This window comes from Ovis aries, chromosome 6 (assembly GCF_016772045.2).
Source record: "Ovis aries strain OAR_USU_Benz2616 breed Rambouillet chromosome 6, ARS-UI_Ramb_v3.0, whole genome shotgun sequence".
Lineage (NCBI taxonomy): Eukaryota > Metazoa > Chordata > Mammalia > Artiodactyla > Bovidae > Ovis > Ovis aries.
Genome location: NC_056059.1, coordinates 26,107,034 through 26,226,626, shown reverse-complemented (window position 1 = coordinate 26,226,626; position 119,593 = coordinate 26,107,034). Strand labels below are relative to the sequence as shown.

Sequence of the window (119,593 nt, the reverse complement as noted above, 5' to 3'; positions counted from 1 at the left end):
CACATGGTAATTCTATTTTAGTTTTCTTTCTTCCTCCCTTCCTTTCCTTCTTGCCACAATCTTTGGCTTGCAGGATCTTAGTTCCCCAATCGGGATCTAACCCATGCTCTTGGCAGTGAAAGCCTGGAATCTTAACCACTGGACTACCAGGGAATTCTTTATTTTTAGTTTTCTAAGGAACCTCCATACTGTTTTCTATCGTGGCTGCACAAATTTACATTCCCACCAACAGAGTTCCCATTTCTCCACACCCTTTGCAGCATTTGTTATTTATATACTTTTTGATGATGGCCATTCTGACTGGTATGAGATGGTACCTCATTATAGTTTTGATTTGCATTTCTCTAATAATTAGTGATGTTGATCATCTTTTCATGTGCCTACTGGCCATCTGCAGGTCTTCTTTGGAGAAATGTCTTTTAAGGTCTTCAGCTCATTTTTTTGCTTGAGTTGGTTGTTTTTTTGTTGAGTTATATGAGCTGTTTTTATATTTTGGAGACTAAGCCCTTGTCAGTCACATAATTTGCAAATATTTTCTCCCATTCCATAGGTTGTCTTTCAGTTTTTAAAATGGTATCCTTTGCTGTGTGAAAGCTTGTAAGCTTTAAGTCAGGTGCCCACATTTGACAATCAAACAAAGTTCAGCAGTGCGGGGGTATTCTAACTTGGGTTATAAAGTCACTCTTGGGCCAGTCAACTCTGCCTAGAGGAAGGGGTAGGATGTGTCACAACGTGATGACTGTGTGAGCCAGAGAGTTGGAGGAGTGGGAAGAGTAGGTTACAGAAAAGAGGAAGGAGTGACGTGCTACCAAGAAGACAGTGTTTAGTATAGAAGAAATCAAGACAAGAGCGCAATATCATACAAAGATGAATAATTATCCAGGTTAACCAAAATAGGCTTATAGAATGCATAATCTCGAATAAAAGAGTAAAAACTAAAGCGCATTTTGAAAGAAAGATAATTTGAAAATATCTAGAGGGATATATATCACTATATTAACAGTGGTTATTTCTGGAGAATGTGCAAGGGGAAGGGATCAAGGTTGCGGGAGGACTTTCTAACTTAAACGGTTGTTTGAAATTTTTTATAAATGTGACTACATTTGTAGTGTACCAAAACTTTTGAATATAGAGAAAAGAGAGAAGACCTAAGATTCCTTAAAAGTCCTTTAAGCAACAGAAATAGGGGAATGATAAATACTCAGAAACTAAAAGAGGTGCCATCTGTGATTTAAAAAAAAAAAAAAAAAAGAATCCATAGACTGTAAGAGAAACTGATTCCGTAGATTTGAAATGAAGAAAGAATAGACGTTTACTCTCTGTGAGAAGAACATCTGCAAGAGAAATGAAATCCAAACTGACGCAGTTGATAGGATACTGATGTCCTAAGTTGTTCAGTCGTGTCCTTACAGACTGTAGCCCACCAGGCTCCTCTGTCCATGAGATCCTCCAGGCAAGGATACTGGAGTGGGTTGCCATGCCTTCCTCCAGGGGATCTTCCTGACTCAGGGATCAAACACACGCCTCTTACGTCCTGCATTGGCAGGTGGGTTCTTCACCACCTGGGAAGAGCAAGATAGTGATAGAAGGTCACTAAGTGATCTGGATTCTAGATAGGTAAGAAAGAAAAATAAATAATTAGAGGAATCTGAGGCAAGAGAAAGTTGGTAAGGACTAGTTCAAATATTTCTAAGACCTAGATTGTTAAGATAGAACTGTAACCAATAATTTAAAACATAACAAAACAGGGTAGGGGGTACATGTAGGTGGTTCAAAGATCTAAAAGCAAGGAATGTTATGAAATGATGAGTTTGCTGATCAATGATGAGAGTACGGAATGAGGAAGAATAGCATGTTGCCTGATTAGGTAGAACTTGATTTTTTTTTTTTCAAAAAAAAAAAAAAATTAAAAATTGGCCAGCTGCTACTCTGTGTGAACACAGAATTTCCCTTTAGAGCGTATCTTTTTCTGAGAGGAACTGCTGGAGTGACTGCTCTCAGTTATGTAAATATACGAATATAGGCACCCTTTACCCTTTATTTTGTGGCTTGATAAAGCCTGCCCTTCCTAATGCCTCTTCATATGCAAATTTCCATAGAAAGCAAAAGGAGTCTCCCGGGTAGAAAGGAACCAAGACCTTGACCTCTCCTGTTTCACTATTCCAATTTATTACCATCTATTTAATGGATTGAGCCTGTCTCAACTGATGCCCTGGCAGTGAAGGACACCAGAAATTAGCCATGAAGAAAAGGGGCATCTGCGGATAGGAACCAAGCCCTACATGGCATAGTGTGTGGCTCCCCAGGAATCTTTCCCCCTTACCCCTTTACCTTTCACTTGTTTTGGAGGATGTATTCCCAAATATAAGTTAAAATGCTATAGCTTTGGGGCCTACACAGAAGGTATTTTGTCTCCATTTGGACCATCAAGATTATCATTGCTGTTAGTAGACAAAATAACACCCCTGAACTACAACTGTTAGTGAACTGGGCCATTTCTCTAATTCTTCTTCAGTAGCTAAACAGTTTGGAATTAGGACATGCCCCCTTGGCGAGTTTGGGATTAACCTAGACACTAGAGGGTTCAGTGGGTAAGGGATCTGACTGCAGTGCAGGAGACACAGGAGACACGGGTTTGATTCCTGGGCTGGGAAGATCCCTTGGTGAAGGAAATGCAACCCATTCTAGTTTTTCTTGCCTGAAAAATCCCATGGACAGAGAAGCCTGGTGGGCTACAGCGCATGAGGTCACAAAGATTTGGACACGACTGAAATATAGAACAGATAACCAGCAAGGACCTACTGCATAGCACAGGGAACTATACTCAATGCTTTGTAATAAACTACAAGGGAAAAGAATCTGAAAAACAATACAGATATGAAACTGAATCACTGTGATGTACACATGAAACTAAGACAACACTGTAAATCAACTATACATCAGAAGAAAAATAAATAGAAAAATTCTGAAAAAAATAAAAAATGAACAGGTCTCCTTGGACTCAGTAAGTTTCAAAGTATTTTTTAATAAGTCAGAGGAAAATGCCCAAACAAAGCCTATTTCCCCAATACTGAGTAGAAATTACCAAAATCAATCAAGATGGCTTAGGCATAATTAGAGAGGCACAACTGGACTGTGATTTTGACCGAGAAACTTAGAACCAAGTAGTTGCAATAGATCCTGCCTGAACAACAACTGCTGTGATTCAACAAAGGAGTGGGAGTTGGTAGTGGCCTCTCAGTCATCATTAAAAGCAAAGTCCAGAAAGATAAATTTGACTGGGTATTGTTTGCAAATTCAGGGCCCAGGAACACAATAGGGTAGCTGACTTGCCAGCCAAGAACCACCCTGTATCAGGCTTACAAAATTGTTGACACATAGTATTGAATAGTATATAACACTCAAAAACAGCCCTATAAAATTAATCCTGATAATTGCTTTCCAGAGGAATGCTGACAAAGGCAAGCTGAGCCTAAAACAGCACTTAATCTCCCTTGTACCTCACCACACATGTTTCTTTTCCTGAATTTTCTATTCTGGTTAATAGTAAAATCACTTTCCAGTTAGTCTTTTCTATAAATCTTAACATCCCTCCAATGACAGTCTCTCTCCCATTTTCTACATCTAGAAAGCCATCAGGTATTCCCAATTCCTTTTAAAAAATTTTATTTATTTATTTTTGGCTACATTGGGTCTTCATTGCTGCTCTGACTTTTTGTCAATTGTGGTGAGCAGGAGCCACTCTCTAACTGCTGAGTGTGGGCTTCTCACTGCAATGGCTTCTCTTGCTGTGGAGCAGACACAGACATACACCCATATACATGTATATATACAGAGAAGATATACTGTCAGAAGGTATCTGCACTCCTATGTGTGTATACAAAGTTAGATGCAAGAAATATACATATATGCACACACATAAGGATACACACACATACACACACAAATAGAGGTGCGGGGGTGCAGATATCTTCTGACAGTATATCCTCTCTCTCTCTCTATATATATATATATATATGTTGTTTTTCAGTCACAAAGTTGTGTCCAACTCTTTGTGACCCCATGGACTGAAGTGCACCAGGCTCTTCTGTCCTCTTCTATATATAGTGGAATACTATTTAGTCACAAAAAGAAGAAAAAGAAGGAAATCCTGCCATTTACTACCATATATATGGGTCTATCTCTGTCGGAAGATATATACATAGATAAGGGGGTGCAGATATCTTCCAAAAGACATGGTGATTTCTTTTCCTTTGGACATATATTCAAAACTGGAATTGCTGGACCTATTTTTAATTTTTTGAGGTGACTTCATACTGTTTTCCACAGTGACTGCATCAATCTATGTTCCCACCAACAGTGCACAAGCACTGGGGTCACGTAATTTTTGGTCATGGTGGACTGTTCGAGTATGTTCTAGGACGTTTAGCAGTGTCGCTTGCTTCTACCCTAAAGATGTGAGTAGCACCCTTTCTCCAGGTGTGACTAGAATATCTCCAGATATTGCTGAATGCCCGCTGGAAGGCAAAATTACCCTGAGTTGAGAAACAGGGTGGTGCGTGAGCGCTCAGTCATGTCCAACTCTGTGTGACCCCATGGACTGTAGCTCGCCAGGCTCCTCTGTCCACAGAACGCTTCAAGCAAGCATACTGGAATGGGTTGCCATTTCTAACTCCTGGGGATCTTCCCAACCCAGAGATCAAACCCTTGTCTCCTGGGTCTCCTGCACTGGCAGGTGGATTCTTCACTGCTGAGCCACCTGGGAAGCCTGAGAACCACTGGTCTAAGCTATTCATTTTCCAGTGTTAGGTTTCAGACTGGGAAGGTTTTCCAAACTTGGTCAATGTAACATTAAGGCTTGTCCACTAGAGGGCTTCTAGGAAGATTTCCTCCCTCCTAGGAAAGTGGAGACAGAGAAGGCAATGGCACCCCACTCCAGTACTCTTGCCTGGAAAATCCGATGGACAGAGAAGCCTGGTAAGCTGCAGTCTATGGGGTCGCTAAGAGTCAGACAGGACTGAGTGACTTCACTTTCACTTTTCACTTTCATGCACTGGAGAAGGAAATGGCAACCCACTCCAGTGTTCTTGCCTGGAGAATCCCAGGGACGGGGGAGCCTGGTGGGCTGCCGTCGCTGGGGTCGCACGGAGTCGGACACAACTGAAGTGACTTAGCAGCAGCAGCAGCAGGAAAGTTGAGAAGGCAATGGCACCCCACTCCAGTACTCTTGCCTGGAAAATCCCATGGACAGAGGAGCCTGGTAAGCTGCAGTCCATGGAGTTGCTAAGGGTTGGACACTACTGAGCGACTTCACTTTCACTTTTCACTTTTATGGGTTGGAGAAGGAAATGGCAACCCACTCCAGTGTTCTTGCCTGGAGAATCCCAGGGACGGGGGAGCCTGGTGGGCTGTCTATGGTGTCGCACAGAGACGGAGACGACTAAAGCAACTCAGCAGCAGCAGGAAAGTGGTGGCTCAGATGGTAAAGGCTCCGCCTGCAATGCAGGAGACCTGGGTTTCATCCCTGGGTTGGGAAGATCCCCTGGAGGAGGGCATAGCAACCCACTCCACTGTTCTTGCCTGGAGAATCCCATGGACAAAGGAGCCTGGTGGGCTACAGTTCATGGGGTTGCAAAGAGTTGGACACAACTGAGCGACTAAGCACAACACAGCACAGGAAAGTGAACCCCAAAAGAGACATTCTTGCTGGAAGTTGTGTCTTCATGTAAACACTTAAATGGTTGCAGCCATCTCGTGACCACAAGGAACGAGTTTTAGGATAAAGCCAATTTGGAGGGAGAAATGTAGGAATGCAGAGAACTGCAAGAAACGTGCACCCTTTAGTACTGAGCGGATGATTTCCCTGCATGCACCTACAGCCATCTCTAAAAAAAATTATTTTATTTATTTTAATTGGAGGATAATTACAATATTGTGATGGTTTTTGCCACACATCAACATGAATCAGCCATGGATATACATGTGTCCCCCCTTTCCTGAACCCCTCTTCCACTTCCCTCCCCACCCTATCCCTCCAAGTTGTCCCAGAGTACTGGCTTTGGGTACCCTGATTCATGCATCAAATTTGCTGTGGTCATCTATTTCACATATGGTAATATACATGTTTCACTGTTACTCTCTCAGATCATCTCACCCTCGCCTTCTCCCAGAGTCCAAAAGTCTGTTCTTTACATCTGTGTCTCTTTCGCTGCCCTGCATGTGGGATTGTCACTACCATGTTTCAGAATCCCATATATATCCATTAATATACAGTATTTGTGTTTCTTTTTCTAACTTACTTCAGTCTGTATAAGAGGCTACAGTTTCACCCATCGAATTAGAATTGACTCAAATGCATCCCTTTTGAGAGCTGAGTAATATTCCATTATGTATATGTACCATAACTTCCTTACCCATTCATCTGCTGATGGATACCTAGTTTGCTTCCATGTACTAGCTACTGTAAAATAGTGCTGCAGTGAACACTAGGGTACATGTATCTCTTTCAATGCCACCTACCACAATCTTATCTCTGGGCTGCCAGTTATTTTTAAGTATATTTAGGTATGTGTATATATTTTGACTATATCTAATAAACAGCAGTGTATATACATAATACACCAATCTACTCTCACTTGGGTTTGTATATTTTTTCACATACTATTTGTAGGAGATGCCTCCATATAAATATACTGTATATAGAACAGTTTCATTCTTTCCATTGACTGAAAATTATTCCATCTTAAAGATAAAATAAAACTTATTTAACCAGTATCCTAGAGGCTTTTGCTTGTTTTTTTGAAAAACATTTTTCTAATGTAAAGAATGGTTCAATAAACTTCCTCATATATAAGTCATTTCACATGTAAGTATGCATATGGGATAGATTACAGAAAGTTCCAGAAGACAAAACTTGAACTTGCCCCGTGGCTGAATGCCTGTAACTATTTACATAGTGTTTACATTGTATTAAATACTTTAAGCGATCTAGAGATGATTTAAAGTATACAAGAGGAGGGCTTCCCTGGTGACTCAGTGGTTGAGAATCCACCTGCTCACGCAGGAGACATGGGTTGCATCCCTGGTTGGGGAAGATCCCACATGCCGCGTAACAACAAAGCCTGTGCCCCACAGCTGCTGAGCCTGCGCTCTAGAGCCTGTGAGCGCCAGATACTGAGCCCATGTGCCGCACCTGCCAAAGCCTGAGTGCCGCAGTCTGTGCGCTGCAATAAGAGAAGCCTGCTCGGTGCGACTAGAGAGCAGCCCCGCTCACGGAAACTAGAGGAAAAGCCTAGCAGCAATGAAGACCTGACACAGCAAAATAAAGTTATATAAGAGAGGGTATGCACAGATATAGAATATGCAAAATCTATGCCTTATATATAAAGAACTCGACCATAATTAGATTTTGGTATCTGTGAGGGGTCCTGGAACCAACTCCCTGTGGATATTGAGGGATGGCTACTTTAATTTTTGTGTGTGTGTTTTAATTTTTTAATGCGGAAAATCCCAAACATACACAAAAGTAGTTAAGAATAATAACAAATCTCATTTGCCTATAACCCAGCTTCAACTGTTATCAATTTACGGCTTTCAAAATTCTTGGTATGAACCCTTCCCTGGTTTCCACACAAATGAGAATATTGTTCTAGCAAGGGAGAAAACTATTAGGAAAGGGAGGATCCATGGGTCTGTACCTATCTTTTTAGATTTTCTGAAAGTCTTAAATCCAAAACTTGTGCTGTTCTGATTTAACTGCTTTTCCTGCAACAGTAACAGCCTGGCTATCACATCTGTCCCTTTTTTTTGTTGTTGTTTTCACTCTAATTACTCTGCTTTGGGCCGTCATAACTTTTTTCCCCTAAGTTATTGCAATGGCAGCCCAATTGGTCTTCCCACATTCAAACATCTATTTTCAGTCCACCCTTCATATTGTTCAAAGATCATTTTTATATCATAAGCCTAATACGACAGTCTGTTTAGAAGCCCAAGAATTGCCCTCATTTGCCTACAGAATAAAATTCAAGCTGTCTTTTTTTCCACAAGAATCTGAAGTGAACCTTTTTAGCCTTACCTAAGAATATGTCAGGCAATACACTATACTACAAAACAATATATACAATATACTATACTATAGAACAATATACTATAGTTCTTCCATCCTAAGATACCACTGATTTTATGACACATCATTGATGTAATACAGCTTTGGGGTATGAGTCCAGGTGGCAAGGTGGCCCCTATACATCATGGATAAGATATACTGATTTCACAATGATCACAGATACCATATCAGGACAACAGCAAAAACTGGATGGCATACACGTTTATTCAACATAGTTTTGAAAGTCCCAGACATATCAATCACAGAAGAAAAAGAACTGAAATGAATCTAAATTGGAAAGGAAAAATTAAAACTGTTGCTGTTTACATATGAAATGATACTCAGTTCAGTTCAGTCGCTCAGTCGTGTCTGACTCTTTGCGACCCCATGAATTGCAGCACGCCAGGCCTCCCTGTCCATCACCAACTCCCGGAGTTCAAACAGACTCATGTCCATCGAGTTGGTGGTGCCATCCAACCATCTCATCTTCTGTCGTCCCCTTCTCCTCCTGCCCCCAATCCCTCCCAGCATCAGGGTCTTTTCCAATGAGTCAACTCTTCGCATGAGGTGGCCAAAGTATTGGAGTTTCAGCTTCAGCATCAGTCCTTCCAATGAACACCCAGGACTGATCTTCTTTAGGATGGACTGGTTGAATCTTCTTGCAGTCCAAGGGACTCTCAAGAGTCTTCTCCAACACCACACTTCAAAAGCATCAATTCTTCGGTGCTCAGCTTTCTTCACAGTCCAACTCTCACATCCATACATGACCACTGGAAAAACCATAGCCTTGACTAGTTGGACCTTTGTTGGCAAAGTAATGTCTCTGCTTTTGAATACGCTATCTAAGTTGGTCATAACTTTCCTTCCAAGGAGTAAGTGTCTTTTAATTTCATGGCTGCAATCACCATCTGCAGTGATTTTGGGGCCCCCAAAAGTAGAATCTGACACTATTTCCACTGTTTCCCCATCTATTTCTCATGAAGTGATGGGACCAGATGCCATGATCTTCATTTTCTGAATGTTGAGCTTTAAGCCAACTTTTTCACTCTCCTCTTTCATTTTCATCAAGAGGCTTTTTAGTTCCTCTTCACTTTCTGCCATAAGGGTGCTGTCATCTCCATATCTGAGGTTATTGATATTTCTCCCAGCAACCTTGATTCTAGCTTGTGCTTCTTCCAGCCCAGCATTTCTCATTTCTCCCGGCAACCTTGATTCCAGCTTGTGTTTCTTCCAGCCCAGCGTTTCTCATAATGTACTCTGCATATAACTTAAATAAGCAGTTCTAACTGTTGCTTCCTGACCTGCATATAGGTTTCTCAAGAGGCATGATACTACACAATAGAAAATCCTAAAGATGTTATCAGAAAACTACTAGAGTTCATCAATGAATTCAGTAAAGTGGTAGAACACAAAATTAACATACAGAAATTTGTTGCATTTCTATATACTAATAACAAACTATCAGAAAAAGAAATTAATGAAATAGTTCCCTTTATCATCACATCAAAAAGAATAAAATACCTAGAAATAAATCTACCTAAGTAGGGAAAAGACCTGTACTCAGAAAAATGTAAGATACTGATGAAAGCAACTGAAGACACAAATAGATGGAAAGATCTACACATTTCTCGGTTGGAAGAATCAATAGTGCTAAAATAACCATACTACCCAAGTCAATCTACAGATTCAATTTAATCCCTATCAAAATACCGATGGTATTTTTCACAGAACTAGAAAAAATAATTTTAAAATTTGCATAGAAACACAAAAGACCTCAGATGGCCAAAACAATCTTGAGAAAGAACAGAGCTTGAAGAATCATGCACCTTGATGTCAGACTATACTACAAAGCTATGGTAATCAAAGCAGTATGATACTGGCAGAAAAACAGATAAACAAATCAGTGAAATAGGATAGAGGGCCCAGTATTAAGCTGGATTCTAAATAAGAGCTGTGCCTTCAGTAGAGGAAGCAAGCCATGGAGACATGGCAGGGAGGGGTCAGGGAACAGATATTTCTACTTCAGTCTTCCCTCACTCTCATATTTTCAAATTAGCTGAACCCATCTGGAAGCCAGAGGGAAAGCAAGTCTACCAGTGCAGGTAAACTTCCCCAGGCATAAGGACTCTTCTCAAGAGCATGAATATTTAAAGTGGAGCACAGTGAAGAAGGGACTGAAAAGAGCAAATACAAGTTATCTGATACACTTTCCATCCCATCTACTTTAACTTTTAAATTACAGATTATATCTCCATACATCTGTAGATTTGCATATTTAGCTATCATCTAATCTTCAAGTCCAGATTAATTTTCTTTTCCATGAAGCCTTCTTTGCCTTCTTTAGTCAATTTGTTTTCCTATATGTGCTCATAAAATTCCCTTTAAAAGATTTAATTTTTATACCTTAAGCATGGTCCATATATTTATCTTCTCTGATATAAACATTTTGATGGTAAGGGAAAGTTTTTAATCATTTTGTCTTATGCCTTCCACTGAAAATGCACAAACCCACCCATCACACTGTCTTCTACCTAGAATCAAATATGTCAGAGCTAGAACAAAAAAACTCCTAGAAACAACTCATCTGTCTACTTTATCAGTGAAGAAACTGGATCTCAAATCAGTGTTGGAAGGAGCACAATAAAAGCTAGTTGAAGTGAAAGTGAAGATTCAGCCAAAAAAGTCAATGATGCCTTCAAGAGCACTTTTAAAACAAGTGTCTTTCTGGTGGTGATGACCTCCTCATGAGAACATGCCTCTCGCAAAGGATCTTCTTCATCCCTCTCCAGAAGAGAGAAAGAGGAAACACAAGAAGAAGCGCCTGGTGCAGAGCCCCAGTTCCTATTTCATGGATGTAAAATGCCCAGGATGCTATAAAATCACCACTGTCTTTAGCCATGCACAAACAGTAGTTTTGTGTGTTGGCTGCTCTACCGTCCTCTGTCAGCCTACAGGAGGAAAAGCAAGGCTTACAGAAGGATGCTCCTTCAGATGGAAGCAGCACCAAAAGTACCCTGTATCAAGATGAATGGGAAACCATCCCAATACACACATTTTGGATACAAAAACAAACAAACAAAAAAATAAGTGGGGGAAAAAAACTACCTTTTTGTGGAAAACCTATAGTACCTTGTCAGCTGGAAAACAGTTGATGAACTGGGTTTTCCCTCAAGTCTCTCTGCTTTCCTAAGAAGAGTGAATTAAGTTCATGCATATAGAGTCTTAGCAGAGAACCAGCCCATGGTAAACAAAGAAAAGTGGGCATTTGCTCTAGGGACATGATGGTGAAGTAACTTTCAAGAAATTTCAAAGTAAGATGTTCCTCTGATATTTTAACATGAAAGTTTTAAACAAATAGGGAAATCCTTGGTGAATTCCAGTGGTAGGACTTGGTACTTTCATTGACGTGGCCCAGATTCAATTCCTAGAAGAGGAACTAAGATCCTGCAAGACGTGCAGCATAACCAAAGTGGGTAAAATTAAACACAATAAATTGTGGGACATTTCATACAAGGTAACAATATATATCTGCTAAAATGATGGCTAAAATGATGACCACCAGCTCTGGGAGTTGGTGATGGACAGAGAAGCCTGGTGTGCTGCAGTCCATGGGGTCACATAGAGTCAGACATGACTAAGTGACTGAACTGAACTGAAAATGTTGACAAACATTTATAGTTATTGATGTGGAAAAATGTCTATAGTATATTGTAAAGTAAAAAAATAGGTTATAAAAAGGCATGTATAATATACTTTTTTCACTTTAATTGAGGGTGATCTGCTTACCAAAATGTCAACAATGGCTTTAACTGGTTAGCGGTTCCTCTGATCAATTTTACATTCTTTAAGCTGTTCTGGAGTATTTAATTGCTTTGTAACCTTGCTTGTATTATTTTTAAAATCAGAAAATAAACATTATTTTTCATACCAAAAGTAAAAACCAATAATAGGTAAAGTCACCTTAAATAGAGTGGCTTCCAGATCAACCTAAGTGGACAATGTGTGTGTTAGTTACTCAGTTGTGTCCAACTCTTTGCGACCCCACAGACTGTAGCTCACCAGGCTCCTCTGTCCACGGGATGATCCAGGCAGGAATACAGGAGTGGGTTGCCATTCCCTTCTCCAGGGGATCTTCCCAACCTAGGACTTGAACCCAGGTCTCCTGCATTGCAGGCAGATTCTTTACTACTGAGCCACTAGGGAAGTCTTTAACATATCTAAAGAAAGAATGTGTAGGAGAGCAGAAGTCTGGTCAGTTATTGAAGTGCTGAATGAGAAGAATCAGAGAAACAAATTCAGGCAGTACCCATCCAAGCTCTGTCCAAGAGAGGGAGAATCATGGCCAGTGGAGAGGCTTTATTGACAAGATCATTCCTGTTGGGTAGATGGTATCTCAAGCACTCAAATGCAGCCGATGATCTTAAATTATAACAAAGGAGAGAAAAAACAAATACCTATATTAGAAATGAGAAAGGGAATGTACCAAAAATCTGGAAGAGATTTTTTAAAAATTACATGAACATGTTATATACAACTTATTGCCAAAAAAAAAAAAATCAAAGAATTTAGCTAAGAGCCATAGCTAAACACAATAGCAACAACAGAACTTGAGAAGATGGGCAAAGTACTGTGTGCATGAGTGCGTGCTCAGTCATGTCTCTTTGCGGCCCATGGACTGCAAACTGCTAGGTTCCTCTATTGATGTGATTTTCCAGGCAAGAATATTGGAGTGGGTTGCCATTTCTTACTCCAGGGGCTCTTCCTGACCCATCGACTGAATTTGTGTCTCCTGCATTGACCCAACTATGTGGGTAGTTGCCAGCTGAGCAAGTGCCTGCTTTTTCAGGCACGATGCTCAGGGAGGAGCAGAAAAACATATACATAAGATGAGCTGGAGATGGGACTGTGTTAGTCTGAGTCTTAATTTGCATATCATGGTGAACCCCATCTGTGGAACAAATCAGAGGTGGGTCTCAAGGATGTGACTGATCATAGGTATCTATAAACACTGGTCATATATGAAATAGAAGAAATCATTCCTTAGGTAAGAAATTCCTCAAAGATTGAGCTGAAATCTTTTAAGGTCACGTTCACATGGTGACCAGACCTATGGTATGTCTACTGGCAATATTTGTTTTGGTTTTCTTTAGTCCCCTTGTGATTTGGGACCGCTCGCCTCTGCTTCTGGTTTGCTGTAAGTATTATCTCTTGCACCAGGATTTCCCCCTAAACCTCTGAATTCTCTTACTTCATGGGCGCATCTCCTGGGGATCTTCTTCCTCTTTGGCAAGCATGACATTTTATAACCTGCAAAATTATTTTATTTTTTTTTGGCCATGCAATGTGGCATGTGGGATCTTAGTTTCCTGACCAGGGATTGAACCTGTGCCCATTACACTGGAAGTATGGCGTCTTAACCACTGGACCACGGTGGAAGTCCCCACAAAGTTCTTAAGGTTTAGTCGCCACTTTATCTAAAACTAGTTATAGTTTTGAAATTTCAAAATTCTTTAGTTTCTTTTTTACTTAAAATGGAGTATTCATATGTAAGTTGGGGGAATAATGATGGAAATCAATTATGCTTTATCATGTGTCACACGTTGTTCCAAGGACTTACACATGAAACTGCATCTAATCCTCATCACATTCTCTGAGATGGGCACTATTATTATTCCCATTTTCAAATGAGGAAACTGAGGCAGAGATGTTGAGTGCATTTCCAGGTTCACCGTGGTAACAGATGCAGAGTCAGAACCAGAATCCAAACTATTTGGCTCTGGTGTGGGTCCTAGTCGCTTTGACATGATGCTGCAAGAAGGCAGCCCAGAATATTTGAGGGAAATAGTCCTTCTTTTATATATGACAGTCATTCATTTGCTTCTTCATTTATCATACTATTTGGAGAACATACTATGGAAGAAAAGAAAATGGTCTTCTGGGAATGGTATAGACATTAAAAACCAAACAAATAATCAACCACTGGGACTTACCTGGTGGTTTAGAGGTTAAGACTCCACATTCCCAATGCAGGGGACCCAGGTTTAATTCCTGATCAAGGAACTAGATCCTGCATGCTGCAACTAAAACCCAGTACAGACAAAAGAAACCCCAAATAAACAAACCCAACAAGTGCTATCAAAATAGAAAAATGTTTAAACTAAGGATGAAATAGTTTAATCAATTATATTAGTGATTTATTATAATCAGATTTGTAACTAACTTTTGAGTTTATGGTAAATTGTTCTTGAATCTGTAATGAATGCTTTTGACATTTCTCAACAAAACTAGCTCAAAATTACATTTTATTTTATTTTATTCTGTTTAATTTACATAAAAATTTGCTCTAAGCAAAGCTAAAACAGGTTAGCAAGATAGATTCAAGTCTTTATTTTCTTTGTTCTTCAGTCCCATGAATTACTGACAGCTTTCTTAATGATTCTGAGATTCTGGATTTCAATGATTTATTATTTATGCAATAATTTCTGCAAAGTTGCTGAAAGCTGGCAAGTCTATAATTAATTACATATATTAGCCTAAGCAGTTGGCTCTGACATGAAGTGGGTTTGTTTTTCTCATCTCTACAGTATTTTCTGTCACTGTGTTAGCACTTGCTAATGTCTATAGAGCTGCTTTGGTTTTCTTTTAGAGGTGGAAAGAGCATACTTATTTATGCACAATTACTTGAGAGTTCATTTTAATCTGGCAGATAGAATCGGGGGAGAAAGTTGTAATTAGGTGAATTTCAGGCAAGAGCAGGAGTGTCTGGCAAACTGGTAAGGTGGGCCCACACGGAACCATTTGGATGAGGACAAAGTTGCCTCTTGAGAGAAACCATCTTGAAGAAAGTCAAATCAGAAACAATGGACTTGAGTTTTAAGAGAATAGTGATCTTGGCAGCCTGGTGGCTATCATTAAGCACATTCTCATTTACAAGTCTCCTGAGTGGGTGTCTGGCACCTGGGGAGAAGAAGGGTGCTAAGTAAAAATTGAAAGTGCTGTTTCACCAAAATCTGTTGAGACCCGGACACTGCTGGTTTGGATTCCCCCAATGAGAAGAGACAGGGGAGAAGCATTTTTCTTTAGTGCCTTTGGGTGGTACTTGGTCAGAGACACTGCCAGGCAGAGCAAGAACGGCCATGCACGCTGGAGCAAAGCAGAAGCTGAGATGCGTGCGGAACCATCGCAGTGTCCGCAGGGAACTTGGTACCTGTAGTCCTCATCACGTAATTCAGAGGCATTCCTGAACACCAGCGAAACCCGGCAGGAATTACCATGCCGGCAGAGCAGGGCCAAATCCTGCCAGGGAAACATGTTTTCGGTGGAAGAGCTCCAGGTTCCAGCAAGTGAATGTGGTACCTGGTGGGGTGGGTTTGTGCGCATATGTGAGACACCTAGTGAAGATGCCTAAAACACTTCAAGAAAGTGAGATTTCAAACGGAGGCTGAAGTCCTGCCTTATGTAGGTGATGACGTCAGTTGACCACTAGTTGATTATTTCTCTTAACATGACTTTATTTGCATCTACAAGCTAGTGGAATCTGGACAAATGAATATATATAAGTCATCTTCCCTGGTGGCTCAGAGGTTAAAGCATCTGTCTGCAATGCAGGAGACCTTGGTTCGATCCCTGGGTTGGGAAGATCCCCTGGAGCAGTGAACGGCTACCCACTCCAGTATTCTGGAGAATTTCATGGACTGCATAGTCCATGGGGTCGCAAATAGTAGGACACAATTGAGCGACTTTCACTTCCACTAGAAAGTATAATCTCATTTTGTAGTCACAGGCTATCACGTTGCTTAAGGTCTTACTTCAGACCTGATAACCCAGACTATGGCAAATGTACAAATCTGGACTCTGGTCACTGTATCAAAAAGGTCATGGAACCAAACAATGTCTGAATGGGTCAGGGTGGGGTTTTATCCTCAAAAGTGAAAGGAAAGTGAAGTCTCTCAGTTGTGTCCGACTCTTTGTGACCCCATGGACTGTAGCCTACCAGGCTCCTCTGTCTATGGGATTTTCCAGGCAGGGGTACTGGAGTGGGTTGCCATTTCCTTCTTCTCCAGGGGATCTTCCCGACCCAGGGATTAAACCTGGGTCTCCCACATTGCAGGCAGACACTTTACCATCTGAGCCACCAGGGAAGCCTCAAAGGGGAAGGATATATTTATATTCTGAGAGCAATATTTCTTTTATTTACTCTATCTTTAATTAATGGTAATATTGAACAAGCTAAGCTTTAGGATACCTGTTTGCCCACAGTGCCTTCTAAGAGGTTCTTCCCTGTTCTCCTCTTCTCGAGTTTTACTACTGCATACAATTCTCTTGTATGAAAGGACTCTGACACCTTATTCAATGTCACAAATAAAGGCAGTTACCAGATCCAAGAAAAGTCAATAACTCATTTAGTCAATGACATATGAGTTGAGGCCCTTTTTTGGAGTTTCCATGTGGGAGAACTGGTTTCTACATGGGTTCCTCAGGCCACCATGCTGGGCCCCAAGCTCCTCGAGGACAGATGCTCTTTTGTTCGGGACCTTGCCCTATATATCTCTTCATCTGGCTGTTGATTTATATCCTTTAATATCATTTTAAAACAAATCAGTAGTCTAGTGAGAAAAAAATGAACCTATAAGTTGATCTATCAGGAAAACTCAAATGGGAATAATTGCAGTTAATTATTCTGATGAATATTATCTTTCTTTGGGAGGTGTCCAAAAAGTAGCAAAAGCAAAAACTGAAAGACAAAGATTGAAAAAAAGTAACTAGTACAAGCCTATAAGTAGGAGAAGTCAAGAATAAGAAGCTAAAATAAACAGATGCCATCATGATGAAAGAAAGATGGTCAGTTTACTGGTGGGACCTAGAGCAGGACAATCAGAAACAGACAGTAACTGAGTCTCTGCTATGGTTGAGCATACAACAGAGGTCAATGGAAGCTCAGAGTCACTAGAACTGCTGGACATCAGGACAGATCTTCCAGTTCTGAGTCCTGACGAGTATGTCTCCATTGGTAAACCCCAGCTATCCTCCACACTGCTACAATAATTTTTAAAAAAAATCAATATGGATTTGAATAGGTAGGAAAATGTATTTTTTTACAAGGTATACCAAATAAAGTTAATAAAATGAGAATGACAACCTAAAATCAGAAGAAAAGGAAAGGAAAAAAAAAACAACTTGTAAATATCCTCATTCCAAAGGTCTAGAACTGTAAATATCCTCATTCCAAGGGTCTGTAATTGTACTGAGCATAAAGTTTGAACCTGAGCTTCCAGGTATCTATAGCAAAAAGGAAAAAAAAAGAACAAAAAGTATTTTGGAATGTTTAACTTTTTTTTTTTTTTTCAGCTGTGCTGAGTGGCTTGAAGAATCTTAGTTCCCACTTAGTTCCCTAAAGTGGAAGCATGGAGTTAGCACAGAGTCCTAACCACTGGACTGCTAGTGAATTCCCAAAAATATCTAACTTTTTTCTCTTTATTTCCCCCTTTCCTTTTCTCTCATATATGTAGGTGGGAAGGTCTTTGCTTTTTTCATCAAGATGAAGTGTGTGTAGTAAGGATGGGCATGGAAGTCAGCTGGAAAACTTTCTGGTTTGTACTTCAAAAGTTTAAACCTCAGCAGAAGAGAGAAAGTACAGGTAGGGACAAAATGACTTGGAAAAGTTGAAGCAAAAGAGCTTCTCTCTGTTAATAATAATGTTAAAAAGACTCTTTAGGTTCAATGAGGGCCAGAGGTGTGGGTTTGGACATGGGAACCTGGACCATACTTTTGGGTAGCATTGCAAGGTAGGGAGCAAGATAGACCCCAGAAAGGCACAATCACATGGTGCTTGAGACCCCAGGGTGCACGGAGTTCACAGCCTTGGTAAAAATATCCATGCATCGAACCTGATGCAAAACAGCTCAGAGCTGCTGGACTTGAGGGGATGCTGTGGACAGAACATGATTAGGGCTGTGAAGAGATGACCAACAACCCGTGGGCTGTATTCCACCTGCTGGATGCTGTGGCACTACATAAGATTCCAGAACTGTGAACCATCCTGGGTATGTTGGGGTCAAGCTCCAATTATGAACAAGGTTAAATTTCAACACACTGGAGGAAGGGTGCTGGTGGTGCTCGGAATCAGGAAGTCCCTTGTTGTAGAACATTTCTTTTACACGTGTATCTGTGAACTGAAATCACAGCCACTATGGGCTGGAAGAAGCACAAGCTGGAAACAAGATTGCTGGGAGAGATATCAATAACCTCAGATATGCAGATGACACCACCCTTATGGCAGAAAGTGAAGAGGAACTAAAAGAAAAGCCTCTTGATGAAAGTGAAAGAGGAAAAAAAAAAAAAAGAAAGTGAAAGTGGAAAGTGAAAATGTGGGCTTAAAGCTCAACATTCAGAAAACGAAGATCATGGCATCTGGTCCCATCACTTCATGGCAAATAGATGGGGACACAGAGGAAACAGTGTCAGACTTTATTTTTGGGGCTCCAAAATCACTGCAGATGGTGACTGCAGCCATGAAATCAAAAGACGCTTACTCCTTGGAAGGAAAGTTATGACCAACCTAAATAGCATATTCAAAAGCAAAGACATTACTTTGCCAACAAAGGTCCATCTAGTCAAGGCTATGGTTTTTCCAGTGGTCATGTGTGGATGTGAGAGTTGGACTGTGAAGAAAGCTGAGTGCTGAAGAATTGATGCTTTTGAACTGTGGTGTTGGAGAAGACTCTTGAGAGTCCCTTGGATTGCAAGGAGATCCAACCAGTCCATTCTGAAGGAGATCAGGCCTGGGATTTCTTTGGAAGGAATGATGCTAAAGCTGAAACTCCAGTACTTTGGCCACCTCATGCGAAGAGCTGACTCACTGGAAAAGACCCTGATGCTGGGAGGGATTGGGGGCAGGAGGAAAAGCGGATGACAGAGGATGAAATGGCTGGATGGCATCACTGACTTGATGGAAGTGAGTTTGAGTGAACTCCAGGAATTGGTGATGGTCAGGGAGGCCTGGAATGCTGCAATTCATGGGGTCGCAGAGTCAGAAACGACTGAGCGACTGAACTGAACTGATATTCATATTATCAGAAGAAAGTACCAAGATCACTTATAAGTTTCAAGTTAATCACAGTGGCTATGATGACAGGCTCTTTCAAATCACAAGCCAAAATGACAAGGTAGGAAATCTTAAGTGATGGGGCTTTAAAGTAAGGAAGACAAGTATCTGTTTTACAGTCAGACCCTCCTCCCACTGGAATGAAGCAGGAAGGTCATTTGGGATGTTAGCCATTTGTGTCATTGTGTTCTCATGATGCCATGGGTCCCTATTGCAGTCCTATACCATTCTGGAGACTCAGCTACTTTTTGCAGCCCCCTATTCCTGCTATTCCATTCTCCCCATTGTGTTTCTTAGCTTTTCCCATTCATGGTGTCTGACAACTCTTGGCATTTATTGTCTCATGGCTTCTGATCATTGTCTTTTCTCTGGGTGTTTGTTTGGTTTTGTTCTTTTCATTTTTTGAATTCTACCCCTGTAATAAACTGCTGACTTACCTTGTGTGTTAAACACTCAGCTGTTACATGAGAGAATACTGGTCCATCCATTCAGTCATGGCCACTTTTGTTGGGCAAAGTTCTCTCACTTGGGTCATCTTTACTGCACTGAGGGCCATGGGTTCTTGAAACTTTTACAGCCTACTTCACAAGGAGTGTGGTGGGGACCACATGAGAATAATGATCATAGCTAACATCTACTGAGTGTTGACCGTGGGCTAGGCAATATTTCAAATGCTTTACAGTAGTCTGTTCAAACCTCTGAATAAATTCCTATTTTATAAATGAGAAAGCTGAGGTAATTAGAGGTGAGAAGTATTTCCAAGGTCACACAGCCAATAAACAGCAGAGACAGGGTTCTAGCTGGGCAGCTTGGCTTTTAGTCACTTAATTTTCAGTGCAACTGTAAAGAAACCTATGCTGGAGTTGCTGTACATAGCAGAGGGGGCCAGCTGACCACCAAAGATTCAAGTTCTGTGTTCACAGTGGAGAGCTATTACTGGAAAGCAGCTGTCCAGCCAAGGACTATGTTTTCTAGTCTCTCTGAAACTAAGGACTGGTTCTAGCCAACTTGAACAGAAGTGATGTTCTTTCGCATTTCGGTCACGGAGGTAAACATCTGGAGTGCCTTCTGCATGTTCTATTTCCCTTCCAGAAAACCTTGGAACCTACCTATTTAAGATGGTAGTGCTATAAGATGGAAAGAGCCTAGTTCTCTGAGCAACCACTTGGAGAAAAATTGCCTACGAGAGCTACATGATCAGGAATATTGACTAGACTTTATAGAAAGTAGAAATAAACTTTAGAGTGCTGAGATGTGGGGTTTATTTATTACAGCAGTGAGCCAGCTCTGACAAATGCATCATGTAAACACCCACTTCTTGAATAAAACTTGCAAATTTGTTGATACATATGTGGTTGAGATGTTCTAACCAAACAAATGTCTTGGAAACTGATATTAAGTGAGATGATGCAAACAATTTTGACAAAGGCTCTGCGAAGAAAGGGCTTCCCTGATAGCTCAGTTGGTAAAGAATCCACCTGCAATGCAGGAGACCCCAGTTCAATTCCTGGGTCAGGATGATTCCCTGGAGAAGGGATAGACTACCTACTCCAGTATTTTGGGGCTTCCCTTGTGGCTCAGCTGGTAAGGACTCCACCTGCAATGCAGGAGACCTGGGTTCGATCCCTGGATTGGGAAAATCCCCTGGAGAAGGGAAAGGCTACCCACTCCAGTATTCTGGCCGAGAGAATTCCATGGACTGTATAGTCCATGCAGTTGCAAAGAGTCTCAAGGGGAAAGGGGTAGAGATAAATTGGGAGATTGGGATTGATATATACATACTACTATATATAGAATAGGTAACTAATAAGGACCTACTGGGAATTCTACTTAACACTCTGTAATGACCTATATGGGAATAGAATCTTAAAAAGAGTGGATATATGTATAGGTATGACTGATTCATTTTGCTTCACTTACTTCAGTAAGTTCACATGTTGCAACTAAGACCTGGCACAGTCAAATAAATAAATATTTTAAAAACTATACTCCAATAAAGGTTAACTTAAAAAACCCCTAACAGGAGCACAAGGAACTCTGCTCAATGTTATGTGGCAGCCTTGATGGGAGAGTAGTTTGGGGGAGAATGGATACATGTATATGTATCACTGAATCCCTTTATTGGCCACTGGAAACTATCAAAATGTCATCAATCAGCTATTGTTGTTATTTAGGTGCTTAGTTGTGTCTGACTTTTTTGCAACTCCGTGAACTGTAGCCTGCCAGGCTCCTCTGCCTGTGAGATTTCCCTGGCAAGAATACTGGAGTGGGTTGCCATTTCCTTCTCTAGGGAATCTTCCTGACCCAGGGATTGAGCCCACATCTCTTGCAGTAGCAGGTGGATTCTTTACCACTGAGTCACGTGGGAAGCCCTAATCAGCTATACTCCAATATAAAACAAAAAGTTTCTAAAAAATTAATTTAAAAACCCATAACAAGGCCTTCTCTGGTGGCTCAGTGGTGGAGAATCCACCTGCCACCGCAGGAGCTGTGGCTCCTATCCCTGGTCCCGGAGGATCCCACATGCATCGGAGCAAATAAGCCCCTGCGCCATGGTTAGGTCCTGTGCTCTAGAGCCCAGGAAGAGCAACCTGCCGAGCCCATACACTGCAACTACTGAAGCCCGAAGGCCCTAGAGCCCGTGCTCCACAAGAGATGTAACTGCAGTCCAGCTACATAGTAGCCCCCGCTGCCACAAATGGAGAGAAGCCCATGCATCAGTGAAGACCCAGCATAGCCAAAAATAAATGCCAATAAAATTATAGATATATGAACCAGTAACAGCAGTAACTGACTTCTATTCTGAATGTGTGACAATATGTGCAAACATTGTTGTAAGCTCAGGCATCTTCTCCTGGGTCTTCTAGCACTACCATGCGAATAATCAAGATCCTGTATTGGGAAATACTGCAAACTACTTCCACATTTCCTGGATCTATATGCTGAGAGATCCAGGATAGTGTATTTCCCAATATGATGGACTGAACTGTGTTCCCCTCAAATTCATTTATTGAAATTTGAACCCCCAGCACCTCAGAATGCGACTGTATTTGGAGACAGGGCCTTTAAAGAGGTAATTAAGATGAAATGGGCTTCCCAGGTAGCGCTAGTGGTAAAGGAGCCATAAGAGACCCAGGATCAGTCCCTGGGTCTGGAAGATCCCCTGGAGGAGGGCCTGGCAACCCACTCCAGTATCCTTGCCTGGAGAATCCCACGGGCAGAGGAGTCTGGTGGGCTACAGTCCACAGGGTCACAAAGAGTCGGGCATGAATGAAGCAACTTCGCAGGCAATAAAATGAGACCATGCTGGATGGGCCCTAATCCAATATGACATGGTATCTTTATAAGAGATTAGGACACAGACAACACAGGCCACGGGATGATCACGTGTGGATATAGCAAGAATTTGGACATCTACAAGCCAAGGAGAGTGGATGCAGAAGAAACCAAATATGTCAACAACTTGATCGTGGGCTTCTAGTCTCCAAATCCGTGAGAAAATAAATGTTGTTTAAGCCACCGAGTTCATGGTATTTTGTTATCTCAGTAAGCAAATAAAGCAAATAAATACATCCCCAAAGACCCTATGACCTCAGAATCAGCATTCTGCTTCTTCAAATCTCTTAAGTCATGGCAAGTATAATCTTTTACAGTGTGGGCAGGATTCTTTATACATGAGTCAACCTCTAAATTTGTACAGCAAATATTTTTACTTTACTAATCCCATAGGCAAGAGTTCTATTCTTGCATCCTATGAAACCCTTGTATATTAGAAGCTGATATTTTATTTTCTGGGTTGAGACAAACAATCCAACTCATCAAATAAGTAGGAATATCCCCACTAAGCTGTTGATTGCATTTCAATCTTTGAATATATCTAAAAGTGTTAGAAACATTCTTTTGACAATCTCATGAGTTCATCAAAGGCTTTCATTCTAAGTGAAACAGAAGAGAGAGAGCTTATGGCAAATAGTTTCTTTCAACACTTGAGACTCTCAGGAATATAACATGATTTTGTAGGTGATCTCTATTTTTAGAAGCCTTAAAAGTGCAGGTTCACTAATATCAGACTTTTCAGAGAACCCTCTAAAAGAACCTTACAGTTCAATTCAGTTCAGCTGCTTGGTCATGTCTGACTCTCTGTGACCCCGTGGATTGCAGCACACCAGGCTTCCCTGTCCATCATCAACACCCAGAGCTTACTCAAACTCATGTCCATTGAGTCATGATGCCATCCAACCATCTCATCCTCTGTCAGCCCCTTCTCTTCCTGCCTTCAATCTTTCTTAGCATGAGGGTCTTTTCTAATGAGTCAGTTTTTTGCATCTTATGGTCATGCCTTAATTCAGTTTTTATACATTATAGAATCAAGTACTTATATATCATATCAATGCTTTAAATAAGAAGAGATGACATGAGACATTGAAAACATATCCTCTTCATTTCTGTAAAATATATCAGAATACATAGATAAAACAGTTATGATTACAAAATTACTTGAGATACCCTCAGTTCAATTCAGTTCAGTCGCTCAGTCATGTCCGACTCTTTGCGACCTCATGAATCGCAGCACGCCAGGCCTCCCTGTCCATCACCAACTCCCGGAATTAACTCAGACTCACGTCCATCGAGTCAGTGATGCCATCCAGCCATCTCATCCTCTGTCATCCCCTTCTCCTCCTGCCCTCAATCCCTCCCAGCATCAGGGTCTTTTCCAATGAGTCAACTCTTCGCATGAGGTGGCCAAAATACTGGAGTTTCAGCTTTAGCATCAGTCCTTCCAAAGAAATCCCAGGCCTGATCTCCTTCAGAATGGACTGGTTGGATTTCCTTGCAGTCCAAGGGACTCTCAAGAGACTTCTCCAACACCACAGTTCAAAAGCATCAATTCTTCGGTGCTCTGCTTTCTTCAGTCCAACTCTCACATCCATACATGACCACTGGAAAAAACCATAGCCTTGACTAGATGGACAACTTTCCTTCCAAGGAGTAAGCATCTTGATTTCATGGCGGCAGTCACCATCTGCAGTGATTTTGGAGCCTCCCAAAAATACAGTCTGACACTGTTTCCACTGTTTCCCCATCTATTTCCCATGAAGTGATGGGACCAGATGTCATGATCTTCATTTTCTGAGTGTTGAGCTTTAAGCCCACATTTTCACTTTCCACTTTCACTTTCATCAAGAGGCTTTTTAGTTCCTCTTCACTTTCTGCTATAAAGGTTGTATCATCTGCATATCTGAGGTTATTAATATGTCTCCTAGCAATCTTGATTCCAGCTTGTGCTTCTTTCAGCCCCGCGTTTCTCATGATGTACTCTGCATAGAAGTTAAACAAGCAGGGTGACAATACACAGCTTTGACATACCCCTTTTCCTATTTGGAACCAGTCTGTTGTTCCATGTCCAGTTCTAACTGTTGCTTCCTGACCTGCATACAGATTTCTCAAGAGGCAGGTCAGGTGGTTTAGTATTCCCATTTCTTTCAGAATTTTCCAGTTTATTGTGATCCACACAGTCAAAGGCTTTGGCATAGTCAATAAAGCAGAAATAAATGTTTTTCCCAAACTCTCTTGCTTTTTCCATGATCCAGTGGATGTTGGCAATTTGATCTCTGGTTCCCCTGTCTTTTCGAAAACCAGCTTGAACATCTGGAAGTTCACAGTTCACGTATTGCTGAAGCCTGGCTTGGAGAATTTTGAGCATTACTTTACCAGCGTGTGAGATGAGTGCAACTGTGTCGTAGTTTGAGCATTCTTTGGCATTGCCTTTCTTTGGGATTGGAATGAAAACTGACCTTTTCCAGTCCTGTGGCCACTGCTGAGTTTTCCAAATTTGCTGACATATTGAGTGCAGCACTTTCACAGCATCATCTTTCAGGATTTGAAACAGCTCAGCTGGAATTCCATCACCTCCACTAGCTTTGTTCATAGTGATGCTTTCTAAGGCCCACTTGACTTCACATTCCAGGATGTCTGGCTCAAGGTGACTGATCACACCATCGTGATTATCTTGGTCTTGAAGATCTTTTTTGTACTGTTCTTCTGTGTATTCTTGCCAGCTCTTTTTAATATCTTCTGCTTCTGTTAGGTCCAGACCATTTCTCTCCTTTATCGAGCCCATCTTTGCATGAAATGTTCTCTTGGTATCTCTAATTTTCTTGAAGAAATTTCTAGTCTTTCCCATTCTGTTGTTTTCCTCTATTTCTGTGCATTGATCGCTTAGGAAAGTTTTCTTATCTTTTCTTGCTATTCTTTGGAACTCTGCATTCAGATGCCTATATCTTTACTTTTCTCCTTTGCTTTTCGCTTCTCTTCATTTCACAGCTATTTGTAAGGCCTCCCCAGACAGCCATTTTGCTTTTCTGCATTTCTTTTCCATGGGGATGGTCTTGATCCCTGTCTCCTGTACAATGTCACGAACTTCAGTCCATAGTTCATCAGGCACTCTGTCTATCACATGTACTCCCTTAAATCTATTTCTCACTTCTACTGTATAATCATAAGGGATTTGATTTAGGTCATACCTGAATGGTCTAGTGGTTTTCCCTACTTTCTTCAATTTAAGTCTGAATTTGGCAATAAAGAGTTCATGATCTGAGCCACAGTCAGCTCCTGGTTTTGTTTTTGTTGACTGTATAGAGCTTCTCCATCTTTGGCTGCAAGGAATATAATCAATCTGATTTCGGTGTTGACCATCTGGTGATGTCCATGTGTAGAGTCTTCTCACGTTGTTGGGAGAGGGTGTTTACTATTAGAGAACTAATATTCTTGCTGTAAAAACTATTATTGAAAAAAAATTTGCCAAAATATACCAAGTATTTGAGAAGACATATGGCTTAACAGTAAGATAAGAAATGAGTGAACTGCATTATTCAGTTGCATTATTCATTTCGATGCTGATGACACTGGGAAAAGCAAAGTAGACAGATTATGCAATCCAGGTTGCATATCGACACTTCTTAAATTATCAGGAGACAAGTATTACAGTATCACACAGTTACACTGATTATTCTCATAAGAGCTGCTGAACTCACAGCTAGATGAAGTAGCTTCCTCACAAAGACATTCTGACCTTGGTAGCACATCTGACCTCTCCTTTGAGGTTTCTCTGCTAGCCCCTGTAGAATCTCACCTCTTTCACTGCTTTCAGACATGCCCACAACAGAGCTGAAATGGGAGTCCTGCCATCAATCAAGCTCTATGAATGGATACTATAAATTCCCTAATTTATATGCTACATGGTGTGTGTTCCTTTGAGAGTCATGAAGCTATGCAAACAGAGTAACTTGGAAAGCACTGATAGGAAAGGACCTTTTTGCTAAGAAAGGAAGCAACAGAAATCTGTAAGTTCATATCATGTGAATGAGTGTCCCACTGAGCACTGCAAAATAGCAGCTGTAGAGGGCCCCCCAGTAAGCTTGGGTGAGCTATCAGAGAAGAAGCTGATATAAATCTGTAAAACAAATAGATGCTTGTCTTTCATTTCCAAACTGGCTTGGTGTAGTAGTTGTCTTTCCAGCCATCTACTGGAAGGCAGAATAAACCATTCTGTGTAATTTGAGCCCAAATGGAAAGACATTAAGAATTATACTTTGCTTCTTTTCTGGGCTTCTCTCTTTCCTAAGAGGGTTGCTGTGAACATAAACAGAATACAAAAGGCTCTTTTCTTGCCTATAAATGTTATGTTCCTTGGTAATGAAGTTTCCATCTTTTAGATCCTGCTAGCCTGTAGATGATGCATTATTTTCATAGCTCAAATGAGAAATTAAGTTCAGAATCTGCAATGCGGCGTTTGTGTTAATGTATATTTCAAATGTTCCACAACTTATGGATAGTTGTCTAATTCTATTTTCTTAAACACTTTTTATTTTGTATTGGGGTATAGCCAGTTGACAATGTGGCAGTTGTCTAATTCTAATTACTCAAAGATTTCACTTCTTTTAGATTTATCTCAAGCACTCAAAACAGAAAACCAGAATAATGCTTATTTTACACCACATTTCTAAATCCACTTAAAAAATCATTTCTGGTTCAACTTGTATAAATCAATCTTAGAACAGTCTTGCAACACATTGTAGAATATGTCAGCAGAGATAAACTCAAGCAACTCTTCAGAATCTCTTGCTGCCTCAAAGGGTTAGCAGATGATGCCATTTGCCATTTTAATTTGTTAAACAGTATTGAGGGAGATCAGATGGTAACGTGGAATATGTATTTCAAATTAAACTCTGTAGTGCTTGGTTGATATTTATCTAAGGCACTGCATTTTAGAGTTGTAGTAGCACAGAAATTGAATCAATTAATTTTGAGGCTGAATTGTAAGTGAAACATGTTTTCTATGAAATGTAGAGAATATGATCTAGGGGTTTGTTAGGTTTGTGAGTCCAGAATTCTTTCTCAAACATTATTTTTAAGAAATGCATGTTGAAAACTCTCCATCTTTATAACTGAACTTAAGCCAGGACTTGTAATGAATTAAAAAGAAATATGATATTTTGAACAAATAATGTGGGCTTCATATTATTAATATTATAAATAGCATCGTGTGTAAATTTAAGAAATAATATTTCTTCTTTTAAAAATGGTGTTTCCCCTATCTTCACTATTGTAAGAAAGTACACATTCATTAGGCATAATGGAAAACATAGAAAAGTATATATATATATATATTAAAAAAAAACCCATTTGTCACTGTTCCACCATCCTAAGGTAAGTATTGTTCTTATCCATATTTGGATAAGTTACTTCCATACAGAAACATACTTTAATATGCTTCTGTTTTGAGTTGTGTTTGTTTCCAGAAAATTTTTAAAAATTGTGTCCTTTTCAGTTAACATAATGTAACAGCATTTATCTATGTTAATACATATCTTGACAAACAATTTTTAAGGGCTGTACAATTTTCTATTAGATGTAGGGTCTAAAATTTATTTATCTATTATCAAATCATTAGGTATTTAGGTTAATCTGAACTTTATCATTAAGTATGCTACTGTGAATATCTTTCTGAATAGAAACCATTCTTTTTTTAAAAAAAATTATTTATTTGGCTGAATTAGGTCTTAGTTGCTGCACACGTGCTCTTTAGTTGCAGCATGTGGGATCTAGCTCCCTGACCAGGGACTGAATCCCAGGCCCCCTGCATTTGGAGTGTGGAGTCTTAGGCACTGGACTACCAGGGAAGTCCCTAGAAAATATTCTAAATTTTGAATCTTAGATTATTTATTTAGGCTTTCTTCTCAGAAGAGAAATCAGATTTAAAGATCTTTTATAAAAAGGCCACCACGATCAGAAATCTATGAGAATGCTGTTTCATGACACTTCAGTTCAGTTCAGTTCAGTTGCTCAGTCGTGTCTGACTCTTTGCGACCCCATGAATCGCAGCACGCCAGGCCTCCCTGTCCATCACCAACTCCCGGAGTTCACTCAGACTCACATTTGTTGAGTCACTGATGCCATCTAGCCATCTCATCCTCTGTTGTCCCCTTCTCCTCCTGCCCCCAATCCCTCCCAGCATCAGAGTCTTTTCCAATGAGTCAACTCTTCGTGTGAGGTGGCCAAAGTATACTGGAGTTTCAGCTTTAGCATCATCATTCTTTCCAAAGAAATCCCAGGGCTGATCTACTTCAGAATGGACTGGTTGGATCTCCTTGCAGTCCAAGGGACTCTCAAGGGTCTTCTCCAACACCACACTTCAAAAGCATCAATTCTTCTGTGCTCAGCTTTCTTCACAGTCCAACTCTCACATCCATACATGACCACAGGAAAAGCCATAGCCTTGACTAGATGGACCTTTGTTGGCAAAGTAATGTTTCTGCTTTTGAATATACTATCTAGGTTGGTCATAACTTTCCTTCCAAGGAGTAAGCGTCTTTTAATTTCATGGCTGCAATTACCATCTGCAGTGATTTTGGAGCCCCCCAAAATAAAGTCTGACACTGTTTCCACTGTTTCCCGTCTATTTCCCATGAAGCGATGGGACCGGATGCCATGATCTTCATTTTCTGAATGTTGAGCTTTAAGCCTCATGACACTCTTACCAACATTGAATAGTACTGTACATATGACTTCCTGTTAAGCATGGCAGAATAATCATTTATTTTTTCTTCTACTCAAGGCTTCCTGAAAGGGGCAGTAAAAGAATAAAATATATATTAAAACCCACAAGGTCAAAGAAAATGGGAATGAAAACATGAGCTTTGGACAAGAGGAAGTTGTGAGTCCAGGAGCTGACTGGGAGAATAAAGTGAAAATATGCACACTCATTCCTGGGGGTTGAGGCAGTCAGATAAGCATACCTCCTTGGCAGGAGATAGGAGAACTATTTTCTTGAATGATTTAAGATCAGGAGAAAAAGCCACCAAATAATTACATTTGGAGTTCCCAGCATTCAGACAGAAAGTTGGAGAAAAGAATGAATAGAAAATATTTTTTAAAATATTAAAAATTCTTAATGAAAATATTAAGAATCATATGGGACACTGATAAGAAACAATATATATGTAACTGAAATTTACTTTTAACATATGTGAAATGAGAGATATTGACTAAGAATTATCACAATCTGACAAGAGATATCAAGCCATTGAGCCAATGAACTCTAGACTTAGCAGGTTAAATACAAAGAAGATCACCTCTGGGACAAAGAACAACAATAAGACTATCCCCACTAGTTCCAGGGCATTTCCATCAATTAAAAAGAAACCCTCAGTCATTTCCCAGTCTCTCTTTTCCTTGTCCCCAGGAAACTACTAATTTAATTTCTATTTCTATGGTTTTGCCTATTTTGGACATTTCATATAAGTGAAATTATGCAATATGTGGCTTTTTGTGTTTGACTTCTTTCACTTAGCATAATACTTTTGAGGCTTACCCATGTTGTAACATGTACTTCATTCTTTTTGTGGTTGAATACTATTCCATTATACAGATACATTAAAAAGTTCATTAAGCAGTAGACATTTAAGATGGACATTTGTGTGGTTTTCAACTTTTTGGAAAATAAATTCATGGGTTTATTTCTGGACTCTGAATTCTGTTTCACTTATTTATATGTCTGTCTATAAACCATTACCACACAGTTCTTTATTTTTCTTGAGAACAGTTATCTATCCTTGATACTTGATTCTTACTGGAACCTTCAGGGTTACAAACTCTTGTGTTGTCAGTTGTTTACTGACCTAACCTGAGATTCTATAATAATGCTTATGATACGGTAGGTACTCAATAAATACATGATAAAGTTGAATTTGGACTTAGTCTTCTGTTTGAAATAATTCTAAACATAATTTTAGAAAATCTTTCAGAGGTTTTCTAAATATCCAATTTTATTTCTTTCAGTTATTCTTTGGCTAATTTTATTACTTTTAGTTTTTTACTTTTGTTCTTTTTTATGTATAACTTTATTCATTTATTTACGGCTGTGCTGGATCTTCACTGCTGTCTGGGCTTTTCTCTGGTTGCGCTGAGCGGTGGCTTACTCTTCATTGCAGTGCAAGGGCTTCTCATTGCAGTGGCTTCTGCTGTTGTGGAGTACAGGCTCTAGGGCACACAGGCTTCAGTAGTTATGGTGCATGGGCTCAGCAGTTGTGGCCCCTGGGCTATAGAGCTCAGGCTCAGTGGTTGTGGTGGTGGGGTTAGTTGTTCTGCAGCATGTGGGATCTTCCCAGACCAGGGATTGAACCTGTATCTTCTGCTTTGACAAGTGGATTCTTTATCACTGAGTCAACAGGGAAGCCCTACATTTGTTCTTAATTCACCATTTTTCAATTTATTTTTTCCCAAATTTCTACCTAATTTTCCTAAGGTTATTTATTCAATCATTCCTCGCCTTTATATTGATTTGTACACAGGGTTGCAAAGAGTTGGACATGACTGAAATGACTTAGCACATATACATCATACATCACATGTGAGTAAATCCTCTTATATAGGAGGGGCTTCCCTCATAGTTCAGTTGGTAAAGAATCCACCTGCAATGTGGGAGACCCTGGTCAGATTCCTGGGTTGGTAAGATCCCCTGGAGAAGGGATAGGCTACCCACTCCATTATTCTTGGGCTTCCCTTGTGGCTCAACTGGGAAAGAATCTGGCTGCAATGTGGGAGACCTGGGTTTGATCCCGGTGTTGGGAAGATCCCCTGGAGAAGGGAAAGGCTACCCACTCCAGTATTGTGGCCTGGAAAATTTGAGGGACTGTATAGTCCATGGGGTTGCAAAGAGTCAGACACAACTGAGCAACTTTCACTTCACTTTTTCCTGGAGAAAGAAATGGCAACCCACTTCAGGACTCTTACCTACAGAATCCCATGGACAGAGGAGCCTGGCAGGCTACAGTCAGTGGGGTCACAAGAGTGGGACACAACTTAGTGACTAAACCATTAACATAGAAGGGAGACAAGGAGAAACTAACTATAAAGGAGATTCAGAATTTGAATTCAGATATTCTTATTTTTTGGACTCTATCATTCTGCTTTCTAGACTTTGTCCTATGGGATATATTATACATGGTAAAATTAGACTTCTCTTTTAATTATTACTTCCCTTCCATAATTTTGTGACTATCTTTTACTGTTATTAAAAATAAATAAAATTAAAAATCATTTCAACAATTAACAAAACAATAATAACATATATCACTGATTTTAACTGTTAATTATAACTAACCTATATGTTAACTTGGGATAAACTGAATCAGAAAAAATGTACACCTGGAACTAGCATGACATTGTAAGAAGTCAACAATACTAGTCTTTATATTTATTTAAGTCTTTCAATAAGGTTTTCTAAATTTCTTCTTCTTAATATTAATACGTTTCATGATAAGCTACTTGTTGGTATTTTTTAAAACTGGTTTTATAAAAGAAATTTGTTATATTTTCTAGTTTGTTATCTCTGCTGCTGCTGCTACTGCTACTAAGTCGCTTCAGTCGTGTCCACCTCTGTGCGACCCCATAGACGGCAGCCCACCAGGCTCCCCTTGTTATCTCTAGTAGATGTTATGTATCAAATGAGAAAATTCTTCTCTTAGAAGTATTTACAAGTATTTATCAAATAATATTTACTGTGTCTATTTAAAATATAGCTTTAAGTATGTGTCTTATTTAAAATATTTTAAGAGCCTCTGTATTTATGTACACACTAAGTGTGGGAATTGTTCCCCCATCAAGATTCCACATATATGTAGGCAAATTAAGACCAACAGAACTTTTGTTATTCATACTAACAATTTATCAAAGCATTTATTAAAATGCATTGAGTGCCTTATAATTTAATAAGAAGGAAAAGATGTCATTGCTTAGAATCTTAAACAGCCTGTTAAAATCTGGTTATTTAAAAATGAAAAAGAATATTGCATAAAAGCTATCTATGGCAACACAGTAAAGAAAATATTGGCTTCTAGAGAGGTTTTCAGCAAAACATGCTAATTCTATTTCATTTCATGAATAAAATCATTACTGGAGATGTAATTTATAATATCTATTGTCTGATGAACACATACATATTGTACAGAAGGACACAGGGATATGTTTTATGTCATTCATGGCTGAAATGTGTATTTCTGTAATCCTGTTCTATTAGTTTGCTACTCTATGTACACAGGGAGAAAGCAATGGCACCCCGCTCCAGTATTGTTGCCTGGAAAATCCCATGGACAGAGGAGCCTGGTAGGCTGCAGTCCATGGGGTTGCAAAGAGTTGGACATGACCGAGTGACTTCACTTTCACTTTTCACTTTCATGCATTGGAGAAGGAAATGGCAACCCACTCCAGTGTTCTTGCCTGGAGAATCCCAGGGACAGGGGAGCCTGGTGGGCTGCCGTCCATGGGGTTGCACAGAGTCGGACATGACTGATGGTGACTTAGCAGCAGCATCAGCTATGTACACAGACACATAAACCTAAAGAGAGTGTATACAATGTTAATATTCATTGTAAAAACCACTTTCTAGTAGAATTAAAATATGTACATGTTAAAATTAAAGCATTTTAATTAAGGTCAAGCTAACTCCTCAAACTGGCCACCTCATGTGAAGAGTTGACTCATTGGAAAAGACTCTGATGCTGGGAGGGACTGGAGGCAGGAGGGGAAGGGGACGACAGAGGATGAGATGGCTGGATGGCATCACTGACTCAATGGGTGTGAGTCTGAGTGAACTCCGGGAGTTGGTGATGGACAGGGAGGCCTGGCATGCTGCGATTCATGGGGTTGCAAAGAGTCGGACACAACTGAATGACTGAACTGAACTGAACTGAACTCCTCAAAACAGGTAAGGCAATTTTTCCAATACCTGTAGGTCAAGCACTGGCCCTGATTACAACTAAAAAAGAAAAAAGTTTATCATACTATGCATTAGAAAAGTTAACTAGCAAAGCTATAGTAATCAAAACAGTGTGGCACAGGGACAAAAACAGACACACAGAGCAACAGAACAGGACAGAAAGCCCACTTAGAAACCCCATAAACTCACGGATAACCTACAGCAAAGGGGTAAGAATATAAAAAACCCAGTTTCTTCAATATGTGGTGCTGGGAAAACTGGACAGCTACATGGAAAAGAACATGAGATTAGAACATTCTCTAACATCATATACAAAAATAAAGTTAAAATGGATTAAAGACCTAAATATAAGACAGGATATTAGAAAACTCCTAGAGAAAAACATAGGCAGAACACTCTTTGACATAAATTGCAGCAATATTTCTTTTGATCTGTCTCCTAGAGTAATGGAAATAAAAGCAAAAAGACACAAATGAGAGCTAATTAAATGCAAAAGCTTTTGCACAGCAAAAGAAACCATAAACAAAGCAAAAGACAACTTACATACTGGGAGAAATTATTTGCAAACAATGAAACTGAGAAAGGAGTAATTTCCAAAATATGCAAACAGCTCATTGAGCTCAGTTTCAAAAACAAACAAATAAACAAACAAATAACCCAATCAAAAAATGGGCAGAATACCTAAGTAGATATTTTTCCAAAGAGGAAATTCAGATGGCCAACAATCACATGAAAAGATGTTCAACATCTCTAAACATTAGGGAAATGGAAGTCAAAATCACAGTGAGGGGCTTCCCTGGTGGTAAAGTGGTTAAGAATTTGCCTGCCAACGCAGGGAACACTGGTTTGATCCCTAGCCTGGGAAGATTCCATATTCTGCAGAGCAACTAAGCCTGTGCGTCACAACTACTAAGGCTGAGCTCTAGAGCCCATGCTCCCCAACAAGAGAATCCACCACAATAAGAAGCCCATGCATCTTAACGAAGAGTAGCCCTCATTCACCACAACTAGCGAAAGCCTGCATGCAGCAATGAAGACCCAGTGCAGTTGAAAATAAATAAATTTAAAAAATTAAAAATACCCCACAATGCAATATCACATCACATCTGTCAGAGTGGCCATCCATCATCAAAAAATCTACAAATAACATGCTGGAGAGGGTGGGATTGTAAATTGGTACAGCCACTAGGGAGAGTATGGAGGTTTCTTTAAAAAACTATAAGCAGATTTACCATATGAACCAGCAGTCCCATTCCTGGTATAGATGAAAAAAGGATGAAAACTCTAATTTGAAAAGATACATGCACCCCAGTGTTCAATAGTGGCACTATTTACAATTGCCAAGACATGGAAGCAACCTATAAACGTCCATCTACAGACGAATGGATAAAGAAGATATGGCAAACACCCTCCCACACACACACACATAATGGAATACTATGCATCTATAAAAATAATGAAATAATACCATTTGCTGCAACATGCATGGACCTAGAGATTGTCATACTAAGTGAAGTCAGTCAGAGAAAGACAAACAAATGATATCACTTGTATATGGAATCTAAAAAAGTGATACAAATGAACTTATTTACCAAACAGAAACAGACTCATAGACATAGAAACCAAACTTATGGTTATGAAAGTTGGGGGAAGAGAGGTAAACTAGAAGCTCGGGATATACAGTACTACCTGTAAAACAGATTTTAAAAAAGGACCTACTGTATAGCACATGGAACTATATTCAATACCTTGTAATAACATAATGAAAAAGAATATATGTATATTTGAATCACTTTGCTGCGTACCCGGATTAATACAACATTGTAAATTACCTATTGTTGTTTTTGTTGTTGTTTAGTCACTAAGCCATGTCCAACTCTTTTACAACTCCTGAGTAAACTAGCCTCCTCTGTCCATGGGATTTCCCAGGCAAGAACACTGGAGTGGGTTGCCATTTCCTTCTCCAGGGGATCTTCCTGACCCAGGGATCGAACCCTCATCTCCTGCATCAGCAGGTGAATTCTTTACCACTGAGCCACCAGGGAAGCTCCCAGATCAACTATACTTCAAGTTAAAAAAAGAATGTCATTACTGCGAAGCTGATAAACGAAAGTGCATCCTAGGCTGCGTTCATATGTGTATACTTCCATTTCTTCATGTGTTCATTCTACAGATATTGTGAAAGTCATAGTAATGATTGGTAGGATGCTGATCAAACTCATTTTCTCTTATATTGAGTCTACAGATAAACTATGTTTTCTAACATCCCTTGTATGTGGCTGGGGACTGACTTCCGGACAGTGGAATGTGCTAGAGTGAACTACACCACTCCAGCGGTGACCTGTGAAATCTCATGCATAGGAGAGTTCTCATGAATAGGAGACTAGGCAGCCTATTCTCAGGTAAGGATTCCAAGGACCCAGGATGTGGTATACGTAAAAGACTGATCTGGTATCTGAGATCAGATTGACTGAGAAAGCAGGGCTTCCCTGACTGATCTATAACTGACTCTGACATATGGAGATATAAACTCTTGATTTTCTTAAGTCACTAAGTGTTTTGGGATTGTCTATTACAGCAGTTAGCCTTCTCTGACTAACACTAGTGCCAGGCCTATACTGTGCCAGCCCCTATTCTGGGTATTAGGGACATAACAGAAAAAAAACAAGAGAGACAATGTTCCTGCTCTCACAGGATATGCCATATAGAGAAGGGAGGCAGGCATAAGCAGTGATCATTTACGTTCATACGGCACTTTATGGTATACAAAATGATTTCATAGGTACAAATTCATTTGATTTTCTTAACAACATTCTACAGATGAGGAGAAAAAAGCTGGAAGATCTGAAGTGCTTGCACAAGACAAAGGGTTTGGAACTAGCCACATGGATCAGTTTTCTGACTCCCAAGCCATTGTTTACGCCATGGTGCTTCTCAGCTATAAACACATGACAGAGCAGGGAAAGCGTTAGTCCTTGTCATAAACTCCTGTTACTCAATTTCAATTAAAAGATATATTATGGAGAAGTATAAGAGCCTTTGTGGCACCACTGCAGGAGAGGTAGTGGAGAGATGTGACTGGGGAGGGGTACACTGAGGACCTCAACTGTATTGGCCAGTATTTCATTTCTTAAGAGGCTTGGTGGTCGCTGTTGTCTAGTTGCTAAGTCATGTCTGACTGTTTTGCAATTCCTTCTCAATCTGGCCCTCTAACCTTTGAGGTCGACTTGTATGGTCCACTGTAGACAACAGGCTCCTTATCCTTGTAGTTTTAGAGGACTGGAGGGAAGGAAGAGAACGAGGTCCTAGATTACTGACTTTGGGGTGGCTTTGGGCTGGCTATGTGCCTTCACCAAAAGTCGTAACTCCTGCTATGAGGCCTTCTCCTCCCAGCTCACTCTGGATTTTGGCGTTTGCATTTATTGCGTCGAGTACTGGAAATATCCAGTAAGTTACCATGCCTGAATCTGCTGAATCCTGAACATCGGTTTCCATACTGTGGGCCCATGAAGGGGAGCAGACAGAAACAAAAAACTAAATTTTGGTGAATAAACTTCTCAGTTTTGGCTACAAATATTTCTTTGGCAGACACAAAACATTCTTTAGCATCCATCAATAAAAATGCTACTCTGGAAAGAGAAAACTAAATTGGTCCATTTTCCACTGCATCTGAATACCAAAACTTCTGGCTTTGATTTTCCAGGACAGTTGCAACTTACTGCCCTGTCCTCTTACTCCTTCAGATTGAGAAATGTAAATATTTTCCCATTGTTAACTCTCAGTTACTGTACCATTTCTTTTGGTTTTCCAAGGCCCTGTCCAATCCTTAGTATATAGTCCTTTTTTTTTTTCCCACAGTGTGAGACTTGTAGAACTTCCCTGAGCAGGGATAGAACCTGTGCCCCCGGCAGTGGAAGCATGGAGGCCTAACCACTGCACCACCAGGAAGTCCCTAGTCCTGTTTTCAAATTCTTTACTTTTCTCAAATTACCCAGCTTGAGAGTATCATCTGCTTCTTTTAGGGTTCTGATAAAACCAGTGTTCTCCCTTCCACTCCTGACTCTCTTTCAATCACCACACACACATACCTTTTTTCTCTTTTGAACATTTGAGATAATTCATAGTTACATTACATAAAACTTAAGGAGAAAATATATTGACTGAGCACTTACTACACATTAAGAATTGTGATAAGGTTAAGGGTTGGGAATAGAAAAAAAAAAAGATATAAACCCTCCGGTCTCAAGGAAGTTACAGACTAGTAGGAGAGACAGGTGAAAGATTAAAGGTAATGGATACAGTGGTTAAGAACATGGGATTTGTAGTCAGACAGACTTGAACACAAGCCCAGGCTCAGCCACCTCCTGTTTATGTCAACTTGGGCAAAAAATGGGATTAGTACTAGGACTTGGGCTTTCAAATCCCAAAGCAGGGCAATGCCAAAGAATGTTCAAATTACTACACAATTGAGCTCATTTCACATTCTAGAAAGGTAATGCTCAAAATCCTTCAAGCTAGGCTTCAACAGTACATGAACTAAGAATTTTCAGATGTATAAACTGGATTTAGAAAAGGCAAAGGAACCAGAGATCAAATTGCCAACATTTATTGGATCATAGAAAAAGCAAGGGAATTCCAGAAAAACATCTATTTCTGCTTCATTGACTAAGCTAAAGCCTTTGCCTGTGTGGATCACAACAAACTGTGGGAAATTCTTAAAGAGATGGGAATACCAGGCCTGTATCCTGAGAAACCTGCATGCAGGTCAAGAAGAAACAGTTAGAACCAGACATGGAACAACAGACTGGTTCAAAACTGGGAAAGGAGTATGTTAAGGCTGTATATTGTCACCCTGCTGATTTAACTTATATGTAGATTACATCATGCAAAATGCCAAGCTGGATGAAGCACAAGCTAGAATCAAGATTGGTAGGAGAAACATTAATAACTTCAGATATCCAGATGACATCATCCCAGTGGCAGAAAGTAAAGAGGGACTAAAGAGCCTCTTAATGAAGGAGAAGGAGGAGAATGAAACAGCTGGCTTAAAACTCAACATTTCAAAAATTAATATTACAGCATCCGGTCCCATCACTTCATGCCATATAGATGGTGAAAAAATGGAAACCGTGACAGACTTTATTTTCTTGGGCTCCAAAATTACTGCAGATGGTGACTGCAGCCATGAAATTAAAAGACACTTGCTCCTTGGAAGAAAAGCTATGACAAACTTAATGTATTAAAAAGCAGAGACATCACTTTGTTGACAAAGGTCTGTATAGTCAAAGCTATGGTTTTTCCAGTAGTCATGAAAGAGTTGGACATAAAGAAGGCTGAGTGCCAAATAATTGATGCTTTTGAACTGTGGTGCTGGAGAAGACTCTTGAGAGTCCCTTGGACTGCAACATCAAACCAGTTAATCCTAAAGGAAATCAGCCCTGACTATTTTTGGAAGGACTGATGCTGAAGCTAAAGCTCCAATATTTTGGCCACCTGATGTGGAGAGCCGACTCATTGGAAAAGACCCTGATGCTGAGAAAGATTGAGGGCAAGAGAAGAAGGGGGCGACAGAGAATAAAATGGTTGGATGGCACACCAACACAATGGACATGAGTTTGAGAAAACTCTGGGAGATAGTGAAGGACAGAGAAGCCTGGTGTGCTACAGTCCATGGGGTGGCAGAGTGGGGCATGACCGAGCAACTGAACAACAACTAGGACCTACCTCACAGAGTCCTTGTGAGGATTAAAAGTAACTGCATTAGCATCTTACTTATACTTACATAGTAGTACGTACTTATACACATGACCATATCTTATCATATGGTAAGTTCTTAATAAATGTTACTTAAAATTACTGTTAATTGCAATAGTAACACCTTGCAGCTGGTTTAGAGGCAGCACAATGGAAGGCACTGACGGAGGAGAGTTGCATGTGTTAGTCGCTCAGCCGTGTCCTACTCTTTGCTACCCCATCGACTCTAGCCTGCCAGGTTCCTCTGTCCATGGTATTCCCCAGGCAAGAATACTAGGGGGGATTGCCATTCCCTTCTCCAGGGGATCTTCCCGACCCAGGAATCAAACGTGGGTCTCCTGTACTACAGGTAGATTCTTTACCATCTGAGTGAGTCACCAGGAAAGCCGATAGAATACTGGAGTGGATTGCCATGCTCTCCTCGTGGGGATCTTCCGGAGCCAGGGATTGAAACTGTGTCTCTTACATCTACCTGCATTGGCAGGCAGGTTCTTTACCACTAGTGCCACCTTGGAAGCCCCAGAGTTGCATGAAAGTGAAAGTGTCACTTGCTCAGTCGTGTCCAACTCTTTGCGACTCCAGGGACTGCAGCCTGCTAGGCTTCTCAGTCCCAGGGATTCTCCAGGCAAGAATACTGGAACGGGTAGCCAATCCCTTCTCTAGGGGATCTTACCAACCCAGGGATCTAACCTGGGTCTCCTGCATTGCAGGCAGATTCTTTACTGTCTGAGCCACAGGGAAGTCAGGGTCATATGGGTCAACATAAATTTAATGGGTGAAGTGATACCTGAGTTGGATCTTGAAGAAACAGTAATTTCACCAAGGGATTAAATACAACCAATTTCCATTATGGCAAAAACATTTTTTTTTCTTTTGGTCCAAGATTCAATCCAGTTTCAAGTGTTGTATTTAATTGCTATGTTTCTTCAGATCTGGAATAGTTCCTCAAGTCTTCCCCTGTTGGGACATTGGCATTTTGAAGAGTACAGGTTAATTATGTTATAGACTGTCTTCTGTTTGGATTTGTCTGATGTTTCCTCATGATTAGAGTCGATTATGCATTTTTGGCAGGAACACCACAAAAGATATACTGTGTTCTTGGTGTTTCATATTAGGAGATGCACAAAGTTGATTTGTCCTATTACTGGTGATTTTAACTTTGATAACATAGTTAGGAAAGCATCTGCAAGGTTTCTCAGCTATGAAGTTTCTATTTTGCCTTTTTAAATGGTATATATTTTGTAGGGAGTTACACTGAGGTTATGTAACTATTCTGTTCCTTAACAAATTTTCTCCCAATCAATTTAGCACTTGTCTGAGTAAAGTATTACTATCTGTGCACCTGTGCTAAGTCGATTTAGTCGTGTCCAGCTCTTTGTGATGCTATGGACTGTAGCCCACCAGGCTCCTCTGTCCATGGGATTCTCCAGGCAAGAATACTGGAGTGGGTTGCCGTGCTCTCCTCCAGGGGATCATTCTGACCCAGAGATTGAACCAGTGTCTCCTGCTTGTTGGCAGCCCAAGTATTACTATGAAAGTGAAAGTCCCTTAGTTGTGTTGGACTCTTTGGATCCCACGGAAGTCCATGGAATTCTCCAGGCCAGAATACTGCAGTAGGGAGCCTTTCCCTTCTCCAAGGGATCTTCCCAACCCAGGAGTCAAATCCAGGTCTCCTTCATTGCAGGCAGATTCTTTACCAGCTGAGCCACAAGGGAAGCTCAAGTATTACTATAATGGTCACCAAAAGGTAATTTTATAACAACTTTATTTCTTCCACATTTATTATCTGACATTATGTTATAAAGAAGTGCTTACTTTTGTTTCTCATTTGTGTGTTTGTGTGTTTTTATCAGTATGGGTTCATGGATGATCATTTTTTAAAATGGCTTATAACCTGATAGTATCATTATTTATTCTAATGCTCAGATTACCTCCAGTTTGGCCAGTGGGAGCTCCTTCAAACTGGCTCCAATGTCCTTTTTATACTCTCCATCACCTTTGCGCTTTACTTTATGTTTTGGTACAGTGGGACTTCATAGACTTACCTTGTACTTCCCCTGCTCCTGTAATGTGCTAATTCTCCAAGAAGCTCTGATTCCTTTCAGTGGGGAATGGTTTTTAGAACCAAGATCTGGAAATTAGATGCGTTCATTGCTACTAGGTTCTCTTAGTGGGCGAAGTGTTACTCAAACATATACACATACAACTGTATTATCTATCTAAAGTTTGAGTTCACACTGATACTTCTATTTCCAGTATAATCCTACACAATTCTTTCTAGCCTTCAGCCTTCCCATATTTAAAACTTTCTGCTTATACAGTGAAAATTTGGCTTTCAATATCCTTAGCTACTTATTTTCTCATTTTCCTTTTATGTACCAAGCTCCTGATCCTTGATTTTCTCCTTTGCTTTGGCCTGGTGTTCCCACAGATCCCCTTAGCTCTGACTGTTTCACTGGCCCCAATTCTGCAAGCTCTGGTTACCTCTTGGATCTTGGCTCCAGCTCCACAGGCCCCATATTAGCAAAGGATGTTAAGCATGGGAAAGGTATGATCAGATTTGTCTCTTAGAACAATCAGTTTGATGGCAGGGATTAGATTCAATGGAATTAGAAGTCATTAAGAGGCCACTGTAAAGCTTAGGCTTAAAATGGCCTAAACTAAAAATGCAGTCAAAGAATAGAGAGATTACAGAAAACAAATATTTAGAAGATTAAACCTATAGGACTGAGTAATTAATTTGATGCTGGAGCATGGGGAAGAAGAGAGACACTAATTTTGTTTTTGGCTGCGCCACATGGCTTGCAACATCTCAGTTCCCTGACCAGGGACCGAACTCGGGCCATGGCGTCAGAGTGCTGAATCCTAACCATTGGGCCACCAGGGAAGTCCTGAGAGAGCCTAATTTTTAACTTGGGAGACAACAGTAGGAAGGATGTCACTGAACAAAATAGTGAGTTCATGAGGAAAAGCAGATTTAAAGGGGGCGACAAAAGTGCCCAATAGAGGACAATTGTTTCCTTTTGATCAGATTGAACATAAACTGTCTGTGGACACTTGAAGCACAGTAGCTAGTTGGAGATAGCTTTGGGCATGTGCTTAGACATTACCTGAAAAATGCTTTTCTGTGTGTAAAAGTTCAGAGAAACAAGCGCCTCTAGGGCCAAAGGACTCTGAGAAACACCGCATTCTTATCTGAGACTCTGAAGTCCATTCTATTGGCTATAAGCAGGCTACCTGAACTTTGCCCACAGGAGTTAAAACAGAAATTGATATCCAATAGGGATTTTGAGTTAAAAATATCAGAAGGAAGAAAAGAATAAAGTAGGGACTATGTCTGACATAATTTCATAAAAATCTGTTTTGTTACTTTTTTACAATTAAACAAAAGCATAAAATCGACTGTCTTAGGAACAGCCAGAATGGTGGTCAAGGAAGTTTATGTCACTCAATAGCTTGTCTCGTGGGGGTGAAGGGGACCAAAGAGAAACTTATAGCGGGTGAAATAATATTGATGATAACTATAACTTATCTGTCTCTTAAATACTTTAAAAAGTTGATCCAAATTAATTATGACAACTCTATAAAGTAGGTATTCTAATTTGTATTTTTCTGATATGGAAATATGACTAAGGAAAGGGGTTTGCAGGCAGAGGTTTCAACTTAAGTTGGATTTAGAAAAGGCAGAGGAACCAGTGATCAAACAGCCAATATCTGCTGGATCATTGAAAAAGCAAGAGAATTCCAGAAAAAACATCCACTTCTGCTTTGTTGACTACGCCAAAGCCTTTGACTATGTGGATCACAACAAATTGTGGAAAATTCTTAAAGAGATGGGAATACCAGACCACCTTACCTGCCTCCAGAGAAATCTGTATGTAAGGCAAGAAACAACTGCTAGAGGTAGACATGGAACAACAGACTGGTTCCAAATCAGGAAAGGAGTCCATTAAGGTTGTACATTGTCACCCTGCTTATTTAACTTATATGCAGAGTACATCATGAGAAATGCTGGGCTGGATGAAGCACAACCTGGAATCAAGATTGCTGGGAGAAATATCAATAACTTCAGGTAAGCCGATGACACCACTCTTATGGCAGAAAGTGAAGAAGAACTACAGAGCCTCTTGATGAAAGTGAAAGAGGAGAGTTTAAAAGTTGGCTTAAAACTCAACACTTGGAAAACTAAGATCATGGCATCTGGTCCCATCACTTCATGGCAAATGGATGGGGAAACAATGGAAACACGGAGAGACTTTATTTTGGGGGCACCAAAATCACTGCAGATGGTGACTGCAGCCATGAAATTAAAAGACACTTGGTCCTTGGATGAAAAGCTATGATCAACCTAGACAGCGTATTAAAAAGCAGAGACGTTACTTTGCCGACAATGGCCCATCTATTCAAAGCCATGGTTTTGCCAGTAATCATGTATGGATATGAGAGTTGGACTATAAAGAACGCTGAGCACTGAAGAATTGATGCTTTTGAATTGTGGTGTTGAAGAAGACTCTTGAGAGTCCCTTGGACTGCAAGGAGATCCAAAAGGAAATCAGTCCTGAATACTCATTGGAAGGACTTCTGCTGAAGCTAAAACTCCAATACTTTGGCCACCTAATGTGAAGAACTAACTCATTTGAAAAGACCGTGATGTTGGGAAAAATTGAAGGTGGGAGGAGAAGGGGACAACAGAGGATAAGATGGTTGGATGGCATCATAGATTCTATGGACGTGAGTCTGAGTGAACTCTGGGAGTTGGTGATGGACAGGGAGGCCTGGCGTGCTGCAATTCATGAGGTCACAAAGAGTCGGACACGACTGAATGACTGAACTGAACTGAGGATAGATGAAACACTGATGAGTTTAGGTGATGGTACCACGGCCAATTTGTGTCTTGACTTTTTTTAGCATTGTTCTTGAAGAAAGAAATTTTAACAAATAAAAGCAAACACATAAAAATAGAAATAAAAAAGGTATAATCAGAGAAAAATGTTCAGACTTACTATATTCTGATAACAAATAGATTTATCTATTTATCCCAATGAAAAACATTAAAAATAGATAATATCTAGCACTAGTAAGGTCTCAGGAAATAAGATCTCTAATATAGTTCTGACCAGAGTGTAAATTTTATACACTCTCTGAGGAAAAACCTAGCAAACTATATAAGAGAATAAACAGCAGGGACAATCCTCTGATGCAGCAATCCTACTTTTAAGAATATATCCTAAATAAATAAGGATTTATGTGAAGTTAGAACTAAAAAGATACTCACGGAAGCATTGTTTATAATCTGTAACAATTAACAATAATCTAAATGTCTATTACTAGCGAATTTGGCTCAGTAAATTATATAACAGAATATTATACAGACATCAAAATTATGTGGAAGAAGTACACACACATATTTATAAAATATACATATATATGCATGATGTGAAAGTTGCTCAATCATGTGACTCTCTGCAATCCCACAGACTATCCAGTCCATGGAATTCTCTAGGCCAGAATACTGGAGTGGGTAGTCTTTCCCTTCTCCAGGGGATCTTCCCAACCCAGGGATCCAACCCAAGTCTCCCACATTGCAGGCTGATTCTTTACCAGCTGAGCCACAAGGGAAGCTCAATATGCATTATATATATGATATATTTTTTACTGCACCACACAGCATATGGGATCTTAGCTCACCAAGTAGAGATCAAACTTGTACCCCCTGCAGTGGAAGTGCAGAGTCCTAACCACTGGACCACAAAGGAATTTCCTGTTAAAAGTATATTTGATGGCAATATAGTTCACAACTTGAACAAAACAAGTAACTAAATACTCTGCATAGTATGATCCAGTTTTTGTTTAAAAATATTCTATATACATGTGCTATACGTGCATATTGTTTTTCCCGTTGTTTAGTCACTAAGTCGTGTCTGCCTCTTTTCGACCCCATGGACTATAGCCCACCACGCTCCTCTGTCCATGGGATTTCCCAGGCAAGAATACTGGAGTGGGTTGCCATTTCCTTCTCCAGTGGATCTTTCCGACCCAGGGACTGAACCCACATCTACTATATTGGCAGGTGGATTCTTTACCTCTGAGCCACCAAGAAAGCCTATATGTGCATATACATGTACATCTATGTATATATATATATATATATATTTGGTGCTTGATTTTTTTAATGTATATATTTGACAACTTATTATTTGATTTTATTATTTATATGTACTTATATAACAAAACTATTAAAAATAAGTATGTGCTTTTCTCATCTATCAAATTTGGAAAGATTTAGGGCCTTCCATGTGGCCTTTCCCTAAATCCTCTGCTTTAGCTCCTCTCTGAAATACCCAGATAATAGTATTTAATGCACACTGCCTGAATTGTTTTACAGATGTGAAAATCCTTCACAGAATGGAAGATGTTACTTGATAACTCTGAGCACAGAGCCCCAGGCCTTCTGTCACCTAGGGCTGCAGTTTACCTGAGATACCTCACTTTCAGTCAATCAGAAAATTGTAAACCAGCTGATTGTACACCTTGCAACTCCCTCCATCCTTCACCAGGCTTTAATAAAATGTGTTGCCAAAACCCTTCAGGGAGCCAGGTTTGGGGGCGGGGGATGGAGGTGGGGGTGGTTTGGGGGGGTTGCGGTTTAGAGCAAGGAGTCATCCATCTCCTTACACAGTCCTACAATAATCCTTTCTCTGCTCCAAACTCCAAGACTTCCCTGGTGGCTCAGACGGTAAAGCGTCTGTCTACAATGTTTCTTTGCTCTCAACTGTGCAGTTGGGCACATGAACTTGCACTACCAAGTTGATGGTCAGTAAATACTAGTCCCTCTCTCCTCTCTCGTGAGAGAACCATACTCAAGCACCAATTAGAAAACGGCAGACCTGGGATGTAGCCGAAGAGACTTAGGTTTGCATTAGATGTCCTCTAAGTGAGAGTGAAGTCGCTCAGTCGTGTCCGACTCTTTGCGACCCCATAGACTGTAGCGTACCAGGCCCAACTGTCCATGGGATTTTCCAGGCAATAGTACTGGAGTGGACTGCCATTTCCTTCTCCAGTGGATCTTCCCAACCCAGGGCTCGAACCCGGGTCTCCCGCATTGTAGACAGACGCTTTACCGTCTGAGCCACCAGGGAAGTCTTAACGAGTGGCCTCTAAAGCTTCTTTCAATTGTGACATTTCATGATCAACACAATCTTTCCCTATTTACCTCTTAAACAATCAACTGGTATAATACAAAAAAATGTATTGAATATTCAGGAGTTGTGTTACTATCACTAGCCCGTACTTTGCTAATGGAGAGGGAGTGGTGTGAAAAATAAGAGGGCACGAAGGAAAACTGACACAAAACCCAGCACACTTCTTCATTAACAGATTCTGGGCTTCCTTTCTTTGTGAATGAGCGGCGGTCTTTAGGCCTCAAAGCAGACACCATCCGCGAGAAACAGAACTTAAAAATGGAGTTACTTTCCTTTTCCAAGGAGCTGCCGGGTGGACCAACACAGAAGAGTGGAGCGTCCTTTCCAACGGCCTGAGAGTATGGCAGACGTTCAAGACCCCGGGATCCAGTCAGTAGGCGACAACTGGGGATTTCTCGTTAGGCACCGGAGGGCCTTTCCTAGTCGGCCGAGCATGGCCTCCTCCTCCGGGCGCTGGCTCGCGGCAGGTAGCAGCGCGAACGCACAGAGAGGCCGAGGGCTAGGCCAGGTACCCTTGCGGCTACCACGTGCCCACTGGCGGCCGAGAGGCTGGGGGCCTGGGATGAGGGGCGGGGCGAAGGCCACGGGGCGGGGCCAGCTGCTCGCGCGGGGCGGGGGCGGGGCGCGCAGCGTGTTCCGGGCAGGCCCGGCGCTCCCCCTCCTCCTCCCGCGCCCAGGCCCGGCGGTCCGAGCTCCTCCCCCGGCTCGGCCTCTCTCCCCTCCCCGGCCCTCCCTCTGCCCAGCCGTTCCTCCCTCCCTCCTCCCCTTCTTCCTCGGCGAGGCGCTCCTCCAGTAGCCAGGCAGCATGGCGGCGGTGGAGACGCGTGTGTGCGAGACGGACGGTTGCAGCAGCGAGGCCAAGCTCCAGTGCCCCACCTGCATCAAGCTGGGCATCCAGGGCTCGTACTTCTGCTCGCAGGTAGACTCCCGCTTCCCCCGCGGCCCCGCCGCCGCCTCCCTCCCCTCTCCGCTTTGCCCTCGCGGCCGGTCGGGACACGCTCCTCCTCTTCCCCGGGCGGGCTCGCCGGCCGCTCTTCCTCCTCCGCCTAGTCTGCCGCGCCGCCGGCCCCTCTCTCCTCGCGGGGATCTGGGGCCCCTCCGGACCCCGGCCGCTTGGGGCGCCCGTGGGGGTGGGGGCGCGGGCGCGCTGCCTTGTGGGCTGGGGGCGGAAGCGGACTTGCCCCGGGTCTCCCCGACCGCCCCTAGGGCGCCGCGTTTAGGAGCCAGTTCTCAACGCGCATCTTCTGGCCGGGCTGGGGCTGCCAGGTGTGCTGGCTACGCGGGACAGGTGGGATCGCCGGGGAACGGGCCAGCCCTGGTTGTGCGAGTCGCCACAGCTGCAGCTCCTGGCGGGGCTCTGGTCTTGGTCGGTGGGGGCTGTAGTCACTCTGGTCCTACGGGATTGGGGGTCGGAAGAGACCCGCTGGGCTTGAAGAAGGGTTACCTGGGACGGTGGGGACTCTGAGAGGGGCAATGCGAGCTCCAGCCCCACCCACCTCTGTCCCTAGGTTTTACTACCGCACGTTGACACTTAAGCAACTTTGGAGTTGCGGATGGAGAGGGAGCTGTGTAATTCATTCTTTTCCTTTGGCACTCAGAATTATTGATTTACAAAACCAAGGTAACAGTATGAGTCACCTCAGAATAACTGAACTTCCCACTGAGCGAAAAAGACAGTTCCATTAAGGATTATGCTTTAAGGCCGTATTTTTAACAAGTTTTGTGCAGTGGAGCAAAGCCAGCATTGAATGGTGTCCGGACTGAAACGTGTGCTGGTGTTTGTTTACTGAAGAGCCCTAGTGTTCCGGCTGCATTTAGACGCTCAGAGTTTTGGCCTGGCGGCATTTGTACGGCTTTTAGTTACAATCCAGTTTTGTTGAAGAGAGGTACGGGAATATTCAGGTACGAAATTGGTAGTGTCCTGAGGGGAGGAGAGCATGCACAGAGAGTCTAAAGGCACCGATAGGGCCCTGTCCTTGCCATTGACTGAGATCTTGAACTAGTCAAGTTTATCTTTCTGAACTTCAGTCCCACCACTGTACAGACGGGAAGATGAAGTTTTTACTAATGTATTTCCCAAGGTTGTTCTGAGACCCAAAGTATCCAATGAATGTGAAATCTTAATAAAACAAAGGTAGTATTTTTTAAGGCTGGCAGTAGGGCGTAACACATATATATGTGTATATATACACAAATGAATAGAAGGAAAACATATATGAGCAATAAACACAAATACAACTTTCAGATATAAAATGTGTAAACATAAAGCAGTATGTGAAATGAAGATGTAAATAAAATCCTGGAGATCCAGCACTTGTAAGATAAGCCATTATAAAAGATCCTAGCAATGTTGTATAGGTCTTGTTTTCAGATAGGATATGATCCTTGACCTTGTTAGTATCATTTGGAAAAAGTTACACTTGGAGAAGTGTTGCTATTTCTAAAAATAGCACTGGGACTTCTCAACATGCTGAACCTGATCTGAGTCCTTTTGTTTCTTTAAAATAATTTTCAAATTCTGTGATTTGTTGAGGCCTGTGTGAGACTTAAAAAAAAAAAATCCAGTAGTTTGTTTTTGAAAATCATGTACTCTGAGTAGAATAATGTGGTGTTTTATGTTTTGCTTAAATTTAGTTGTCGTTTTGTAATGTTAAATGAAATAATATGTATAGACACTTGTTGAAATTCTGAAAAGATGCTGTGAAACTATAGTCATCAAGGATAGGTGATACTCTCCTAGGCATGTATTATTTAGTAGAAAGGACATTGGCTCATTGGGGTTTTTGGGAACATGCCAACACATTTGTGAAAACACGCAGGGTATATTTAGTACAGTAGGTATTTCATGTTAGATTCTGCAGGTATTTTTCTTGTTCCATTGTTATGCCTGTAGTCAAATATATCCTGACTGATGCTTCAAGCTCTCTCTCTTCATTCCTGTTGCTTCCTCCTTTAGTCAGTTTTTAAAATTTCTCACCAGTTTCTCTTAGTTCATTTCTCTACTGTAGTTTTCCACTTTGCAAGTAAACACTCACACACACACTCACACTCACACACAAATCAAAGGAACAAAACCTTTCGTTTAAAAGTTATTTATCCCCTAGCGTAGCGGTCTGATTCATGGGGTCGCAAAGAATCGGACTAGACCGAGCGACTGAACTGAACTGATAGCGGTCTGACTGTGTTTCTCCCCCACCTATAATGAATAGAATTGCCATTGCTTGCAGGATTCTAGCCCCATAGTCAGGGCATCTCTTCTGAGTCCAGCTTCTCTTGCTTTAACCAGAGTCTGTATTTATACTTGTTCCTTTAACACAGAATATCACCTGTCTTCTAAAATCACAGATGTTCTTTCAGTCCCAGCTTGAGACCTTGCTCAATCACTAAGCCAATTTCCACATTTATGATGAAACTGGGGCTTCTCCTTGCCACTTCTCTGATCATCTTCACTAGCAGTGGTCAGTCTTTTCTCTTCTCCTTGCTTTTGTGGTCCCCAGGCTGATTGTCTGACCAGCTTGTCTTTGGGAATAAACTGTGAACAAAACTACAAGAGAACAGAAATAAGCCTTTTCCGGTTATCCTGTCACACCACCTTATTTCCTTTATAACATTTTATACAGTCTGATCATTTGATTTTTGTTTATCTGTCTTTCAGTCAGAAGGTGAGCAACACGAATAAACCCGCTGCCCTCTCCTCATTTCTCAACACAATGCTCTGCATGTAATAGGTGGTCAATAAATGCTTGAGTCAAAAGGCAGAATAAAGAGGTGCATTCATGCATGTGCAGTTGTGTCCGACTCTGGGACCCCATAGAGGAAGGAGCAACCCTCCAGGCTCCTCTGTCCATGGAATTTTCCAGGCAAGAAAACTGGAGTAGGTTGCCATTTCCTCCTCCAGGGGATCTTCCCAACCCAGGGATGGAACCCTCATCTCATGTATTGGCAGGTAGAATCTTTACCACTGAGCCACCGGGGAAGCCAGAATAAAGAGGTAAACTGCCACAACTGAATCGCAGTTCTGTTACTTACTAGCTGTGTGCTCTAGGCAGGCAACCTTTGTTTTTTGTTATAGCCTTTTATTTTTTAACATTAATTATATTATTTTTGTTTGCTGAGTCTTTGTTGCTGCGCAGCAGCTTTCTGTAGTTAGGGCAAGTGGGCATCTCATTGCAGTGGCTTCTCTAGTTGCAGAGCACTGGGTTTAGGGCACCCAGGCTTTGGTAGTTGCAGCATGCAGGCTCAGGAGTTGCGGCTCCCAGGCTCTAGAGCACAGACTCAGTAGTTGTGCACTGGGCTTAGCTGCTCTGTGGCTTTTGGAATCTTCCTGGACCAGGGATCGAACCCATTTCTCGTGCGTTGGCAGTTGGCTTCTCGTCCACTGTACCACCAGGGAGGTCCTGTTACAGCCTTTTAAAATGGGGCTTTGAATAGTACCAACCTCAGGGTTTGTATGTATTAGTAAAACACTAGGCATAGCAATACATTTAATCAATGTTAGCTCTTTTTATCATTATACTGTATTTATGCTTAAGAAGATAGAAATGCTTTTACTTAAGATGCTAAATTTTAAGACACATTTTGGTCTATTTCACTTGAAATTGAGCTTTACAGGAGTTTGTGATGTTTCATGGTATTTCTTTGTAGCTCTATCCGTCTTATTCAGTAGTAGTTGACGAGGTTTAATAGTAGCTTGGTAGTTTACTCATAGTCCCAAAGAGTTTGTAAGAGTTTTTTGAGGAAGGAGGCCGTACTGTACTCATTTTTGTATTTCTCGTAAGTACCTTGTACACAGTAAGCACTCAGTTCATTAAATGAACGAAAAAAGGTCATTAGGCCTGAGAAGGAAAGGCAAAGAGCAGTCAAGCCCTTAGTGAACACCCCAGGGCAGATGCTATCTTGACTGTAGTTTAAAGGATCTGCAGAGAAGGACCTGAGTGATTTGCAGCCCTTCATAAGGCATAAGCACTTAAAGGGAAGAAGCCTGGGTTTGGAGTCTTACCTGGGTTTTTTGCGACCGTGTCCTGGGGTAGGTTGTGTCCTGTTTTATAAGAGAGGGCTAATGATGCACCCTCCCTAGAGTTGAGGTGACGGTGAGTGAGAGCGTGCAAAGCGCCTCAACACTGTGTTCAGTAAACAGTGTTGTTGCACATGCCCTGTGTCTACTACCATTGCAGCTAGCTGTAAGGAAGGTTTAAAATGTTTGAGGAGGAGCCTTATTTGTTATGAACATTTTGAACAAATTCTTGGAATAGGTTCTTTCAAAGAAGTAGTGGCCATGTAAAGTGACTGCCTGGGTCTTCAGTAAGAAAATGCGTGGGTGAGCATCTCGTATGTTGGAGTCGAAAAGTGAGGAAGGATTCGCACTTCCAGTATGTAGGTCTTTGAAATGCAGCCCTGTCCTCTAAAACGCTTTCTCCTTTGATAACAGAGTTCCTGACATTTCTAGGGATTTTCTTAAAATTCCTTACATTACCTCACACTATTTCTAGATATTGCTGTAAGATAGCAATATCTAGTTGTAATTTTTTTTTTCTTAAAAATAACTTTTATTGTAGAAAAATTAGAAAATACAGGTGAAAGGTTGCTTGGTGATAATTTCTGTAAGTCTTTTGATGGGTAGTCTTACAAACATGTATGTATTCCTACATATACTCATGTGCATATACTTGTATGCATTTTTATCAAAATGGCTAATCATATACATAATCTTAGGGAATTTGCTCTCTTTTATGTCTTAAGTAATACATTTGGAATGTGTGTAATGGCTCCATTTACAGTATCCTTTGTAATGGCTGAATAATATTTAATGCGATAGATGTATTGTCCTGTATTTACTCATGTATGGTTGAATTTACTTTCTTTTTAATTTTTTAGCTGCCGTTTAACTGCTTTTTAGTAAATGTTCTTGTGAAATTTTAAATCATTTTGATTACTTGAGACTATAGAGTAATGGTGGGGCTGGTATATAAACCAAGGAGTAAACCCACCTTGAGGTGCTGGTAGTTCTCACAGTGTAGTTAATGGATTATTACTAGTTTGAGAACTAGTTTGAGAATCTGGTGGTGGATGGAGATCTCTTTTTACTGACATGCTTGTATTATAAATGCTTATGTAGGAGTTTTGGCATGAATTATATTTTTATTGTAGAACTTGTAAAAAGCAAACATCATTTGGTTGGTAGGTAATCAAAAGTTTAACTAATCTTTAACTCCTAGTTACTGTTTTAGAGACTGAAGGGCTATTGGAAGTAGATATGAGCTTATACTGTTCATATGGTTTGTGACAGAAGTGTTAGTCACTTAGTTTTTTCTTCCTTTTTTTTGGTGAGTCTTTTCCAGGTTTGGCATACTTGCACAATTTTTAGTTTGGTCTTAGTTAATTTGGTGGGGATGACAGACACATAAGCCCGTGGCTAAACACATATGCAGCTCTAGACAGGAGGGAGAAGCAGTAGCGTGGGTGGCTCCTTCTGTATAAATGAGGAGTTGTCTCTGGTATTAATAGGAAATCCATTTAGTAGATGCGACATGGGCAGGAATATGCTATAGAGCAACCGTTGAGATTCTCTCCATGTTAAAGTTCTAATGAAACAAAATATAGATATAGCCATCCTCTCTGCTGGATCCTGAACCTTTCTTGACTCAGTTTTAACATGAAGCATGTGCTTATTCATGCTTTGGCAGCTCAATAATTATGTCTTTTTTTTTTTTCTTTTGATTGGTATCAGCCTTGGGTCTTACTTTGAATAAAGAACATTTTAACACACTCTGTAAGCTAGGTCCGCCTTTCTCAGTGTGTGTATTTAGCTGCAATAGTTCAACGTGGGACAGGGACTTCCGAAACGTCCTCTCAACTATTCATTGCAAATGATTTTTCTTTTTGTGCACTGTTCACAGTAGCTAAGTTGTGGAAACAACATGGATAGATAAATGGATAAATAAAATGTGGCATAAACGTATAATGGAATACTAGGCAGTTTTAACAAAGAAGGAAATTTTGCAGTGTGCCACAACATGAATGAATCTGGAGGACTTTGTGCTGAGAGAAATTAGCCAATCATCAAAAGTGATTCCACTTAACACGAGGTACCTGAAATTGTTAAATTCATAGTCTCAAAGAGTGGAATGGGTGAAGGGGGAAATAGGGAGTTAGTAATCAACAGGCATTTAAGTTCAGTCCTGCAGATGGAGAAGCTCTAGGGATCTGTTCTTTACCATCGTACCTATACTGACACTTGAATTATTAAGAGGATAGGTCTCACGTTAAGGTGTTCTGGCTATTTTTTTTTTTTCCCCCCAGTAACCTGTCTGTTTTATAGCCAGGTTCAGTGGGGACTTCTTCCTGATATACCAGAGCTCTGTGGTGTCTGTTGGAAGGCATTCCTAGAATCCCGGTCATGGGGTCTGCTATTGTGGCCGTTTTCTAGGCCATAGGCTCAGGCCTCTAAAGAGTGGGTAGGGTATAAGTGAGATCTTGTGACTTTGGCAATTTTCTTATCACAAAGTGACAGGCAACAAAGATGTCTCCATCTCTGTTGAGAACTTGTATTAATTGGTCCTGCCTTGATAAAAGGTGCAAAAGGGCAACCCTTTGCATCAGATTCTGAAGGTTGCCCTGCCTTATCAATCGAGCCACGAGCTCAAATCATTCAGTAAAATAGATAAATTGTAAGTGCCATTAGGTTTTAGATGTGACATAATTTTTTTTTCCCCCCTCTCTGACTGGGCATTTATTTTCTTACTGATTATTTTACTAGCTGGTACTAGTGATGGGCTTTAACTATTTGAATTCTGATAACCTTGCATAGTTCACTACTAAAATGTAGAGGAAAATATAAATGGAGGTGTTATGTGATTTAGTACTGCTTTTGAATTGAGGTTTTTAAGTACCTTAAAGTCAGGATCTGTACTTTTTTTAGAAAACTCATTTGTTTTTATTAGATGTTGAACAGACTAGAAAACTAACAGTAAGTCAACCATAGTATCTAAAGAAACATGGTACAGTAAATGCCTCTGTACTTAACCACTTGAATTATTAAAAAGAATATATTAATGAAGCAAGTAAAACCAGAAAGCACTTATGTGTCCCTCGCCCTAGAGGTACTCCCTGTTCTGAGCTGCCTTTGTCATTCATTTGCTTTCCCATGTATTTGATTCCTTAGATAAAGTCTTGTTTCGTTTTGGTGTTTTTGAAGGTTTCATAAATCACTGCACGTATTCTTCTGCAACTTGCTTTCTTTATACTCTGTTCTTGAGATTCACCCTCGTTGCGTCTCACTCTAGTTCTTCATTTTCATTGCTGTATAGTATTTGTGAACTAATGTATCAGTTTATTCATTCCTTTGTTGATGGGAATTTGGGTTCTAGGTTTTTACTATTATAAACAGCACTGCTCTAGACATTCTTGTACCTGGCTCCTGATGCCTATGTGCAAGAGTTTCTCTTGGGTATACCACCAGGAGACAAGTTCTTGGGTCATGGGATATGTATGTGTTCAGCTCTGTTTTGACCGAGCCAGATTTTTTTCCAGTGTGATTGTGTTTTTTCTCCCATCAGGAGAAACTTTATATTGTTCCATATCCTAGCTGGGACTTTACCTTAATAGACATTTTGGTTTTTGCCTGTTGTGTTACTTATGAATAATGTTTGCTGGGCTATTTTTGCATGTGCAAACCTGCTAAAATTTATTATTCTCAAGAGGCTTACGGTAACTTGTATGGACAGTTCAGTTCAGTCGCTCAGTTGTGTCTGACTCTTTGGGACCCCATGAATCGCAGCACGCCAGGCCTCCCTGTCCATCACCAACTCCCAGAGTTCACTTAAACTCATGTCCATCAAGTCGGCGATGCCATGCAGCCATCTCATCCTCTGTCGTCTCCATCTCCTGCTTTCAATCTTTCCCAGCATCAAGAGTCTTTCCAGTGTGCCAACTCTTCTCATGAGGTGGCCAAAGTATTGGAGTTTCAGCTTTAGCATCATTCCTTCCAAAGAAATCCCAGGCCTGATCTCCTTTAGAATGGACTGGTTGGATCTCCTTGCAGTCCAAGGGACTCTCAAGAGTCTTCTCCAACACCACAGTTCAAAAGCACCAATTCTTTGGCGCTCAGCTTTCTTCACAGTCCAACTCTCACATCCATACATGACCACTGGAAAAACCATAGCCTTGACTAGACGGACCTTTGTTGGCAAAGTAATGTCTCTGCTTTTCAATATACTATCTAGGTTGGTCATAACTTTTCTTCCAAGGAGTAAGCATCTTTTAATTTCATGGCTGCAGTCACCATCTGCAGTGATTTTGGAGCCCCAGAAAATAAAGTCTGACACTGTTTCCACTCTTTCCCCATCTATTTGCCATGAAGTGGTGAGACCAGATGCCATGATCGTAGTTTTCTGAATGTTGAGCATTAAACCAACTTTTTCACTCTCCTCTTTCACTTTCATCAAGAGGCTTTTAGTTCCTCTTCACTTTCTGCTATAAGGGTGGTGTCATTTGCATATCTGAGGTTATTGCTATTTCTCCCGGCAATCTTGATTCCAGCCTGTGCTTCTTCCAGCCCAGCGTTTCTCATGAGGTAGTCTGCATAGAAGTTAAATAAGCAGGGTGACAATATACAGCCTTGATGTACTCCTTTTCCTATTTGGAACCAGTCTGTTGTTCCATATCCAGTTCTAACTGTTGCTTCCTGACCTGCATACAGGTTTCTCAAGAGGCGGGTCAGGTGGTCTGGTATTCCCATCTCTTTCAGAATTTTCCACAGCTTATTGTGATCCACACAGTCAAAGGCTTTGGCATAGTCAATAAAGCAGAAATAGATGTTTTTCTGGAACTCTCTTGCTTTTTCCATGATCCAGCAGATGTTGGCAATTTGATCTCTTGTTCCTCTGCCTTTTCGAAAACCAGCTTGAACATCTGGAAGTTCGCGATTCACGTATTGCTGAAGCCTGGCTTGGAGAATTTTGAGCATTACTTTACTAGCATGTGAGATGAGTGCAATTGTGCGGTAGTTTGAGCATTCTTTGGCATTGCCTTTCTTTGGGATGGGAATGAAAACTGACCTTTCCAGTCCTGTGGCCACTGCTGAGTTTTCCAAATTTGCTGACATATTGAGTGCAGCACTTTCACAGCATCATCTTTCAGGATTTGAAACAGCTCAGCTGGAATTCCATCACCTCCACTAGCTTTGTTCGTTTTTTTTTTTTTTTTTACAATTCATTTTTTTTTTAATTAATATTTTTAATTGAAAAATTTACACACTTTAGGTATAGGACCAGACAAGCATAAAAGATGACAGAATGAATAATTCCTCTCCAGACTCCTACTCCCTGCTCCAGAGAAATCACTGGCATTACAATATTGTGTGAAATAGCCTATGTAGATACAATTAGAAAGCAGTCACTTCTGCTGTTAGAGCAAAACCCAAACCCCCTAACCCCTCAAATGTAGCATATTTCTACACTCTGTGCCTTGCTTTTCTCATATTTCAATATAATACAGAGACTCTTCTATAAGAATACATATGGATACAACTCACTTTTTGTGGCTTCCTAATATTACATTTTGTATGGTTACACCATCATTTGATAAGTTTCTTTTTTTTTTTAATTTTTTAGTTTTTTATTTTTTAAATTTTAAAATCTTTAATTCTTACATGCATTCCCAAACATGAACCCCCTCCCACCTCCCTCCCCATAACATCTTTCTGGGTCATCCCCATGCACCAGCCCCAAGCATGCTGCATCCTGCGTCAGACATAGACTGGCGATTCAATTCACATGATAGTATACATGTTAGAATGTCATTCTCCCAAATCATCCCACCCTCTCCCTCTCCCTCTGAGTCCAAAAGTCCGTTATACACATCTGTGTCTCTTTCCCTGTCTTGCATACAGGGTCGTCATTGCCATCTTCCTAAATTCCATATATTGCTTTCTAAGGCCCACTTGACTTCACATTCCAGGATGTCTGGCTCTAGGTGAGTGAACACACCATCATGATTATCTTGGTCGTGAAGATCTTTTTTGTACAGTTCTGTGTATTCTTGCCACCTCTTCTTAATAATATCTTCTGCTTCTGTTAGGTCCATACCATTTCTGTCCTTTATTGAGCGCATCTTTGCATGAAATGTTCCCTTGGTATCTCTTAATTTTCTTGAAGAGATCTCTAGTCTTTCCTATTCTGTTGTTTTCATCTTAAAAAAAAAAAAGTTAAATGACCTGGAGATGCTAAGTGAAAGTTATAGACAAGGAATTTTTTTCTTTTAATTATTTTATAACTTGATTGAATCTCCTTAGCTTTTTATTGTGATGATTTTCAAACATAGAAAAGTTTAAAGAAAAGTCTTATAACTAATTGCAGTATACCATCACTTACATTGCAGAAGGAAATGGCAACCCACTCCAGTATTCTTGCCTGGAGAATCCCAGGGACAGAGGAGCCTGTTGGGTGCCGTCTGTGGGGTCGCACCGAGTCAGACACGACTGACGTGACTTAGCAGCAACTTAGCAGTCACCTACATACTTTGCTCTAATTGCTTTATTTATGAGTTCTTATGTGTATTGCATTTGTATATGTATTAGTTGAAAATTTTTGAGTCACAGACAACGTGACACGTTACCCATTGATTACATGTAACCATGTAATCATCTTCAGCATGTATTTTCTAATGACAGTGATATTCTTTCTTACTTATTAATACAGTATCATGATTACATGTAAGAATATTGCCAAGAATTCCCTAATATCTTCTAATAGCCAATGCTATTTGCATTTATCAATTATCTCCTAAACATCTTCAGTAGTTGTGTTTTTGGTTAATTTTTGGAACCAAGATCCTTTCAAAGCTCACAAGTAGCGTGTGGTTGTTACATTTCTTAGTCTTGGTGTAGAACAGTCCTTTCATCTTCACGTTCACAATGCTGGCTTTTTGAGGAGACTAGTCAATTGTCTTGCTGAGTGCACACGTTCTTGGTTATCTGATTATTTCCTCGTAGTGTCTTTAAGTTGTTCTTTTATCCCCTGTCTGTTCTGTCAGGATTCCCTTGACAGGACTCGTGAGAGATGCTGTGTGCTTCATATTCTATCACATCAGGAGGTGCTCCTAAATGTGATCACTTGCTTAGGTGGTGCTGCTCGCTCGCTGTACGTTTCTCACTTTGTAATTAACTACCTACTGTAGCGCCTTCGAAGGACAGTGGGTTCTGTGTCCTTTTGACCTTCCTCCAGTAGTCTCTGATTGTTCCCTAGCTCTCTGGCCCAAGACAAACAAAGTTTACCTTGTAGCTTCCCTGTCCCAAATCTGGAGTCCAGCCTGTCTCCAAGGAGCCCTTGTTTCTGGTAGGAAGGTCTTTAGAAATCTAGTTCTGCCTGCTCAGTACGCTCCATACTGAGCCACTGGCTGGAGTCCCTGCCTCGAGAAGAAGGGTACTGACATCTTCAAGGAAGTTTGCTGATGGCTCTGGAGGACACAAATAAAACTGCTGATGGGCAGTTTTTCAAAGCAGCGTAGTAAAAAGGTGCAAAACAGTATAGTTAAGGTCCTAGAAGGCCTCCTGAAGGAGGGGTTAAGAAATGGATTTGAGTACACTGAAGAAAATAAATAAAAAGGTAAGTAAAAAGGTGTCTGTTAGTGAGGAGGAGAGAACATTCTCTCCAGGGCAAGGATGTTTATGGAAGTAGGAGCAAGCTGAGGCATGTGTGTTACAGCAAGTGACCACAGCCTTGCAGTGGTGAAGAGTCTGAGTACAGAAATATAAGGAAATAAAATGATTGTTAGCAGGGCCAGAGACTTTGTGTTCCACTGAGTATATTTTTTTTAAATGTAAATACCTTCATTTGTTTTTTTGTTATAAAAAGCAGTGCATGATCTTTGCATAAATTTAAAACAGAAGTGTTTGAAGTGAAAGCTGTGTCATGATCGTATCCTAAGAGTATGTTACAGTTTGGTTTATTATCTTTTCAGGCTTTTGTATATTTATTACATAGAGGTTAAGAGCATGGAAACTGTCTCAAGAAAGCATGCATTTAAAACCGGGCTTTGCTGTTAATTAGCTGTGTGGGTTTTTTTTAACGTGTTAATTTTTCTGTGCTTCAGTTTTCTCATCTGTTAAATAGGAAATAATAGAATGTACCCTGCAGAGTTGTGAGGATTAACGGTTGGCGCATATAGTACTGCCTAAATCAGTGTTTGGCATATGGTCAGCATTCATGTGTTACTTGTTGTTTTTATGTTTTTGAAACAAAACCAGAATCATTGTTCTGTATCACATACAGCTTTGTAACTTATTTAAAAATGAATTTCTTTTTTCTACGGGTAAAGAACACATGGAGACATTACCATCCTAACCATTTTTATGGGGTACTTTTCAGTGGTATTTATTATATTTGCATTGCTGTAGAACATATCTCAAGAACTTCTTTAATCTTGCAGAACTGAAACAGCTCATTAAACAGCTCTCTTTTGCTTGCTCCACCCAGCCCTGATAACCACCGTTCTGCTTTACTTGTGGAGAACAGCATGAGTATTTTAAAAGAAACATTTTCCAGGTGATTTGAGGGCCTATTCAGTACTGAAGACCGTACTACCCCATATCAGCTCCTAAAACTTGGTAGATATCTCTTGGTGTTAAAGAAAAAGTGGGATAAAAACTTTACCATTCTAGTTTCAGTAGGTACTCTGCAGCCAGGGCTTTGGTGCAGTGAAATAGGTGGAAAGCAGGGTAGTGAGACAAAGCGCTGTTGGGAGTGCTGAGAAAATGCATGTGCCCTGTTAGGCATTGGCTGGGATGGGTGCGGTGGGGACGCTTGATGAAGGCAGCATTTGTAACACACTGAAGGGATAGGTTAAAGCTTGTGAGGACAAGATGTGAATGTGAGTGTCAGGAACAGATAGACGAGGTCGGGCAAGGGAAAGGACAGTGTGGTATTCTCTGGGGGAACTCCCACCCTAGTTTAGTTAGGTTGTTCGTACATTTTTCAGAGATAAGGAAGGAAAGGCTGCTCAGGTAAGAGTCAGAGGTTGGTTCTTCATGGTGTGGAGAATAACTCCCTCAAGGGTTTTGAGTGGTCCTAGTCAGGTAAAGACGGAGAAGGCAATGGCACCCCACTCCAGTACTCTTGCCTGGAAGATCCCATGGATGGAGGAGCATGGTAGGCTGCAGTCCATGGGGTCGCTAAGAGTTGGATACAACTGAGCGACTTCACTTTCACTTTTTACTTTCATGCATTGGAGAAGGAAATGGCAGCCCACTCCAGTGTTCTTGCCTGGAGAATCCTAGGGACAGGGGAGCCTGGTGGGCTGCCGTCTGTGGGCTCGCACAGAGTCGGGCATGACTGAAGTGACTTAGCAGTAGCAGTCAGGTAAAGAAACGGGAGAAGAATGAGATTGTGGTCTAAGGAAGGAACACTGTTCAGTCTTAAAGAGTTACTAGGAGGTACAGAATGTACTTGATGCTGTCAGGGGTTTTGAAGACTGTGCCCTTGTTACTTCATGGCCTCAGCAAGTAAGAGGATGGCGGCTGTCTTGAGAGGTATTTATTATGAATACTTTGGTTCCTTCATTTCCTCAAATATTCATATATTTTGAAATACAAGTCTTTAGCTAGGTAAGCTGTTTTGTGAGACAGTTCCTAGTTTATTTAATGAGAATAATCCTATTAGTCCTCTTATTTAAAAGGTGAGATTTGATGTAGGTCTCACAAACCAAGTACAAAACACTCTGAAATCCTCTGAGGAAAATACAGGGCTATTTATTTGAATAGCTGCTTTTCAGTGAATGCGATAGATTTCAGCATGTTTATTAATAGTTGATGATCGTGACACTGAAATTTTAATTGGGAGGGAAATTGACATGGTTTGGCATTGATCCAGTGCACTGTAAGCTGCTTTAGAACACCAGGTAGTCTGAAAAATGTAAAACATGTTGTGCTTTTTTAGGAGTAAGTTGATAATCTTGTTAGGTTTATTTTTTTTTCTCCCTGAAATAGAATCAAGGAGGGTTATTCCTAAATCTTGGCAGTTTTTCCATAGCTATGACTTTTTAGAGTAGATATGAAAAGAAAATAGTTTACCATGAATACTTAAGGTGGGAACCAAAACTGAACTGTTGTTCTTTGCACATCATCTTGGGCTTTTTACTTTCCCCAGTATGAAGTGACAATCAAGGAGAAGCATTTTGAAATATGGTTCCTTTAAAACACTTACATTGCTTTCAGTTTGTTCACAGTTTACTAGAGAATCAAATTAAGAGAGATCACCGTGAAATAGACTATTAATTGAATTGTAGAGGCAGTAAATGCCAAAGGGTTTAGAGGATGTGTCATTTCTCACTGAGGGACAGGAAGAGTTTTATAGAAAAAGTTGTATTTAAAATCATTTGTTGTTATCTTCTGAACTCTTGAAGGAAAGTATGGTTTGAATGGAGGGGAGGAGGGCATCTGATTATTGAAGCTTAATTGCTTTGAAAGATATGTATGAAATTGGGCATAGGTCAGAGTGGTACCACCTCCCTGCCCCTGTCCCAGTCAGAGCCCCTCTTTTTCTGTTTAAAGAAAACACTGAAGAGTTCTAGATTTCTTTTTACAGGAGTTCTGTGATCAGTAGGGGTAAAAAGCAAAACTTGGCACCGACTCGGATACACTCCAGATGGCATGCATTTGCAGTTAGAATAAAAAATTCTTTGTTTATTTAAAATTCAAGAAGATTTGATGATTGAATTTTTGGATGTTGTCATGTTGTAAATAACATTACCTTCTGAGTGGAGAAACTTGGAATAGTCAACAAATAATGGTGAATGTGTAGATGTGCCCACTGTAAGAGGTGAGTCACAGAACGACAACATTAAGAAGGATGTGAGACGGATGTGAAAAGAAAGAGTAACGTGATTGTCTTTGCTGATGCCTGCCTGAGAAGCCTTGTTCACCATAAGGTGACATCCCCCAGGAAGAGATTGAAAGAGGCGAGCTGTGTATTTTGGCCACTGGGGGGGGATACCCAGTTGTGGAGCAAAGAGTAGGCTGTCCAGTTGGTCACACTGTGAGCAGAAAGTATAAACACATTGCCTTAATGCTGTATTAATTGGTTTAAATCTACTTTAAGTGACAAGATGCCTTAACTCAGAAAACAATTTGTCTTTTAGATAGAATCTTCCTGCAGCTGGAAAATGGCATTCATTCAACTTAAAATACTGGCTGTAGAAAAGGAACCTAAATATATGTGCACTGGACATTTTAGAGATTTTGCCAGTTACTATGTATTCAATATGGCTTTGATTCTTGAAAACATGCGTATGGCTTAGAAACAAATATTCTAATTCCAGGTATCTCTTAACCTAGGGTTAGTTTTTCCATTTTTGTTTTTCCAGTCTTACTGAGAAATAATCGACAGAACATTGAGTAAGTTTAAGGTATTGTTGTACAGTCACTACGTCATGGCTGACTCTTTGTGAGCCCATGGACTATAACCCGCCAGACTCCTCTGTCCATGGGATTCTTACTGTGTGGGTTGCCATATCCTTCTCCAGGGGATCTTCCCAACCCAGGGATTGAACCCAGGTCCTCTGCATTGGCAGGCGGCACTGGGGGAGCCCACTAAGGTATACAGCATCATAATTAGACATTGTATACTTTGTGAAACAGTTACCACAGTAAGTTCAGTTATCATTCATCACCTCACAGTTTCAGTTTTTTTCCCTTGTGATGAGAACTTTTTAAACAACTGTCAAATATACAATATTGTTAACTACACTCATCATGTTGTAGGTTATATCCCCAGAATTTGGTTTTCTTTCCACCACTTTAAACTGATTATTTTGGCATTCAGTTCCATATCTCTGAAACACACGGTTATCTTCCTCTGTCTTGATTATTTGGTTTTAGGCCTTGTCACTAGGTTTCCTGCGATGGAAGAAGAGAGTTTGGCAGTAACACTCCTCACCTGCCATGTGGCTCTCTTCAGACTTGTAAAGTGGTTTTGAGTCATGTGGTCTTCTCCAGGGGGATCTTTCCGACCCAGGGATCAAACCCAGGTCTCCTGCATCCCAGGCAGAGCTTTAACCTCTGAGCCGCCAGGGAAGCTCATATAGTCTACTTGCCACTTCATAGCTGCGTGACCTTGGGCAGGTCATTCAGTGTGGCTCAACTTTTCTCATCAGTAAAATGAGTACTGTGTAAATAGTATCTACTTCATAGGATTAGGACTTAACACATGTAAAGTAGTTGGAATAGTGACTAGCACATAGTAGGCTCTACATAAGTGTTATGAATTATTAACACGGTATAATTACTTTTCCTTCCTTGTACAACTCCATTCACTTAGCTTTCTATGTCGTGAGTCCCCCTACATATGAACCTTGGGAAGTTGCAAACTTTCAAAGATGGGAACGTGTGTTTGCATGTCCAGCTGTGTTTAAATGCATGTGTCTGGTGTACATTGTCATGTGCATCCTCTACAGGAGGCTATGGTTTGGTTTACTTTACTGTAAAGTACTGTTGCCATGCGACATGAGCAGATTACTAATGAAGACCTGATGGAGTCGGAGGCCCAGAGAAAGGACCAGGAGAGACAAGAGGAAGAGGAAACTGCAGAACCAAAGAGATTCACAACGTGGGAAATGGCAAGGGGATTTTCTTTATTTGAGGAGGCGCTGTTAGTTTTTGAGCCGTAGGGGCCAAATGAAGAAGGGTACATGAAGGTTGCAGACTGCCGTCCAGTGCTTCAGATTATCTGTGATGATAAACAGAAAGAGCTACTGCCTAGACATCGCCGGATTGTAGTTTTAAGAGAGTAGATAGAACTGAAAACATCAAGGAGCCAGCACCTGTGCCATCCATGTCAAGCATGAGTGAAACTGCAGCTTCCCTCCGTGCTGTGCTGGCGACCCTTCCCCTCTGCCGTCTCCCACCGCCTCTCCCTCCTCCAGTCAGTAACTCTTGTCCGTTTACTCAGTGCCCGCCCCTGTGTGCCAGCTGTTGTACTCTACTACTGTACTTTTCAAGGTACTGTGCTATAAGATTAAAAATGATTTTTTTTATTTTTTGTGTTTGTTTTTTTATGTATTGTGTGAAAAGTATTATAATCCTATTACAGTACAGTACTGCATAGCCGATTGTGTTAGTTGGGTGCTTGGGCTAACTGTTGGACTCACAAACATGCTCTTGGAACGGAACTTGTTTGTATATAGGGGGGACTTGCTGTAATCTGTAGACGTTTTGTAGATAATCTCTATCAAGCTGAGGAAATTGTCTTCTAGTTTACTGAGAGTTTTTATTATGAGTGGTGGTTGATTTTTGTTTCCAACTATATTGTGGATTTTTGTTTCATCTTGCACTTATGTTACCTTCTGCTTTATGTATTTTGAAGCTCTGTCGATACATACAATTTAAACTTTATATTATCATCTTAGTTATTTGACCTTTTAAAAAAATCATTATGTAATTTTCCTCTTTATCCTTAGTAATTTTCTTTGTTGTTGTCATACTGGTCATGAGGCTCTGTTTTTTATTTACTTACCTTTTAAACCTTTTCTGTGTTCGCATGGGATTGTTTCTTTGGTCTCTGAAGCTCACTGAGTTTTCCTCTGTCATCTCCATCATGCTGCTGGATGCTGCTGCTGTGCTTAGTCCGTCAGTCGGGTCTGACTCCTTCTTTGTAACCCCTTGGGCTGAAGCTCGCCAGGCTCCTCTATCCATGGAATTCTTCAGGCAAGAATACTGGAGTGGGTAGCCTTTCCCTCCTCGAGGGTATCTTCCCAACCGAGGGACGGAACCCAGGTCTCCTGCATTGCAGGCAGATTCTTCATCAGCTGAGCCACCAGGAAGGTCCATGCCACTGAATATATCCAGTTAATTTTTTATTTTAGCTATTGTATTTTTTTGGTTTTAAAATTTTCATTTGGTTTTTCTGTATATCTTTGCAAATATTTTCTTTTCTCCCATTGATATGAGTGTTTCTGGTTGATTGTTGGAGCGTTTTAATAATAGCTGCTTTAAATTCTGTCAGTTAATGCCAGCATTGGTGTCAGCTTAGCACTGGTGTCTGTTGACTCACTTCCCTTATAAATTGAGATTGTCTTGGTTCTTTATATGCTGGATAATTTTAGGTTGTATCCTGTGGAAAGTTTTGCATATTATGAAATCTTGAGTCTTGTTTAAATCGTGTGGAGAATGTTGATATTTTAAGTTTTAGCTGGCTACTAACTAATCTGGTTAGATTCAGCCTGCAAGTCCTAACCTGCCTTCTTTGGTTCCAGTGTCAGTTCAGTTTTCAAAGCCTTTGCAGCGCCGTTCACATCTGTCCCTGAGATCTGCATGATGGTCTCTGTTAGTTCTGCTCTCTCATACGTCAGTAGTTTGTATTATGAACAACGTGATGGGGTCACTTTAGGGAGCTCCTTCCTTGGGAATTCTCGTTTTTGGTCCCCTGGCCAGAAAGCTGGGGTTGTAGGGACCTACCTTTGCTGTCCGTCACGACTGTGGCTTTGTCTGGGCTGAATGGCAGGAGGACACAGGCAGAAGGAAGGGTCTGGCCCCATGCTGTCTGGATGGCAGGACAGACAGAAGGAAGTGAAGGGTCTGGCCCCATGCTGTCTGGATGGCAGGACAGACAGAAGGAAGTGGAGGGTCTGGCCCCATGCTGTCTGGGCTGCAGCTTCACTGATGAGAGAAGAGAAGAGACGCCTGCTGCTCAGTGCTTTGGCTCCTGCACGCTCCTGTTGTGGGTTGCCCCAGGGTCCCTTGGGGTGTGGGGATGTGAGAGGACAGGGACGAGAAGAGAAGGTGGGCTGTACTCTGAGCACTGGGGGTTCCCTTTTCTGCTCCTTGAGCCAGAATTGGAGGGCGTCTGGACCACTCTGTGTGCCCTGGTGGTCGCCTCCGTGATGCTCCTGGTGATTTTGGTGGGGGACGGTGGTCAACTCATCGCCAGCTCAGCGGCTCCTCAGATAGCCGTGCCGCACGTTCTGCCTGGGCTTTGGAGCTCCACGAAGTCCGTGAGTCTGGCTTTTGTCTCCTTTGCAGCGTGGCTCCTGCTGTCTCTGCTCAGTGCTTTTCTGTGGCCACGCGCCTGGCTGGCGGGATCTGAGACCCCTGGCCAGGAATGGAACCTGACCCACGGCCGTGAAAACGCTGAGTCCCAACCACTGGACCACTACGGAGTTCCCAAGCTCAGTGTTTTTTAAGTTAAAAAAAAACTCAAACCTGCCTTCCTATTTGCTTTTGTGTCTGCACAGCCTATAACTCCGCCGAAGGTTAGTCACAGGTTGTGCTCACACCCCTTGAACTGGCAGGCTGTTTGTTGTTTTGGTGTTCTTTGCTGTTTTGGCCGGAAAGCCTGTTCAAACTTGAGGTTGTTCCCGCTCTTGGATCCCCTTCCTTGATGTGCAGGTTCCCTGAACAGTGATGCTGGGCTGTGCCTAGTCGCTCAGTTGTTTCTGACTCTGCGACCCCGTGGACTGTAGCCCACCAGCCTCCTCCTGGGATTCTCCATGCAGGAAGACTGGAGTGGGTTGCCATGCCCTCCTCCAGGGAATCTTCCCAACCCAGGGTCAAACCCAGGTCTCCCACACTGTGAGCGGATTCTTTACCGCCTGAGCCATGAGGGAAGCCGGAACGGTGATGCTCATTAGCTACAAAGCCCACGGTCATCACTAGCTGCCTAATGGCCGTAAGTTTTCATCAGCTAAGAATTCAGGGCAGCGTTGATGGACACATTGAAGGTATATAGGTGTACCGTCTTTTCAAATTCCAAACTTAAATTGCTTTTAAAAATAATAAAATGGGTAATAATTAGAATTGAGCATTTGTTATTGACCACACATTTTTACACAGTTTTCCCTACAATACAGTTGAGGAAAGTGGGACTTAGAGATATTAAGATTTTTTCCCTCTATGTTGTACAGCTTATAAGTGATCCAGCCAGGGTACAGTTCTGACCTCAAAGTGCATGATTTTTGCCGTTGCCTGAAACTTAGTTTAGAAAATCATGTGTTTTAAGTTGTTCCTACTGATAAGCCCTTTATGAAGTAAGTATTATCCTTAGTAATAAGGAGGCGGTGGCAGTGGATTTTTGTAACATTTTAAATGCTGCTTTTACCTCTCCTCTCTGATGTTCTTTCCCCCTCCCTTTCTTGATTTAAATTGGTATGTAAACTTCTGTGTTCTCTAAATTGAATCAGTTGAGATAGAGATGTTATTTTATTTAAGGAAATATGCGTCAGCTTCTGTGAGGGTAAAAAAAGATGCTGGGTGAGGCAAAAGTATTTTGTTCACATAACCTATTTAGAAAAGCTTTATAAATAGGTTGTATCAGGTTGCCAATTATATAAAGGAAGATCTTATTTTGTAATTTTGATATGCATAAATTTAGTTACCACAGATTAGATAAAACTAGTCTCTCAACCACACGGGTAATGACATGAAGTAAATGAGACTTTACCACTAGCTATTCATTCCACCTGACCTGCCTCTTGAGAAATCTGTATGCAGGTCAGGAAGCAACAGTTAGAACTAGACATGGAACAACAGACTGGTTCCAAATACGAAAAGGAGTACGTCAAGGCTGTATATTGTCACCCTGCTTATTTAAGTTATATGCAGACTACCTCATGAGAAACGCTGGACTGGAAGAAGCACAAGCTGGAATCAAGATTGCCGGGAGAAATATCAATCACCTCAGATATGCAGATGACACCACCCTTAATGGCAAAAAGTGAAGAGGAGCTAAAAAGCCTCTTGATGAAAGTGAAAGAGGAGAGTGAAAAAGTTGGTTTAAAGCTCAACATTCAGAAAACGAAGATCATGGCATCTGGTCCCATTACTTCATGGGAAATAGATGGGGACACAGTGGAAACAGTGTCAGACTTTATTTTTGGGGGCTCCAAAATCACTGCAGATGGTGATTGCAGCCATGAAATTAAAAGACGCTTACTCCTTGGAAGAAAAGTTATGACCAACCTAGATAGCATATTCAAAAGCAGAGACATTACTTTGCCAACAAAGGTCCATCTAGTCAAGGCTATGGTTTATCCAGTAGTCATGTATGGATGTGAGAGTTGGACTGTGAAGAAAGCTGAGCGCCGAAGAATTGATGCTTTTGAACCGTGGTGTTGGAGAAGACTCTTGAGAGTCCCTTGGACTGCAAGGAGATCCAACCAGTCCATTCTGAAGGAGATCAGCCCTATGATTTCTTTGGAAGGAATGATGCTGAAGCTGAAACTCCAGTACTTTGGCCACCTCATGTGAAGAGTTGACTCATTGGAAAAGACTCTGATGCTGGGAGGGATTGGGGGCAGGAGGAGAAGGGGACAACAGAGGATGAGATAGGTGGATGGCATCACGGACTCGATGGACGTGAGTCTGAGTGAACTCCGGGAGTTGGTGATGGATAGGGAGGCCTGGTGTGCTGTGATTCATGGGGTTGCAAAGAGTTGGACGCGACTGAACTGAACTGAACTGAACTGAACTGAACTGATTCATTCCTCAGATGAGCTCGGAAATCACAGCCCTGCATCTTGATTAGTGAGTGGCCAGCCCCTCTCCTTTTTTCAAGCCTGTCAGTGATTGGTCCCTGGGCGTCTGTCACGTGGTTCTCTTGTAGACAGCAGAGCCTTGTAGTTGCCTAGCTTTCTTGTTCTCCAGTGATAAACTTACATGACACTTTACAAAAATGAATCATTGAAAGAGGGAATTGGCTAAGAAGAAAATGCAGCAAAGAAATGCTAGGTGTTAGTGCTGGGCGTGAAACCTAAGTGGAGTATAAATGGAATTGTGGAAGAAATAGCTGGCTGTGGGGATGCTGACACTGAGTGAATGCCCACCATTCTAGAGACTCTAGACATGCAGTCAGAGGAACTCAGAAACAGGCTGGCTATTATAAATGAGGAAAATGGTTGTGATGAAAAGAATCAATAATGTCTTCGGGGAAGGAACATCAATAAGAACTTTACATTAAAGGAACTCGCAGAGATATTGAAAGTGCAAAGGATAAAATTTGGAAGGTATTGCAAACCTCGAAAGTATACCAAGCATGAAAAAGATGCTCACTCCATCTGCTGAGTTATTCAGTGAGAAGGCACACAGATTCAGATTAGTCCTGATCAGTTTTCTTTTCAACATCTCATTTATTTTTAATTGAAAGATAATGTTTTACGGTATTGTGTTGTTTTCTGCCATACATCTGATAAGTTTTTGAATAAAAAAGTAAAATACTCTAATTATCAACATATCTAATATTTTAAATTACAGTATACTAAACAAAATTTTGTTTCCTGTATATTTATAACCTAGAGTAAGAGAGTTTTTAATATTTTGGCAAAAAGTTTTGAAGGTCATGGAACAATTTAAAATTTTCCTGTTGGTTTTGAAGATTGGTTTTTACGTTTACAGATTGTACAATGGTTTTTAATGGTTCTACGCTACTGTGCATAGCAAGGATTGCCTGTATTAAAAGCCAGTGTTTTGGAGTTTTTCAGAACCATTCTGTGTACTAACAGGAGTTTTAATTTTGGTTTTGTTGATGGAGATCAGGGATGCATAACCAAGTTGTCATCAGGTTGTTCTTTGTTTAAAACCCTTTAATGGCTTTCGTTATCATTAGAATAGAGCAGACTCTTCAGCGTGATCTGATCCCTGCCTCTGTCTTTAGTTCTTGTGTGCTAGCACTGTGTATTTTCCTTTTTAGCCCTTAGGACTCAAGAAAGTGAAAGTGTTAGTTGCCCAGTTGTGTCTGACTCTCTGTGACCCCATGGACTGTAGCCCACCAGGCTCCTCTTTCCACGGAAGTGTCTGGAATAGAATACTGGAGTGGGTTGCCATTTCCTCCTCCAGGAGATCTTCTGGACCCAGGTTTCCTGGGTCCAGACAGAACCTGGGTTTCCTGTGTTGCAGACAGATTCTTTACCATCTGTGCCACCAAGGAAGGCTTCCTTAGGATTAAACGATGTATTTAATTGTGTAATTAGCCATGTAATATTTGTGTCCAATGGACCTATATTGTTTACTACCGAATGCCCAGCACCTGGGTACATATAAGCATATGCATACATGTCCATTCATTCATATCAATATACAGTGCATGTTATACCCGCAGGGCACTCTATACATTATATGTGCATAGATATATTTTTTCCTGTGGAGAAGAATGGTTACTTTCCCAAGATTCTCGAAGAATTCAGTGGTCTGAAAAAGTAGAATATTGCACTATAGGAATTGATACAGTGAAATGAATACTCAGCCTAGATGGTATCATTAAACATTAAAGATGTTCACTTTCCAGTCTCAAACTGCATTTGAATATTTGGGAATATAAGGTATTATATATAGTCCTGAACAAGCATTTAAAATTACTGCATTGTCTGTAGAACATAAAATTCATTTTAAAAATGGTTATCTGTGTTGGGATATACTAACATAGTGGTGATATATGATGAACTGGGAATCAAACTACTATAAATCATGGAGGAATCTGCAAATTTTTCCTTTTTTTTTTTTCCTCCTAGTGTGTGATTGCTCCACTGGTTCAGGATTCTTTTCAAATACTTCAAAATAATTTGATAACATAAAATTGAAATATAACTATGACTAAAATGTTTCCAATTAAGGAAAGTGACACAGATTTTCATGTTTGTTCTTTTTAGGAATGTTTTAAAGGAAGTTGGGCAACTCACAAGTTACTGCATAAGAAAGCAAGTAAGTAAAGTTACGCATCTCTATACTATTTTTCATAGAAGTGACTTCTTGCAGAAGACAAGAATTCTTCCAGCTCTGTAAGTGTGTATTTGAATGTTCTGACAGTATATAATCCCAGAGGCTAGAATTAGGACAATTTTGTGCTTTGCGGTATTCAATCCTGTAAGTAAAATGTGAATGAGTAATACCTTTGTTAATCTTGTATTGCATATGTACCATGAAAACATGACGACAGTTGGATTGGCTTGAGCAGTACCAGAGAATGTCCTGATTTGGCGTCTGGCGCCATCTCTCTCCTGTGCTTAAAGCATTTGCGTGTTGCAGGCAGGGGCACAGGAGCTCCGTTTAATCAGATTGCTTTTGTTTTTGCCTAGTGTCACTCCAGTACTCTTGCCTGGAAAATCCCATGGATGGAGGAGCCTGGTAGGCTGCAGTCCATGGGGTCCCTAGGAGTCGGACACGACTGAGCGACTTGACTTTCGCTTTTCACTTTCATGCATTGGAGAAGGAAATGGCAACCCACTCCAGTATTCTTGCCTGGAGAATCCCAGGGACAGAGGAGCCTGGTGGGCTGCCGTCTATGCGGTCACACAGAGTCGGACACGACTGAAGCGACTTAGCAGCAGCAGCAGGGTCAATTTCAACAGCTTTGTGTAACTCAGAATTGTATCACTTTGTTTTTTTTGGTGTTTTAATGTTGTTACTTGTAGCCTGATGTTTAATTTTCTTTTTTGAAGTTCCTTTGTGAAACACCACAAATTGAAACTATTGGCTACTTTTTTAGCTATTGCTGTCAGCCACACTGATCTATCACTGATTCAAGTCATCTTTCCTGCCTTGGCGACTCATCCTATAAATTTAAGCCTTTAGGGTGGCTAGCTCAAGACAACTCATCACAATTACTTGAAAATTGACAGGGGCTTTTTGTTCTTATAGCATTGCCATCCTCATGGATGAAGGACTGGCAGACAGTACATGGTTCTTGGTATAAGGTTTCTTTTTCAACTTAACTGATTTTGCAGTATTTTTAGTTCATCTACTTTATATTTTTAAGGAGTTTGCTGATTTAGTAAAGTTTGGAAGATTGTTTTATATTTATATACCTTCAAAATCTCATTGAGATCAATTTAACCACCATTTGAAGGAAAAGGAAATAAAAATTTAAAAAGACATTCTGTGGTTAGATAAAGTGAAGTCTGCATTTAGTGGAAGTGCTAAGGCTATTGTGGGAGGAAATATGGTTAAAGATGAGGAAAAGTGATTGTGAGTAAATGAGTTTAAAAAAACATAAATGACAGGATTTGTTACCTCAAAGGATAGAGATAGGTTTAAATATGCCACTTTATTTTATTTACTCATTCTTTAAATACTGTGCATCAGATGTGTTAGGTAATTTTAGAGCTCTTTGAGCCAATTATTAACATTTTATTACCCAGGAACTTCTGGAGGAAGGCATGGCAACCCACTCCAGTATTCTTGCCTTAAGAATCCCACGGACAGAGAAGCCTGGCGGGCTACAGTCCCTGGGGTCACAGAGAGTCGGACATGAGTGAGCAACTTAGCGTGCATGCAGGCACCCAGGAGCGTAAAGCATAGGGAACTGAAGGATCGAGGTGAAAGAGTATGCTACTAAAAGAACTTGAAATGAGTCTCTTCTCCAGGTGTTTGCCAGCTCATTGAAGCGTGCTTGTTTCTTCAATATTGGGTTTCTGAAGATAGAACTATTTTATTATGACTTATGCTACAAGACAGTTAAATAGCTGGTGCTCCCTAAGTGATTTTTACTGTATTGGACTGAAACCACTTGTATTTTATGTATATCTCTGGAGTTTAGTATAATGCCATGTTTCAGATTGTGCCCTCTTGGATCTGATGGGATTAGGTTCACTGGGTGAGCCTAATATTCTTAATCCCTTTGGGTGGTGTTGGGTAGAGTCAGCCCTCAGCTAGCCAGTCCTGTGTTTTTCACACCCTAATAACCATAGTGGGTGACAGTCTAAGAGGAGGGGATGGTGTGGGGAAAGATGATCTCCAGAGCTAAGAAGAGTATTGAGAAAGGGAATAGGGGAAAAAAGAAATAAGAGGTAGGGTTGGGCTGGGAAGCAACCAGGGTGGCTTAAAAGATAGCTCCTTAGTCCAAGAAATTATAGTGAGATAACGTAGCAAATAGTTATGTGTACTGATCTCTAATTAAAGATGACTGATTCGTATTTATGTTCATGTGGTGTATTGGTTTGTAATTTGCTTTTATATCTTTGACTGAATCTGGCATTAGAGTAATCCTGGACTCATAAAATGGGAAATGTCTCCTCCCCTTCTTTTTTCTGGAAGAGGTTGTGTAATATTGATATTATTTCTTCTGAAAATGTTTGCTGCTGCTGCTAAGTCGCTTCACTTGTGTCTGACTCTGTGCGACCCCATAGACGGTAGCCTACCAGGCTCCCCTGTCCCTGGGATTCTCCAGGTAAGAACACTGGAGTGAGTTGCCATTTCCTTCTCCAGTGCATGAAAGTGAAAGGGAAGTCTCTCAGTCATGTCTGACTCTTAGCGACCCCATGGACTGCAGCCTACCAGGCTCCTCCGCCCGTGGGATTTTCCAGGCAAGAGTACTGGAGAGGGGTGCCATTGCCTTCTCCAGAAAATGTTTGCTAGAGTTTGCTAATGAAATTAGTTTGCACTTGCAGGAGTTTTCTTGGTTGCAGAAGTTAATGAGGGCTTAGGAAAGTTCCAAGTGTGAGTTAAAGAGCAACATTTATTTTTCATGTGTCCTAGGGAAGAAGACCACTTGGCTGTAACATCTTGAAAAGCCTGTAATGCTGATGCTTGGGTGTATTTTCCCTATGCATGCCTACTGCCAGAGTTTACGTAGTAGTAGCATTTGCCTTTGGTCTGATCTGTGTAAGTTGTAGCACTTCACATCTCCATACTGTATTAGTGTACACTTTTACACTTAGCACTGACACACTCAGTTTCTTTGTCGCTGATTTTCCTAAAGTAAAAAGGTGGATGTGTTTGACAAGTGTCTTTTGGATAGCCAAAAATGTGATATAAAAACTCTCTGAAAAAAAGAGAATCTCTATGGGAATTCTCTGGCGGTCCAGCTGAACACAGTGCTTTTGCTGCCGTGGCTGGGGTTCAGTCCCTGGCTGGGGAACTAAGAGCCCCACAAGCCACGTGGCGCAGCCGGAACAAACCAACCACCTCTAAATAACACTTTTTCTTCTGCTCTTCTGCCCTTCCAAGCTAGTGTGCTTGAGTTTTGGATTATACAGGGAAGAGGTTAGGTAATATTTCAGAACTGGTTGCAGCAAGCTTTGTGAGCACGGATTACTCTAAGCCTTACCTCCAAACTACCGAAATCATGGGTTTGTTGTGAGGGTTAAATGGGCAGTAATTAGTAAGTGCTCAGCAGCCATTTATCGGGAGAACTGAGTCAGGATTGTGGTCAGAAAATTCTGTCCCAGGCAGAGCTTAGATACGTGCAGTTTTTTGTGAAAGCTGACTGGAGGAGGCCACGTGTTTTAGAGAAGAAGAATACGATGTGTAATACTTGAGATCTGACCTTGTACATATCGGGTACTCTCTGACACCACCTGCAGCTTACCTGGCCCTGTTGCATGGTGATGTTTGAAAGATAACTTACAGGTGTTTTTTTCTGCTGGCCTATGCTTTCACAGTCTTTGTGAAAAGAGCAGTTAGTGTGCAATTTTGCTACCAACCCCCTGTCCAGTTCCTGTTTATTGGATTTCTGTTATGTGTTTAGGACTTAGGGGCTTAGATCAAATTTATCCTTAAATAGTTTAATTTATTTTGGAAGAATGACTTTCCCTAAGTAAATTATACCTAGAGATTAGAAAAGAACTTGCTATATTTCATTCTTGTCTAGCTATCTTTTGGGTTATAATGCTTGTTTGAGGTCTGCTTTGAATTCTCTTGAAAATTGATTGTGGACAGTTCAGAATCCAGATCAGTAGGAAGCTTTGAAAGGTTTTACATCCTTCCTTTTCCCTGCACTCTCCCTTGGAGTATGTTAAAGCAAAAAGCCTGCATCTTCATTGCTATTCTGTGCTATATTTCTGGTGAAAATTATTCTTGAGTTTCATAATTCAGACAGAAGCACTTGGTGCTATCACAGCCAAAGCAGGTTATCAGGCCTGCATTTAAAACTAGTTTCTATAATGTTTGGTGGCTTTGCTGGTGGCTCAGACAGTAAAGTGTCTGTCTGCAGTGCAGGAGACCCGGGTTCAATCCCTGGGTCAGGAAGATCCTCTGGAGAAGGAAATGGCAACTCACTGCAGTACTCTTGTCTAGAAAATTCCATGGATGGAGGAGCCTGGTGGACTACAGTCCATGGGGTCGCAAAGAGTCAGATGCAACTGAACAACTTCACTTTCACTTCACTATAATGTTTAACCCCAGTGGCAATGAATAGAGTCCATTTTTGTCCTGGAATGAAAAACAGCTTTCCTATTGACATTGGCATTCACAGAGGCTTTCTTGAGCTTCATAGGGGAGAAAAATACCTAAAATTCAGTAGCATAGTAGAGCTTTTCTTTCTCTTTTCTCTTCTTATTCTTTTCTATTATTCTACTTCATATGTACTATTATAAATACATTTTCTTCCAAAATAATGTGAATGGATTGGTTGTATTTTTGCATTCTTGTCAATTGCACGTCAAGGGTCTTTCACTCCTAAGTTGACCACATGCTTTGTGGAGAGAATACTCTACTAGTAAGCAGCATTTCCACATTTCTCTGCCCATGTGAACCAAACTTCCCCTGTTCCCTCATCTGTAAAATGAGAAAATGAGACTAGATTATTTTTCTCTGTTGTTGTTGATAACTTTAGTCACCATGCTGTACATTATATCCCCAGGACTTATTTATCACAGGACTGGATTTTTGTACCTTTTGACCACCTTCACTCATTTCACCATTCCTCTTTGGCTTAAAATGTCTATCCTCCCATTCTGTATTTTAAATAGATCACTTACAGGGGAGTATTTTTTGTTTTTTTGTTTTTTTCTAAAATTATTTGAAGACTGACTTTTAAAACCTGTGATACCACCACAGTAATCAGGAAAAGATCGGTATGCATTGAGAAGTATGTAGGCTGTTACTTGCTGTGGGAGGGATTTGAATTCCTGCTGTTTAAAGTTTCGGGTTAACAGTTCTGTTTTAGTTTGTAGATAGAGCAGTGTGCTCAGATACCATTGAGGGTATGTTCTGTGTGAAAAGATTTTAGGTGCATTTCAGTTAATGCAGCATTATATATTATTAACTAACCTGGTAGTGGGGTCTTTGGTTCTTATGTTTCTGATGAATTTTCAGTAACTTTTGATTGATTATTCCCTCCCCTTATCTTTGCCTTTTCCTACTCCCTTCTGTTACCTACTTCCTTCTGTTACCTTCTTCCTGAAAAAAAAGCAGACGATACTCATAAAGTTTTCAAAGCAACTTAAAATGTTTCCTTGACAGTCTGTCATCAGCTGAGTGAGAAGTTTTTTATTTTTTAAACTTTAAATTTGCTTGGGGATTATTTAGAATCTGTTCTTTTAGTAAAAACATGGAACCCATTGATAATGTCTGCCCTCAGCTGGGAAGTTTTGACTAGGCTCACATTTTATATTTCAAAAAACAGGCTTCCTATAAATTGACATTGTAGAGAGAATGCATTTAGCATTTATTTGAGAAAAGGAGTTTGACCACTTGCTGTTCCTATTCAACATTGTATAAAAATTGATGATATGTTTAGTTTGGGGTTTTTTTCCCAAGACACTTAGATCTTTCAGGAGTCAGAGGGTTGTGGATAGAGCAAGAACATAGTATTTTGGGGATTCAGGTTAAGAACATAGTATTCTGGGGATTCAGGTTAAGGTGGAAGTTTGCTTGATTTTGTGCCTGGGCTCTTTGGCTTGGCTTTCAAGTATGTGATTGTTAAAAGTATGATGATGCTTAGTAGCTTGAGCGCTCAGGCATTTCTTTCTCTCATTCATCCATCCATCTCCCAGAAGATGAAAAGGCCAAGCGAGAAGTGTCTTCCTGGACTGTAGAAGGTGATATCAACACTGACCCATGGGCAGGTTATCGATATACTGGAAAACTCAGACCCCATTATCCACTGGTGAGTAAATAAGGTAATAAAAATTTAATATTTTTTTAAACCAGTCTTCATAATTTTCAGTTTCCTAAAAATAGTCCTTATAATTTGTATTCCGATTATGAATCATGTGATCAGGATTAAGGTTACAGTCTAGCTTTTTAGCTTTCATGGTATGTTGTTTACAAGTTAGTAGGGATAATTGCCAGTCATGGGTGAAGCAGAAGAAATTTTAGATTAAGGATCAAGACTTCCTTAATTTTTTTTAAAAAATGAGGTAGAATAGATATTTTTAGGCCAGCATAATGGGAGTATATATTACTACTTTTCTAAAATTTTTTTGCTGTGATATAGTTCTACTTTAATTTAGATAAGACTTTTCTGCCCCCCCTTGCTCCTTCCTCTGTTTTCAGCAGACTGACTTCAGAGTCTTAACCTCGGAATTGATTTAAGTTGAAATTTGTCATTCTGAAATATTTAAATTCTTCTTACTGTTATCTTTTTATTAAAGAAGTACATCCTTAATTTTTAAAATTTGGAAAAATATAAGAAAGTCTCTTTAATTGTAGTTTCCAGAGATAATAACCAGGAACATAACGGTGTACATTTACTTCGAGACAACATTTCGTTATTGCTTTGGTTCACCGATTTGTTTGGAGCAACACAGGCGCCTCCCTTGTCTGTGTGTAATCACAGATCTTCAGTGCCCTCTGGCACTCTCTGTCGCTTACATGTTCTGGGAAGGGGCATGACAGTAGCACCAGGAAGTAAAGCTCAGTCCTCACGAAATAGATATGTTGTGATATTTAAGATGGCCTTTAAACCTTTTTTTTTTTTTTCATTTAAATGAGATGAATGAATTTTTTATTTGGTATTTATCACCCCACTTTTATTTGTGTTGTTAGTAATGAAAGTTACTGTCACATTTGAATCGGATCCAGCTAACCTCTTTGTTGTTTTCAGATGCCAACAAGGCCAGTGCCAAGTTATATTCAAAGACCAGATTATGCTGATCACCCTTTAGGTAAATTCTGCTGTGCTGTTTCTTCGTATTTTCAGTTTATGAGCTTGATGACTGCTACAAAAAAAAAAGAGTCCTTTTTTAGTAGAAAATTTTCATTGCTGCATTTCTGCTATTTTTTTTCAAGATAAACTAGAATATTTGAATTAAAAATTCTTTCCTCACACTAGAAATCTAATCAATTCTAAAGACATTGTTTATATAGCTGTTAAAGGCTACCTCCAACATAATACTGTATTTTGTGTTGTTATATCAAAGTCTAGCTTTTAAAAAAAAGTTATTTTAACATGTTCTCCTGCATTAATTAAATAATGCCTGTTTAGATAAAAGCAGATGGTGGAGGCTCTGAGTGCATGCCTAACTAAAGATTCTGTACTGTAGCAGTAATAGAAATAGCAGTAATGGGATGATAATAATAGTAACAGTGATGCTGATGATTCTATAATTGATACTTATTTTGTCATAACTGTGTGTCAAGCACTGTGTCAACTTCTTTACGTGTATTACTCTATTTTATACTTTGAGCACTCCTCTGGTGGGTTCTATTGTCTTCTCCATTTTGTAGTTAATTATAATGAGACATAGAGAAGATAGGTAATTTGCAGCATGGTGGTGGTTTAGTCGAGAAGTCGTGTCCATCTCTTGCAACCCCATGGACTGTAGCCTGCCAGGCTCCTCTGTCCATGGAACTTCCCCAGGTGAGAATACTGGAATGGGCTGCCATTTCCTGCTCCAGGGGATCCTCCCTCCCCAGGAATTGAACCTCAGTCTCCTGCATTGTAGGCAGATTCTTAACACTGAGCCACCAGGGGTGCCCAATTTGCAGCGTAGGTTCTGTGAAATTACTGAGTTTGCATGTCAAAAATGGTTGAATGTCAGCATTTTCATGTGTTTTAATCTACCAAACTAAGCTACTGTTGCTTTTCTTCTCTAAGACAAAAAGGAACTGTATTAAGTTCTTATGAATCTAATTTGAAAATGTAATTAAACTCCATTGTTTCAGATAAATTGAAGGGAAAGAGTCTGAATGATAGAATACTGTTGAGGATGTATAATTTTATTACAGTGTATTTCATATTCTAGAGTATAGTTTTAAATCGCATCTTTAAAAAGTATGCAGATAAGGCCTTCTCTGGTGATTCAGTGGCTAAGACTCTGTGCCCCCAGTGTAGAGTGACAGGGTTCAATCCCTGGTCAGGGAACTCATCCCACACGCTGCAACTAAAGAGCCTGCGTTCCCCCCCACCCCCCACAATACAGCACCAAAAAGGGACATAGATAAGGTAAACTCTGGTGATCTAAAATGTTATGAGGGGAAAAGTGAGTACGTTTCCCCAGAAATAATCACTGTTAATGATTTCTTGCAGAACTTTTCAGCAGTCTTTGTTGCGCATACGCACATTAGCACCCACTCCATCCAATTATACAAAAAATGAACATGCATATACAGCTTTTCACCTTGTGTTACTGTATTTTATGTTGTAAATATTCCATATAAGTTCACATAAAACCATTTATTTTTAATAAGTGGAATATTCCACTGTGTGTACGTGTTATAATTTATTAAACCAGACTCCTATTAATTTATTTCTAGGGTTTTTTTTTCCAATTTACTTCTAGATTATTCCCAGGTTTTATTTCTGCCAGTTTGACCACAGGAACGGTTCTTGTGCACCCTGTTCATGTGCATCTTTGTGCACGTGTCGAGAATATTTCTATAAGCGAATTGTCTAAAGTAAAACAGCTACATCACAGGATACATGCATTTAAAAAATTTTGAGAGATAACTACAAATCTCAGTGATTCTTCAGTTAAAAACGTGAGACTATTTTCTTCTGTCTTCCTCAGCTTAGTATGTTATCAAGTTTTATGATCTGTGCTGATCTGAAAGATGAAAAATGATACTTTGCATTTATTTTAATTTGCATTTTTAAGTTATGAGTAAGGTTGAGCATCTCTTTACTTTTATTATTATTTATTTATTTAATTTATTTATTGGGCTGTGCCAGGTCTTAGTTGCAGCATGTGGGATCTAGTTCCCTGACCAGGAATTGAACCTCGGCCCGCTGTATTCAGAACTCAAAGTCTTAGCCACTGGACCAGCAGGGAAGTCCCCATCTCTTTACTTTTAAATATCATTTGTATTTTTCCTTTTGAACTGTCTATTCATATCCTTAGCCTTTTTTCCCCCCTCTCAGAATACTTAGTTTTTTCCATACTGACTTATAAACTTTCTTTCTTTATTGAGGAAAATAATCTATATTGAGGAAAATATTGATGTACTATAAAATGTTTTCTCCCAAGCAGATAGTTACATTTTTGTCTTTGTTTATAACATTACATTTATGACAAACTTTCAACATTATTTTGTAGTAAAATCTGTCTATTTTCTTTTAAGGTATTTATGGCTTTATAACCTAGAAAGACCTTTTTGGTTCAGAGATAATAAAAATATTTTCCTATGATTTCTTCTACTGTTTCTGTGATTTTACTCTTTGTGTGTGTGATAAAATTTTGGGCCCATGTGAAACTTATTTATTATTAGGAGTGAAGTAGGGCTGCAACTTAATTTTTTCCCAGAAGAATATCTGGTTGTCACGTCACTGATTGTTTTTAAAAATCAGTCTTTTTCTTACTGATTTAAGATGTAACCTATATCACTGTATTATATTTTCATATATCTTTGGGTCTATTTCTGGATTCTGTTCTGTTTCACTAACTCATTTGTCTAATCATATGCCATCACCAAACTCTTAATTATTATAGCTATAGAGTGTTTTACTCGCTCCAGTGTTCTTGCCTGGAGAATCCCAGGGACGGGGAAGCCTGTGGGCTGCTGTCCATGGGGTCGAACAGAGTCGGACACGACTGAAGCGACTTAGCAGCAGCGGCGGCAGCAGCAGCAGCATAGAGTGTTTTAATATTTGGTAGGTCTTGTTGCAGAGAAGGCAGTGGCACCCGACTCCAGTACTCTTGCCTGGCAAATCCCATGGATGGAGGAGCCTGGTAGGCTGCAGTCCATGGGGTCGCTAAGAGTCGGACATGACTGAGCGACTTCACTTTCACTTTTCACTTTCATGCATTGGAGAGGGAAATGGCAACCCACTCCAGTGTTCTTACCTGGAGAATCCCAGGGATGGGGGAGCCTGGTGGGCTGCCGTCTCTGGGGTCGCACAGAGTCGGACATGACTAAAGTGACTTGGCAGTAGCAGGCCTTGTTGCGCCCATCTTTCCTCTTCTTCGGAATTTTCCTGACTCTTCTTGCATGTTTGTTTTTCCATGTGAAATTTAGGATCCACTTGTCTGGTTTCTAAAAATGTCCTATTACCATTTTTTATGGGGATAGTATTAAATTTATAGACTAACTTTGGAAGAATAGACACTTTTACAATATTGAGTCTTCCTATCCAAGAACAGGGTAAATTTTTCTATTTTATTTGTCTCCTTTATGTCTTTCAATGGTATTTTAAAATTTTCTTCATTAGGTCTTTTAACATTAAGTTATTCCTGGATATTTTATCTTTTTAAGTTATTCTTGTGAATATAGTATCTTCTGTATTTTTTGATTTGTTGTTTTCATAGCTCAGTTGGTAAAGAATCTGTCTGCAATGCAGGAGACCCTGGTTCAATTCCTGGGTTGGGAAGATCCCCTGGAGAAGGAATAGGCTACCCAGTCCAGTATTCTTGGGCTTCCCTTGTGGCTCAGCTGGTAAAGAATCTGCCTGTGGTGGGGGATACCTGGGTTTGATCCCTGAGTTGGGAAGATCTCCTGGAGAAGGGAACAGCTACCCACTCGAGTATTCTGGCCTGGAGAATTCCATGGGCTGTATAGTGCATGGGATCGCAAAGAGTTAGACAGGACTGAGCAACTTTCACTTTCACTTTGTGTATGGCAGAGTTATTGATTTTTATATATTATAATCTGCCAACTTGCTGAATTCTTATTTCTAGTTATTTTCCAGGTATTCCCTTGTTCTAGGGATATATAATCATATCTGAAATCCATAAAGATTTTGTCCTTTTCTTTCTAAGTTTATATGTCTTATTTCTTTCTCTAGTTAAGTATATCTGCAGTATTGTCAGAACAGTGCTAACAATACTAGCGCTGATAGTGGGCATTCCATGATGTTGGTTCTTGGCTTGAGATTTGTATTTATCATGTAAAGGTGGTAGCTGGCTGTGTTATCAGAGCTATCTTTGTAGATGATCATTTATTTTCCATTCTTTAATCTATGACTCTGACAAGTTATATTGATAGTTAATATTGAATTATACCTGTCTTTCCAATATGAATTTCACTCAGTTCATGGTGTGCTGTGTTTTTTGGATTTTGCTAGATAATATTTTATTTGGGATTTTTATATCAGCATTTATAAAAAGTAGTTTATGGTTATAGTCTTTTTGTCAGATTTTGAAATTATTATTGTACTAGCTTTAATGCTTTTCAGTATATGAATAAATTAAGCTGATTTTATTAGTGAAAATTCTTAGGGCAATATTTTTCAAACTTTTTTTGATTGTGAACCAGAGTGAGAGCTGTATTTTATAGCATAATCTGTATATATGTGTGTGTATAAATTAATAGCCAAACATTTCACAACAGCCTGTATATAGTCTATTTTCTATTCAGTTTATTTACTTAAAAAAAAAAAAGTTAAGTCATAGCCCTCTAATAGCCACTAAATGATCACAAGTTGCAGTTTGAAAAACGCTGACTTAGGTTCCAGTTTTAAAAAATAAATGAGTGTAATTAATTCATCAGGTGCTGTATATGCTTGCTACATAGGAGATGATCATGAAAACAGATAGAAACTAATTAGATGGTGCTATTCAAATGTAGATCATTTATTGACCTTATTAACACACTGCGTGTCAGATAATAAATAGGCCATCTTGACTGATTTCTAATAAATCTGAAAATTTGTTCTTTAGAATTCTTCCTTCAGTTTGTTCAGCAAATTTCATGTTGAAAGTATTTTTTCAGAAACCCTGACCTGGACCCTCCCGTATTATGAGATACCATTGTGTGAAATAGACTTGACTATTATTTTATCATTGGGGAGTAATTATGCTTTTATATACTACATCTTTATGTCCATTTTGGTTTTACTTACTGATTTTCTTTTCCAGGAATGTCTGAATCTGAGCAAGCTCTTAAAGGTACTTCTCAAATTAAGTTACTCTCATCTGAAGATATAGAAGGGATGCGGCTCGTATGTAGGGTAAGAGTTTTCCCCTCCTCCTAGGATAGGACTTGTTTAAGTAGTTACAACACATGAAGTCAATGATTTGCGCTTGTACAAAGGTGGCAGATGTTACACAGTAAGACTGACTGGCCATTTTATTTTATTTTTTTTGGAAAAAAAGTTTCTATTAAGATAGAGTTGATTTACAATGTTGCATTAATTTCTGCTGCACATCTAAGTGATTCAGTTAGGCATACATTCTTTTTTACATTCTTTTCCATTATGTTTGTTCCAGGATATTGAACATGGTTTCCTGCACTGTGCAGTAGGACTCTGTTCTCCATCCATTCCTTATGTAACGGTTATTTGCTATGGTTCTTTGATGAAAATCATTTATCTATTCTTTTATTTCCCTCCCTTTCCTTCTCCACTGTAGAATTGTGAGAAGCCTCAAACTTCATCACTTGATTATTTCTTAGATTGCTTTAGATGTACATTTTCACATAGAAATCAGTCAAGTGTACGAATTAAACTATTTGCTAGCTAGCCCAATTTTATTTATATGTTTACACAGACATACATACACATTTATTAATGAGTATTAAAAATATGTTAGAAATACATGTAAATAGTTATAAAAATTCAGGATTATAATATTCAAGGTGAGATTCATTTTGTCAGTATCCGGAAAATCTAAGTACAGAGGGTACAGGTTTTTAATGCTGCTTCATTTCTTCTCTGATGTATGAAGTGTTTCTCTCTTACAGCTTGCTAGAGAAGTATTGGACATTGCCGCTGGGATGATTAAACCAGGTGTAACTACTGAAGAAATAGATCATGCTGTACACTTAGTAAGAATTTTACCTTTATGCTTTGAGAAATTTTTTATACTGTTAGATGTCTTAGACTTATAAATAAAGTAAACCTAAGTTCTGAATATCTACCCTTGGCTAAAAACTAGTTGAAAGCAAATTTTTCGCTTTGTTTCAAATATAAAAAGTATTCAACAGACATTATCCCATCTGTAAGTATCCGATATTGGGGTCTGAGGTAAGCCCGAAGTACCTTGTTTCTGAAACCTCACATTTTATAACATTTTAGTTTAGCTTTTACAAGATGATTAATTTTATTACTGCTTTAGGTAAATCATGCTACCGCGTGTGTCAAATATTCTGAAGTCAAAAAGAATATAACTTCTGAAACTAGTGGTAAAAAGTGTTCCCTTTTTTAATCTATTTACAATAACAAGGCTCCAAAGAGACCAGATACATGTTTGTGGTAAATATAGTATCAGTTCAGTTTAGTCGCTCAGTCGTGTCTGACTCTTTGCAACCCCATGAATTGCAGCACGCCAGGCCTTCCTGTCCATCACCAACTCCCGGAGGAGTTCACTCAGACTCATGTCTATCGAGTCAGCAATGCCATCCAGCCATCTCATCCTCTGTCGTGCCCTTCTCCTCCTGCCCCCAATCCCTCCCAGCATCAGGGTCTTTTCCATCTCCGCATGAGGTGGCCAAAGTACTGGAGTTTCAGCTTTAGCATCAGTTCTTCCAATGAACACCCAGGACTGATCTCCTTTAGGATAGACTGGTTGGACCTCCTTGCAGTCCAAGGGACTCTCAAGAGTCTTCTTCAACACCACAGTTCAAAAGCGTCAATTCTTTGGTGCTCAGTTTTCTTCACAGTCCAACTCTCACATGCATACATGACCACTGGAAATATAGTATAGGGATATTAAAAAAAATTTTTAATGTAGTTTTTCTTGACTGTGCTGGGTCTTTGGTGCTGAGCACAGGCCACTTTCAGTTCTGGCGAGCAGGAGGCTACTCTGTGCAGTACACGGGCTTCGTGCTGCGGTGGCTTCCCCTGTTGTGGGGCTCAGACTCTAGGCATGCAGGCTCAGTAGTTGTGGCACATGGGTTCAGTTGTCTCATGGCATGTGGGATCCTCCCAGACCAGTGATTGAACTCATGTCCCCTGCATCAGCAGGTGGATTCCTAACCGCTAAACCACCAGGGAAGTCCAGGTATACTTTAAAAGAAAGATTGCTTATCCACCAAGGAGAGACCTTAAGAAGCCTGTAGTAGATGAGTGCACACATGATATGGTTAGGTTGTTCATAACAGAAGAGCAGGAACTAGTTACTAAATTACATGGAAGGCTGATTAAACCTGCTGTCATAACCAAACAAATGCAAGTCATAAAACCTTCTAAATTAGGAAGCATTTTAAAGATATTTATGTCCATTACCTCTGTGAAGATGGTGAAACTGGTGCTCTTTTTCATGGTGATGGTATTTAAATCGGAACTGTCCTTCTGGAAAGATATTTGACAATGTGTCTTGAGCTATAAAAATATATGTAACATTTTTTTTATTTGAAATTATAAATCCCAATTTGGGGGTATTCAATATATTATAAATTCCATGAACAACATGGATTTGAGCTGCATGGGTCTTATATGTGAATTTTTTTTCAGTAAATATATATATATGTACTATAAATATATTTTCTCTTATGATTTTTAAAATAATATCTTCTCTAGCTTACTTTATTGTAAGAATGCAGTATATAATACATATAACATACAAAGTATGTGTTAATTTCTGTTTTTGGTAAGATCAGCTGTAGTGTGTTAGTAAAATTTGGGGGGCAGTCAAGTTTTATGTGGATTTTGGACTAGGCAGGGAGGGGATCATTGTGTCCACTCCCTCCCCCCCCCCCCGCCCCCCCATGGCCCAGGGTTGTATATGGTTATGTACCAGTAGCAGTTTGAATGCTTCCTATAGGCCAGGCACTCTTCTGTGGTTCTTTTACCAGCTCATCTCATCTCCTAACAACTCTGAGGTAGGCACTACTCTCATCTCTGTTCTATAGATTAGGAAACTGAGGCAGTGAGAGGTTAAGTTGCCCAGGGCTATTCAACTTAAAAGTTATGGAGCTGGCATTTTCAGTCAATGCAGTCTGCTTCTGTGTGTTCTTAACTACTATGTGTACTGCTGTGAGGACTATAGAAGCAGGTTGCTAAAGGAAAAATGATAGGCATGTAGTTACTGGTTATAATATTTGCAGTTGAGAAAACTAAATTTTCAGTAATAGTAGAATTACCAATAAAATTATAGTACATTTCACAAACTGTATTTTAGGCAGCTGTTTAAAAATTACTAGTCTGAAGACTGCAGCAGTATGGAAAGAGAAATCATGTGTGCTGTGACTACCACTGTATAAAAACATCCGAGTAACCTAAGACTCGTTTATGGAGAACTAGATCATTTTCTTAGTGATTGCTTTGTTGTTCCCGCATGAGTGTTCGTATGAATGTTCTGTATGAATGTCTCTGGAAATACTTTGAAAGTGAAGGCATTAGTTGCTCTGTCATGTCTGACTCTTTGAGACCCCATGGACTGTAGTACACCAGGAATTCCAGTACACATGGAATTCCCTATCCATGGAATTTTCCAGGCAAGAATCCTGGAGTGGGTAGCCATTCCCCTCTCCATGGGATCTTCCTGAATCAGGAATTGAACACTGGTCTCCCATGTTGCAGGCAGATTGGCAGGTTCTTACTAGTATTCATTTTTTTGGTCATAGGGATAGAGGCATTTATATAAGCAATTAAAATTAACTCTGCACATTAATATTTATTTTAATGTATTTTTCATAAGGAGTTGGTAATTCTAAAATCTTCATATAGTGACATTTGTATATGTTTGTAAATATTTTAATGCGTGAATTTGCTTTTCTTTTGCAATTATCAGTAAACTGGTTTGCTGACTGTTAGAAACCCTACTGTTTGATATTAAAGGTAGTATCTATTTTTATTTCTAAAATAAAATATTAAATGGGTTTTTCATTAGGGACATCTGTACAACAAGTTTTTCCACATTTTTCAGATTTAAAAATCTGATTAATTGCATGCATACTAGCTTTTTCTTTTGCACATTCCAAATTACTCTATTTTTAATTTATTATAGGCATGCATTGCAAGAAATTGCTATCCTTCACCCCTGAATTATTATAATTTCCCGAAGTCTTGTTGTACTTCAGTGAATGAAGTGATTTGCCATGGAATTCCAGACAGACGGCCCTTGCAAGAAGGTGATATTGTTAATGGTAAGAAATGTGTGGCTTTTGTTGCTGTGAGCTAAGAAACAAGGTTTTGGGAGTCTGATAGTGACTTGCATCGTCTTCACTTGTCTTTACCTTATTTTTTTTCATATTTAAAACTTAAATTTAAAATCTCTGGAAACCTATTTTGTGGTTTTCTGTTAACTGTTTTCAAGATACTTCTAGTATAATGTGTTTGTTACAGGTTCTCTAATGCAGAACTTTACTATGTGACTGGTAAGTGGAGGATGTCAATGAAATGTGGAAGTAATAACTGATTCAAGTGGGATTGTTTTCTTACTCCTTTTAGTCCACTATTACAGATAAAGAGAATATGTAATATGTGAAGAGAATAGTAATATGTGAAGACCTTAAGAAAAAAGCCTCAAAATTCTGCAGAAGTACTGTCCTTGATGTTAAGAAGTTTCGAAAGTGGCTTTAGGGACCACTGTGTTCAGCTGTTTTGGGAAACTGTGAGTGCAGAGAAAGAAGCTGCCAAGTGGGTTCCCTCTGTAATTAAAAAATAAATTGATGAGTTAGGCTCCTCTCGATGATATTTTTAATGTTGATGAACTTGGTTTCTTTAATAATCAGATACCTTTAAGAATCTATGTATTAAACAAGGAAGCATGAGCCCAAGTGTTAAAGGCTTTAGAGAGTGGACCAACTGTGATGCTGGCTGTGAATGGTAGTGGAGACTTGACTGACACTGTTTTTATATGAATTGTTTTTGCTGCAGTTGGAGTATCAGTTTATAAAACTCCCTAGATTTTGAGGGGTCTGCCCAATGCTAATTTAGATATAAGCTCTGTTTTTTTTTTTTGCATGCATATTATATGAGGTTTTTCAGGAATGTGTGTGTTGTGCTAGAGCCAGTACACCTATACTGTGATATTATAACTTGATTGAAGATTTATGGTTTAAAAATACTAATTCAATGTGCTCTTGAGGATACATTTAGCTTAGTGTAGCTTAGTGGTGTAGTAGTAATCTGTATTTTTAAATATGAAGACAAAGAGAAGTATGAATAGTCGCAAATAAGTGAAAGGCAAATGAGTTTTTGAAAAATAATTGTAAAACAGTGTAAGTGTTTCTGTTTATTGGTTGACTAGGATGAGGAAAAACTTGTTAAAGATAATGAGAGAAAGCGGTACTTTCTGTTTGATGTCACAGTGTGGCAGAGTCCTTTGTTTAATGTTATTAACTTGGGTTATTGATCTTGCTGGAATGTATCCTGGGGGATGCATTATTCTTTTGCCATAAACGATCTAATCACTGTTGTAAGAGCATTGAAGCCCACCGTCTGGCTTGTGCTACGTGACCATGGACCTGTCTTCTCCAGTGAGTTTACATGTGTTATAGACAAGAAATATCTGTTGGGTGTTACTTGTTCATTGGTGTTGCTTAGAAGTTATCTTTTTCATGAACCTGCTTGATTCTGTCGTGTCGGCAAAATTTGAATTTTGAGATAAAAACGAATGTGGTCTTTCTATTTGCATATTCTTTTGCAGTGGACATCACTCTTTATCGGAATGGTTATCATGGGGACCTGAATGAGACATTTTTTGTTGGTGACGTGGATGAGGGAGCTCGGAAACTGGTTCAGACCACGTATGAGTGCCTGATGCAAGCCATTGACGCAGGTGAGGCTCAGGGCTGGGCACCCACTGAAGCTGCTGAGTAGTGTGGGCCTCGAGTGACCTCTCATTACACCGTGCATGCCTTGTCCCTTCCAGCTGTGCTTCTGCCCTACCTGAGTTAGCTTTGGGTTTGGCAGCAGTAGGTTTAAAGATGACTTGAGAATCCCTTGATGAAGATGGACTGGATTATGGCTTATTCCTTTGTCTCTTCTATGATTTATCTTCCTTTTCATTCGCTAATAAATGGGGAAGAATGTGTGGATAGTTCTGGACTGTAATTTTTCTTCTACTTTTAATTCTTTCATAAGTGTTCTGTTCTCTTATTATAAAAAAAACTATAAGACTGCATCAGATTATGAGAGGAAACCATGAGTGATTTTCCTTTATACTTGCCTTTCCTTTTTTTTTTTAAATCTCTTTTTTCTAGAGGTGTCCATTTTTAACATTTAGGGGTTTTTTTCTCCATAGTACATTATTACACGTAACTGTATGTATGTGTTTAGTTAGGTTAAATGGAATCATAATATTTGTAGTATTCTGTAATTTAGTACTTTTTCAACTAATAATATCTTCGAGATCTTTCCGTATTAGAATATGTACATACCTGCATGCATAGATCTACCATCCTTTTCATTGCTTTATATTTTATTCCACAGTATAAAAATGCCTACACCTATTCCCCTACTGGATTTTGGTGTTTTCCAGATGTCTTGCTATTATCGTGAATAATGTCTTTGGTGAGGTGTATTTCTGTGGGGTTTTTCTCAGACTGTGTCTGTCTTTGTTCATACAAACAATTCATCCATGGTTTTTAAAAATTTATGCAATATCTTGTGAGGAAAGAGAAAGGCTTGTTGCAAATGTAAACAGACTATTAGAAGGACAGTTTGAGGGCCAACAACTCTTCAGGTGGAACCCACAGCATTGCAGCATTACTGGTCAGTGTATTATCTAGCCCTGCCCCGCCAATAAATAGATCTGATGTGTCATCTACACTGTATGTACATCACTGTATACAGGACAGCGTTCTTAGGCAAATGGAGGAGATGGTGCAATTTTTTACTAATTTAATAAAGTCAGAGGAATGCAAAGTGAAAGCATGTGATTATTTTTATATATCAGTATGTGAGATTTTCCTTTCCTTTTATTTCACTGTAGATTATACTTGAAAACTTTGATATTCACGGTGGTACTGTGAGATGAGAACTTTAATATTTACTATCTTATTTTGGAAGCTTTAGGTTTAAATAATTTTTAGAGTTTCTGTGTTTAATATTTGTATCCCTTTTGTTTCTCTATGAGTTGATCGAAGTAATCAGATAGCTGGAATGTTGTTTTACAAAGTTACAGGAATGAAACTTGCTAAGGAACTAAAATCTTTAGAACAGTAGACAACCAAGAGTAGAAGTTGCCTAAACTCTGCAAAGTGCTGTTAACTCCTATGTATGGATCATTCCTGCCTGTTGTTTTCTGATAATTTGCCCACCCTGGTTCAGAGCTGTGGAGAGTTGGACCAACTGTGAAATTAGCTTTCCAGAATAGGGCTCCTCAGCCTGCACATTTGTGGCATTTTGAGTCTGATGACACTCTGTCGTGGGGGCCTGTCCTGTGTACCATAGGATGCTTAGTAGCATGCTTGGTCTCTCTTCATTGGAGGCCGGTTGCACCACCTCTCCAGGTTGTGACAGCCAAAAACATGTCTCCAGAGTCTATGAAGTGTACCCCTGGGACCAGAATTGCCTCTGGCTTGAGAATTAGGGAGAAGTCTCCATTCTCACACTGCATCATTATTGTTGAACAGGTAATTCCTTTATTGTATGTGCAGCATGGGTTGAAATTTTGCTTTCCTCCCTGCTGACTGGGGCTGGTAAGAAGGCTTGGGTGGGAATGCAAGAAAATCATTATGCAAGTCAGCATGTTCCCCAGAAATCATTAATCTCCCCCGCCCACCTCCTAATAAAAAAAACAACCAAGCTGGTCCATATGGTTAAGAGCAAGTAAATGTTATGAAAATGATTCCTTAAGCCATTTGCTCAGAAATGTGATTGGCTGGAGAGGACATGGTGTATCTGGACCCAGGTTGAAACCTCTTTCTCAGCCAGCAGAGAAAGAGACTGTAGGAAGGGGGGACCCCCAGTACCGTGGCTGGACCTCCCACGAATCTGGCAGAACCCAAATCCTGGGGTCTCAGTGCTAGGAGAGCCATAGCAGCAGTAAGAACCACTGCTTCTGGTTTTTATTTAAACAATGGTAAAAGTCATAAAAAGTAAACAGGGCAGGAAGTATATAGTGAGAAGTACCTTTCCACATCCTACTTCTAAGATTTTCTTGAGAGACAAATGAACAATTTCAGAACCACTTATATGGGGATATAGATGCCCAGGAGAAGCAATTCTTTGAAAAGTTGACCAGACTGCAACTAAAGACAAGTCAGTTTCCTTCATGAGTGTTCCTTTTTCTCCTGATGCTCTTTATTCTCTTATCTCTCCTGCTTGCTTTAATGGAAAGCCCACTGACCTTAGAGAAGGTGAGGAAGAGAAGTGTGTTTTCCAATCTCTTTGTTTGTTCAGAGAGCAAATGGTGCCACTCCCAGCCCCTGACTGCTCCACAGACCCTCCTCTTCTGCAGCAAAGGAGGAACCAGGTGCTGCTGGCTTGACTCTCAGTTTCATTGTTTCCCGGCAGTCTAACCTCTCTGAGCTTTGGTTTCCTCATTTTGAAAGTCTTACGTGTAGGCGTGTAAAACCTTCAGAATGGTTCCTGGCATAGATAGTGATTGCTTAGTAATTATCAGTTATTCTTTCTCTTTGTCACGAGTCTTCTCTTTTCCTTTCAGTAAAGCCTGGTGTTCGATACAGAGAATTGGGAAACATTATCCAGAAGCATGCACAAGCAAATGGATTTTCAGTTGTTCGAAGTTACTGTGGGCATGGAATCCACAAGCTTTTTCATACAGCCCCCAATGTACCCCACTACGCCAGTAAGTACTGTCCAAAGAGTTTGTATTGGCTGACTGTTTATTTAGCAGATATTTTTTTCCCAAACATTTAATAGGACCCACTGTTTCGTATCTATTAAAATAATCTATTAGCTGTTATAAATAGCTCCCCAAAATGTGTATACTCTGCACATATCTTGCTCACAATAGTCTAGAGCCTGTGTGTTTGGTCACTGTGAGGCGTGGGTGGAACAGTTATTCTTTGATGCAGGCGCTTGTCACTTTCAACACATAGCTTTCAGGGTCACTTTGGCGGTTCCTTTTCTGATCCTAAAGACATTGGGGAGGAGGGGAGAAGCATGGAAGGGTATGCTTGGGAGGTTTTAGTGGGCCAACATGGACTTGGCACAGATCACTTACATTTACTTTTCATTGGCAGGAATTCAGTCATATGGCTACACTAACTGCAAGGCAGGTAGGGAAATGTGATCTAGCTGAGTACTCTGGAAGAAAAGGAAAACAGTAATTTTGGTGAACAGCCAACACTTCTTGCCATATATATTCTGACTCTAGATTAAACTGATTCCACTAAGTTTGATTTGAGTTCTTAATACATGTCAGATACAGTGTTCTTTGTTGGTATAAATAGAGGAGAATAGACAAAGTATCCTTTCCTCAAATTGAGTGCTGTCTGATAGATTAACAAGGAAGTGTTGGATGAGTAGTCTTACAGAACCTTTTCTCTTGAAGAGATAAGACACACGGGAGTAAGTTTGTTATTTAGTGCTGGAAATGAAAGCTATCCATATTAGGTAACATAAGCAATTTAATAAATATAGAGGAGCCACTGCTATGTAGAGACTTTCATGTACCTTTTTGGGCTTAGGTTTGCTCATACATACAGAATCACGGAATGGTACCTACCCTAGAACTGTTCCTGGAATTAAGGGAAATCTTGCTTGGAAAGCACTTAAAGTTAACTTTTAGAATGAAGATGATGGTGATGATTTGTGTTATCTCGTTTGGGCATCACAACTATGAATAATTTCTTAGCTCTATTTTTAAAAAGCAGAGTCTGTTTTACTTAGGTCCACGCAAACTAGTGAATAAATGTCAGGGGTAGGATTGGTACCTGGGTTCTGTCTGCCTTTTTAGAGTCAGTCTTTCCCTTGGTGCCTAGTAAGGATGTAAGCAGTTTGGCACTGAGTCTTGTGGGAGAAATAAAGAATGAGATTTTGGTTTGCTGGAGATGAGAAAGAGCATTCCATATGGTGGTGCTGCTGCTGCTGCTGCTGCTGCTGCTAAGTCGCTTCAGTCGTGTCCAACTCTGTGCTACCCCATAGACGGCAGCCCACCAGGCTCCTCTGTCCCTGCGATTCTCCAGGCAAGAACACTGGAGTGGGTTGCCATTTCCTTCTCCAATGCACAAAAGTGAAAAGTGAAAGTGAAGTTGCTTAGTCGTGTCTGACTCTTAGCGACCCTGTGGACTGCAGCCCACCAGGCTCTTCCATCCATGGGATTTTCCAGGCAGGTGGGGAAATATGAATAGGTGCTTCAGGTTGACAGACTGAACAGAGACAAACTTAGGCTAAGAGTTACATGTGAGCTAGAAATGGGCAGTGCCAGATGGAAGATATCTGACTTCAGTTTTAAGGAATTGCAGAAGATTTTTTGGCAGGAGAATGGCCAGGTGAAATTGTTATTTTGAGAAGATAAATTTACCAGTGGTGTCTGGGATGTATTGCAGGTGTGAGCCAGCCAGGCTTGTCAGCCTAATGGGCAGTTGTTTCTGTAAATCCAGGTGCGAGGTGGTAAAATCCAAGATAACGACAGTTGCGATGAGAAGGGGAAATGAGTGAGAAACCTCTCAACAGGAGAAGCTAGAGAAGTCACTTAAGCACAGCATTTGACATGAATCAATAAGCATTTATTAGCAGACCACAGGGTCCTTTTTATTTCAGCTGGAATTGTGCGCAGAGTGAAAGCTAGCAATAGATACTAAGCAGCCGACTTTGTTCCTTCCTGCTCAGCCCTGGTCACCTATTGTGCATTCCCTTTAACAGGGTGTCAGTGGCTATTCGGATGACACTGCTGTGTGCCACACGTGTGCATGTGTGTGTTTTGTGTGTGGAAAAAGTGTGGGCAAGGGAGAGAATGAGAAAAGCACCCTTACTTGCAGAAGTATCACTCAGATTTAGGGATGGATTGTATGAAGAGAGCCTTTACTTACTGATGTTAATTTTTATTGGGATATGGTAGGTTTATAGTGTTGTGCAAGTTGCCGGTGTACAGCAAAGGGACTCAGTTAATGTTGTTTAGTCGCTAAGTCGTGTCTGACTCTCTTGCAAGCCCATGGACTGCAGTCTGCCAGGCTCCTCTGTCCATGAGATTTCCTAGGCAAGAATACTGGAGTGGGTTGCCATCTCCTTCTCCAGGGAATCTTCCTGACCCAGGGATCAAACTGGCATCTCCTGCTTGGCAGGCGGGTTCTTTACCATTGAGCCCCCAAGGAAACAGTAAAGTGAATCGGTTATACATATACATATATCCACTCATTTTTAAGATTCTTTTCCCATGTAGGTCATTACAGAGCGTTGAGCAGAGTTCCCTGTGCTGTGCAGTAGATTCTTACTAGTTGTCTGTTTTGTGTGTAGTAGTGGGTATATGTCATGAAGAGAGATTTTTTGAAGGAAATAAAATTTATGGGAGGAGGAGATACGGGTCAGTGATGATAGTGTCAGCACAGTATGGCCCCACTGATATATAAGATATGCCTCTTGAGTTTCATGTTAAGCTGCTTAATTAGAGATAAACAATTCTGAAAAAAGAAACAAGGACCCATGTATACTTCATTTCATCCACTTTGCTGTATTTATGAAAAGTCAAGTGTTAATCGGGTTAAAATAAAATATGTTGTGGTCTCTTTAGGGAAGCATTAAAGGAAGCTACTGGAGTCTTTGTACAGCAGAGGCTTTTGAATGAAAATAATCCCTTCTTTAACTTGTAACTGTATTCCTCAGCAACTGAGTGTGAAACCAGGAAATTGTGTAACTTCCCTCCACGTCCTGTATAAAAGAGATCTTTGTTAAGATGAGCGCTTATGTGCTTCCTTACCATTATGGTTTGGAAGTAAAGGTGATACTGCCCTACCTTGAGAATATAGATCACCCTCATGCTGTGAGGCAGAGAGCAGAGCAGTTGCATGACTCAGCAGTATCATCTGCTATGGTGTAGACACTCGGAGGGTGTGTTTTTGTTGAGTGAGCTGTGTTGAGAAACTGAAACCATGAGCCAGAGTGAGCTGGGAATTGTAACTTATTGAACAGTGAATCAGTGGCAGGAACAGGAGTGGAACTTGGATTCTCTTCATCAGCACTGTCCAGTGAAGTCATATATGAGGCACGTATCTAATACTAAGGACTTCTCTGGTAGCTCAGACAGGAAAGTGTCTGCCTACAGTGCGGACGGAGGAGCCTGGTAGCCTACAGTCCATGGGGTCGCAAAGAGTCGGACACAACTGAGTGACTTCATTTTCTATCACTTTCATGTGATACTAAAACTTCTAGTTGTCATATTCAAAAGCAAGAAACAGATAGTTGATCTTACATTTAATTTAACCTATTACATTAAAATTTAGCATTTCAGTGTTTAATCAGTGTAAAACTATCATTGAGATATAGTACATGCTTTTTTTGTCTTTGAGATCAGCATATGTTTTACGTGTACATTCTGACTTGCCACTTTCCAAGTGTTTAGCCTCATGCACCCAGGTGCTGCTGTATCTGCCAGTACAGTTCTCAATTCCTTTATCCATTTTTATTTCTGTGATACTGCACTGACTCTTTTGATATCCCCAAGGGCATATGACCAAGTCTATATATGTAGTAAATTGCATGTCATTTGGAGGGAAAGTTCATGCAATTAGAGATAAAAAGTCAAAGTTGTTTTTGCCCCTCAGATTTTTACAATAATTTAGAAACTCCTGATTTGGAATCTGTAGGTTGTTTATTTTGCCAATACCTAAGATAGTGGAAAGCAGCATGATTGCTGTTCAGGAGGAAAGATCGGCAGGAATATAAACGTGAGGGTGAAGTTAGAACAAACCTAGGCAGAGCTATAAAATAGAATCAGCCTGTTGAATAGACCCAGCGGACACATGGGTCACCATCTGGAAGCACAGCAATCTTATCAAGGAAGCCTGAAAGCCGATGCTCTCGCCACCTGGTGGTCAGGCCGAGAAAGTGCAGCCACCCGTTTACTGATGCTCTTACCAGCTCTTGATTTTTATTCTGGAAGTTAACCTGTTCTCCATTTTTGAGATTGTCCTAAAAGACCTATACCTCTTTCAAATTTTTGGCCTTTTTGGGGAGATGGCAAATCTGGACACCAACAGTTGAATTTCTCGTGATGATCCTGAAAAATATGTACTGGCAAATTTGGACAAAATAGGGAGAAATGGAAATTTTGTTTCCAGTAAAAAAGGGAATAATCCTGCCAGCATTAAAAAAAAAAAAAGTAGGTTAGTGTGCAGGGGCTTTTTTTCCCTTCCCAAGATAAGACAGTTTACAAAACTTGCTAAAAATGGTGCAGTTGTTTCCGTGGGCTGTGCCCCTACCTCCACCCCGACATCCACACCCACTCCTGTCCCAGCCAGGAGATTTGCAACTTCTGGCATAGACTGAAATATCTTGTTCTCCTTTATACTTGGATAAGTATGGAACCTTATTGGTTACAGAATTGCTATTCTAACCCTGCTATAACATAAATGGAGGTATTTTTGCTTTCATAGAAGTGCTAACTACATCTGAAATCCAGTCTAGGGCATCTCTGTATTTTCCCAGAGAAAACAAGCAAAATGAAGTATGCCTAGGACAATATCTGTCCCAGAGTAGGTGGTTTTCAGAGCACCTGTTTGCTGAATGATCTACTTTAAGAAAGGAGAGTCAGGAGAGGAGAAATTCATTAATATAAGAATCACTCATGGGAATGTAAGTTGTGTACTTTTTCCAGGGAAGTGTTTAACAATATGCTGTAGGTTTTTTTGCTGTGTTCTGAGATTTTTTTTTCTTTAATTTCAGAAAATAAAGCAGTTGGAGTGATGAAGGCTGGTCATGTATTTACGATTGAGCCAATGATTTGTGAAGGTGAGGAAAAAGGGATGCCGTAACATTCTGTAATTGAATTTTTATTTACGTTTGGTTACTCATGATCAGATTAGTAGTCTGCTTGATTTTGCTTCATTTCCCCTCCCTGTGCCCTCTAGAACTCAATTCAGTATCATGTAGAGAACTGAAAATTGTAATGGTTGGCAAGAAAGCAGTACTTTCTCCATGGTAATTCATCTGCTGTGAGTAGATCCTGAAGTACTTGAGTCCTGGTCCCTTTTCATAAAGCTTCTGTCAAAGGGTGTGTTGTACTAACTAGTTGCCTCCGTCAATCAAGGCTGTGTGGAAATTGTTGCGTGTCTTCGTGTGGGTGAGAAAGAGGGGCGAAAAGGAAATTAGAGCCATTTTTTTTGAGGTAGACACAGTCGTTTAATTGTCCACAGCCTATGAGGTAGAGGTGCTGTCCCCATTATCCATGAGAACAAACTGAATTTTGAAGAGGTTAAGTGTTCAATAACTTGCCCAGAGTCACTTAGCTAGCTATGTCGCAGAATTTGTGGGACTCTAAAGTCATGAGCTGTCCTGCCTCTTCAGGGCCTGCACGTTGATCGTCAGGCGCTGTCATCAGACAACTGCCGTGGAGAAGGCCCAGCCCGGACGTGCTTTGCACTGGCAGTTCTCTGTCCCTGCCGTTGTGGGTCGCTGTGACAGGCGCGTGACAGCTGTGATCAGTGTCACGACTCGAGCCCTCACCGAGGCTGTCGGAGCGATAACGGGGCCTCCTTCGCCAGTTCTCTGTTGGGATTAGGGGATGCAGAGTGATGCAGTGGTCGTAGGGCCCTTACGCCCCGTCCCCTGTGGTAATGGGGTCCCCTCAGGATCCTTCCAGTCTTGTTTATAACCTGATCTTGAGAGTGATACCCCATCACTTCTACCAGATTTTCTTCCTTAGAAGTGAGTCACTAAACCCAGTCCACACTGAAGGGAAGCATTGGAGGTTGTTTTAGAGGCTGCCTTCTTAACCGGATCCTTTGTTCCCTTTTCTGTAAGGTGGAAGTTACAACCTTTATCTTTTCTCTGAATGCCCAGGGCTGTGCTAAGAATTAAGTGAGATGATTCGTATTAACACAAGTACCTTTAAAGGGCTCTACAAATGTCAGATACTGTTTTTGTCACTCCCCGGAAGAACAGTGACCCTGTATAAGCAGTTGAAAGAGGAGTGAGTGTGATGGCAGAGAAGGGCAAGGACAAGAGGAAAGTGTGTTTTGGTTATGTACCTATTTTCATTAGCAGGCACTTGACTTGCCTAGTGGCTCAGAGGGTAAGTTGTCTGCCTACAATTCGGGAGGCCCAGGTTCAGTTCCGGGGTCAGGAAGGTCTCCTGGAGAAGGAAGTGGCAACCCACTCCAGTATTCTTGCCTGGAAAACCCCATGGATGGAGGAGGCTGGTAGGCTACAGTCCATGGGGTCACAAAGAGTCGGACATGACTGAGTGACTTGACTTCTTCACTTCCAAGTGGTGTTTCCTGGAGTAAGCAAATAACAGTATGTTGAGCTGGTTCAGATAATCATCAAATTATACCAGATATACTTCAGTGTAAGCTAGGCTAAATCCCAGCTCCATAGTGGAAAGTGTCTAATTTGAAGAGGAATTTCCTCAGAACAGTAGTCAAATATATTTGACTTAACATTTAGTAAAGAATCTGTTTCAGTAGATAACAGTAGAATTAAAGAAGTATTAATGTCTTAAATCCATTTATGAGAAGATCATTCATTACATTGAAAACTATCTATTCACTCATTGTTAGATGGTTGACAAAGCAAAAGTTAACTTTCTTTAAGCCGCCTCATATTTTCTTCTTAGACTGGGATTTAATGTTGCAGAAGTAGGTTACCTCACGACTTTATACTCTGGGATTTGTCTGAGGCAGTAAGATCTAATGTTTGGTAAAGAGTATTCAAAATAAAGAATATTACTATTATTTTTTAACGTCTAATTTGGAGACAGGAACATCTCTGTACGCTTTTTTGGTAGTGTCTGGAGTTGTAGAACCTTGTAATTCCGCTGCCGTCTTCCCTGCCGTACATCTCATGCCCATTTTCTCTCATTTTCCTTCATTGTCTCCCAGCTTCTTTCACTGTCATTTCCTTTCTAACCCATTCTGCCTCATCGTAATTTTTAAATTCTCTTGCCAAACTCCTGTTTCTTTCCCTTTGCCCTCTTTCTGGTTACAGGGGTGTGGCCTACAAAAATTTCACAGTATAATCAGTTCTCACCATCTGTGTGCCTACCATTTAAAAGTTACACAGGAATTAAATGTTATAATAAAAGTATAAAAAGTTACCTTATTTCCTTCACAATATACACTAGCTATAGTTTAGTCAGATGCCAAAGTTATATCAGGAGAGAGCTAAATTCTTTAATGTAGTCCTGGGATGAGTGGTAATCAGTACATTTACAAAAAGGAAGCTGAGTGCCTTTATTTTTGGAAACAGCATCTTCATTCAGTAGTTGAGAAGTATACAAAACGTGAAGTTGTAAAATTTAAACGTTATTATTGCTTCATTGAACTAAAGACCAAAATGAAGTTGGAAAGGCTTTAGCTTAAACAGATGACATGTACACAGGAATCTTAATAATGAATTGTAAAATTAGTTTTCTGTGCTACCCAAGGATCGAGGGGCACGGGCAAGTACACTTCCTAGAGTGTACTTAGAAAACGGACTGAGTGGTAGAATTAAGAGATGCTGTTTGTTCGTTTAAGGCGGATGGCAGGACGAAACCTGGCCGGATGGCTGGACGGCGGTGACGAGAGACGGGAAGCGGTCTGCCCAGTTCGAGCACACTCTGCTGGTCACGGACACTGGTTGTGAGATCCTGACCCGGCGGCTTGATAGCGCGCAGCCTCACTTCATGTCCCAGTTTTAATTTCCCCCAAGACGGCACATCTCAGTTACACTTTGTGGCTGTACTCCGCATTTTATTGAGAGTACAGGATGGAAGAGGAAATTTTTTTATTACTTGTTTTGTTCCGACTATCGATAAGGAAGGACTGCAACATCTGACATGTGTCCTCAAGAACTTGTCTTGGGTCTGAAAAGGTCAAGAAGAAGAAAGGAAGCATTTCTCAACTCCCCTCGGCCCACCCCCGCCCCCCACACAAATCTCTGCACCCCTGTTTTTCTTCCTTGCCCTCTGAGCACTTTTATTTAAACCTGCTTCTAGTTGCTTATGTCCCTGCCGCCGCTGGGCCAGCACCGCCAGCTGCTTTCCAGGTGAGTGCTGGAGAAGAGAATCCTTGAGACCTGTGACATACGTTGCTCCCATTTTTTTTTTAATTATTATGTATGTGTGGAAGTATACATGTATACATTTTAGATTCCATGTATGTAATTACTGAATACTATGTCACCTGGGGTTTGTACTGATTCTGCCCTGATGGCGTTCTGTGCTGTCATAAACGGACCCATCGTTTGCAGTGATTTAATTCCCAGTTCGAAATTGGCTTCCCTCCTTCCCCTGCTAATGATTTACGCTTATAATTGTGCATAAGAAAGCACTCGGTCAGTGAGACCCTCCAATGTGGGCTCTGTGTGAGTGAATGTATGTGGCAAAATCCACTTTGGACAAAGGTTATCAGGTTTTTAAAAGTTGAGTTTATGGCAGAAACAGCAGTGCTCCAGGCGGAAGCCGGCTGTTGTAGAGAATGATGTTTTTGTAATACATTGCTATTTCAGACCTCTCTTTGGTCATAATGGGAGGAAAAATGCTCCCTTCCCTTCTCTGTCCTACTTCAAGGGCATACCTTGGAGAGATACTCAGAGAAGGCTGGAGGTTGCACTGTGGAAGCTGGGGAAGAGACAGTTCTGAAGCCTCTCCAGCAGGGAGCAGAGTCTGGAAGTGCTAACATCTGGTAAAGCTGGTGGTGGGGCAGAAGGACGTCTCTGGAGGTTGGACAGTTCCCTAGGAGTAGGGATGCGCTGTCCTGGGTGTGCTGAAATCACACTTCTCCTTTGCACAGTTGGGAACCTCATTAGAAATGACCTCTGCTGCCCAGCATCTGTGCTCCTTTCAGTAGTTCAGTCCCAAATGGAAGAGTATCCAGTGAAGACAGATCAAAGTCATTGTCATTGGAGAATACTTGATTACCGGGTATCTGGAAACTGTATGCGAAGATAATTGGATTCCACCGACATGTCACACTTGTAAGAGAACATCTTTCCCAGAGTGCCTCAGACCTTTATTGCTTTAAAGGAATCACGATAATGTTTTCATTACTTTTTATTATTTTGGTGATTTAGTAATGTGGCTGAATCTGGTATAGACTCTTGGGGGTATGTGTGTGAAGTTTTTTATCAAACTGTAATATTTGTGAATGGAATGCCTCGCAATATAAATGTTAATATAATGTGTAAAGGGAGATTAAAAAGTGTGAATGATTATTCTGCCATGTGGTCGTTAACTTTGCTGCATTTTGTTTGAGATTTTAGAAAGAAGTGATGGGAATGGAGTGGCTGATTTCACCATCTAAAATAAACTCATGACGATTTGAGTAAAAATACTTTTTAATGTTGAATGACTGTGTAAAAATTCCAGTCCTGTGTTTAGTTCAGGAGTACCTGTGTAGTATTTGAGATGTAACCATGTTTCTGAGAGTTGTTTAAGACAAGGATTGCCACACAGGTAGTGCAGCATTTTATGTACTGATCATGGAATTAGCGGTGTGGGCTTATTCAGTGTCTACTTTTAGAAAACAAGCTCAAGGAAAAAAATCTTGGTGGGATGGTTTGTTTGTTGTTGTTAAAACACCACACTGGTGATGATGCTTTTCTCGGTTTGGGAGATGTAAAAACAGCATGGGACTCTAGTCTAATTGTATATGTCTAATTGCAAATGTTTATTAGATTTAGATGAGAAAACATCTAGGGTAGTTTTATCATTCTGCCAACTTCTCAGAAATGTCAGTGTGTTAACTTTTTATTTTTTGTATTAACTTTTAAAATATTTTTTTCCCCCTGCCAGTTGTTCAGCCCCCTTTTAATGATAATTTAGAAGGGAAACATGTTTGCGTTTTATCTTCAGTTTATGGCTTTTGGTGACAAAGTGTGTAAGGGCGAATTAGAACCCATTCACCAACACTTTTATGTTACTTGTCACTCTCGTGTCTAAATTGATAGGAAGAAGATGTGTAGGAATTTGCCATCTTAGCTTGACTTCTCAGTTTGTCCTGTCATCGCTCTGGCTTTTCACTGAGTCCGATTAAATTCGAGAGATGGATGTTCCACTTTGCTGAAGCCCCTGAATTGTGTCTGTAAGCCATTTCTGCCCCCTTCCCCCACCCCGTTTTTTTTTTTTTTAACTTACAGCTTTTAATTTTGAAGATTTTTCGAATTTACAGAAAGTTGATAGTGCAGTGAAATACCCACATACCCTTTCCTGTATTCAGCAGTCGTTACCGTGCCTCACCTCTCGGTAAAATAAGCGTTTTTCTTTTGCGAGGAATGGCATCGTACTTTATCTGCTACTGTCGCACAGCTCTTCTAAAACGTAAGGACGTTTCCTGCACGATCATTGTGCAGTCGTCACACCCAAGGAACTGAATGTTCAGAGCTGTCTAATGTGTAGTGCACATCCACACCTGAGTCAGCTTCCTCCAGAGTGCTCTTTTTTTTAAATGCAGAGTCCAAACCCATGGCATTCAGTTGTCATCTGTAGGTTTTTTTTTTTTTTTTACTGTAGAACAACCCTTTTCCACCATTTTTTGATCTCTTAGGAAACTGACACTTGAAAAAGTAGGCTCCCCCTCACTCTGCCCACTTCTTTTTGAGTATCAGCATTAGCTTATTGATTGTTTCTAAAAGTGTTGGTCACTCTAAATGTTCCATGTTTGGCCAGTGGAAGCACCTTTAAGCTTATGGGTCATTTTGCTCTATGCCTATCAGTCTTGGGGCATGTTCTTGATTTTCGCCATATGTTCTCAGTTTGTCATATACTTTTCCTGCCCCAGATTGGGAACTGGCTACTTCTCCATGGAGCCCTGGTTTCTCTTCATGAGGAATGGTATTTGGAAATCAAGATCTGGGTACTGCTGGGGTGTTTATTGCTCCTTGGCCCTTTCAGGGAACAGAGCCAGGAACTGCATTTTTTATAAATTCATGTTGATGTATGGCAAAACCCATCACTATTGTAAAGTAATTATCCTCCAATTAAAAAATTAATTAAAAAATAAATCATGAATTCATTCTGATACTTTGATTTCATATTTAATACTAGCCTTCCTCACCCTTCCCTGTTTCATATTTGTATTTTCCTTCTCCCACGGTGAGAATTTTGGTTCTGAACAACACTAATATTTACTTATTTGCTTGATTCTACATGACATGTAAAATAATTTCAGAATTACAACACCAAAATCACTACCAACAATAAACCTAAGTGCCAAATTTGTGGTTGCTCCTATTCTTGGAATATATCTCACTAGGAGGGTACTGGTTTAAAAGTTAATTGAAGCAATTTGTTTTGATTCTGCTGTATTCTAAATTTCATAAATCATGTGTGTGCTGCTTGTTGCTAAGTTGTGTCTAACTCTTTTGCAACCCCATGGACTGCAGCTCGCCAGGCTCCTCTGCCCATGGGCTTTCCCAGGCAAGATATTGGAGTGGGCTGCCATTTCCTTCTCCAGGGATCTTCCTGACCCAGGGATCGAACCTGCATCTCCTGCTTGGCAGGCATATTCTTTACCACTGAGCCCCGTGGGAAGCCCATAAACCCATGAGCTATTTTTTAATAATAATGCAGTGATCTTGAGGGCTAAAGCATACTATAGAGATGGTGGAGATATTTTAGTGGCCTCAGAGTTAGAAACACTGGAATTGATTGAGATAGTGTGATACTACGATTTTGTCTACATCTGATGGTGTGTGTTCTCTAGCTACCAGAGGAGCAAATTGTACCACTTGTAATGTGGATGTATAGCCCATTTTCTAATAGACTGGGAAAAAACATGTGGATATGGTTTAAGGATATGGTTTTACAATACAGGCTGCATTATGCTGATATTCTAGAAGTTATTAACATGTTTTGCTTTATTTAGAAAAATGAACATCTAAAGAAAGGCAGCACAGGCTCCATGCATTGAAATTCTGTGGCCCCACTTAGTCTCAACTTAGAAGGGTAGGCAGCCTTCTCCTTACATCTTTTTCCTTTTGGTGCCAAGTATTACCTGCTGCTTTTCATTCTGGGGACTTAAGTGAGCAACAGCAGAGCTGTCTGTATATGGTAATTCTGTTATTATAGTAAAATATGTGTCAATATTGCCAAAAAACATGCCAAAAATCAGTTTATGTGGAGCACTCAAGAAGGGCTTCCTGGAAAGATTTTCACTTACCACTTATGTTAAGAGTTCAAAGTAAAGTTTTAAATGAATAATCTCGCTTGTGGGTGTCCAGCCTTTTTACTGTCGCAGAGCTTTTATAATTGTTTCTGACTCCTGGGTGCTTGGCCCTTTTACTAGTACTCCAGCCTCCTCATCCCACTTCCAACAACAAACACATGGCAGTGTTTACTCCCACACACTTGCAGGCACGTTTGCATAGTGGTGTCAGAATATCACAAGGTCAACAAGCAGGACACCAGGGCTGAGTTCTCTAATTTTTTAAACTAGTTGCATGGCTTGGACAAATTTCCATCTCTTTAAGGAGGTATCCTATTTGTGCAGTGACACAGAGTTTAGCAACTGTTTTATTCTATATATAATGTGACTAAGTCAAATTCACCTTATTTCAGTACTTGGGTCAGAGGTCAACAGAAAATTTAGACTAGAATTTTTTCAAACTTTACTAGTACATCTGAGCCCTGGGTGGTTTTGAGGAAACAAAATAGACAAGGATAAGAACTGTTAGTATTAAGATATAGATTTGCAAAAAAAAAGCAACAGGTATTTGAAAGCAAATTTCCACTCTTCCATCTAGATCTGAAAATCCCATGGACAGAGGAGCCTGGTAGGCTGCAGTCCATGGGGTCGCTAAGAGTTGGACACGACTGAGCAACTTCACTTTCACGCATTGGAGAAGGAAATGGCAACCCACTCCAGTGTTCTTGCCTGGAGAATCCCAGGGACAGCGGAGCCTGGTGGGCTGCCATCTATGGGGTCGCACAGAGTCAGACATGACTGAAGCGACTTAGCAGCAGCAGCAGAGTCAGGGTAGTTCTGTGGTGAACTCCTTTCCTGAAGGGAGCATGTGCCTATTTGCTCATCTCAGTGAATTATTTTATGATGTCCAGCTTGATAAAAATCTGTGTGCTTTAAAAGCCTATCCCCCACCCCCACCCCACCCCTCACCCCCCAACCCCAAGTAAAAAGCCCATCCCATCCGCTTTGTTCTTACAAAGTTCCACCAAAAGAAATCTGTATAATAGAGGACTTTGTATGTACTGGTTCACTGTTCCATTTCACTTCATAAATTGTTTCTTTAAAGATATGATTTTCTTGTTATAGTTCTATGCACTTATTATCTGAGTAACTGTTTAAATATACTTAAATGTTTTCCAAATATGGTTTGTGGTGTATTTTTTCTAAAGGGTATTTGCTGACAAAGAATCTGATCCTGCATGTTAATTGAAACAAAATTGGTTGAGATCATCATTTTTCCTGGGTCACACAGTATCTCTAGGGCCAAAGAATTGTTAGTTACTTGAAGGCTTTGATCAGCCTACTTGGGAGACTGGCAGCCAAGCAGATGTTGTGAAGCATTCTGCACATGTAAAATATTCTCCCTTTTCCCCAGGTCAGCAAAACGTTTGAGAATCACCAGCTACATTTGCTTTGAAATGAGACAAATGGAAGTAGCATTATGTATGTATAGCCATTTTTAAGTTGTACACACATTAACTGGCTCCACTGTAACAAAGTTGGGATATAATGCAACTTTGTCCCCTCACCTGAAAAACCTCATCATTCCACTTTATATTAGTCCCCTGTGCATGTAATAAAGAACTTGTTCCAAGTCAGACATGCCTGTATATTTTATGCCCTGTTTTTTTACAGTGAACATCACTAGGTGGGTTAAATAGAAAGCAAAATAGCCCAACATGCTGAAAATAGAAAAGCTGGCAAGATTTGAAAAATGCCAAGTATATGAACATTTTCAATGAGAACCAAAAAGCTGTTAAAAGCTGGTAGTATTGTAAAATTTTAGATCCTTAAAAATTTTTTTTCACTAGCTTTCATAAAATATACAGGGGAGAGATTAGCCATTTGTTAAACTTTTATACCATTTATCCAATAAAGCAGTTTAAACTTCAAGAAATTCCCAATAATGCTTCTAAGGTGGCAGAATTCTAATCTTAAACAGCCAGGACAGATCTGCTTACATGCACATAGTCAATGTTTTTTAGCCCTGTGTTGTCTATGTTCTTCCAAAAACTATTTGGTTCCACAATATACATAACAGCCTAGATGCTATCCAAGAGGATATATTGAAAGGATCTTAACAAGAAATACTTTAAACCTATATATCGTCCCATGATCCAAGAATCTTCATGGTGATACTGGTTCCTTCAAAGAGGCAACTGTGCTTTCATCCAGGAAATGCTCATACCTGTTAAACTGAACTAGCTGGCTCAAGACTATGTACACTTCACTGTGACAGAAATGAAAAGTAAACTTCCTAATTGACCCGCTACAAGAATTGGGGTTACATTGTTTTACTATCTTAAAATTGCTTTACTTTCTCATATTGGTGAACATGAAATGTTTGCCATTCTCATTCGTGTATAACTATACATTCACGTGTAACTATACATGAATGAGTAGAAGACTATTTTAAAAGAAGTGTTAGCTCTTCTCCATTATTACCCTCTTATGTTCTTTGTTACTGCAGTTGCTTAAGGCAGTAAAATATGCTTTGTTCCTGGAAGGCTGAGCTAAAACAAACCAGATTAAAGTACATTTCTTATAGCTGGGGTAGAAGCTAGTTTTAATTTCTTCTTCCAGTTTACACAGGACAATAGGTTGGAGCCCTTTGGGCCCCTACTGAGTCTCTAGCCCTCTAGATAAAATGAGAGAAGCTAGATTATACTGCCTTGTCCTTCAAATGTACCGAAGATCCAAAAAGAAGTCCTGACCGTAACTGCCATTTTCTATTTTCATTTTGGGAGCAATTAAGCCACATCATTCAGAAGAATTGAAACAAGAAAAAGCACATGCTTTCAATTCAACCAAAGATATATATATCAGTGTCCTGATACGAAAACAGTCTTAAGATATAATGTGGAAAAAGTAAAAAGGCACAGAAGAGTGTTAATTAGTATTCATTTGTATAAATTAAGATATATGTATACATGTTATTTCATTCAGAGAAACTTCTGGAAAGATACATAAACTTACCAGCAGTCACCAGTTTTGAGGGGGAGAGGGAAGTTTCACTTTTCTTTCCCATGTAATTTTCTCTACTATTTGAATGTTCTAACTCTTGCATGTATTGCTCTCACGTATTTATTTTTGTGTTAATGAATTACCGGGATTTAAGACTGCACCATTTTTGCTTGCTGCTTTATTCTGCTCAAGGTAAAGAAGCCTAAATGCTACTTAACAATAGCACCAGGAGAACGCTGATAAGCTTGACCATACTAAAATAAAAATTTAAAAATAATAAAATATATTTAAAATATAAAACTTACAAAGGATTGGCATCTAGAATAAAGAAGTCTTAAAAAATTAATCAGAAAAGAAGAATTGATCCAACAGAAAAATGGGCAAAGGATGTAAAGAGATACCTTACAAAAAAGGAAACAGACGAGCTGTCACCTGAGATGGCCCACACCCTGTCTGTGGGTGTGCTACTCTCTAGATAAACCCATTTCTTACCTATCACTTTGTCTCTCAGTGTGTTCTTTCTGCAAAAAGACATCAAGAACCTGAACTTCACCTGAAACTCTCACAACATTGTTAACTGGCTATACCACAATACAAAATTTAAAAAAATGTTTAATCAATTGAAAAAAGAACCTGAGCTACATTAAGTCCTGAGACTAGGTGGGTGTGTGATCTCACCTAAATGACTGTGGAGTCAAGTCCCAGTCAGAATTGCACGACTGCAGATACTTCGTACAGCACAGGGAAATATAGCCATTGTCTTGTAATAACTTTTAGTGGAACATAATCCAAGTTAGTCAGAGAAAGACAGATATCTTCTCATGCTTGATGTCTTTACTTCCTTCCACCCCCCTCCCCTCCTGGATTTTCCTCTGTGTGCCTTCTACAGAAACGGATCCATCCTCTACCTGGGTTTCTTCAGTCTGGCACCTCCACTCTGTATTCCCAAGCCCGGCAGGCAAGGAACAGAGAATCTTCAGGTTAGAAGGAAGGGGAGAAGAATGCTGTCAATACACTTAGATTTCTTTTTTCACTTTGACCGCATAATCTTGTCTTTTCTGAGAGTAGATGAATAAAGGTACTGAAATCATTTACCTCAGATTGGGACTTGAACCCATGTGCTGGGACTTGAACCCAACCAAAACCCTGCTTGGGACTTAAACCCAACCAAAACCCTGCTTGGGACTTGACCCCCACCAAAACCTTGCGTGGGACTTGAACCTACATGGCTGGAACTGAAACCCAGTAAAAACCCATGGTACCTGGTTTCAGGACCTAATGAAGCTCAGAAGAAAAAAAAATACAAATGACCAAAAGAATGAAAGACTTCAGTAATTGAGGGAAATGCAAATTAATTTCATACCCATGTGATTTGTAAAAATTGACAACCACTTTAAAGAGCACAATTGCACTCATCTCACACGCAAGTAATGCTCAAAATTCTCCAAGCCAGGCTTCAGCAATACGTGAACCATGAACTTTCAGATGTTCGAGCTGATTTTAGAAAAGGCAGAGGAACCAGAGATCAAATTGCCAACATCCGCTGGATCATGGAAAAAGCAAGAGAGTTCCAGAAAAACATCTATTTCTGCTTTATTGACTATACCAAAGCCTTTGACTGTGTGGATCCCAATAAACTGTGGAAAATTCTGAAAGAGATGGAAATACCAGACCACCTGACCTGCCTCTTGAGAAACCTGTATGCAGGTCAGGAAGCAACAGTTAGAACTGGATATGGAACAACAGACTGGTTCCAAATAGGAAAAGGAGTACGTCAAGGCTGTATATTGTCACCCTGCTTATTTAACTTCTATGCAGAGTACATCATGAGAAACGCTGGACTGGAAGAAGCACAAGCTGGAATCAAGATTGCCGGGAGAAGTAACAATCACCTCAGATATGCTGGTAACACCACCCTTATGGCAGAAAGTGAAGAGGAACTAAAAAGCCTCTTGATGAAAGTGAAAGAGGAGAGTGAAAAAGTTGGCTGAAAGCTCAACATTCAGAAAACGAAGATCATGGCATCTGGGCCCATCACTTCATGGCAAATAGATGGGGAAACAATCACTGTAGATGATGACTGCAGCCGTGAAATTAAAAGATGCTTACTCCTTGGAAGAAAAGTTATGACCAACCTAGATAGCATATTCAAAACAGAGACATTACTTTGCCAACAAAGGTCTGTCTAGTCAAGGCTATGGTTTTTCCAGTGGTCATGTATGGATGTGAGAATTGGACTGTGAAGAAAGCTGAGCACCAAAGAATTGATGCTTTTGAAGTGTGGTGTTGGAGAAGACTCTTGAGAGTCCATTGGACCCAAGGAGATCCAACCAGTCCATTCTAAAGGAGATCAGTCCTGGGTATTCACTGGAAGGACTGATGCTAAAGTTGAAACTCCAGTACTTTGGCCACCTCATGCGAAGAGTTGACTCATTGGAAAAGAGTCTGATGCTGGCAGGGATTGGGGGCAGGAGAAGGGCACGACAGAGGATGAGATGGCTGAATGGCATCACCAACTCAACGGACATGAATTTGAGTGAACTCCCAGAGTTGGTGATGGACAGGGATGCCTGGTGTGCTGCAATTCATGGGGTCGCAAAGAGTTGGAGATGACTGAGCGACTGAACTGAACTGAACTTGAAGAGCAATTTGACAATTTCTAGTAAGGTTTAAAATGTTATCCTGTGATACACATCCTACGTGATTGACATTGAGCACGATGTACAAGGATATTCCACCAGTGTTGTTAGCAATACAGAAACAATTTGGGAAACAACTATATGCCACAGTTGGAGACAGATAAATGATGAATAGGTGATGATAGGTGACTACTACTGCATAGTAGTCAATGAATGGGAGCATCACATACAACAGGAATTACTCACACAGTAATGAGTGAAAAAGCTGCAGAGTAAGATAGCAGCCAGTTTAACACATGTATGACAACACTGAAGACTGGTGGGTTTACAGGTATGTATAGTAAAAGTATGGCGACCTGGGTGAGAGTGATAAACACGATTCTGGATGCTGACTATACCACAGCAGAGGAAAGGCAACGTGGTCTGGAAGAGTAAAATGTTAAGATTTGACAAAATAAGTGCTTCAGTTTGGATATTCAGTAAGTAAATATTTTCCATATACTTGAAATAAGTTCACAGAGTGATCAACAACACAAAACTACCTACTTAACAGGTAGTTTCAGTAATGAATTCTAGTGCTCTATATGGGCCAGATGCCATACCAGGAACTGGTAATCTTTAAGTTTGAACAATGCACGGTACCTGCCCTCAAGAAGATAATCTTCAATGTCCCTGGTGGTCTAGTGGTTAAGAATCCACCTGCCAATGCAGGGGACATGGGTTCTACCCCTGGTCCGGGAAGATTCCACATGCCTTGGGGCAACTAAGCCCGCACACTCTATAGAGCCTACGTGTGGCAACTCCTGAGCCCAAGCACCCTAGAGCCTGTGCTCTGCAACAAGAGAAGCCAAAACAGTGAGAAGCCCGCGCACTGCAGCTAGAGAGCGCTGGCACAGCAACAAAGACCCAGTGCAGCAAAAAAAAAAAAAAAAAAAAAGATAGTCTCACCTAAACAGATTTCAGTTGGCTGGAGAAATCTGTTCTTTAATAATGGGTCTGAGATCCTTAAAAGTTACAAGAATGTTACCAATGACAGAGAAGACAATGGCATACACTCACCACTGCTGTGCCTTCTCCGTCTTTCCTTTAAAGAATGAAGATAACAGGCAGAGAAATCATGAGAATGAATTCAGCATAAAACAGCTGACAACTCCCACACATATACAGGCATTCCTTTTATTATGTTAGGAATATTCTTTAATGAGCTAGCAATTATTTATGTGAAGAAGAGACCAGAAAACAGATTTATGACAGTATTAGCCTTATCCTTGATTAGACATGTAGGAATTTACATACAAAACATTATTGCTTAGAGTAGGTTAGTGAAGATCTAACAAGCTGTGAACTTGAAAGAGCTCCTTTCTGCTTTTGTGGCTGCTCCAATCAGACCCCAAGACTTAGTTACAAGGATGGAAGAATTCTCCTCTTTTGAACTTAAAACTTTACAACAGTTCGGATGCTGTAAGAGAAGAAAACAATGAAAGTTCAGAGTCATTTAACACCACTAAAACTTTTTTTTTTTTAATACTTCTTCCTCCGTAAGCCCTAAATCATTACCACAGTCTATACTACACAGCTAAACAGAAAGCTTACCTCTTTCCGGCATGCATCAGATCAAAGGCTTCATTAATTTGGTCAAAAGGCAGACTGTGAGTCACAAACTCATCAACTTTTATCTTTTTGGACATATATTCAGACACCAACTTTGGGACACTTTCTACACTCTTCCATCCTAAAGGAAATCATACGTTTATTCATTACTTTTCCCAACAAATCTCTATAGTATGCTTATTAGTAGGTGACAAAGACATCTAAGAGAATTAATTTTTTCATAAAGAGGAATGAAAAACTTCAAAATCAAACTAGAGAGGAGGAAGAATTTAACACACATCTTTAGTTAAGAAAAAAGCAGATGCCTTTTGAGCACTTTTCTTTTTTCTGTGTTAAGATTTGCTAAAATCTCATTAAACCTTAATGGAGATTTTAAAACTATACAGGACAGAACTCTAGAAGTCTCAGAACAAGATTATTTAAGTCCAAAACAGCAAAATTTCTATAATCATGAAATTCAAGGAAGAACAAAATTGATGTGATACAAGACTTTATTTCTATGCTTTTAATTTCAACAATAAAGATGACATCTCAGAATAAAAAACTGAACTGAAAAGCAAAGTAGAGGCCCTTGTATGTTAAGATTTTAAACAAAGTCAGATCCTTCAGTTTTTCACTTGTATTATTAAAAGAAGCAGTAAACGTACAAATAAGCCTTCCCCCTTTTCAAACTAGGGTTTCTTTGGACTCTATCTCAAGCTTCTTTTGTGTGTGTGCTAAGTCGCTTCAGTTGTGTCCAACTCTGCGAACCCATGGACTGCCGCCCACCAGCCTCCTCTCTTCATGGGGTTCTCTAGGCAAGAATACTGGAGTGGGTTGCCATTTCCTTCTCCAGGGGATCTTTCTGACCCTTTTCCAAATCGCCCTCCTTACATCCTCAACAGATTACCTTTTTATTCCAAACCGGTGCCTTTTTTTCTTTCCCCTCATCGGGTAACAGACAACTACAGCTACTGCTATTCCCTACACCAAAACTTCTATTTACATTGTGAGTCATGGGTTAGCAACACCCATGGGGCCCCAAGGCTCTGGCTTATTTCCCAAGGCTTCAGTTAGAAGTGACTTCCAACCCCCCAGCTCCGTCTCCCAGACATTTTTAGAACATTCTCAAATATAGCTCTGGAACCTCAGCTGATGCCCCTGAGCTGCATGTATGGCTCTGCAAGTCTGTTCTAATACACTCAAGTGGGGCATACTAGTGTCTAGGGCTTTGAAAAGAAGGTTTAGTCAGCTTGACATTTTCCTGGACAAATTGTGTAGTATAAAGAGGAAAACTTAGGCCAAACCCCTCATTTTTCATACTTTCCCAATTTTCTGGCCTTGAGAAAAAAATGTGGCATGATATCAGGCAGGGAATGAGACACTTTGTTAGATGCAGGTCATTTCATTTGAAACTCATGCTATGTAATACTTTTTCCTTAGGAGACAAATATATTTTTTTTAATCTATTAAAAACTTAAGATTTCCTTCATTCACAATAGTTGGGACATATAAACACATTTTGATGTCTTTTCTCTTCCCTAGGTGAGCAACCCTAAGAAAGAGAAACTGTTTCTTAGCATTCTCCTGGTAGTTGGCAACCCCAGGTAACCACATACTTTTAGGATCACTCAAGGGAAAAATGATCAGTCTGGCAGCTTTTTTTCCATTTTGTTATAAGGCTCTGTCTAACTTAAAGTTTTATTCAGACTGGTTACTTCTGAAATCAGTACTGTTTAGAGAGAAGCATGATCACATCCAGGGATCACTGCACTCTCTGGGAAAATTTGTAAAAAAAAAAAAAAAATGCCAATAACCTATATAAATCTACCAGATGACACAAGGTGGCTGGCCTGGTTTATCCTGTATCCAGCTTCTGACCTAGTCCCAGCTATTTCATTAATGGATTATTAGTATTTTTTTTCAGTGTATAAAAAGTAGCCTTGTGTTTCAGAAGCTGAGCACCTCCCCAGTCCCCAGGGTTAGTACTCTTTGGGATTACAATTCTGCTAAAGGAAATAATAGAAGAAAATGTCCTCATCCATCAAATTACCTCCAAAGGCAGTGCCTTTCCACGTGCGGCCTGTGACTAGCTGGAATGGACGAGTGGCAATTTCTTCACCAGAGGCAGCTACGCCCACTACCACGCTGGTGCCCCAGCCTTTGTGGCAGGCCTCCAGCGCTGCTCTCTGCAGGCAAACCACAGAAGTCAGTGCATTTTGCTAAGAAGATCTACTGCCCCAGCAACTGCCGGGGGACAGGGTAGTGGTACAGAGAGCTCTTTTAGAAAAATGGCAACAAAATGATCAAAGTATTTACTAAGTTGTTTAATTTTGTTGAACAATTTTAACAGGTACTTTGAAAAGAATTTGCTAACTTGGCTAAATATTAACACAAATTGAAAGAATTTAAAGCTGTTATTTGTTGTCTACTGTAAAAAGTAAGTCTTAGCACAAAATTCTAAAGACCTTAATAAAAGCAGCAGCAGAGAAGTAACAGTAATACTTCTGCTGAGTGTCTACTCTGTCAAGTACATACCTACAATACCTATACCTGATTACTATCTGTGTTTTACACTTGGGGAAACAGATTTAGAGAAGTTAAGTAGTTGCTCAAGGTTACGGAGTTACTAAGGGGATATGTATCTAATTCCAGAGCCCATGTTCTCTATAACTGCATTGTTTTGCCTTTTCATTTAATGAAATGCACTTTCCAAGATTTAGCATAGAATGAAAGGCAAAGAAACGTTTTCCTTCATCTTTCCCTTGTATAGTTCAATAGCTATTTTTCCCTTCTTTCAGCAACCATTCTTATCCGAGAATTTAAGACTTCTCCTTTGCAAAACAAAACAATTTTTTTATCTTAATAAAGGAAATTACATTTTAAAATGCAGTTACACACACACACACAAGCACATGGAATGAAACCAGGCATACTCACCATGATTTTCACATTACCAATACACTCAAAGGAATAGTCGACCCCCCCATCAGTCATCTCAATGAGCACTTCCTGGATCGGTTTACTGAAGTCCTGGGGGTTAATACACTCAGAGGCCCCAAACTCCTTGGCTCTTGCGAATTTATCCTTATTGATGTCCACACCAATGATCCGGGTTGCACCAGCCACCTTACAGCCCATGATAACTGCCAGTCCAACTCCTCCCAGGCCAAAGACAGCACAAGTAGAGCCAGGCTCCACCTAACATTAAAGACAGCCTATAAGGTACTCATTCCGTAAGAGTCAGCGAAATCATCAGGTTTCTTACAGGTTGGGCCAAGTTCACTATTTCAGCAAAGGTTTGCTGTATGAAGTTAGAAGGTGGAAGCTAAAACCCAGGCTAACACTTACCTTGGCAGCATTCAAAGCAGCACCATAGCCAGTTGAAATGCCACAACCCAGAAGGCAAACTTTGTCCAAAGGTGCTAAAGGATCAATTTTAGCAACAGAAATGTCAGCCACAACTGTGTACTCAGAAAATGTGCTGGTTCCCATGTAATGTAAAATTGTCTTTCCTTTACAAGTAAATCTGCTAGTGCCATCTGGCATTAATCCTTTTCCTTGAGTGACTCTAAAGAAAAAGAAATCAATTTTTAAAAATGATGACCAGTAAATAGTTAGAAGACTGTACTAAGACCAAAACTCTAATTTCTAAAGTATTCATTAATCAATTTAGCACCTTTCACCAATGCCTGATTAGGAAAACTTTTAAAAGAGTTATAATCTTACAAATCTTTTCCAACATTCAATATCCTTCTAGATTACCTGTCAAGGGTACTGAAATAATTTTAACAGGTACAACTTATGGATCACATGAAATGATTTTAAAATTCCATCATGTGACCCTATATGTGAGACAGCAAAAGACACACAGATGTAAAAAACAGTGTTTTGGACCGTGAGAGAAGGTGAGGGTGGGATGATTTGAGACGGTAGCATTGAAATGTGTATAGTATCATATGTGAAGGGGATCACCAGTCCAGATTCCATGCATGAGACACCGTGCTCAGAGCTGGTGTACTGCGATGACCCTGGGGGATGGGATGGGGAGGTGGGAGAGAGGTTCTGAATGGGGAACGCATGTGTGCCCATGGCTGATTCATGTTGATGTATGGCAAAAACCACTACAATACTGTAAAGTAATTAGCCTCCAATTAAAATAAATTAATTTTTAAAAAAAATTTTTAGTTTTTTACTTTACAATACTGTATTGGTTTTGCCATACATTGACATGAATCCACCACAGGTGTACATGAGTTAAATAAATTAATTTTTTAAAAAAGAAAAAAAGTTCCATCATGAAACTGTGAGCAAATATAACTTCAAAAAGCATTAAGCCAAAATAGCATCCACACAGCAGAGATTACAAGCATCTAAATAGATGGGGAAACAGTAGAAACAGTGGCTGACTTTATTTTTCTGGGCTCCAAAATCAACGCAGATGGTGACTGCAGCCATGAAATTAAAAGACGCTTACTCCTTGGAAGGAAAGTTATGACCAACCAGGATAGCATATTAAAAAGCAGAGATATTACTTTGCCAACAAAGGTCCGTCTAGTCAAGGCTATGGTTTTCCAGTGGTCATGTATGGATGTGCGAGTTGGACTATAAAGAAAGCTGAGTGCAGAAGAATTGATGCTTTTGAACTGTAGTCTTGGAGAAGACTCTTGAAGGTCCCTTGGACTGCAAGGAGATCCAACCAGTCCATCCTAAAGGAAATCAGTCCTGGGTGTTCATTGGAAAGACTGATGTTGAAGCTGAAACTCCAATACTTTGGCCACCTGATGCAAAGAGCTGACTCACTGGAAAAGACCCTGATGATGGGAAAGATTGAGGGCAGGAGGAGAAGGGGACAACAGAGGATGAGACGGTTGGATGGCATCACTGACACAATGGACACAGGTTTGGGTGGACTCAGGGAGTTGGTGATGGACAGGGAGGCCTGGCAGTTCATGGGGTCGCAAAGAATCAGACACGACTGAATGACTGAACTGAACTGATCCAGATCAGCAGATAAAAGCAGATGTCCAAACTGGTTAATTCAGATTTCTTAGGAGGCCTATTTCAAAAGGGTAATAGTCCCAATGGATTCAAGTTATCTTCTCTCTTCAATGGTTTCAAAATTATTTTTGATATTCTAAATGGTTGTTGTAACATCTTGCTTAGGAATATGGGCCCTAAAAACAGACACAGTCAATCAGTTCAGTCACTCAGTCATGTCCAACTCTTTGAGACCCCATGGACTGCAACATGCCAGGCCTCCCTGGCCATAGACCACTCCAGGAGATTACTCAAACTCATGTCCATTGAGTTGGTGATGCCATCCACCATCTCATCCTCTGTTGTCCCCTTCTCCTTCTGCTTTCAGTCTTTCCCAGCATCAGGGTCTTTTCAAATGAAGTCTGTTCTTCGCATCAGGGGGCCAAAATATTGGAGTTTCACCTTCAGCATCAGTCCTTCCAATGAATATTCAGGACTGATTTCCTTTAGGATGGACTGCTTGGATCTTTTTGCAGTACAAGGGACTCTCGAGAGTCTTCAACAACACAGATCAAAAGCATCAATTCTTTAGTGCTCACCTTTTTTAATAGACCAACTCTCACATCCATACATTATTACTGAAAAAACCACAGCCTTGACTAGATGGACCTTTTTTGGCAAGTAATGTCTCAGCTTCTTAATATGTTTTCTAGGTTGGTCATAACTTTCCTTCCAAGAAACAAGCGTCTTTTAATTTCATGGCTACAGTCACCACCTGCAGTGATTTTGGAGCCCCCAAAATAGTCTCTCACTGTTTCTCCATCTTACCATGAAGTGATGGGACCAGATGCCATGATCTTCGTTTTCTGAATGTTGAGCTTTAAGCCAACTTTTTCACTCTCCACTTTCACTTTCATTGAGAGGCTTTTAGTTCCTCTTCACTTTCTGCCATAAGGGTGGTGTCATCTGCATATCTGAGGTTATTGATATTTCTCCCGGCAATCTTGATTCCAGCTTGTGCTTCGTCCAGCCCAGCATTTCTCATGATGTACTCTGCATAGAAGTTAAATAAGCAGGGTGACAATATACAGCCTTGACGTACTCCTTTTCCTCTTTGGAACCAGTCTGTTGTTCCATATCCAGTTCTAACTGTTGCTTCCTGACCTGCATACAGGTTTCTCAAGAGGCAGGTCAGGTGGTCTGGTATTCCCATCTCTTTCAGAATTTCCCACCTCTTTCAGAATTTCCCACAGTTTACTGTGATCCACACAGTCAAAGGATTTGGCATAGTCAAGAAAGCAGAAATAGATGTTTTTTTGGAACTCTCTTGCTTTTTCCATGATCCAGCGGATGTTGGCAATTTGATCTCTGGTTACTTTGCCTTTTCAAAAACCAGCTTGAACATCTGGAAGTTCACAGTTCACGTATTGCTGAAGCCTGGCTTGGAGAATTTTGAGCATTACTTTACTAGCATGTGAGATGAGTGCAATTGTGCAGTAGTTTGAGCATTCTTTGGCATTGCCTTTCTTTGGAACTGGAATGAAAACTGACCTTTTCCAGTCCTGTGGCCACTGCTGAGTTTTCCAAATTTGGGAGCATCTTGAGTGCAGCACTTTCACAGCATCATCTTTCAGGATTTGAAATAGCTCAACTGAATTCCATCACCTCCACTAGCTTTGTTCTTAAGTGATGCTTTCTAAGGCCCACTTGACTTCACATTCCAGGATGTCTGGCTCTAGGTGAGTGATCACACCATCGTGATTATCTTGGTCGTGAAGATCTTTTTTGTACAGTTCTGTGTATTCCTGCTACCTCTTCTTAATATCATCTGCTTCTGTTAGGTCCATATCATTTCTGTCCTTTACTGAGCCCATCTTTGCATGAAATGTTCCTTGGTATCTCTAATTTTCTTGAAGAGATCTCTAGTCTTTCCCATTCTGTTCTTTTCCTCTATTTCTTTGCATTGATCGTCGAGGAAGGCTTTCTTACCTCTTCTTGGTATTCTTTGGAATTCTGCATTCAGATGCTTATATCTTTCCTTTTCTCCTTTGCTTTTGCTTCTCTTCTTTTCACAGCTATTTGTAAGGCCTCCTCGGACAGCCATTTTGCTTTTTTGCATTTCTTTCCCATGGGGATGGTGTTAATCCCTGTCTCCTGTACAATGTCATGAACCTCCATCCACAGTTCATCAGGCACTCTATCTATCAGATCTAGTCCCTTAAATCTATTTCTCAATTCCACTGTATAATCATAAGGGATTTGATTTAGGTCATACCTAATGGTCTAGTGGTTTTCTCTGCTTTCTTCAATGTAAGTCTGAATGTGGCAATAAGGAGTTCATGATCTGAGCCACATTCATCTCCTGGTCTTGCTTTTGTTGACTATATAGAGCTTTTCCATCTTTGGCTGCAAAGAATATAATCAATCTGATTTTGGTGTTGACCATCTGGTGATGTCTATGTGTAGACGCGGGTCATGGTGGAGAGGTCTGACAGAATGTGGCCCACTGGAGAAGGGAATGGCAAACCACTTCAGTATTCTTGCCTTGAGAACCCCATGAACAGTATGAAAAGGCAAAATGATAGGATACTGAAAGAGGAACTCCCCAGGTCAGTAGGTGCCCAATATGCTACTGGAGATCAGTGAAGAAATAACTCCAGAAAGAATGAAGGGATGGAGCCAAAGCAAAAACAATACCCAGATGTGGATGTGACTGGTGATAGAAGCAAGGTCCGATGCTGTAAAGAGCAATATTGCATAGGAACTTGGAATGTTAGGTCCATGAATCAAGGCAA

General features: G+C 40.3%; 3 protein-coding genes across 6 annotated transcripts in view; 2 read left to right on the top strand and 1 right to left on the bottom strand.

Moving 5' to 3' along the window:
* Positions 1–10,839: 10,839 nt before the first annotated feature.
* Positions 10,840–11,144, top strand: LOC101112481 (small ribosomal subunit protein eS27-like). Its single transcript, XM_027971390.3, has one exon. It carries the CDS (start codon positions 10,857–10,859, stop codon positions 11,130–11,132), a length of 276 nt encoding a protein of 91 aa, XP_027827191.1. The 5' UTR covers positions 10,840–10,856; the 3' UTR covers positions 11,133–11,144.
* A 36,088-nt stretch (positions 11,145–47,232) lies between these two features.
* Positions 47,233–104,642, top strand: METAP1 (methionyl aminopeptidase 1). Of its 4 annotated transcripts, none has more exons than XM_042251226.2 (11): positions 47,233–47,730; positions 71,067–71,118; positions 77,133–77,242; positions 78,182–78,242; positions 83,370–83,461; positions 84,193–84,276; positions 87,399–87,537; positions 89,043–89,174; positions 92,007–92,150; positions 97,187–97,252; positions 99,979–104,642. In XM_042251226.2, exons 1-11 carry the CDS (start codon positions 47,248–47,250, stop codon positions 100,140–100,142), a joined length of 1,527 nt encoding a protein of 508 aa, XP_042107160.1. In that variant the 5' UTR covers positions 47,233–47,247; the 3' UTR covers positions 100,143–104,642. The 4 variants fall into 4 exon arrangements, with proteins under 4 accessions (XP_042107160.1, XP_042107159.1, XP_042107158.1 ...); XM_042251225.2 differs by having other exon boundaries at positions 77,130–77,242; XM_042251224.2 differs by having other exon boundaries at positions 47,234–47,361.
* A 6,748-nt stretch (positions 104,643–111,390) lies between these two features.
* Positions 111,391–119,593, bottom strand: part of LOC101112223 (alcohol dehydrogenase class-3) — a 15,968-nt gene continuing 7,765 nt past the window's right edge. The window contains exons 5-9 of the mRNA XM_004009681.5: positions 115,170–115,389; positions 114,759–115,019; positions 113,872–114,007; positions 111,822–111,960; positions 111,391–111,687 (exon numbers count right to left, since the gene is read on the bottom strand). Coding sequence (XP_004009730.1) covers positions 111,663–111,687; positions 111,822–111,960; positions 113,872–114,007; positions 114,759–115,019; positions 115,170–115,389 — 781 coding nt within the window. The 3' untranslated portion in view covers positions 111,391–111,662. The remainder of the gene's footprint in view (positions 111,688–111,821; positions 111,961–113,871; positions 114,008–114,758; positions 115,020–115,169; positions 115,390–119,593) is intronic.

Bases quoted from the DNA above. Each gene is read 5' to 3' on its own strand.
- METAP1 (XM_042251225.2), top strand. From the start codon at position 47,248: ATGGCGGCGGTGGAGACGCGTGTGTGCGAGACGGACGGTTGCAGCAGC. The intron at 78,243-83,369 runs GTAAATTCTGCT...TTTCTTTTCCAG, and splicing joins TTATGCTGATCACCCTTTAG to GAATGTCTGAATCTGAGCAA. The intron at 89,175-92,006 runs GTGAGGCTCAGG...TTTTCCTTTCAG, and splicing joins GATGCAAGCCATTGACGCAG to TAAAGCCTGGTGTTCGATAC.
- LOC101112481 (XM_027971390.3), top strand. From the start codon at position 10,857: ATGCCTCTCGCAAAGGATCTTCTTCATCCCTCTCCAGAAGAGAGAAAG.